General features: G+C 43.8%; 8 protein-coding genes and 1 pseudogene across 29 annotated transcripts in view; 6 read left to right on the top strand and 3 right to left on the bottom strand.

The window, feature by feature from the left end:
- The window catches only part of LOC129833193 (zinc finger CCCH domain-containing protein 7B-like), a 15,499-nt gene extending 8,993 nt beyond the window's left edge, over positions 1-6,506 (bottom strand). Inside the window, exons 1-15 of the mRNA XM_055897592.1 lie at positions 6,312-6,506; positions 5,994-6,061; positions 5,804-5,840; positions 5,311-5,508; positions 4,694-4,852; positions 4,193-4,273; positions 3,905-3,958; positions 3,386-3,428; positions 3,044-3,240; positions 2,533-2,953; positions 2,318-2,379; positions 2,028-2,136; positions 1,168-1,326; positions 790-992; positions 23-123 (exon numbers count right to left, since the gene is read on the bottom strand). Of these exons, the coding sequence (XP_055753567.1) occupies positions 23-123; positions 790-992; positions 1,168-1,326; positions 2,028-2,136; positions 2,318-2,379; positions 2,533-2,953; positions 3,044-3,240; positions 3,386-3,428; positions 3,905-3,958; positions 4,193-4,273; positions 4,694-4,852; positions 5,311-5,508; positions 5,804-5,840; positions 5,994-6,052 (1,883 nt within the window). The 5' untranslated portion in view covers positions 6,053-6,061; positions 6,312-6,506. The remainder of the gene's footprint in view (positions 1-22; positions 124-789; positions 993-1,167; positions 1,327-2,027; positions 2,137-2,317; positions 2,380-2,532; positions 2,954-3,043; positions 3,241-3,385; positions 3,429-3,904; positions 3,959-4,192; positions 4,274-4,693; positions 4,853-5,310; positions 5,509-5,803; positions 5,841-5,993; positions 6,062-6,311) is intronic.
- A 10,011-nt stretch (positions 6,507-16,517) lies between these two features.
- On the top strand, positions 16,518-22,049 carry LOC129833192 (ran GTPase-activating protein 1-like). Of its 4 annotated transcripts, none has more exons than XM_055897589.1 (15): positions 16,518-16,624; positions 17,307-17,426; positions 17,830-17,957; positions 18,192-18,251; positions 18,344-18,523; positions 18,799-18,933; positions 19,183-19,341; positions 19,463-19,576; positions 19,691-19,790; positions 19,931-20,015; positions 20,142-20,400; positions 20,543-20,648; positions 20,781-20,869; positions 20,965-21,086; positions 21,308-22,049. In XM_055897589.1, exons 2-15 carry the CDS (start codon positions 17,315-17,317, stop codon positions 21,387-21,389), a joined length of 1,731 nt encoding a protein of 576 aa, XP_055753564.1. In that variant the 5' UTR covers positions 16,518-16,624; positions 17,307-17,314; the 3' UTR covers positions 21,390-22,049. The 4 variants fall into 4 exon arrangements, with proteins under 4 accessions (XP_055753564.1, XP_055753563.1, XP_055753566.1 ...); XM_055897588.1 differs by having other exon boundaries at positions 20,142-20,403; XM_055897591.1 differs by having other exon boundaries at positions 20,965-21,124; positions 21,308-21,395.
- A 2,403-nt stretch (positions 22,050-24,452) lies between these two features.
- Positions 24,453-30,154, top strand: LOC129833191 (chondroadherin-like protein). The gene is made up of 8 exons (XM_055897587.1): positions 24,453-24,482; positions 24,957-25,133; positions 25,322-25,516; positions 25,776-26,077; positions 26,207-26,711; positions 26,942-27,628; positions 27,790-27,956; positions 29,794-30,154. The coding sequence occupies exons 1-8, from the start codon at positions 24,453-24,455 to the stop codon at positions 30,113-30,115; spliced, it is 2,385 nt and encodes a 794-aa protein (XP_055753562.1). The 3' UTR covers positions 30,116-30,154.
- A 12,594-nt stretch (positions 30,155-42,748) lies between these two features.
- On the top strand, positions 42,749-46,660 carry LOC129833190 (RING-box protein 1). Its single transcript, XM_055897586.1, has 5 exons — positions 42,749-42,866; positions 43,565-43,643; positions 43,720-43,790; positions 46,120-46,205; positions 46,444-46,660. Exons 1-5 carry the CDS (start codon positions 42,789-42,791, stop codon positions 46,454-46,456), a joined length of 327 nt encoding a protein of 108 aa, XP_055753561.1. The 5' UTR covers positions 42,749-42,788; the 3' UTR covers positions 46,457-46,660.
- A 14,869-nt stretch (positions 46,661-61,529) lies between these two features.
- st13 (ST13 Hsp70 interacting protein) lies at positions 61,530-70,425 on the bottom strand. 3 transcript variants are annotated; one of them, XM_055897582.1, is made up of 13 exons: positions 70,316-70,425; positions 69,871-70,005; positions 69,382-69,430; positions 69,207-69,291; positions 65,428-65,501; positions 65,133-65,199; positions 64,932-65,016; positions 64,722-64,832; positions 63,791-63,893; positions 63,568-63,684; positions 62,946-62,997; positions 62,500-62,723; positions 61,530-62,395 (listed from the first exon to the last, which is right to left on the bottom strand). In XM_055897582.1, exons 2-13 carry the CDS (start codon positions 69,978-69,980, stop codon positions 62,264-62,266), a joined length of 1,209 nt encoding a protein of 402 aa, XP_055753557.1. In that variant the 5' UTR covers positions 69,981-70,005; positions 70,316-70,425; the 3' UTR covers positions 61,530-62,263. The 3 variants fall into 3 exon arrangements, with proteins under 3 accessions (XP_055753557.1, XP_055753558.1, XP_055753559.1); XM_055897583.1 differs by having other exon boundaries at positions 62,500-62,682; positions 62,947-62,997; XM_055897584.1 differs by having other exon boundaries at positions 62,500-62,598; positions 62,947-62,997; positions 70,316-70,424.
- Positions 70,426-70,515: 90 nt separating this feature from the next.
- Positions 70,516-77,783, top strand: LOC129833186 (xaa-Pro aminopeptidase 3-like). 2 transcript variants are annotated; one of them, XM_055897576.1, is made up of 10 exons: positions 70,516-70,922; positions 71,436-71,558; positions 71,768-72,175; positions 72,403-72,587; positions 72,663-72,725; positions 72,848-72,961; positions 73,140-73,225; positions 73,335-73,518; positions 76,637-76,757; positions 77,164-77,783. In XM_055897576.1, exons 1-10 carry the CDS (start codon positions 70,850-70,852, stop codon positions 77,328-77,330), a joined length of 1,524 nt encoding a protein of 507 aa, XP_055753551.1. In that variant the 5' UTR covers positions 70,516-70,849; the 3' UTR covers positions 77,331-77,783. The 2 variants fall into 2 exon arrangements, with proteins under 2 accessions (XP_055753551.1, XP_055753550.1); XM_055897575.1 differs by having other exon boundaries at positions 72,403-72,725.
- Positions 77,784-79,288: 1,505 nt separating this feature from the next.
- Positions 79,289-108,769, top strand: LOC129833185 (histone acetyltransferase p300-like). 12 transcript variants are annotated; one of them, XM_055897574.1, is made up of 29 exons: positions 79,289-81,589; positions 85,061-85,626; positions 86,979-87,155; positions 87,699-87,996; positions 88,295-88,408; positions 88,594-88,818; positions 89,011-89,113; positions 89,577-89,711; positions 89,914-90,031; positions 90,185-90,368; positions 92,799-92,876; positions 93,003-93,088; positions 93,259-93,411; positions 93,523-94,014; positions 94,294-94,524; positions 94,686-94,878; positions 95,165-95,283; positions 97,709-97,948; positions 98,122-98,210; positions 99,724-99,804; positions 100,348-100,404; positions 100,689-100,766; positions 101,041-101,117; positions 102,597-102,747; positions 102,983-103,243; positions 103,461-103,626; positions 103,760-103,927; positions 104,171-104,335; positions 104,420-108,769. In XM_055897574.1, exons 1-29 carry the CDS (start codon positions 81,496-81,498, stop codon positions 107,606-107,608), a joined length of 8,088 nt encoding a protein of 2,695 aa, XP_055753549.1. In that variant the 5' UTR covers positions 79,289-81,495; the 3' UTR covers positions 107,609-108,769. The 12 variants fall into 12 exon arrangements, with proteins under 12 accessions (XP_055753549.1, XP_055753544.1, XP_055753547.1 ...); XM_055897569.1 differs by having other exon boundaries at positions 103,760-103,933; XM_055897572.1 differs by having other exon boundaries at positions 99,694-99,804.
- A 323-nt stretch (positions 108,770-109,092) lies between these two features.
- On the bottom strand, positions 109,093-129,272 carry LOC129833187 (uncharacterized). 5 transcript variants are annotated; one of them, XM_055897577.1, is made up of 7 exons: positions 128,889-129,272; positions 127,753-127,796; positions 126,382-126,495; positions 125,181-125,246; positions 125,024-125,090; positions 111,028-111,358; positions 109,093-110,901 (listed from the first exon to the last, which is right to left on the bottom strand). In XM_055897577.1, the coding sequence occupies exons 1-7, from the start codon at positions 128,955-128,957 to the stop codon at positions 110,225-110,227; spliced, it is 1,368 nt and encodes a 455-aa protein (XP_055753552.1). In that variant the 5' UTR covers positions 128,958-129,272; the 3' UTR covers positions 109,093-110,224. The 5 variants fall into 5 exon arrangements, with proteins under 5 accessions (XP_055753552.1, XP_055753554.1, XP_055753553.1 ...); XM_055897579.1 differs by having other exon boundaries at positions 111,028-111,340; positions 128,889-129,271; XM_055897578.1 differs by having other exon boundaries at positions 111,046-111,358; positions 128,889-129,270.
- Positions 129,273-135,028: 5,756 nt separating this feature from the next.
- LOC129833184 (desumoylating isopeptidase 1-like) lies at positions 135,029-139,981 on the top strand (annotated as a pseudogene).
- Positions 139,982-142,029: the final 2,048 nt, after the last annotated feature.

Here is a 142,029-nt window from a genome sequence, read left to right as displayed (position 1 = left end):
GCGGGGAGCAAACATGACTCACTTGTTTTTGTCGAATGAGTGTCGGGCGCAGGGGTTGGAGCAGGTGGACGGCACCTCCTTAATGCGATTACTGATGATCCTGGGCTTACTGTCATAGCACTCCTGAGTAGAGAGAGAGGGGTGGGGAGAGAGAATGAGGGGGAAAGTTGAGGTAAACAGAGACAAGAAGTAGGGGGAAGCATGAGTAAGGTTGAACGGCATGTTTTAGAGGTCTGCGCGGGACAGATTTTTTCTATCCCATTTTTATTGCACCTCATCTCACGTTGGTTGAGCGCCCTCCACTTCTTTCCATTATCAATATCTATTTATACACACACTGTGGTAAGCTACAGTCTAAACTGTATATAATCATATTTAAGTTAACTGCCATGTGATTCTCCACCCATGTAGGCAGCCTACTCTATTTCAATGAGACCACACATACTAGGCACACTTGAACTCTCACTCCCAACTAGGAGAGGAGAGGTAGGCTACTGAAGTTGAAGCAGAGTGTGTGAATAATGCGAAAATTGTGCTTTTAAGCATACAAAGCAGAAAGACAACCGTTTCCAAATAATCTGCGGGACAACAAAAATATTTTCATCCCAAAGTCATCCGCCTGGCTGCACGCTCCCGCCCGCAGCATGAAAAACGACGACCGCTCTGCAGCGATCTCTGTCGGGACTCGCAGCCCTCTACCATGTTTCACTGGTAAAGCTTGGACATATATATGGAGGTGTGTCTGTGTAAGGGCACACGTGTGTGTGTGTGTGTGTGCGTGTGTCCTACCTCACAGAGGTACATGAACATGCCGTTGTGGAGCTGCAGCAGGCATGTGATGCTGAGCCTGTCATTGTTGGGGCTCTGCGGGTCAAACAACAGCTCTCTGTTCAGGGTTCCCTTCCTCTCCAGGGTCCACACATCTACCTCCTCCTGGCAGTAGGCAAACGTACAGCCCTCCCTATACTTACACTTCTGAGTCTCCAGCACCTCTGCACAGAGGGAAGGAACTTAGATTACAACATATACAAACTCAGACCAACGCTAACCTTTAGGACCCTTTTTCCACAGATTAAAACGACTGTGTAATTTGACCTATGACACACACCCATTATCTTAATCTAAACAGAGCCTCCTTCCCCCACCAGTGACTGTTGTTTTCCGTACCCTTGCAGAGCACAAACGGCCCAGTAAAATTGTGCTTGGGCCGGGGTCGCACCCTGTTCCAGACAGGGTGCTCTGAAGCCCTGATCCTGCACAGAAGAATGTCCCGCTTACAACGGTGGGCCAATTCTGCCTGGTGCTGGTAGTCCAGGACCCCTGGACCTGAGAGAGACAGAGAAAGGGAGGGAGGGGAGAGTGATATACAGATAAAGGGGTAAAGAAGGTTAGAGAGACAGAGAGAAAGGGGAGTTAAGGGGGGACATAAAAATAGAGAGGTGAACCTCAGCTATGATGTCCTTGAAACTGTCAGTCTTATTAGTTAGAAGTAGGGTGCCTCCCGAGTGATGCAGCGGTCTAAGGCACTGCATCACAGTGCTAGAGGCTTCACTACAGACCTGGGTTCGGTCCCAGGCTGTGGCAGCCGGCTGCAACCGGGAGACCCATGAGGCGGCGCACAATTGGCCCAGCATCGTCTGGGTTAGGAGAGGTTTTGGCCGGCCAGGATGTCCTTGTCCCATTGCGCTCTAGCGACTCCTGTGGCGAGCCGGGCGCATGCATGCTGACTTTGTTCGCCAGCTGTAGTGTTTCCTCCGCCACATTGGTGCGGTTGGCTTCCGGGTTAAGCTAACAGTGTGTCAAAAAGCAGCGTGGCTTGGCGGGGTCGTGTTTGGGAGGACGCATGGCTCTCGACCTTCGCCTCTCTTGAGTCCGTACGGGAGTTGCAGCAATGGGACAAGACTAACTACCAATTGGGGAGAAGAATTACACAACGAAAACACTTTTAAAAATTACATTAAGAAGTGAACTGGGGGAGGGACACTAGCTGAGAGTTGAGAGGGAGTTTATCATGTCCACTACTGTACCTATCCAGCTGTAGCACGTGGCACAGGCCTGCGTGAAGTCATGGGTGGCTGCTAGGGGGTTCTTGGTCAGCTGAGACAGCTTGGAGGAGACCTGGCCATTCTTTACCACCTACATCGCCATGGTAATAGAAATTCATTTAGGTTAATATGTCAAAGCAAAACTAACATGACGTTGTAAACAATAAAGTTCTTTGTGACCTAAACGTTGCATAATAAATGTTTTAATTTAAATGCACACAATGTACGAGAGGGAGTCTAACAAATTCTGCTGACAGAAATAAATGGCTTACTGTGTGGTTGGATTTCTTGGGCGAACGTGTCGCAGAGAGAACATTGTGGGAGATTCTTGCACCTTAAGATAGCGTGAGAACAAAAAACAGAACAATCAATTATAAACACCTACATTAGGTTCATACCTTCCTTGGCGTTAAACATTAAAAGAAAAATGAACCATGTATACATTGCTATAAGCTAACAAGACATTACCACCCTCAAATCGACTCACCAGGCAGGTTGAACTCAGAGAGGGAGTCCAGCCCCCCTCCCCCCACCACCACTGGTTTGTCTGCTAATGCACCCCCAAGTGGGTAGAAACTGTCCAGGGCATCTAAGGCATCAAGTGAATAGAGTGCTGTTGTGGGAGCCGGGGCATCCCCACCACCAAGGCCTGAAAGGGTGTCCAGGTTGTTTAAAGTATCTAGAGAGTCTAGTGCATCAAGGCCATCTAAAGAGTTCAGAGCACCTAGGGCATCCCCCCCACCCATGCCTGGGAAGGTGTCCAGAGAGTTGAACTGGCTGATGGCTGAGTTGAAGAAGGCTGGGGGGAGCCGGGGCGAGGGGGCGGGCAGGCGTGAGGGAAATGGGAGCTGGATGGGGACACAAGCTGAGCTGGGGAGGATGGTGGGAAAGGCACGTTGGGGGGGAATCTGAATGAGAACGAGAGAATGAAAAGTTGCATTGACAGATTCAGGGAAGCTATATCTGAATACTACGTCGAACAGTAGACACAAACTCACACAGTCCAGCAGGCTGTCTAGATCATCTCCCATCAGTTCACTGTCACCCAGGTGCTCCGACTCAGACACAGAGATGGTCAACCCCCGAGGGCCTTGGACAGGGCTACCCAGAAGCTTGGAGTAGACCAGAGGACCAGAGGGAGAGGATTCATCACTAACTGAGATAGCGGCGGATAGAGGCTTGCAGTAGAAACCAACTGAAAGACAGGGAGAGGGAACAGGTGAGTTTTATTTTCTTAAAGTTATTCAATTGTTATTGCTACTTTTGACAAATCTTCTTCGATAGTCTTTAAATTACAATGTGATAGGTAATTCAACATTTCTGGTCAGGAGAATTACTACCTGATGAGATGTCACTTAAGGAATCCAGACCACTGCCATATATCTTGAGGTGAAAAGAGAAAGACAACAGCTTCTGTTTAAGTGACAATAAATCAACAGGTAAACCAAAGTACATTCCAAATCTCAACCAGTTTAAGTGGAAATATGTAACTTTTTGGGCAGCCCAACTAAATTCACATAGAAATGTGGTTATAGATGTATCATTCTACTTGAAAACAAGTCTAAAAGGCAATAGATCTTTTCTATGTGCTCTCTTCTATGCTTCCTATTCTTATGTTTTGGTTTTGTGTCTATTACTTTTGGTTTTGTACACCAGCTTCAAACAGCTGAAAAATATTTCTGGGGTTATGGAAAATATATTTCAGAGCAGTTTAGATGGTACAATGATTCTCTAAACTATACTAGCTTATAATTACCTTATAATTAGGCAAACTATTAGTTTCAGCAACCAGGAACTGGCGGAACGATTTCTGCATAGTGCAACCTTAAAAGTGTAATGGTGAAAGTTGTTGTACTTGCCTCTCCTGCAAAAGGAGCTGTGTTGCCATTACTTTTCTCAGATGTGGCCGACTCCTGCAAAGGAAACAAATATTAACTCCATAGAGGCAACCTAAAGAAAATGTCAAACTTAATGACTTCAATTGTTATGAATCCAAATTGAGATTTAAACCAGGGCATAAGCAGCTCATGGCAGATTTGATCAGAGAATGGCAGATAAAGAACAATTGAATCCAAGCCACTTATCATGGAAGGTAATTTGCCATGCTGTTTGAATCTAGACCTTCTGCTTTGGAAACGGATTCTCACCTTTGTGCTAACGTAGGCTTTGCGGATCTTCAGGCCCAGTTTGTTAGCTAGCTCCTGTGCCAACTCATACACATGTTTGTCCTATGAAGAGTACAAGAGAATATATATATTTTTTACAGTTAAATAAGCCTTTTATGAAATTAATTTCACAAACACTTATTCTGAGCCACATGATACTGCAAAAGTAGGGTGTTAGGTCTCCTCCCTTCGCCGCATCTTCTTCTCACATTCTTTTGAAAAACATTTAAGGTATTTCGAAGGAGAAAAGGAAATGTGGAAACAAATCCACTTGTATGAAATGAAACTCTCCTTCTCCACTAGCGCATCATCATGAGGAATCCCAAATTACATATGTCAAGTGGTAAAAATAAATGTTGCGAGCTGTGCTAGACATTTTATAGATAAAAACAATATGCTACTTAACCTTTTAAAGGTGTGCATGATTTTCTACTCCAAGAAAACAGCCTCTGATGTGAAGGGGTAATTCATAATGTTACTCACATTAGGCATAGTGAGCAGGCAGCCCGTGCTGCAGTTGTAGGCCTCTCTGAAACGGCCCAGCTCCCGCAGGCATAGAGCCTTCCTGTAGAGTGCCCTGCAACTGTCTTTGCACAGAGCCAGCGCACTGTCACAGTCCTGCACACCCTGCTCATACTCCCCCTGAGAGAGATGGAGACAAAGAGATGACGGGTAACGTGTGGGTTCTGCCACAGAGTGAAAGACTAAGGCCATACAGTGGTTAATACAGGCTAATGAGAATGGGGTAACGATAGATGATACAGGCTCTGTAACTTCAAGGGGATGTTGAGGAAGTGTCTGACTGTTGGCATGATGGCAACAGTTCAATGACGAGGATGAAACACATGTTGCACATGATGCAATAGAACAATGTGATGCAACAACACGAAATACTGAAATAGAGAGAGTGCAATGGGTATTCATTCACCATTGGTTCAATATTTGCCCACTACAGCACATTTGCTTACAACACAATTGCTATTAAATATTATATTTAAGATGACTTCATACCTTTTGTATACAGAATTGTGAACCTCATTCAATCATCAATATTGTGGATCAAAGATGCATAATCCTGGTGACACACCACTCTGACTCACCATGCTGTGGTAGGCTGCTGCCCTGTTGAAATACAGACTCTCCAGCAGAGCTGATGGGATTTCCAGAGTCTCAGCCTGGGCATAGTGGGTCACGTTAACACCCTCACTGAAGTCATTTATGGCCTGCTGCCACTCACCCTCCCTGAACATTGCATTCCCCTCATCCAGCAGGTTACACACCAACTGGGTCAGAAACCCCTGGAGGGACATTCAGGAAAGAGGAGGATAGGAATATGGCATGGGAGTGAGATAAAGACAGTACACAGGAAAAGCCATAAAGGACATGGATGTGTCTAATCAGTATTATGGCTGGTTTTGGTACTTTTTTCCCCATGGCAATAATGGACCAAATGTGAAATGGAGAACATCTCTGCAAAGGGCAAGCTGCATGACTGTGAGCACACAACATGTTCTTTGGAACAGTATAGGGGGTGTGGACATGCCCAGACTAAGGTCAAGAGAAAAGACAGTCATCACATGCATTAATCCCTACCTTATAGCCTTCAGGCTTTGGATAAGGCAAAGAAGACCTAGGACACAGAGGAAAAGATAACCTATCAATACAAGTGAACTAGTGCAGTATGGTCGTTTGTGGGTATAGGATGAATGACAAGTAAGAGAGCAAATGGCTACAATTTAGTTGAGAACTTGTCAGAATTGCAGGGGGATGTTTTATTTCTCACTGTATGAATCCCAGGGCGTTCTGTATGCCCTCCTGGCGCTTTTGACGCTCCAAGTCCATCTCTGCACACTGTAAAAAGAGAAAGGCCCATATCAACATAATTTTGACGTCTACTATCGAATTGACGTTAGCTATCCAGAATAAATAAACTAGGTTCAATAGCTCGTGCGAAGTATACAGCAACGAGAAAATAATACTTGGCCAGTTTAGCCAAATTTTTGTTTTGTTTAGCTAACGTTAGCTCGATAAATAGTTAACCATGTGTTCATGCTAGCTAGCTAACGTTAGCTGGGCACGATTCGAGGAAGTTACAACCCACCTGGTGATAACACACATAAATCGACGTTTACTACTGTGTACAGAGGAAAATCTCGGCACAGAGAATTTAGAGCTGTACAGCTACCAGCCATCCAGTGCAATTATTTGCAATGGTATTTTTTTCGTGGACAGTTTACATGCGAGTTTCACTTCCAATTCCTCAGCTGAACAGTGAACTCCCTCCCTCCCTAGCTTGTTTTTGAGTTGCTTGGCTCCCACAAGGTCCTAGTGAGATTATTTCAAGGGTAGGGTGAGGTGTGCTCTGAATAAAATGTTTCTTGTTTAGACATGTCATAAGGAAGTAATGAATTATACACGAAATTAAAAAGTTTGCATTTGTATTTTATTTGAGAAATTCATCTAGCTAGGATAGCTTTCACTTTTTTTTTGTGTTGATTCTCTCTGCAGTTCTAGTTCAAAGCCCGGCAGACGGCGATATTGAGTAGTTTCATCTCATTTTACCTCTTAAAGCGAGACATTTGTATTATTTCTAGCGCAATACCGGCAAAGATAAAATCAAATCACATTTTATTGGTCACATTCACATGGTTAGCAGATATTAATGCAAGTGTAGCGCAATGCTTGTGCTTCTAGTTCCCGACAGTGAAGTAACATCTAACAAGTAATCTAACGAATTCACAACGAATACGTTATACACACAAATGTAAAGGCATGAATAAGAATATCCACATATAAATATGTGGATGAGTGATGGACCTGCGGCATAGGCGAGATGCAGTAGATGGTACAGAATACAGTATATACATATGAGATGAGTAATGTAGGATATGTAGACATTATTAAAATGGCGTTATTAAATCCATTTATTAAAGTGGCCAGAGAATCGAGTCTGTATGTTGGCAGCAGCCACTCTATGTTAGTGATGGCTGTTTAACAGTCTGATGGCCTTGAGATAGAAGCTGTTTTTCAGTCTCTCAGTCTCAGCTTTGATGCAGCTGTACTGACCTCGCCTTCTGGATGATAGAGGGGTGAACAGGCAGTGGCTCGGGTGGTTGTTGTCCTTGATGATCTTTTTGGCCTTCCTGTGACATCACGTGCTGTAGGTGTCCTGGAGAGCAGATAGTTTGACCCCGGTGATGCGTTGTGCAGACCGCACTACCCTCTGGAGAGCCTTGCGGTTGTGGGCAGAGCAGTGGCCATACCAGGTGGTGATACAGCCCGATAGGATGCTCTCGATTGTGCATCTGTAATAGTTTGTGAGTGTTTTAGGTGACAAGCCAAATTTCTTCAGCCTCCTGAGTTTGAAGAGGTGCTGTTGCTGCTGCGCCTTCTTCACCACGCTGTCTGTGTGGGTGGACCATTTCAGTTTGTCCGTGATGTGTACGCTGAGGAACTTAAAACTTTCCGCCTTCTCCACTACTGTCCCGTCAATGTGGATGGAGGGGATGCTCCCTCTGCTGTTTCCTATAGTCCACGATCATCTCCTTTGTTTTATTGACGTTGAGTGAGAGGTTATTTTCCTGACACCACACTCTGAGGGCCCTCACCTCCTCACCTCCTCCCTGTAAGCCGTCTCGTCGTTGTTGTTAATCAAGCCTACCACTGTAGTGCCGTTTGCAAACTTGATGATTGAGTTGGAGGCGTGCATGGCCACGCAGTCATGGGTCAACAGGGAGTACAGGAGAGGGCTGAGAACGCACCCTTGTGGGGCCCCAGTGTTGAGGATCAGCGGGGTGGAGATGTTATTTCCTACCCTCACCACCTGGGGGCGGCCCGTCAGGAAGTCCAGGACCCAGTTGCACAGGGCGGGGTCGAGACCCAGGGTCTCAAGATTAATGTCGAGTTTGGAGGGTACGATGGTGTTAAATGCTGAGCTGTAGTCAATGAACAGCATTCTTACATAGGTATTCCTCTTGTCCAGATGGAATGGGGCAGTGTGCAGTGTGATGGCGACTGCGTCGTCTGTGGACCTATTGGGGTGGTAAGCAAATTGGAGTGGGCCTAGGGTATCAGGTAGGGTGGAGGTGATATGATCCTTGACTAGTCTCTCAAAGCACTTCATGATGATAGAAGTGAGTGCAACGGGGCGATAGTCATTTAGTTCAGTTATCTTAGATTTCTTGGGAACAGAAACAATGGTGGCCATCTTGAAGCATGTGGGGACAGCAGACTTGGATAGGGATTGATTGAATATGTCCATAAACACACCAGCCAGCTGGTCTGTGCATGCTCTGAGGACGTGGCTAGGGATGCCTTCTGGTCCGGCAGCCTTGCAAGGGTTCTACTAGATGTGATACCAGTGTCTATCAATGTGAAAACAGCGCATTTCTACGTTTTATAGAAGATACCTTATTTTATTTTTCAATTATTATTATTATTATTATATAACAACAAATCAATACAAAAAGTACACAGGGAACACAAGTATATATAAAGAATATACAAAGGACATTTAGGCTGGGGAGTACAATATGACATTACACAAGGACCTTAAGGGACATACACACATTAATAATTATAACATCTTTTTTGTTTGCAGAGTATTGTTGGCAGAGGATTTAATTGTCTAAAAATATAGTTACATTTATTTTTTTCAAGGTAATAAAATGTGGTGTTTTATTTGTAAATTTACATTTGTGAATATGAAATTTTGCCAAAAGAATAATGAAAATAATTACATAACATTTTTTCTACTTATTTATATTATTTCTATCATAAGAAAATAATCAAAGTTTTACGGAAGGCACATTTAAAAAAGTTCTACCCAATGACATCATCAAGGTTAAAAACATTTACATTTTCAAAAACTATAGCTAGGTTTCCATCCAATTGGCGACACATATTAATGCAAATATTTTAAAATCTACATAAAGAAAATATGCGTTTTTTCCCCACCAATGGTGTTTCCACCAAGCGGACTTTTTCGGATAAAAAGTAAAACATTTACATAAGTTTTCATGTACGGAATAAAAATCTAAATTTAAATGTGTTTCCATCGCATTCTCAACTTTACCAATAGTTTCGTCGATAAATAGCAAATGTGGCATCTCTGATCTCCACACATGCGCTCTAACCAACAGCTCACAGATACAGTGTAAGTAGGTTAGTTTACATGATACGATTTGTATGGATAAGCGCAAGAACGGCAGTCAAGCACCAATCATATGTCGCCAGAAATAAGACCCTTGATGTTTATTTATCTCAGTCAGTTAGAAAAGCTAGGGCTAGCTTTTTCAAACAGAAATTTGCATCCTGTAGTACTAATTCCAAAACGTTTTGGGACACTATAAAGTCCATGGAGAATAAGAGCACCTCCTCCCAGCTGCCCACTGCACTGAGGCTAGGAAACACTGTCACCACTGATAAATCTATGGTAATCGATAATCTCAATAAGCATTTTTCTACGGCTGGCATTGCTTTCCACCTGGCTACCCCTACCCCGGCCAACAGCTCAGCACCATCTGTAGAAACTTGCCCTAGCCCCCCCCCCCCCCCCCCCCCCAAATCCAGACAGCTGATGTTCTGAAAGAGCTGCACATTCTGGATCCCTACAAATCAGCTGGGCTAGACAATCTGGACCCTCTCTTTCTAAAATTATCAGCCAAAATTGTTGCAACCCCTATTTCTAGCCTGTTCAACCTATCTTTCGTGTCATCTGAGATCCCTAAACGATATCATAACCGCCATCGATAAAAGACAGTACTGTGCAGCCGTCTTCATCGACCTGGCCAAGGCTTTCGACTCTGTCAATCACCTCATTCTTATCGGCAGACTCAATAGCCTTGGTATCTCAAATGACTGCCCCGCCTGGTTCACCAACTACTTCTCAGACAGAGTTCAGTGTGTCAAATCGGAGAGCCTGTTGTCCGGACCTCTGACAGTCTCTATGCGGGTGCCACAGGGTTAAAATCTCGGGCCGACTCTCTTCTCTGTATACATGAATGATGTCGCTCTTGCTGCTGGTGATTTTCTGATCCACCTCTACGCAGACGACACCATTCTGTATACTTCTGGCCCTTCCATGGACACTGTGTTAACTAACCTCCAGACGAGCCTCAATGCCATACAACTCTCCTTCCGTGGCCTCCAACTGCTCTTAAATGCAGGTCAAACTAAATGCATGCTCTTCAACCGATCGCTGCCCACACCTGCCCGCCCGTCCAGCATCGCTACTCTGACTTAGAATATATGTAGACAACTACAAATACCTAGGTGTCTGGTTAGACTGTAAACTCTCCTTCCAGACTCACATTAAGCATCTCCAATCCAAAATGAAATCTAGAATCGGCTTCCTATTTCGCAACAAAGCATCCTTCACTCATGCTGCCAAACATACCCTTGTAAAACTGACCATCCTACCGATCCTTGACTTCGGCGATGTCATTTACAAAATAGCCTCCAACACTCTACTCAACAAATTGGATGCAGTCTATCACATTGCCATCCGTTTTGTCACCAATGCCCCATATACCTGTATGCTCTCGTTGACTGGCCCTCGCTACATATTCGTCGCCAGACCTACTGGCTCCAGGTCATCTATAAGTCTTTGCTAGGTAAAGCCCCGCCTTATCTCAGCTCACAGGTCACCATAACAGCACCCACCCATAGCACGTGCTCCAGCAGGTGTATTTCACTGTTCACCCTCAATGCCAATTCCTGCTTTGGCCGCCTTTCCTTCCAGTTCTCTTCTGCCAATGACTGGAACAAACTGCAAAATTCACTGAAGCTGGAGACTCATATCTCCCTCACTAACTTTAAGCACCAGCTGTCAGAGCAGCTAACATATCACTGCACCTGTACATAGCCCATCTGTAAATAGCCCATCCAACTACCTCATCCCCATACTGTAATTCATTTGATTTATTTTGCTCCTTTGCATCCCAGTATCTCTACTTCCACATTCATCTTCTGCACATTCTACCATTCCAGTGTTTAATTGCGATATTGTAATTATTTCGCCACTATGGCCTATTTGTTGCCTTACTTCCCTTATCCTACCTCATTTGCACACACTGTATATAGACTTTTTCTATTGTATTATTGACTGTATGTTTATTTATTCCATGTGTAACTATGTGTTGTTGTTTGTGACGCACTGCTTTGCTTTATCTTGGCCAGGTCGCAGTTGTAAATGAGAACTTGTTCTCAATTAGCCTTCCTGGTTAAATAAAGGTGAAATAAAATAAATACAAATAAAATTACTCACATAAAAACTGTGGATGGAAACGTGGTTTATGGCTTGAATATCACCATCTGTCAGCCTTTGGGCTACTGGAGTTCTCCCAAGCACTGATAACTCAGAGAACTGATCAAATAAATCTGTAAATATAGCTACACTAGACCTGCTGTTTTCAACTCTCAAGAGACAGCAGGAGTGGTAGACAACTACTGTGATTATTATTATTTGACCATGTTGGTCATTTATGAACATTTGAACATCTTGGCCATGTTCTGTTATAATCTCCACCCGGCACAGCCAGAAGAGGACTGGCCACCCCTCATAGCCTGGTTCCTCTCAAGGTTTCTTCCTAGGTTTTTGCCTTTTTAGGGAGTTTTTTCCTAGCCACCGTGCTTCTACACCTGCATTGCTTGCTGTTTGGGGTTTTAGGCTGGGTTTCTGTACATTACTTTGAGATATCAGCTGATGTAAGAAGGGCTATATGAATACATTTGATTTGATTTGATACACTGTTCAGTATCACCGTTTTTTTTAAAGAGTGTTTGCTTTTTGACATAAAATAAAGGTTTAGAGGAGATTAGCCAAAGAGGCTATTTTGATTGTTGAGAGCGATGGCAGCGAGTAGTGCGGACGAAATGGAGAGAAGATTGGTGAAGCAACAGCTGTGCTGGAATGCGAACAATATGGATGACCGTTCTGATGGTATGGAGGAGTAGGGCCGGAATGGTCGGTAGTGGAAAGATATAGGAAGAAGAGAGATCATGATACAGAAAGCAGTGGAGCAGTGGAGCATCTGGTAAAGAGAGCATAGACGGCCCAGGTAGGAAGCAAGAGTAACTTTGTGTTGGAGTGGAAAGTGGTGATGGTGTTTGATGAAACCACAGGCCTCATTTACACCATATCCGATTAACTGATGCCATAGAGAAAGAAGTCAAATTAGCTTGGTTCATTGGAAATAGTAGATTGTTCATATTTTGTGTTAGCCAGGCTCAGCAAGAGAAGATTCTGAAAATAGAAAAGCTTAATGAGAATAAAATTAAAAGCCATGTCCCAGGTGCTTAAGCTAGGTTGAGGGGAGGCATCACTGGGGGTCCCAATATCTATGTCCATAGATTACATTTAAAAAAATGTGAAAGGAGTGATTGACAAAAGGTTGATCAGAAGTGAAAGCTTTTCAGTGCTGCTGAGGTTTGATAAGGTTTTGTCTGGAAAAGTACAGATAGGATTCCTTAGTTTAAATGTCAGAGTTATTTATTCCATCCCCATTGCAGTGTTTTAAATGCCAAAGGATGGGACATGTAGCTGTAGAATGTAAAGGAAGGAAAATATATGCCAAGTGTGGAGGGGAACATGATTACGGTGAATGTGGGAGCAGTGTGAAAGTTATGTGTTATAATTGTGGGGCGAACACAGTGCAGCATTTGGTGGATGCCAGGTGCAGAGAGAGGCTAGAGAGGCTCAGCGATATAGAAGCAGTCATAATGTATCGTATGCAGAATCTGTAAAACAGATTGGTGGCAGAAGTTAGTAGTGATTTTTTTTGTATTGTTTTTGTATTATTTTTTCATGCTAGTACAGAATTGGGCAGATCGTGATTGATCGTACATTCCAGCACAGTAGGTGGCGGCATGCACTTAGAAGAAAAAAGAAACGCACACCTATGTAGGCGAGGTGCTGGCTAGCGGAGTAGAAAACTAGAAAATAAAGGAGAGCCGCACACTCTTGGAGCTCAGATGCAAAAATATTTAATTACCAACGTTTCGACAGACAAGCTGTCTTCATCAGGGTACAATTACAAACACTGCGGGATGACTCGTTTATATATAGTGTCAAAACACACAGGTGTCAGTAATCATGGCCAACAGTGGCCTAATATCATTGGTTAATTACTCATATTAAAACGGCATAGAATGAGCAACATACAATTAATACAAATGGATAGCATACGATCATAGACACACTAAAGACCACACAAGCCTACAAACAACCACAATGGCAAAGTCACAACAATCACAACAATCACAAGAATGGCTTCAGATCAAAGTCCACATTAAGACCGAAGGGAGCAAGGGTCTTTAAATTAAATATCCAAGCAGCCTCTCGTCTTAACAATAAATTATCAAGGTCACCCCCTCTCCTAGGGAGGGTGACATGTTCGATGCCAATATAACGCAAAGATGAAATCGAGTGGCCTGCCTCCAAAAAGTGGGCCGCAACTGGGTAGGTCAAGTTTTTGCACCTAATGGTGCTACGATGCTCTGAGATATGTACTTTTAATTCACGCTTAGTTTTACCCACATAATTTTTACCACAAGGACAAGTTATGAGATAAATAACTGCCTTAGTGGAGCACGTAATAACACCTTTGATTGGGATCGATGTCCCTGTTTGTGGATGTTTAAAGGATCTGCATTTATAAGTGCCATTGCATTGGGCACAGCCATTACACTTATAATTACCATCCAATAGGGGCGCAAATAGACGTTGTTCAGGAATATCTTGGGGGGTTAAATCAGAGTGTACCAATTGGTCTCGGAGATTTCTGCCCCGCGAAAATACGACCAAGGGAAGGTCAGAAAACACATTACCGAGACTATCATCGGATTTAAGAATATGCCAATGTTTGTGAACGATTCCCTTAATTTGTTCAGAGCGCTTTGAATAGCGGGTAGTTAAAATGCAAGAATGCGTCTTTTTGCGAGACTGCCCTTGAAAAAGGTCATGTCTCGTTTTGTTTTGAATTTTCTCAATGGCATTATTAATCTGAACATTTTTGTACCCCCTCTCCTTGAACTTTCTTTGCGTCTCAGCCATATTTCTGTCGAAATCTGATTGTTTTTTGCAAATTCTTTTGATTCGACAGAATTGGCTGTAGGGCAAACTATTTTTCAAGGGAAGTGGGTGACAACTGTCAGCCCTCAACAAACTGTTACGATCAGTAGGTTTCCTGTAAAGATCAGTGTATAGAACATTATTTTCACACAAGATCAGAAGATCAAGAAAACTGATTTGACGTGTATCAGATTGCATAGTAAATCTCAAATGTTCAGAACAGGAGTTAAGAAAATCATGGAACGCCTGGAGCTGTTTTACATCACCCCTCCATAGAACAAAAATATCATCAATATACCGTTTCCAAATAATGATGTTAGGCAAGAAAACATTTTTGAGAGGATTGAAAATAGACTGTTTCTCCATGTAACCAACATACAAATTAGCATAGTTAGGAGCCATGGGGGATCCCATAGCAGTACCCTTCGTCTGAATAAAGAAATCATTTAGAAACATGAAATAGTTGTGTGTAAGTACTATTTCAGCCAATGTTATAATGCATTCACTGGAAGGTAGTTTATTGGGGTCACGTTGCAGAAGAAAATGTTCCATAGCTTCAATACCGCCCTCGTGAGGAATATTAGTGTATAACGACTCAACATCAAAAGTAACTAACAATGTGTTCTCAGGGAGAGGATCAAGAGATTCTATGATAGAGATCATACTGCTGGTGTCCTTTACAAAGGAGGGGAGCTGTTCTGCGAGTGGTCTAATAAAAAAGTCAACAAAAGTAGAAAGAGGGGCCGTTACTGCATCAATGCCCGCTACAATAGGGCGCCCTGGAGGTTTAGTAACATTCTTATGTAATTTCGGCAAAGTATAAAAAGTGGCAATTTTTGGGTGTTGAATAGCCAAAAAGTCATGTTCTTTTTTGGTTATCTGACCACAACCTAAATACCCATCTAGGACAGTTAAGATAGTATTCTGAAATTGAGAAGTGGGATCACTTCTGAGTTTCTTGTAAAAGGTTTTATCAAGCAGCTGTCTGTGACACTCATTTACATAAGCTGCCCTATCCATAAGTACAACCGACCCACCCTTGTCAGCAGGACGAATAAGGACTGAGGTATCGGATTGTAAATCAAGCAACGCGTGTTTTTCATCCTTATGTAAATTGTGGAAAGATTTGGACTCCTGTTTGTTCTTAAGGAGTTGCGCAACGTCTTTTTCAACAAGTCTACAATATGTCTCGATAGAGTGATTGCGATTGGTAGGAGGTATAAAATAACTCTTGCCTCTAAAAGGAGTCAGAGTATGTGCAGGTGAGCAATATACAGGTTCAATAGAAATATCAGGATCAGGGGAGCTAAAGTATTCCCTTAAACGGATGTTTCTAAAAAACTTAAACATGTCTACCTTAACATCAAAGTCATTGCACTGGGTCGTAGGCACAAAAGATAACCCTTTATTAAGCAAAGAGACATGGGCAGGGCTCAATATCTTGCTTGATAAATTGAAAACACTCAGTCCCGTGGGTTCTGGGACCGTGTGAACGGTCTCCTCTGCCTCTGATGGTCGTTTCTTCTTACCCCGTCGGGTGCGGCATCTCGTCGATGTGCGTGCCTGCGGCCACCTCCGCCCTTCCGTCCGTCCAGTCTCTCGTTGAATAAAAAACGACCACTGGAAGCCGATGAGGCGCTGGTTGTAGAGTGTTGATCAGACAGGGGTGGATCGAAGTAAGCGGCATCCCTCCTGCGCCTGCCATGGAGAGGAGGAGCAGGACCTCCCTTGTCAGGATTTCTCCAGAAGTAGACTTTATCCTCGGCCTTGTCTTTTTTGTCTTGGTTGAATTTCTTGATTTTAAGTTCCTTTATTTCTCTAGACAACTTGTCCTGGAGCGCTTGGTTAGTTTTCATCAGTTCATTGAATATGCCATCATCATTAACAGCTATTTGTAGAGCCGTGCGTTTGTCCTTAATCGTGTTATCCATTTCACTAAAGTCCTTTTTCAACTGGTCAACAATTAATGTCATTAAATCAATAGAGCATTTGTTCAGGATGGCACACCAGCGCTCACAGAAATCATCTGTGCGCTGTCCCAATGATGGTTCTTTTTGCCACCTGAGTCCCCGTGGAATAATGCCTTGACGCACATAATCACTAAGAGTGACTATATGTAGATGCGTTCTCGTCTGGCGCTTAGATAACTGTAACTTAAACGTTTGTTTGCGGACCGCCCTGATGTAATAGAAGAAGAAGAGCCAACGAAGCTGCATGGAACTACAAGTCCCATGTGTCTCGCGTCAGCCATGGTCCTCGAAGTGTTTAAACGTCAGAACCGAGCGGGAGACAGCTTGTGGGACAGACAGCGCTGTTCTGGAAACAACAAAAATTAGCATTTTGTAAGCATTGATACACGTTTCGTACTACTTCAGAGACATTTTCGCTTGCAAATGTTTTCAGGGAAACGTTAGTAAGGTCACACGTGAGGGGAGGTGACATATTTATCAGATCAAGTTGGTCGATGGCCGTAGCAGGGCATGCCCTGCTCTTGCTAGCTTGCTAAGCTAGTTAACATGTTATGACTTTGCCAAGTCAGAACAACGTTAAGTAATTTGCTTTGATGGATGTATTCTTGTGGAACATTTCCAGCTTTATCACAGCATTGGAAATGATCAACCATGTTCAGTTTTTTCCACCTAGCTAGTTAACCTCAACTATCCTGGTATGAGATGGTGTATGCCAAGTGTTTATAACTCGTTACCAGATAGTTACAACACTAAACATATCTTGCTACTTGGCTAACATTAGTTAGCAAGGTTTTCCACTTCTTCCAGAGGGTAGCACAATGATAGCAAGCTAGCAACGTTTACAGACAGCAACTTTCCACCCCCTGTGTATATTAGTTAAAGTTAACTAGCTAGCTAACTATGAATAATGTTTATAACATCACTTCAAACTGCATGTGTGTTTGGTAACGCTAGGCCTTTGGCAGGTACTCTATTAGGTGGTAATTGATAATATATTATGTGTTGTTTAAGTAAGTAGTGCATGTTCTTGTAAATAAGTTAGTATGTTCCTCAGGTATACTGATGGCGACGGATTCTGTTGCACAGTTGGCCGACTCTCTGGCCAAAACTCAGGTGACTGAGGGAGAGTTGAGTTATAAAGGCCAAGGACGCAAATTCGACAATGCACAATCTGGTAAGAATTCCAGCCATTGACTCATTATGCTTACGCTCCTCCAATTGTCATCCAATAGGTTGTTCAAGAACAAGGTGGTGTCCAATGCCAAATGTTTTTTTGTTGTATTTAAAAACAAAAAATGTAACCTTTATTTAACTAGGCAAGTCAGTTAAGAAAAACATCTTATTTACAATGACAGCCTACCCCAGCCAAACCCGGACGACGCTGGGCCGATTGGGAGTCCCATAGGGCGGCGCACAATCACAGCCGGATGTGATACAGCCTGGATTCGAACCAGGGACTGTAGTGACTCTTGCACTGAGATGCAGTGCCTTAGACCGCTGGTAAACTCGGGAGCTCAATGTATTGTTCTTCAAACAATCATGGTCTGTGTCTTCAATATTTCCCTCTTTCTTTCCAGTGGAAGAGATGGTGAAAGAGATCCAGGAGTTCAAGGGTTTGCAAGCGCTCAGGCTGGAGGGGAACACTTATGGGGTGGAGGCAGCACAGGCCATCGCTAAAGCCCTGGAGACAAAGAGTGAATTTAAGGTACCAGTCACGGAGTGATTATGAGATGAGGTGTGTTTTGATTGCATTGTTCGTGGTACAGAGGACAGGTATTCCACTGACTGCCACACAGAGATGGATGATCTCATATGTTGATTTTGATGAGGTACCCGCTGTTTGCTCTGTTCTATCTTGCTTTCATATCTGTCATATATATATATGGCAAGCTAGACAATACTTTAGCTAACCCTTTATATAACCCTCTCTCTCCCTCAGTACTGTTACTGGAGTGACATGTTTACTGGGCGACTGCGTTCTGAGATCCCTCCAGCCCTGGTGAGACAATAAAAAATAAAAAATACTTGCTCCCTTTGATAGATGAAAGATGGTCTGGGATTGTAAACTCAGCCTTCATCTCCCCTATTCAGAACTCCCTGGGTGCAGCCCTGATGACAGCAGGTGCCAGACTGACCGTGCTGGACCTCAGTGACAACGCCTTTGGACCAGACGGGGTGAAGGGCATCGAGAAGTTGCTCAAGAGCACTGCCTGTCACACACTGCAGGAACTGAGGCTCAACAACTGCGGCATGGGCATTGGTGGAGGCAAGGTGGGCAGAATGTCTCCACTTTGATAGGAGCTGCATTGTGTTATTGAGCAGACTCAACAACATAAAGTTGCCCCCTGCTAGTTGTAATGTATTCCGTATAATTTAAGAGAACATCTAAAGCTAATTTAACTTCTCGTATGAAATATATAGCTTGTGTTAAGGTTGAATAGTGCTATCATTTGAGAAGTGATGTCATGATTTAATATCTATCATGACAATCCTAACTTTTTCCGAAGTAGTTGTTTCACTGTGCTCTGAATGTGTGGTCTCCTCAGATCTTAGCTGCAGCGTTGACGGAGTGCTATAAGCAGTCCAGTGCACAGGGCACCCCCCTCGGGCTGAAGGTGTTCATCGCAGGCAGAAACCGTCTGGAGAACGATGGGGCCACTGCCCTTGCCCAGGCCTTCCAGGTACAGACACTGGCTCCTGAGCTGAACATATCAGAATTTCTGACAGTCTGGACTTGTAGAGTATATGCAGTTTGACACTGCAGGGATTCACATGGAGCTCTTTAGCATTAGTACTGGCAGCAGCATGGATAAAGCTCCTCGAACACTCCAACATAATGCCACTGAGTCTATGATTAAACTGTACTGACAGTGACAAGCCATATACTGTCTATATAGCTATCTTTGTCTGATGCTACTGTATGACCTCAGCTGATGGGTAGTCTGGAGGAGGTGCACGTGCCCCAGAATGGGATCAACCACCCTGGAGTGACTGCTCTGGCCACTGCCATGCAACACAACCCCCAGCTCCGGGTCCTCAACCTCAACGACAACACCTTCACCAAGAAAGGAGCTATCGCCATGGCACAGGTACAGTAGGGGTTTGCCTTGTGTACGAAGGCCGTATGACAATGAAACTCATGAAATTGATGTATGCTCAAATGCACTTGCCATACTATGACTGACACTGCGTGTTTTGTGCCCCCTTCAGGCTCTGAAACATTTGCGCAGTGTCCAGGTGATAAACTTTGGAGACTGCCTGGTGCGTTCCGAGGGGGCTATAGCCATCGCAGAGGCAGTCACTGAGGGGCTTCCCATCCTCAAGGTACAGGGTAGCACTGGTCCCACCCTTGGCTGCAGGAACATCTACTGCGCTTGATTGTTAATTAATGTGGCAGCACCTGACTCATACCCATATTTTTTTTTACCTCTTTGTCAGGAGCTGAATCTGTCATTCGGGGAGATCACAGGAGTAGCTGCACTGCTGGTGGCACAATCAGTCGAGGGCAAAGCCACGCTGGAGAAACTGGACCTAAATGGTACATGTTGGATACGCACTTGACTTACAACACATGAAGACTGGATTGAAAATGTTGCATCGGCTGGTAGTGTTTTTGTAGGATCTGTAGAGTTCATGTGTGACTTTGTGTTGTGTGTGTGTGTGTGTTGGTACTGTCAGGTAACTGCCTGGGGCAGGAGGGCTGTGATGCTCTCAGAGAGGTAATGGATGGCCTGAACATGGGAGACCTGCTGGGATCACTCAGGTACTGGATTGAAATATTAAATGAGTTTATACTTTTAGACTTACCCACACTGGACCTCAACCATCCTGTCTTTTATCACAAGCTGCCATGAGATAATCTTCTTGTGTAATCTTTGTCTACCTGCAGCGACGATGAAGGGGAGCCGGAGGAGGAGGAGGATGATGATGATGACGATGATGATGATGATGAGGATGATGATGAAGAGGAGGAAGAGGATGACTATGAGGAGGATGATGATGTGGAGGAAGAAGACAGCAGCGTGAATCAGGTTTCCTCCCCTCCGTCGGTGCCCCGACCTCCAGATGCCTCCTCCTTCCTCTGCTTCCCATCCCCTGACAAGCTGCTCAAACTGGGCACCAAGAGGGCCCTGTTCTTCGAACAGCAGGTGGTAAACACACCCTGCCATGAACACCTTACACAGCAAACTACTTAGTGGAAACCTGAGGTGACATACAGTGTGTGTCAGTAGGCTGAAACAGGTTGATGGTGACGTGTTTAACCTTTTGTCCTTGTTCTTCTCTTTCCAGGTAGATGTGGCTGATGCTGGTAAGACAGCGGAGGCTTTCCTGAAAATCTCCTCTGTGTACAATGAGGAAGATGAAGATGTTAAGAGTGCTGTCCTAGACAGTATTGGTAAGGGCCACTTATCTTATTTCTGAGTACTTACTGAAGACATGGGGCCAGATGACTGAGTCCATGGATATGCAACTTTTTTCGTTCATCTGTATGACCGCATGTTAAGTATATGTCCTCTTTGTTCTGCAGATGCAATTCTCAGGAAAGCGTTCGCAAGCCCCTCCTTCCAAGGTTACAACTTTGTATCATCACTGTTAGTAATGCTGGGACTCCTCAAGGTATGCACATACGTTCTATGAATTTGTAGAAAAACTCTTGTTTTTCTTCTGCCTTGTATTATTGTAGCCCTCATGTCTCCCCCTTTCTCATTCAGAGTGAGGACAAGGTGAAGCCGGTGCGTGTGGTACCTGGTCATTTTCAGGCCCTGGAGTACGTCGTGCGTCAGGACTACTTTCCCCAGGACCACATCGCCGTACTGGAGGCCTTCATGTCCCGGTAAGGGCATGAGTGATGGGTGGCAGCGTAGCTCTCAGGTACCCTCTCCGACTGCAGATAAACACACCACATTGGCACAAAGTTTCCTAAGGATATTGCCAACATGCTCCAAATTGCACAATGTTCCTATGTTGTCAGGCTGCTGCAGTTAAAAACAGTAAAGATGAAAGATGGAAATGTCCATCATTGCAGGTGTGTAACTGTATATTTGTGATTTTCAGACGCATCCAGGCCCTGGAGTCGTGCAGCAGCGCCAGGAACATCCTCAAGACCACGCTGGAGCAGGTCAGGCCTGAGAACTGAGTCACACCAGGCCGTACAGACACACTCACGGATTTATGAACAGAACAATTCCCACCCCCAGACATAAGGGGGCCCTTAGCGCACACAACAAGGACTTAACTGTTGCACTGCACTCTATTTCGCCAACTCAGAAGACTCACAGCTGGAGCCTTGCCCATCATCTTATGGGCGTACATTATTTTATGGATGGACCGATTTGAAATATTACAGACACAAACATTTGGGAGATGAATGGTGTATCGTGCCTCACCCACAGTGAAAAGACTGAAATGTGATCTTAAACACAGGTTCTCTCTCCATATTTACCCAGGAAGTAATGGTTTATATTTATATATATAAGGTTAAACGGATATAAAATGTGTGATATGGGCTGCTGTGGAAATGTGATTATGATTTGAATCAAAAGGGAAGAACTGAATAAATGTGATTTCTTTGTTGCAGCTATTAAACAGACACTATTTGGGTGTCTCCGTATAGTGAATGGCCTGGGAACATTTCAATTTCACAATTTAGCAAGCACTACCCTGACTAAGGATCTATCTAGTCCAACCAAATGTACTTTTTACAGTGGGAAGAAACTTTTGATCTGGGTGTAGGTTCTTTCTCCTCCCAAATGTTGAAACCTACACTGAATAAAAATATAAATGCCACATGCAACAATTTCAAGGATTTTTCTTAGTTACAGTTCTTATAAGGAAATATATTCTGTCCGCTTTATTGCGGACAGAAATACTCCTCAGCACCCCCCACCCTTTCTGACGATCCCGCAGATGAAGAAGGCGGATGTGGAAGTACTGGCTGGCGTGGTTGTCTGCGGTTGGGAGGCCAGTTGAATATACTGCCAAATTCTCTGAAAGGACGTTGGAGGTGGCTTATGTTAGAGAAATTAATATAAAATTCTCTGACGACAGTTCTGGTGGACATTCCTACAGTCAGCATGCCAATTGCACGCTCCATCAAAACTTGAGAAATCTGTGGCATTGTGCTGTGTGACAAAACTGCACATTTTAGAGTGGTCTTTTATTGTCATTGTGTGATCATGCTGTTTAATCAGCTTCTTGATCTGCCACATTTGTCAGGTGGCTAGATTATCTTGACAAAGGATAAAATTACCACTAACAGGGATGAGAGAAATATGCTTTTTGTGAGTATGGAAAATTTCTAGGATATTGTATTACAGCTCATGAAACATGGGACCAACACTTTACATGTTGTGTTTATATTTTTGTTCAGTGTATAATGCTCCTGTGGCTAATACTGAGCAAGGTGTACACAACACCTGTTCGACCTTCATTTTTACTGGAAATATTCTCAGATAAGGGAGAATTGGGGCTAAAATGCATAGAGCAAGCCAACTATTCAAGGAAGCAGCAGACCGTTGTACTTGATCCACTTGTATGGGGACCTGCCACTTCATCTGGGAAAGAGATTAGGCCTGGGATGTGCTTTTGAATGAATACACTGTTTGTTGCACATTAACTCAGTTGAATGGGCTGAAAAGGTCATAGATATACTACATATCCATAACTGATTCATACAGTATTTCTAATATTAAATGAGTACACCACATCAGACTTTGATCTTTGTTAATTGCATTAACCAATTCAATGGCATGCTGCTCTACACTTTTTAAACTAGTGAAGGTTAGAGCAATGCTTTCACCAGACCCATTATTGGGGACAGTGGGCTGCCTCTTCTCAAGCATAGAAAAACAGCCCTTTGTGAGCGCCTGTCAGAACTTTTTAGGTGCCATGGGATACAGCCATTTATAGTTTAACTACAGGGAAATACACATTCACTTTCATTTTATTGATTTGTTCTCCATTAGCTTGCTGTGTTTAAAAATATATATTTTATTCAGTGAGTTTGGACTCCAGTAACCTTAGGGTAGTGAGTAGTTTACGGATGTGAGATTGGTAGCCAGCCTGGTCTCATAGACTTGACGTAACATAGTAAATGTAAATCAGGAACACTAAACGTAGTATTATATGTTAACGTTTGGTATGGTTACAAGAACGAAAGTAGGGTGGTTGGTCTGGGTGTGGGTGGATGGGTGGGCGTATATCGCGAACGTCTAGCAACCCAAAGGTTTTGAAAATCATTGCGGACAATTTTAGCTAATTAGCAACTTCAACTACTTACTACTATTTAGCTACTTTGTAACTACTTAGCAACTACTTAGAATATTAGCTTTTAAAATAACCCTTCCCCTAACCTTAACCATTTTAGCTAACCATTCCCCTGATCTTAACCCTTTAACCTAACTCCTGAACTTAAACCCTAGCCTAGCTAATGTTAGCCACCTAGCTAGAATTCGTAACAGATCATACATTTGGAAAATTTGTTACATCTTGTACGTTTTGCAAATTCATATCATATAATACGAATGTAATTTGTACAACATATCATACAAAATTGGTGATGACATCCACAAATTAATACATACCACACGAAGTGTAACATATCATACCAAATGGAGTGTCTCTGATTTACATACAGAATAATAAGAAATGCTCAGAGACCAGGTTGTGGAAGCAGACTACTGTTAATTGAACTCTGGTTTTAAAAGCTACACATAAAAAAGCTGTCAATTTAGAGAGTAATTCACATACGTTGGAATAACCTTGGCAGGTTTGGCGTTAAATTCATTTTCTAATTTCCTTTTATGTAGGACACGCACACTGATTGAATCAATGTTGTTTAACCAACTTGGAATATACATTGAATTGACGTCTATGCCCAGTGGGACAGTTGGCTACCTTCGACCTCTAATCTGTCAGAAAATGTATTGCCAAGGTGTTCATTTGAGGTTAGGTTCCCCAGGGGCCGGGAGTCACGACGAAAGAATTTATCAAAGCAGTGTTTGTGAGACCCCTCACTGTTGCAGGTGCTCAGTCATTCTAGCAATGCAGAAGTCTAGTATGTACGTGAACCCCTTGGCGCTCATATTTTCGGCTGCGCGCAGCTCCTTCACAGTGGAAAACTGATATACAGACCTACACTTTTCCTTGAGTAGGAAACTTTATAAAGCTATCTGGGAAGGCTACATACTAAAAGCATTGGATGTCAAATTTGACAAATTTAACCATAAAGGTATGTTTATAATCTTAAATGTACAATAGGAACATTCTAAAAAGTTATAATATTTATCAAATAGCAAATGTTATGGAATGCTGCTGAATAACAACCAGATTCGTATTTTTAGATTCAATAACTAAACTTTGAAGTCTTTAAATATGCGTTAAATAAATACGTACAATCCTCCTGGCATTGGAAAATAGGTTTTTGAGTCCAGAGGGAAAGCCTATCGGTGCGTAAAGGTTTCCAAGTTGGTGACGGGATTCTCCATGTCTTTGAATATTTTTGTTCCATTGTCGCTATAAGAAGTAGTCTATTCTACTATTTTCACTGTATTTACAATATGTATTAAAAGTTGTGACACTGTAAAAAATTGGGTGCGAATTAGTCTTTTGAGAGCCGTTCGTGCGTAATATGCATAACTATCATTACGTTAGGTCTACAGTCAAATCGTTTGTGTTTGATGTCTTTTTCCCAAAACCCCCACAGATGTGTTCCTTTGCGGATTGCCTCTCTAGGTGGCTAGTTGCGGTTTTGATGCTCTTGGTCATACTTTTACCAGCTCAAGCGGGAAAGTGCCCAAAGTTCTGCATCTGCGACAACTCCCAACTCACCATGGCCTGTATCGGCAAGAATCTGACTCAGGTTCCCCCCACGATAGATGAGGTGAGATGCCAATGAATCAAAATGATAAATGATGGATGTTTTACAAGTTATTTGATATGGTTTAAACCTTAATTTGTGGCATGCATGCAGTGATGTAATTTTGCTCTTCATCCACCCACGCATTTCCTTTTCCATATTTAAACCTCCCCTACTTTTTCTATTTTTCATTCCTATTTCCATTCCCTCAGATTACAGTGAAACTGGACCTGAGTAAAAACGATATCCAGGTGCTGCCGACCCATGCGTTCCTGCACATCCCGCACCTCACGCACCTCACCCTGCAGCGGTGTAACATCAGGGCGGTGCGTGAGGGGGCCTTCCGCACCCTGGGCCACCTGGTCTCCCTCAACCTGGCCAACAACAACATCGAGATCCTTTACCAGGTGAGGTGGCACAGTCACCGGGGACATGGGTAAAACAATAAATGTCAGTTTTGGTGAGGGAAGCACCAGACCAGATTGATGTAGAATCTTCTAGTAACATTGATACCTACATGTTACCTTTCAGGTGCAAGTTATGTTGTACACACAGCTGTCACTTCTTGCACAAAGGCCATACTCCCATCCACCAACTTTTCTGAGCCGTTTGATGTCACATGCATCATACCTGTTCCCTAACTCTCCCTCTCTCCCCATCCAACAGGAGTCTTTTGACGGCCTGTCATCCCTAAAGCAGCTGACGTTGGACCATAACCGTGTTGAGGAGATCCAGCCAGGAGCCTTCACTCAGCTGGGCTTCCTCAACATGCTGTCCCTCACACATAACCAGCTGGTGTACATCCCCAACATGGCCTTCCGGGGCCTGCACAACATCAAGTGGCTGCGTCTCAGTCGCAACTCCCTCAACAACCTGGCCATGGAGGCCTTCGCTGGCCTCTTCACCCTCACACGCCTCAGCCTCGACCACAATGAGCTGCAGTTCTTCCCCACACAGACTATGACCCGGTGGGAAACTTACATTTTCTGTGCAGTTGTCTGACACTATTGTGCAATGGTGTCCTGGTCCAATAGTATTTAAGCTTGATGACACTTGACCTTTTTGTGCTCTGTCCGATTTTCTCTCCTTTCTTTAAGACTGGCTCAAGTCACCCGCCTGGACCTGAGCTACAACCCCATGACCTACCTGGGTGAGGATACTGTCTCCATGCCGAAGCTCACCCACCTCTACCTGGACCACATGTCTCTCCAGGACCTCTCAGACACAGCCATGTCCCAGGCCCCCCTCCTCTCCCACCTGGACCTCAGCCACAACCAGCTGCGCTACCTGGAGCCCCTCTCTGGCCCCATGGAGCTAGCACGCCTCAACCTAACAGGAAACCCCATCCACTGCAACTGCTATCTGAGGCCCCTGAAGGAGTGGGCCAAGAAAGGGAAGGTGAAGTTGATGGGGGTCTGCGCGGGTCCCCCTCACCTCTCTGACGAGCCTCTGGAGGCAGTGGGGCCTATGGAGCTGCGCTGCCGGAGCAGGGAGGACATGATAAAGGAGGAGTTTGAAGAGCAGGAAGAGAGCAGGGAGCGTGCACTGCCCACAGCCAAGCCTAAGAAGAAGAGCAAGTGTCCAGATAACTGTGACTGCGATGTGAGTTGCTCTTGTTGTTAATACTGAGATGGTGTATGGGGTGCTGAGCGATGGTGCAATGTTGTGCCACAAATAATGTTCAAACTTGCTGCCATGACAGTATACTTGCCATCATACTCAAAGAAAAATTGGACTGATAATTATTAAGTCATCCATATAAAAACTGCTCTCCAATTCTTGTTTGGAAATGTCCCTCTGAACCCATCTCCCTCTCTCTGTCCCCTGCTTAGGTGAAGGCTCAGCACGCCACATGTGAGAACCGTGGTCACACCAAAGTCCCCTACGGCTTCCCCTCTAATACCCAGCTCTTGGACCTGCGCAGCAACCACTTCCATTACGTCCCTAGCAACAGTTTCCCCGGCACAGACCAGGTGCTCTCTCTGCATCTGGAGCACTGCAAGGTCCGTGAGATCGAAGGCAGTGCCTTCCGGGGCATGAAGGGACTGGTGTACCTCTACCTGTCTGACAATGACCTCACCTCCCTGGGCTCAGAGACTTTCACTGGGGCCCCTGAACTCACCTACCTCCACCTGGAAGGGAACCAGCTGGCCATGTTCCCTGGAGCTGCCCTGGCCCCCCTGCCCAGCCTGCTTGTGCTCCACCTGGAGCGGAACACTATCGGTAAGCTGGAGCGGACAGGCCAGCTCTCCTCAGTCCCCAAGCTGAGAGGACTCTACCTGACCAATAACACCATCGCCACTATAGCCCCCGGCGCTCTCAACTCCGCCCACCTAGATACTCTTCACCTGGGGTCCAATCAGCTTGCTGAGGTGCCTACCGACGGGCTGTCCAAGGTCTCCAGTTTGACCGAGCTCTACCTCTCTGGAAATTCCATTCGCTGGGTCGGACCAAAGGCGTTCCTTCCTGTGTCCAAGAACCTGAAGCAGCTGTATATGGATGACATGGGTCTGGAGAAGGTAAGAGAGATAAAGAGATGTATTTTGCCAGGTTTGCTTTGATAAATTATCTCTATCTGCAGAATTGGGGTCAATACCATTTCAAGTTATCAATGAAAAACTGGCCATTCATTTCTATGAAGAATTCACTTTCTGAGTGGTTGCTTCTATTCCCTCTATAGATGTCCAGAGACTCCCTGGCGGGGCTGGGCTCTGGGCTGACCACTCTGTCTCTGGGGGGGAACCAGCTGGAGGAGCTGCCTGACCTGAGCCCATTCACTGGGCTGGAGGTCATCAACCTGGCCCACAACCCCCTGCTATGTGATTGCACCCTGCTGCCACTCCGCAGGTCAGTAGTCCACTGCTTTGTGAATGACCAGTTTGTGGATGCTGCTGTGCAAGGGAGTCATGCACATGCATGCACATAAATTAAATCAACAATTTATTTGTCACCCGCTTTGTAAACAACAGGTGTAGATTAACAGTGAAATCCTTACTTACGCGTCCTTCTCCAACAATGCAGAGTTAAGTTAAAAAAAATATAGGAAGAATAAATACACAGTGACTAACGAATAATAATGACGAGTAAAAGTAACATGGCTATATACAGGGAGAACCAGTATCTGGTCGATGTGCAGTGGTACGCGGTAATTGAGGTAGCTATGTACATATAGGTAGGGGTAGCAGCAGCAGCGTATGTGGTATTTTAATTTTTTTATTGGGATCCCCATTAGCTAACTCTGTAACGCTAGCTAATCTTCCTGGGGTCCAAATATGAGAGTGAGTGTGTGTGCCGTCAGTATGCATGTGTGCGCGTGTTATGTGCGTGTTGCGATGTCAGTGTAACTATATGTGAGTGTGTAGGTAGAGTACAATGTGTGTCCATAGAGTCAGTTCAAGAGAGTTGGTGCAAAAAAGGGTAAATGCAGGTAATCCGGGTAGCGATTTGATTAGCTATTTAGCAGTCTTGTTTAGCAGTCTTATGGCTTGGGTTGTCAGCCGGTTATTGTCAAGCAAAAGACTGTCGCTCCCACTGTAATTTACCGTTAATTAACATAAACACGTTTAGCACCTCCAGGCCTCCATGCATGCCTTTGGAACATCTACATTTTAAAATGTCTGATAAAAATAAAATGTGGTGCCTTGCAGTCGGATTCCAAGCAGTTGCATTAGTAAGCGATGATGCAGCCAGTCAAGATGCTCTCAATGGTGCAGCTTTAGAACGTTTTGAGGATCTGAGGACCAATGCTGAATCTTTTCATCCTCCTGAGGGGGAAGAGGCATGGTCGTCCCTTCGTCACAACTGTGTTGGTGTGAGTGGACCATGTTAATTCCTTAGTGATGCGGACACCGAGGAACTTGACGCTCTCAACCCACTCCACTACACCCCGGTCAACGTGGATGGGTGTGTGCTCGTCCCTCCCTTTCTTGTAGTTCACGACCAGCTCCTTTGTCTTGCTCACATTGAGGGAGAGGTTGTTGTCCTGGCACCACACTGCCAGGTCTCTGACCTCCTCCTTATAGGCTGTCTCATCGTTGTTGGTGATCAGGCCAACCACCGTTGTGTCGTCAGCAAACTTGATGATGGTGTTGGAGTCGTGCGCAGCCACGCAGTCATGGGTGAACAGGGAGTACAGGAGGAGACTAAGCACTCACCCCTGAGGAGCCCCTGTGTTGAGGGTCAGTGTGTCGGATGTGTTGTTGCCTATCCTCACCACCTGGGGTCAACCCATCAGGTATCCAGTTGCAGAGGGAGGTGTTCAGTCTCAGGGTCCTGAGCTTAGTTATGAGCTTGGAGGGCACTATGGTGTTGAACGCTGAGCTGTAGTCAATCAACAGCATTCTCACATAGGTGTTCCTTTTGTCCAGGTGGGAGACGGAAGTGTGGAGTGCAATAGAGATTGCGTCATCTGTGGATCTGTTGGGGCAGTATGCAAATTAGAGTTGGTCCAGGGTGTCTGGGAGGATGGTGTTGATGTGAAACATGACCAGCTTTTCAAAGCAAGAGTGCTACAGGCGATGGTAATTTAGACAGCTTACCTTGGCGTTCTTGGGCATAGTTGACTATAGTTGTCTGCTTGAAACATGTAGGTATTACAGCCTGGGTCAGGGAGAGGTACACACAAATGATTTAACTCTGCTAACCGTCAGGCTCTAACTACTTTGCGTCCCCTCTCTCTGCTCAGGTGGATGGAGAATGTGAGTCTGAAGATGACAGCCACCTGTGGTCACCCTCCTGAGTTCCGGGGCCAAAGTGTAAGGGATGTCCATGTCTTTAAGAGCTGTCCAGGGGAGAGTGCTTCTCCTGGCAAGACCTTCAAAGGATTCAAGGACACAAAATCTATAAAACCCAAACCCACTCTCCTCAAGGTGACCATGGCAAAAGCCAAGCCAGGAAAGGCTAAACCCATGCCAACCAAGCCCAAAGCCAAGCCTCTGAAGAACCCTAAGGCACCAGCATCACAAAAAAACAAGACTGTAATAAAAAGTAGGAAATCAGTGATGTAAATGGCTATAAGTCTACTGCTTGGACAGAACTCTATATGCACCAAACGGACAAGTGCTATTTCATCTTACCTCACTGAATGTAATTTGAGCATGCAGAAATGTGTTTTTTCATATTTTTTTTTGAGTCTGCAAGTTCATTTTCTGATTGATTTTCAGTCTATTTTAGAATCTTATGAAGTCCGGGTTTCGGAAGAGTTGGGATTCAAGAGACCCAAGCCCTATTTGCAGTACCATATATATCCACCAAGTGTCACGTGACACAATAAGATTTTTCTGCTCTAGTTCAACCAACTTTTCTATTACACATACAATGTTATGTTTCATATATACACTGCTCAAAAAATTAAAGGAAACACTTAAACAACACAATGTAACTCCAAGTCAATCACACTTCTGTGAAATCAAACTGTCCACTTAGGAAGCAACACTGATTGACAATAAATTTCACATGCTGTTGTGCAAATGGAATAGACAAAAGGTGGAAATTATAGGCAATTAGCACAGCACCCCCAATAAAGGAATGGTTCTGCAGGTGGTGACCACAGACCACTTCTCAGTTCCTATGCTTCCTGGCTGATGTTTTGGTCACTTTTGAATGCTGGTGGTGCTTTCACTCTAGTGGTAGCATGAGACGGAGTCTACAACCCACACAAGTGGCTCAGGTAGTGCAGCTCATCCAGGATGGCACATCAATGCGAGCTGTGGCAAAAAGGTTTGCTGTGTCTGTCAGCGTAGTGTCCAGAGCATGGAGGCGCTACCAGGAGACAGGCCAGTACATCAGGCGACGTGGAGGAGGCCGTAGGAGGGCAACAACCCAGCAGCAGGACCGCTACCGCCGCCTTTGTGCAAGGAGGTGCACTGCCAGAGCCCTGCAAAATGACCTCCAGCAGGCCACAAATGTGCATGTGTCAGCATATGGTCTCACAAGGGGTCTAAGGATCTCATCTCGGTACCTAATGGCAGTCAGGCTACCTCTGGCGAGCACATGGAGGGCTGTGCGGCCACACAAAGAAATGCCACCCCACACCATGACTGACCCACCGCCAAACCGGTCATGCTGGAGGATGTTGCAGGCAGCAGAACGTTCTCCACGGCGTCTCCAGACTCTGTCACGTCTGTCACATGTGCTCATGTGCTCAGTGTGAACCTGCTTTCATCTGTGAAGAGCACAGGGCGCTAGTGGCGAATTTCCCAATCTTGGTGTAATCTGTCAAATGCCAAACGTCCTGCACGGTGTTGGGCTGTAAACACAACCCCCACCTGTGGACGTCGGTCCCTCATACCACCCTCATGTAGTCTGTTTCTGACCGTTTGAGCAGACACATGCACATTTGTGGCCTGCTGGAGGTCATTTTGCAGGGCTCTGGCAGTGCACCTCCTTGCACAAAGGCGGAGGTAGCGGTCCTGCTGCTGGGTTGTTGCCCTCCTACGGCCTCCTCCACGTCTCCTGATGTACTGGCCTGTCTCTTGGTAGCGCCTCCATGCTCTGGACACTACGCTGACAGACACAGCAAACCTTTTTGCCACAGCTCGCATTGATGTGCCATCCTGGATGAACTGCACTACCTGAGCCACTTGTGTGGGTTGTAGACTCCGTCTCATGCTACCACTAGAGTGAAAGCACCGCCAGCATTCAAAAGTGACCAAAACATCAGCCAGGAAGCATAGGAACTGAAAAGTGGTCTGTGGTCACCACCTGCAGAACCATTCCTTTATTGGGGGTGCTGTGCTAATTGCCTGTAATTTCCACCTTTTGTCTATTCCATTTGCACAACAGCATGTGCAATTTATTGTCAATCAGTGTTGCTTCCTAAGTGGACAGTTTGATTTCACAGAAGTGTGATTGACTTGGAGTTACATTGTGTTGTTTAAGTGTTCCCTTTATTTTTTTGAGCAGTGTATTTCATATACATGTATACCCTTTGTGCAAATGAAGAACAAGGCTGAATATATGTAACATAAGGTTGCTTCATTTTCAGCTGTTACATAACCCTTAGATGCATGTAAATCAATGCACAATGGCTTCTTGCTCATTAAATCTCCTACAACACTAAATCAGTATCTAACAGTTTTGTTTGATTTTCATGTTCCTGACAGAGATGTGGAAGGATTGGTCCATTGCATGCTTTATCTGATCCTCTACATAACAATTCTGGGTAAGTACGCCATCAAAGTATTTTATGTAATGCGGCTCCATGCAATACATGTATGTGCCAGTCAGTGGTACTGTCTTGTGGTAAAGGTATCATCACATCCCAGATGCAATCTCATTAGTTCTTGGAATCTTGTGTGCAGTTGCCTCTTTGTCCATTTTTACAGTCTATGGCTGTTGCAGTTTGTTGCATTTTACAGTTAGACTGTAAAATATAATCTGGCACTATCTCTATTTGCACTGACACAATCTCTTATTGCAGAGCTCATCGACTGCCACCAGGTGCCAGAACAGGCCAATGGTGTAAGGGTTAGCACTCTCGACTCCAGCACTCTAAATCCAGTGATCTCAATCAAATCTTGGTAGAACCTGACTTTTTACCTTCTCTGCTCTTTTGCTGATACTAATCTTCTCAGAGAGTGGGTCTGCATGGACAGAACCTTGGTCACTGTTAAGAGATACTTTTGACGAGATGGGAAAGTCCATTGGAATTGTATGCTGAGTTCGAAACAACTGGGAACTCGGAAATCTCCTACTTCCGACTTAAGTGCTTTAAAGACAACTGGGAACCTGGGAGAAAAACGAGATCCAACTGGGAAAATCGTTTTGAACGGTCATCCAATTCGGAATTCCAAGTCAGAAACTCTGGCATCTTTCTAGAACCAGGCTGTATCACATCCGGCTGTGATTGGGAGTCCAATAGGGCGGCGCACAATTGGCCCAGCATCGTCCGGGTTTAGCTGGGGTAGGATGTCATTGTAAATAAGAATTTGCAAAAACAAAACTTAAGAATGGGAAGCATAGAAATAACACACATAGAACAGATCTACTCAAGATAGACCACTGCTTGTTGTTTCCAATGGGAGCAAATTAATCATAGAGGGAAGAACAAGCAACATGATGGGCAAAGCCAAGAACGAGCTAGTGAGATCCTATTGGCAAATTTTAGCATGTATTTGCTGTCATAGCTGTCGCTCTCCTCATCCTCGGAAGAGGTGAGGAGAGAAGGATCTTCTGACCAAAATGCGGAGTCCGGGAAATATGCCATCTTTATTTATTAATAACGAAAACTGATGACACGAAAACAAACACTTTCAAAACTTACAAAATAACAAAACGACGTACAACGGAACCTGAACATAAACTTACATAGACAAACGTAAACTCACGAACAGGAACGGACATCGAAACATACGAACAGCCCAACAGCTCCAAAAGTGAATATATCGACCACAAACGAAGACATCACAAGAGACAATCACCCACCAACAAGCAGTGAAAATGCCCTACCTAAATATGACTCTTGATTAGAGGAAAATGCAAACCACCTGCCTCTAATCAAGAGCCATACCAGGCAAACCGAAACCAACATAGAAACAGATAACATAGACTGCCCACCCAAAACACATGCCCTGACCATAAACACATAAAAAACAACATAAAACAGGTCAGGACTGTTACAGTACCCCCCCCTCAAGATGCGCACGCCGGGCGCACAAGCACAAAGTCCAGGGGAGGGTCCGGGTGGGCAGTTGACCACGGTGGTGGTTCCGGCTCAGGACGCTGTCCCCATACCACCATAGTCACTCCCCTCTTCTGTCTACCCCCTCTAATGACCACCCTAACACTACCCTCCCCTAAATAAACAGCTAGCACCGGGACAAGGGGCAGCACCGGGACAAGGGGTAGCACCGGGACAAGGGGCAGCACTAGAACAAGGGGCAGCACCGGGACAAGGGGCAGCACCGGGACAAGGGGCAGCACCGGGACAAGGGGCAGCACCGGGACAAGGGGCAGCACCGGGACAAGGGGCAGCACCGGGACAAGGGGCAGCACCGGGACAAGGGGCAGCACCGGGACAAGGGGCAGCACCGGGACAAGGGGCAGCACCGGGACAAGGGGCAGATCCCAGCTGAAGGACTCTGGCAGGTCCTGTTTGGACGGCTCTGGCAGGTCCATGCAGGCTGACGGCTCTCGAAGCTCATGGCAGACTGACGGCTCTCTACGCTCATGGCAGGCTGACGGCTCTCGACGCTCATGGCAGGCTGACGGCTCTCGACGCTCATGGCAGGCTGACGGCTCTCGACGCTCATGGCAGGCTGACGGCTCTCGACGCTCATGGCTCTCTGACGGCTCTGGCTGCTTATGGCTCTCTGACGGCTCTGGCTGCTCATGGCTCTCTGACGGCTCTGGCTGCTCATGGCTCTCTGACGGCTCTGGCTGCTCATGGCTCTCTGACGGCTCTGGCTGCTCATGGCTCTCTGACGGCTCTGGCTGCTCATGGCTCTCTGACGGCTCTGGCTGCTCATGGCTCTCTGACGGCTCTGGCTGCTCATGGCTCTCTGGCGGCTCTGGCAGATCCTGTCTGGTTGGCGGCTCTGGCAGATCCTGTCTGGTTGGCGGCTCTGGCAGATCCTGTCTGGTTGGCGGCTCTGGCAGATCCTGTCTGGTTGGCGGCTCTGGCAGATCCTGTCTGGTTGGCGGCTCTGGCAGATCCTGTCTGGTTGGCGGCTCTGGCAGATCCTGTCTGGTTGGCGGCTCTGGCAGATCCTGTCTGGTTGGCGGCTCTGGCAGATCCTGTCTGGCGGGCGGCTCTAGCGGCTCCTGTCTGGCTGACGGCTCTAGCGGCTCCTGTCTGGCGGATGGCTCTGTAGGCTCATGGCAGACGGGCGGCTTTGCAGGCTCATGGCAGACGGGCGGCTTTGCAGGCTCATGGCAGACGGATGGCTCAGATGGCGCTGGGGAGACGGATGGCTCAGATGGCGCTGGGGAGACGGATGGCTCAGATGGCGCTGGGGAGACGGATGGCTCAGATGGCGCTGGGGAGACGGATGGCTCAGATGGCGCTGGGGAGACGGATGGCTCAGATGGCGCTGGGGAGACGGATGGCTCAGATGGCGCTGGGGAGACGGATGGCTCAGATGGCGCTGGGGAGACGGATGGCTCAGATGGCGCTGGGGAGACAGATAGCTCTGTAGGGAGGAGAAGGAGAGACAGCCTGGTGCGTGGTCTAGGCACCGGCTGCGCTGGAGAGGAGGAAACAGCAGGAGAGAGAACCCGGAGAGACAGCCTGGTACGGGGGGCTGCCACCGGAGGACTGGTACATGGAGGTGGCACCGGATATACCGGACCGTGAAGGAGGACACGTGCTCTTGAGCACCGAGCCTCCCCAACCCTACCAGGTTGAATGAACCCCGTAGCCCTGCCAGTGCGGCGAGGTGGAATAGCCCGCACTGGGCTATGCAGGCGAACCGGGGACACCACCTGTAAGGCTGGTGCCATGTACACCGGCCCGAGGAGACGTACTGGAGACCAGCTACGTTGGGCCGGCTTCATGGCACCCGGCTCGATGCCCAACCTAGCCCTCCCAGTGCGGCAAGGTGGAATAGCCCGCACTGGGCTAAGCACGCGTACTGGGGACACCGTGCGCTTTACCGCATAACACGGTGTCTTACCAGTACGACGCCTTCTACCTCCACGGTAAGCACGGGGAGTTTGCTCGGGTATCCTACCCGGCTTTGCCACACTCCTCGTGTGCCCCCCCCCAAGAAATTTTTGGGTCTTACTCACGGGCTCCCAACCGCGTCGTCGCGCTGCCTCCTCATACCAGCGCTCCTGGGCTGTGGCTGCCTTCTTCTCCTCCTTTGGACGGCGATATTCCCCTGGTTGAGCCCAAGGTCCTCTACCGTCCAATATCTCCTCCCAAGTCCAGAAATCCTTATTGCTCCGTCGAGCATTCCCATACCGCTTGGTCTCTGTATTTTGGTGGGTGATTCTGTCATAGCTGTCGCTCTCCTCATCCTCGGAAGAGGTGAGGAGAGAAGGATCTTCTGACCAAAATGCGGAGTCCGGGAAATATGCCATCTTTATTTATTAATAACGAAAACTGATGACACGAAAACAAACACTTTCAAAACTTACAAAATAACAAAACGACGTACAACGGAACCTGAACATAAACTTACATAGACAAACGTAAACTCACGAACAGGAACGGACATCGAAACATACGAACAGCCCAACAGCTCCAAAAGTGAATATATCGACCACAAACGAAGACATCACAAGAGACAATCACCCACCAACAAGCAGTGAAAATGCCCTACCTAAATATGACTCTTGATTAGAGGAAAATGCAAACCACCTGCCTCTAATCAAGAGCCATACCAGGCAAACCGAAACCAACATAGAAACAGATAACATAGACTGCCCACCCAAAACACATGCCCTGACCATAAACACATAAAAAACAACATAAAACAGGTCAGGACTGTTACATTTGCATATTTCCGTTAAGGAACGCCTACTCTGTGAAGTGCGTGTGTGCAATAACTCAATTCACCTTTGCACTCCTTCTGAATAACACAATCTTTTGGAAACTTTGGCAAAGTAAAGTCTACAAAACTTAGTCCACTCTGTTTGTAACATATTCTAGTTTTGTAAACAAAAAACTGTATTGAGATAAAATGTTTAATCTATGAGAAAATTATAAGGATGTCGGCCAAAATCCATCTCGCACCATCTTCTCCCACTGCCGGCCACTAGGCTTCCCCTCATCATCATATTTGCTGGTGAGTGGAAATGCCAACCGGTTGCTTCACATTTGTACATCCGGTGAAATATCTGGCTCATTGTTCTAATCTGATGATCTACCGCTTCTTAGACTTGTTTTCAAATGAGAATTACAGATCTATATCTGATTTCACTGTTAATTTGATCATCACCCAACATTTGGCCATCATCCACACTGCTAACATTAAGTCTAATCTTGAATTAAGACCAAAAAACTATTTTTTGTTTTCATGATTTTTTACGATATAGTCAATTATGACATTGTGGCTGAACTATCTAGTGGAAATGTCGTCAATGGGTTGCATGGTGCATTCTGGGCGATTCTTGGACAAGAAGAGTTCTCCTTCAAGAAGTGAATAGACGCTAATTGGGCGATAGCTAAAACAAAAAAACATTAGCATGAATTTCATCAACAAGAAGTACAACATTACAAATATTTTCCGAGATGTGACATAATACACTTGTTCTCTGTAATATCATATAGCTTTGGAATCGTGACATTATGTACTTCCGAGGAAAATAGGCAGGTTTCTCAATTCTTGGTGCTTTTAAGACAACTGGAAACTGGGAGGGAAAAACTTGGTCAAATCATGACGTCAGTGATTTCCACGTCGTACTGTCGGAGCTCTGGAAAGATGCCTGAGTTTCCTCAAATCAAATAAAAAATTTATTGGTCACAAACACGTGGTTAGCAGATGTTAAGGCGAGTGTAGTGAAAGGCTTGTGCTTTTAGATCCAACTATGCAGTAATATCTAACAAGTATTCTAACAAATTCACAACAACTACCTTATACACACAAATGTAAAGGGATGAATAGAATATGTACATATAAATATATGGATGAGCGATGGCGTGCGGCATAGGCAAGATGCAGTAGATGGTGTAGAATACAGTATATACATATGAGATGAGTAATGTAGGAAATGTAAACATTATTAAAGTGGCGTTATTTAAAGTGACTAGTGATACCTTTATTAAGTCAATTTATTTAAGTGGTCAGAGATTTGAGTCTGTATGATGGCAGCAGCCTCTCTATGTTACTGATGGCTGTTTGAGAGTCTGATGGCCTTGTGATATGTTTTTCAGTCTCTCAGTCCCAGCTTTGATGCACCTGTACTGACCTCGCCTTCTGGATGATAGCGGGGTGAAGAGGCAGTGGCTCGGGTGGTTGTTGTCCTTGATGATCTTTTTGGCCTTCCTGTGACATCGGGTGGTGTAGGTGTCCTGGAGGGCAGGTAGTTTGCCCCCGGTGATACGTTGTGCAAGACCGCTCTACCCTCTGGAGAGCCTTGCGGTTGAGGGCGTACCAGGCGGTGATACAGCACGACAGGATGCTCTCGATTGTGCATCTGTAAAGGTTTGTGAGTGTTTTAGGTGACAAGCCAAATTTCTTCAGCCTCCTGAGGTTGAAGAGGTGCTGTTGCGCCTTCTTCACCACGCTGTCTGTGTGGGTGAACCATTTCAGTTTGTCCATGATGTGTACACCGAGGAACTTAAAACTTTTGACCTTCTCCACTACTGTCCCGTCGATGTGGATGGGGGTTGCTCCCTCTGCTGTTTCCTGTAGTACACGATCATCTCCTTTGTATTATTGACGTTGAGTGAGAGGTTATTTTCCTGACACCACACTCCAAGGGCCCTCACCTCCTACCTGTAAGCCGTCTCGTCATTGTTGGTAATCAGGCCTACCACTGTAGTGTCGTCTGCAAACTTGATGATCGAGTTGGAAGCGTGTATGGCCACGCAGTCATGGGTGAACAGGGAGTACAGGAGAGGGCTGTGAACGCACCCTTGTGGGGCCCCAGTGTTGAGGATCAGCGAGGTGGAGAAGTTGTTTCCCATCTTCACCACCTGGGGGCGGCCCGTCAGAAAGTCCAGGACCCAGTTGCACAGGGCTGGGTCGAGATTCAGGGTCTCGAGCTTCATGACGAGTTTGGAGGGTACAATGGTGTTAAATGCTTAGCTGTAGTCAATGAACAGCATTCTTACATAGGTATTCCTCTTGTCCAGATGGGATGGAGCAGTGTGCAGTGTGATGGCGATTGCGTCGTCTGTGGACCTATTGGGGCGGTAAGCAAATTGGAGTGGGTCTAGGGTATCAGGTAGGGTGGAGGTGATATGATCCTTGACCAGTCTCTCAAAGCACTTCATGATGACAGAAGTGAGTGCAATGGGGCGATAGTAATTTAGTTCAGTTACCTTAGCTTTCTTGGGAACTGGAACAATGGTGGCCATCTTGAAGCATCTGGGGACAACAGACTGGGATAGGGATTGGTTGAAAATGTCCGTCAACACACCAGCCAGCTGGTCTGCGCATGCTCTGAGGACGCGGCTAGGGATGCCGTCTGGGTCAGCAGCCTTGCGTGGGTTAACAGGTTTAAATGTCTTACTCACATTGGCCACGGAGAAGTAGAGCCCATAGGCTTCAAATCAAATCAAATTGTATTTGTCACATACACATGGTTGCAGATGTTAATGCGAGTGTAGCGAAATGCCTGTGCTTCTAGTTCCGACAATGCAGTAATAACCAACGAGTAATCTAACCTAACAATTCCACAACTACTACCTTATACACAAGTGTAAAGGGATAAAGAATATGTACATAAAGATATATGACTGAGAGATGGTACAGAACGGCATAGGCAAGATGCAGTAGATGGTATAGAGTACAGTATATACATATGAGATGAGTAATGTAGGCTATATAAACATAAAGTGGCATAGTTTAAAGTGGCTAGTGATACATGTATTACATAAAGATGGCAAGATGCAGTAGATGATATAGAGTACACTATATACATATGAGATGAGTAATGTAGGGTATGTAAACATTATATAGTATTAAGTGGCATTGTTTCAAGTGGCTAGTGATACATTTTTACATACATTTCCATCAATTCCCATTATTAAAGTAGCTGGAGTTGAGTCAGTATGTTGGCAGCAGCCACTAAATGTTAGTGGTGGCTGTTTAACAGTCTGATGGCCTTGAGATAGAAGCTGTTTTTCAGTCTCTCGGTCCCAGCTTTGATGCACCTGTACTGACCTCGCCTTCTGGATGATAGTGGGGTGAAGAGGCAGTGGCTCGGGTGGTTGTTGTCCTTGATGATCTTTATGGCCTTCCTGTGACATCGGATGGTGTAGGTGTCCTGGAGGGCAGGTAGTTTGCCCCCGGTGATGCGTTGTGCAGACCTCACTACCCTCTGGAGAGCCTTACGGTTGTGGGCGGAGCAGTTGCTGTACCAGGCGGTGATACAGCCCGACAGGATGCTCTCGATTGTGCATCTGTAGAAGTTTGTGAGTGCTTTTGGTGACAAGCCTAATTTCTTCAGCCTCCTGAGGTTGAAGAGGCGCTGCTGCGCCTTCTTCACAACGCTGTCTGTGTGGGTGGACCAATTCAGTTTGTCCGTGATGTGTACACCGAGGAACTTAAAACTTACTACCCTCTCCACTACTGTCCCGTCGATGTGGATAGGGGGGTGCTCCCTCTGCTGTTTCCTGATGTCCACAATCATCTCCTTCGTTTTGTTGACGTTGAGTGTGAGGTTATTTTCTTGACACCACACTCCGAGGGCCCTCACCTCCTCCCTGTAGGCTGTCTAGTCATTGTTGGTAATCAAGCCTACTACTGTAGTGTCGTCAGCAAACACCGCTTTGGCAGCGGGCTGTGTCTGTGGCACTGTATTGGCACTGTATTGTTCTCAAAGTGGGCAAAGAAGTTGTTTCATTTGTCTGGGAGTAAGACGTCGATTTCCGCAATGGGGCTGGTTTTCTTTTTGTAATCCGTGATTGACTTTAGACCCGGCCACGTACGTCTAGTGTTTGAGCCATTGAATTACGACTCTACTTTGTCTCTTTACTGACGTTTTGCTTGTTTGATTGCCTTGCAGAGGGAATAGCTGCACTGTTTGTATTCGGTTATTTTTCCGGTCGCCTTGCCATGATTCAAAGCGGTGTTTCGCGCTGTCAGTTTTGCGCGAATACTGCCATTAATCTACGGTTTCTGGTTAGGGAAGGTTTTAATAGTCACAGCAGGTACTCTGATGCACTTGCTAATAAACTCACTCACCGAGTCAGCGTATACATCAATGTTGTTGTCTGAGGCTATCCGGAACCTATCCCAGTCCACGTGATCGAAGCAATCTTGAAGTGTGGAATCCGATTGGTCAGACCAGCGTTGTATTGACCTGAGCACGGGCGTTTCCTGTTTTAGCGTCTGTCTATTGGCTGGGAGCAACAAAATGGATTCATGGTCAGATTTGCCAAAGGCAGGGCGCGGGAGGGCTTTCTATGCATCGCGGAAATTCGAGTAGCAATGATCCAGAATTCTGCCAGCTCGTGTCGCGTATTCGATATGCTGATATAATTTCGGGAGTATTGATCTTAGGTTTGCTTTGTTAAAATCCCCAGCTACAATAAATGCAGCCTCAGGATGTATGGTTTCCAGTTTACAAAGAGTCCAGTGAAGTTCTTTCAGGGCCGATGAGGTATGTGCTTGGGGGGGATATACACGGCTGTGACTATAATCAAAGAGAATTCTCTTGGAAGATAATGCGGTCGGCATTTGATTGTAAGGAATTCTAGGTCAGGTGAACAAAAGGAATTGAGTTCCTGTATGTTGTTGTGATTACATCATGAGTCGTTAATCATAAGGCATACACCCCCGCCCTTCTTACCAGAGAGATGTTTGTTTCTGTCGGTGCGATTGCATGAAGAAACCGGGTGGCTGTACTGACTCTGACAACATATCCCGAGTGAGCCATGTTTCCGTGAAACAGAGAAGGTTACAATCTCTGATGTCTCTCTGGAAGGCAACTCGTGCCCTAATTTCATCCACCTTGTTATCTAGAGATTGAACATTGGCGAGTCTGACCAGTAGATCTTCTGAGTCTGACCAGTAGGCCGCTCCACGCCTCTCCTGCGGCGACCGCGTTGTTTTGGGTCGGCCTCTGGGATTAGATCGCATGTCCAGAGTGGAGGTCCGAACAAAGGATCCGCTTCGGGAAAGATGTATTCCTGGTCGTAATGATGGTAAATTGACATCACTTTTATATCCAATAGTTCTTCCCAGCTGTATGTAATAACACCTGAGGTTTTCTGGGCTAACAATGTAAGAAATAGTACATAAAAAAACAAATAACTGCATAGTTTTCTAAGGACCTGAAGCGAGGCGACCGTCTCTCTCGGCGCCATCTTGCAAAGGGACTTGGAATCCCGAGTTGGATGACTCTTCAGAACGATTTTCCATAGTTGGAGTTAGTTTTTTCAGAGTTCCCAGTTGTCTTGAACGCACTGAAGTCGCAAGTCAGATGTTTCCGGTTCCCAGTTGTTTTGAACGAGGCATTGCAACTCGGGCCTCTTGCCCCATTCAGAACAATTGGAACTCGGAAATCTCAGAATTCAGCGCATTTAAAACAATTGGGAACTCGGAAAAAACGAACTCAGACTGGGAAAAAACTATTTCAATGGTAATCCAACTCGGAATTCCACTCGGGCCTCTTTCTAGAGCTCCAACTTTCCGACCTGAAGATCACTGACGTCATGATTTTACCTCGTATTTTTCCGAGTTCCCATGCCATGTTCAAAACAACTGGAACTTGGACAAATACGAAGCCAAATCATGACGTCAGGGATCTTCAGGTCGGAAATTCGTAGCTCTAGAAAGGTTCCCGAGTTGGAATTCCGAGTTGGAATTCCGAATTGGATTTTTCGAGTCGAGCTCGTTTTTTTCCGAGTTCCGAGGTAGTTTTGAACGCGACATTGTACCCCGACTTTGAGAAGGGATTGCGTGACGATTAGTTTAGCAACTGTGTGACGCAGCATGACAACGTCAGCACGATTGGGCGACATTCTGATGGGTGGGGCGTTACGTCAGTCTATTCATATCCAATGGGATGTCTATCTCCTCCTTTCTCTAATATCTCTGTTAACATGAAAGTTCGATAGTCAACATGGCGGCAGCGATGGATGTTGATACGCCAAGCGCCACGAACAGTGGAGCAAGCAAGAAACGTTTTGAAGTGAAGAAGGTATTTATTTTAAAAATAAATCATAGCTAAATTTGAGACATACTGTGATGTTCGATATTATCATAGGGTTAATACGGGTTTGGGTACAATCTACGCATGATTTGTTAGCATAACTTGCTAGCTCGCGAGCTAGCTGTAACTAGACGGAGTCCTTGTTTGGCTGTATCTAGTTTTGGGGAGTGAGTTTGCGTTTCACTTTCAGGGTTGATCGCTACCTAATCAGTTAACTAATCTCACTGTTTGTGGTAATAGTAGCTAGCCAACCACTACTAGGTTCAGCTTTAGATGCATTGACATTATACGAAATCAATGACTAGCTAATTTGCTCAACTGGCTAACGTTAGCTTCCTAGTTAGCTTGCTAAAATGACAGGGCCCAGTTGCACTTATGAGGTTGTCTATTTATTGACACTGAGTGAAAAATGATGTATCAAACACTAACATTTTCACCCTGGCACTGTTTGTGATCAGTGTGGATGGTGAAATAGGCCTAACTTGTCTGGTGAAATAGGCCTAACTTGTCTGATGAAATGCAATAGTGATTTGGATGACTAAATGTCTCCTGACACCAGATTAACATGAATAAATTGTGAATAACAATATACTCCTTTTTTAATACATATTTGAAACCACATCAATATCAAGCAAATACTAACTGCCAGTGATATGATCATCATTTCATGTGACTCTTCTTTACAGTGGAATGCAGTGGCACTTTGGGCCTGGGACATTGTGGTGGACAACTGTGCCATCTGTAGGAATCACATTATGGATCTCTGTGAGTATGCCATTAACATTATTTGACTACTGGGTTAATAAAGGTGTGTGTTACACATTTCTCTTGTTCTTCATAGGCATAGAGTGCCAGGCTAACCAGGCCTCTGCCACATCAGAGGAGTGCACCGTAGCCTGGGGAGTCTGCAATGTGAGTCAGACTTATTTGCTTTTGTATATTTTGCATACATCCTGATAAGTTAGATTGTAAAGTTCAGTGTGAAAGTACAACAGCATGATCTAAACTAATCTGCATTATATTGAACTACCCCAAAAGTAAATCATTTTTGAATGTATGTTTTGAGCTGTGTTCGAATACTCATACTCATACTAACCCACTAACCATACTATTTGTGACATAAATTGAGTATGTATTATGCTTATTGGTCATAGTATGGATATAATTCCTGGATGTTGTACTAAATTTGCCAAACTACAAAAGTATAGAAGCAGTGGACACTCTTTCTGTGCTTTTTTGGCCCATAAGGCAATTCTTCAGAAAATGGGCGTGGCTTCACAGCGTTTTCAGATTTGAAGAAAATGGCAGGAAAATATGCAACCGAAGTCCGAGAGCGTATATACAAATTCCTTGCTTTAACTAATTATTACAAATGTTGAGCAATGTAACTTATTTGAAAAGTCATGACTTTATTATGTTACATGTTCCTATTTCGCAACACAGCCTCCTTCACTCACGGTGCCAAATATACCCTCGTAAAACTGACTATCCTACCAATCCTCGACTTCGGCGATGTCATTTACAAAATAGCCTCCAACACTCTACTCAGCAAACTGGATGCAGTCTATCACAGTGCCATCAGTTTTGTCACCACAGCCACATATACCACCCACCACTGCGACCTGTATGCTCTCGTCAGCTGGCCGTCACTACATATTCGTCGCCAGACCCACTGGCTCCAGGTCATCTATACGTTTTTGCTAGGCAAAGCCCTGCCTTATCTCAGCTCACTGGTCACGATAACAACACCCACCTGTAGCACTCGCCCCAGCAGGTATATCTCACTGGTCATCCCCAAAGACAAGACCTCCTTTGGCTGCCTTTCCTTCTAGTTCTCTGCTGCCAATGACTGGAACGAATTGCAAAATTGCTGTAGTTGGAGACTTATATCTCACTCACAAACTTTAAACATCAGCTATCTGAGCAGCTCACCGATCGCTGCAGCTGTACACAGCCCATCTGTAAATAGCCCATCCCCATATTGTTTTGTTTACCATATTTGTTCTTTTGCACAACTGTATTTCTATTTGCACATCTATCACTCCAGTGTTAATTTGCTCAATTATAATTACTTCGCTACTATGGCCTATTTTTTTGCCTTACCTCCTTACTCCATTTGCACACACTGAATATAGATTTTTTCTATTGTTATTGACTGTAGTTTTGTTTATCCTATGTGTAACTTTGTTGTTTTTTGTTGCACTGCTTTGCTTTATCTTGGCAGGTCGCAGTTGTAAATGAGAACTTGTTCTCAACTGGCCTACCTGGTTAAATAATGGTGAAATAAAAAATGTTGGGTGACAATTTCTTAGCTACACTATACTTAGGCATAGCATTACAGCAGTATGTACTGGTATGTTAGCTAGTTACCTAACGTTAGTTGGCTACTAATACATCGTTCTTGCCAGGCAGTAATATTAACTATAATCTAACGAACTACACAATGTTTATTGACTTGATTATTCACGTAATTCTTAGCTTAGTGTTATAGTCTTGTGCGTTCTCAATGGACATTGTTAATTCTGGCTATCTTCTCTTATTTCAGAGCACTCCGAGTGTGCCAGAGCGCAGAATATCTGATGAATTTACGAACACTTAACACCCTGTGAATATATGGCCGGTGTCAGTAAACTTTAGGGAAAAAAAGCGTAATTAAATTGTTGCCAGCAGCACATTTAGTCACCAACGCTCTGGATAACATGAAAACAGCCTAGCCAGCTCTGCTATGCCGAGTAACATGGTCAGTGAGGTGTTCTCTCATTTGTTCTGGAAATGGCTCACAAGCTAGCCGCCATTTGCCAATCAGCTTGTGTGCTTGACTGCTGTTGTGAGGTCAGAATGCTCGGATCAACCCTATTCCTCTGCCAGAGCAGTGACACGCTCCGAGAGCGAAACGCTCTGAATTTATGAGCGGACAATCTAACAACGCTCTGGGTTTATGAACACCCAGAGTGCACTCTGGCACTCCAGATTGAATTCACAAACACATGAAATTGTAAATTGTCAAGCTAGTCATTTGTTATGCTAACAAGCTAGCGAGAGGTTGCATAGCAACAGCATCAACTTCCGGGTAGACAGGTGACACGCGAGTACGCTCAACTGAAAGAATACCGTTCGTTTACAGTATACTAAAATGAACTAATAGTGTATATACTCATTAAGTATGTAGTATACAGTATGTGTATTCAAACACAACTATTGTCTAGGTATGCTGTTATGTTAATAATATCTTCTCTCCCAGCATGCATTCCATTTCCACTGTATCTCCCGTTGGTTGAAGACCAGGCAGGTGTGCCCCCTAGACAACAGGGAGTGGGAGTTTCAGAAGTGAGTGTCATCATTTTATTCATAACACTTATTCAAAACACTACTCTATGGTCTTAGCGAAACTGCTGTCTATCAGAGTTGCAGTATGCTTGCCTTTTGGGGAAATAGATGGCTGATAAAAAAACAACAGCCATGTGTCAATGTTACTGGTGCTAATGCGTTATTCCACTGCCTCATTGTAGATGAGTTGTGTATGTCAAACAGTTAATAACTAACACTCCCTTTCCCTCTCTTACAGATATGGACACTAGGTGCAAGACTCTGGACCATTACTTGGGCTTCTGCAAGTTTCATGCTTTCTGTTGCTTTCTCCTTCGTATGATAGACTCCACTTTGAGTACATTGCAAACACTGAGGACATCCACATCTCATTGTTTTAGGCTTGCTGGAAAACAGTATTTTTTTAAGTTGAATTTGCAATGTTGTAAATTATAAATAAACAATGTTCTGTGTAACTGCCTCGATTTGGATTGAGGACTAGACATGGAAATACAATTTTAGAAGTACCATGTAGGCCATCATTGTAAATAAGAATTTGTTCTTAACTGACTTGCAAAGTTAAATAGGTTAAATTAAGGAATTTTTCTAATGATTAGAATAAAAAAAACTAAAAAATTGTGTTGGAAGTTACAGATCATTGGCTGAAAGACCAAATGAACTAAACATTTTTGTAAGATGAAATGGTTCATAACTTAAAAGTTGCACTATGCAGAAATCGCTCTGCATTTCCTGGTTGCTAAAACCCTAATAGTTCACCTAATTTCAGTTAGTGAAAAAACAAGTTAGTATACTGTAGATAAATATTGTACCTTCTAAATCGCTGTGAAATATTTTCCATAAGCAAAAATTGTTTCAGCTGTGTGAAGCTAGTGTACAAAATCGAAAGTAAGACACAAAACTTAAAAACGGGAAGCATAGAAATAGCGCACATGGAACATATCTACAGCTTCTTAGATTTGCTTCAAGTAGAATAAAACATAACTCACATTTCTTTGAATTTGGGTAGGCCACCTAAAAAGTTACATATTGCCACTTTAACACAAATTACCACATCCAGCACTAGCTTGCAGTCCCATTTTCTATTTGCTATGATTCTCTATGAATGACAGTCATAATGCCACATTGATTAGACTTTGGCTGCTGAGACTACAGTAGTGGTCGATGTGGTTTGTTATCGGACTGGATGGAGGGTAGACCCTTCCAGAACCTCTCGTCCCCAAAATTGAGCCATTTATTGTGGGAGGCAATTTTGAAGAGGATATTCCATGGAGCAAGGATGCAATGTGTGAGGAGCTGACCCACTATTGATCACTAATAGTCACCGGCAGAAGTTGACCTTGTGAGACCGAGGTAAAGTTGGTTTTATATTCGGTCATTCAACAGACATTTGCCAAACGCCATTTAAGAATGTAAAAATCAATAACTAATTCACCGTTTGTCACAATCATCAAGCTAGATATGATTTATTCTATAAATGTCTAGCATACTTTTACAACCTGTTTGTTTTGAGGAGAAATTTCAGTTTTGACTTGATAGAAATACATTGACATTCAACAGACATTTGCCAAAAGCCATTTAAAAATGTAAAATCAATAACTTATTCACCGTTTGTCACAGAATCATCAAGCTAGATATGATTTAGTCTATAAATGTCTAGCATACTTAAACTTTGCTTTGAGTAGAAATTCCAGTTTTTATTTGATAGAAATAGATAAAATCTCATAATTGCATTTAAAGATGAAGAAATCTAATTCAGTGATTGTCTCAGAAAAAAAGTGAAAATATGCATTTATTTGCAATAACTTTAAAGAAATGTTATTTTCAAGTGCAATTTGTTCTATAAGAGATTAGACAATATTTACATAAAGTTGTACAATGTTAACCATTTTAGATTCTATGCCAAATCAATGTTTGCATTTTTAGTGCAACATTTCCACATTTTAAAGTAGTTACAAGGCACAACAGTCATTTATTTACACGTTTCTAATTTAACAGCAAAGAGGCCCCTTCCAATAATTTTCTATTTTCGCTTTGTTGAAGTTCTTTGTCATCCCCAGACAAGCTGAATGGTACCATCTCTGGCACACAGAGCATTCCATCTGCAGTATTAAAAACATTAAACAGGGTTATGTTTATTTACATGTAAATTACACTTCTGGAATACCCAAATTCTGTTAGATGCTTTTACAATTAGGAACATTTCAAATTGAATTAGATTTTTGTTCAATTGCCAAATTGACTTTAAATGACATGCATTTGACCACAACCCTGACAGCAGCACACACAACTGTGGTGTTAATCATAGTTGAGTATTCAGGCAATATGAATCATATAGTAATAAAGACATACATTTGCAAAAAACGTACGTGTTGATAAAAAAGGTATCACACATCAATGTTGTAATATCAAACATTACAATAATGGCAGTCTTTGACATCCAAATCAGTTTAATTGTCACTTGTGCCAGATACAATGTGTGTACCTATTACAGTGATTTGCTGCCATAGTATGTATCTAGTATCTCTCATAGTAGAATAATGAAATATAGTAATGATAATAGAACATTAGAGCAATAACTAGGGATGCAAAGGGGCTGGAAATGTTCCACGGAAAGTTAAGCCTGGGAATTTTGCTTAAATTCATCAAAAAAGTTTGCTTGTAACAGTGACCCTTTTTTTGTGGGATACACATAAGGTAATTCCAGGTCTTGTGGCATATTTTGGTTAAACTTTCCCCAATTTAATGGAATTGCAACCCTCTGCATGCACAGTGCATTCTTCCATCACATGTGCAGTGCACTCTTCCATCACATATACAGATGATTCTCAAGTTCTTGCACGCTAATGAGATGCGATTGAGCCCAGACTACTACACTGTCTGAGCCAAGGACAACATGCTTTCTGGTAAGTTTTGATTACAATACTGGGTGGGATGAATATATTTTATATGACATACATTATTTTTTGTTAACTAGTAAATAGTAGCCTACAGCAAAGTGTGTTTAAATCATTTCTAACTTGTTAACAGTTTCTGCTACTTAGTTTTTGCTACCATGTGGGTTTAGCTTGCTTGAGCCTGCTAACTGAGGAGTGTTAATTCACCTGTTTCCATGTTTCATTTTAAAACATTTATCTTACGAAGAAGTTGTTTATCTAACTGCTTAACTATTTATCTGTACATGGAATTGTATATTTTTTTTTAATTGCACCTTTTTTTCTGATCTTCACAGGAAAATGATGAATCAGTTACCTTATCGATAGTAACGACTCATGGTCTTCCTGGAATCAGAAGTTTTTTTGACTCAATGGAGGAACGTAGTCAGAGAAATGCTGATGAATGTCTTGCTCGAGCTGTGTATGCAACTGGTTCACCTCTGATGCTCACAAGTAATGTGTTCCACTGGATATCTTAAGGTGAATGCACCAATTTGTAAGTCGCTCTGGATAAGAGCGTCTGCTAAATGACTTAAATGTAATGTAAAATGTATTGGAAGAGATTTCTGAATGTTCTTCGCCCAGCATACACCCCTCCAACCAGACATGCTTTATCTACTCATTTGCTGGATGTAGAGTTCAACAGAGTTCAAGTGAAGGTCATGCAAATCATAGAGAAAGCAGACTGTATTGCAATCATCTCTGATGGGTGGTCGAATGTTCATGGGCAAGGAATAATTAACTACAATCTCCACCCCTCAACCAGTATTCTACAAGAGCATAGACACCAAGGACAACAGACACACCAGTCTCTACATTGCAGATGAGCTGAAGACAGTCATCAATGTCCTTGGACCACAGAAGGTATTTGCACATGTGACAGACCATGCTGCGAACATGAAGGCTGCTTGGTCTAAAGTGGAGGAGTCCTACCCTCACATCACACCCATTGGCTGTGCTGCTCATGCATTGAATCTGCTCCTCAAGGACATGGCACTGAAAACAATGGATACACTCTACAAGAGAGCCAATGAAATGGTTAGGTATGTGAAGGGTCATCAAGTTATAGCAGCAATCTACCTCACCAAGCAAAGTGAGACGAATAAGAGCACCACATTTAAGCTGGCCAGCAACACCCGTAGGGGTGGTATTGTCATCATGTTTGACAGTCTACTGGAGGGGAAGGAGTCTCTCCAAGAAATGGCCATATCCCTGTCTGCCGATATGGACAGCCCCATCAAGAGGATCCTCCTGGATGATGTATTTTGGGAGAGAGTAGTAAGCAGCCTGAAACTCCTGAAACCTATAGCAGTAGCCATTGCACGGATTGAGGAGACAATGCCATCCTGTCTGATGTTCAGACTCTGCTTGCAGATATAAGAGACGAAATCCACACTGCCCTGCCCACTTCACTGTTGCTCCAAGCAGAGGAGACTGCAGTTCTGAAATACATCAAAAAGCGTGAAGACTTCTGCCAGAAGCCCATACACGTTGCAGTGTACATGTTAGACCCCAAGTATGCTGGCAAGCGCATCCTGTCTGGTGCAGAGATCAACAAGGCCTATGGTGTCATCACTACCATGTCTCGCCACCTTGGCCTGGATGAGGGCAAGGTTCTTGGCAGTCTGGTGAAGTACACTTCCAAGCAAGGGCTTTGGGATGGAGATGCAATATGGCAGTTGTGCAAACATATCTCATCAGCCACCTGGTGGAAGGGACTTTGTGGATCTGAGGCTCTTTCCCCTGTTGCCTCCATCATCCTCCAAATCTCACCAATATCAGCCACCTCAGAGCGCAACTGGTCCTTGTTTGGGAACACACACATCAAAGCATGCAACAGGCTGACAAATACAACGGTTGAAAAATTGGTGGCCATCCAGGCAAATTTGAGGCTTTTTGAGCCTGACAACAAGCCATCTTCAACAAGGTTGGAAGTGACAGTGAAGATGAGGCCTCAGAGTTGATGTCTTTGCTAGGTAAAGCCTTGCCTTATCTCAGCTCACTGGTCACCATAGCAGCACCCACCCGTAGCACGCGCTCCGGCAGGTATAGCTCACTGGTCACCCCCAAAGCCAATTCCTCCTTTGGCTGCCTTTCCTTCCAGTTCTCTGCAGCCAATTACTGGAACGAACTGCAAAAATCACTGAAGCTGGAGACATATCTCCCTCACTAGCTTTAAGCACCAGCTGTCAGAGCAGCTCACAGATCACTGCACCTGTACATAGCTCATCTTTAAATAGCCCATCCAACTACCTCATCCCCATACTGTATTTATTTATCTTTCTCCTTTGCACTCCAGTATCTCTACTTGCACATTCATCTTCTACACATCTACCATTCCAGTGTTTAATTGCTATATTGTAATTACTTCACCACCATGGCCTATTTATTGCCTTACCTCCCTTATCTTACCTCATTTGCACACACTGTATAGAGACTTTTTCTACTTTATTATTGACTGTATGTTTATTTATTCCATGTGTAACTGTGTTGTTGTATGTGTCGAACTGCTTTGCTTTATCTTGGCCAGGTCGCAGTTGTAAATGAGAACTTGTTCTCAACTAGCGTACCTGGTTAAATAAATAAAGGTGAAATATATATATTTTTTTCAAGAGGTGGACATTGAGGATTTCCAGGGAAAAGACATGGACGCCTGAGAGGAAGACAACCAAAGCTTTAGTTTTTAGACTATAATTTTACAGATGTATGTTGACAACGTTTTTGGGAGATGCGATGGATCATTGGGATCGTTCAATATTCCCTTTCTTTTGTTGTTCAGTGAAATCATCCCATGTGAAGAGTCAACTCATTTAATTAAACTTCAATTCGTGACTAAATTGTTTTTTAAATTTCTATTGGAAGGATTTAATCAATTGCAATTGTCTATTTATGATAAGGTAAAATGTTTGTTTCTGTCTCCATATGATATTGTAAATACACTGCTCAAAAAAATAAAGGGAACACTTAAACAACACAATGTAACTCCAAGTCAATCACACTTCTGTGAAATCAAACTGTCCACTTAGGAAGCAACACTGATTGACAATAAATTTCACATGCTGTTGTGCAAATGGAATAGACAACAGGTGGAAATTATAGGCAATTAGCAAGACACCCCCAATAAAGGAGTGGTTCTGCAGGTGGTGACCACAGACCACTTCTCAGTTCCTATGCTTCCTGGCTGATGTTTTGGACACTTTTGAATGCTGCCGGTGCTTTCACTCTAGTGGTAGCATGAGACGGAGTCTACAACCCACACAAGTGACTCAGGTAGTGCAGCTCATCCAGGATGGCACATCAATGCGAGCTGTGGCAAGAAGGTTTGCTGTGTCTGTCAGCGTAGTGTCCAGAGCATGGAGGCGCTACCAGGAGACAGGCCAGTACATCAGGAGACGTGGAGGAGGCCGTAGGAGGGCAACAACCCAGCAGCAGGACCGCTACCTCCGCCTTTGTGCAAGGAGGATTAGGAGGAGCACTGCCAGAGCCCTGCAAAATGACCTCCAGCAGGCCACAAATGTGCATGTGTCTGCTCAAACGGTCAGAAACAGACTACATGAGGGTGGTATGAGGGCCCGACGTCCACAGGTGAGGGTTGTGCTTACAGCCCAACACCGTGCAGGACGTTTGGCATTTGCCAGAGATCACCAAGATTGGCAAATTCGCCACTGGCGCCCTGTGCTCTTCACAGATGAAAGCAGGTTCACACTGAGCACATGTGACAGACGTGACAGAGTCTGGAGACGCCGTGGAGAACGTTCTGCTGCCTGCAACATCCTCCAGCATGACCGGTTTGGCGGTGGGTCAGTCATGGTGTGGGGTGGCATTTCTTTGGGGGGCCGCACAGCCCTCCATGTGCTCGCCAGAGGTAGCCTGACTGCCATTAGGTACCGAGATGAGATCCTCAGACCCCTTGAGACCATATGCTGGTGCGGTTGGCCATGGGTTCCTCCTAATGCAAGACAATGCTAGACCTCATGTGGCTGGAGTGTGTCAGCAGTTCCTGCAAGAGGAAGGCATTGATGCTATCGACTGGCCCGCCCATTCCCCAGACCTGAATCCAATTGAGCACATCTGGGACATCATGTCTCGCTCCATCCACCAACGCCACGTTGCACCACAGACTGTCCAGGAGTTGGCGGATGCTTTAGTCCAGGTCTGGGAGGAGATCCCTCAGGAGACCATCCGCCACCTCATCAGGAGCATGCCCAGGCGTTGTAGGGAGGTCATACAGGCACGTGGAGGCCACACACACTACTGAGCCTCATTTTGACTTGTTTTAAGGACATTACATCAAAGTTGGATCAGCCTGTAGTGTGGTTTTCCACTTTAATTTTGAGTGTGACTCCAAATCCAGACCTCTATGGATTGATCAATTTGATTTCCATTGATCATTTTTGTGTGATTTTGATGTCAGCACATTCAACTATGTAAAGAAAAAAGTATTTAATAAGAATATTTCATTCATTCAGATCTAGGATGTGTTATTTTAGTGTTCCCTTTATTTTTTTGAGCAGTGTATATCCAATGCAAAAGACATCTACATGTAAATGGTATTAATATTATTTTGCATATATTTCTGTTAATTCCCATATATTCCCGTTAATTCCCACTGAAAATTTCCACCAATATTCCCCAAAATGTGCAACCCTAGCAATAACACAAGGATAACCCTGCTAAAAAAGTTTAAAGACAAAGTTTCTTACTTCTACATTTCTTGAAGGATGAAACTACGAGTTTTCATGGCCTACTATTATATTACACCATGACCAACCCAGTTGGTCAGATGATCATAATTTTTCTCTGGATGATGCAAAGCACACATTGAGCAGTCTTCATTCGCATTGAAGACTGTAAACAAAAGAGGACCACATTTTATGCATTGTTGACACATTTAAAGACACTTTCTGGAACCATTAGTTCTATTGATTGTGCTTCAAAAACAAAATCTGTCCCTCACAGTTGCATACTACATTGTTCTCTCGCTGTCTGTGCTTTGCCCCCTTCCCACACCCTGTAGCAAAGGGTTCCCCAAAGATCGTTTTTCTGCTTTACACGACCCATTGGAGCCAGAAGTTTACCTTGAAAACACCTAGTCAACCTTGTTGTAAGCTACTGTAAGTCTGAGCATTTCCCTCCTTTTTTCTGTATTTCCTGTTAGCCTAATGCAGAATTAAAATAACACCTCCCCTAATGGCGAAGACATAAAAACAGCAAGGTTCCATGAGATCACCATGTGGGATTTAGAAATATATGTAACATGAATTACAATAACTACAGTAGGTATATCAAACCTACATCAAAGTACATTAAACCTCCCAAAATGTATTTTCCAGTATCAGTATTTCCTTTTTCAGGCATTTTTTCCTGAGGTAATAGATTCAACTGTTCAAGACTTACAGCCAAATGTTTAATACCCTTCTTATTCCCAGAACACATCGTGGAAAGGCTATAGATACAGTGGTCACTTTATAGGTACAACCCCCTTTGCATCTGGAACAACGTGAATTCAAAACTGTTGATTAAACTGAGAAAGGAGATAGACTGTTCAAGTTTTTAAGTCCAGTTGGAATTTATTACAGTCAGTACAAGTTGAGTGTTGGAATTATTTAAAAACAGTTTTGGAACTTTTCTGAGTTACGAAAGACCATCACAGACTGTGCTGTCATTTTGCACATTCTAAAGTTCAAACAAACAGTAACAGATTACCTGAATACTTCTCTGCATACTTTATTGTCTAGCAAGCCAAGACCACTGGACTTGGTGTATGTAGGAGCAATTTATTTTTGTGAATAGGGTGGTGAACATAATAAAGTGGCAACTGAGTCTAGATATCACAAACAACTCCTTTTGAGCAGTGGTCTGTCTGTTATACGTTTGATCAAAGGGTATAATGGTAAATCTGATCCCCAAGGTCCTCATAGGCTCATTTGGATATATAGAGTTGGAGGTAAAGGAAAAAAATATTCAACTAGGACATTAAAACACTGACAGAATTCTTTCATCCACATCCATTCACATAAATATGTAGTTTAAAGTATAAATACCCTTCTAAGACCACTGTCTTTCTGGACGTTTTAAAAGGTTTGCAAATAGTTCTTTCTGCAAGGAATATGAATTGAAGGGGATTTGGTAATAGCTATGTAGGTGACGTAGTTTCTACACTGGTATAATGGGTATAATGTGTGGTAGTTGCACACCTCCCTGCTGAATTATGTAGAGCTGATTTGGGCCAGGTGATATTTTTTTCTTCTTCATTATCTTTTGTGAAAAACCCAATTTTCACGTAGGCTTTGTACTAGCAGTTTAAGAGAGCAAATAGCATAGGGACAGCTTGGTTGAAGTCCTGGTTTTTAATGGTTAGTTTCAGTAGATTGCAGAGGGGTTCACATACAATTCAGAGGCAAATTATAATGTATACATTTAGCTCAAAAACATGTACCATCTACTTCTTATTTTAGTGCTTTTTTGTTATCCACCTTCTGGTATCTTTCAATACCAATGCTGATATATATACATACTATATATACATATGATATGATTCACTCATAGTTTTCCTTATTTCCACTGTGGAATGTCCATGTTGATCCTCTTGGTTATCTTGGTCCTCTTGATCCATCCACCTGTCTTCTCTGTTAGTCAGGCCTGACCCCTTCATCACATAGTTTTTTCCTGTTATCTAATTTTATATGACTGAAGATGCAGAATATTCTGCCAAGCCCCTTCTAATAGGCTATAACAGACTCGTTAGAACTTTGACCACGTGCCCTCTATCAAATCAAAACAAATGAGGACTGCAGATGTGGCCAGGGCAATAAATTGCAATGTCCGTACTGTGAGATGCCTAAGACAGCGCTACAGGGAGACAGGACTGACAGCTGATCGTTCTCGCAGCGGCAGACCACGTGTAACAACACCTGCACAGGATCGGTACATCTGAACATCACACCTGCGGGACAGGACAGATACAGGATGGCAACAACAACTCTCTCTCGGAAGAGGACCTGAGCCCTAGGACCATGCCGTAGGACTACCTGGCCTGATGACTCCTTGCTGTCCCCAGTCCACTTGGTCGTGCTGCTGCTCCAGTTTCAACTGTTCTGCCTGCGGCTATGGAACCCTGACCTGTTTACCGGACGTGCTACCTGTCCCAGACCTGCTGTTTTCAACTCTCTAGAGACAGCATGAGCGGTAGAGATACTCTGAATGATCGGCTATGAAAAGCCAACTGACATTTACTCCTGAGGTGCTGACCTGTTGCACCCTCATCAACCACTGTGATTATTATTATTTGACCCTGCTGGTCATCTATGAGCATTTGAACATCTTGGCCATGTTCTGTTATAATCTCCACCCGGCACAGCCAGAAGAGGACTGGCCACCCCTCATAGCCTGGTTGATTGATTGACCAGTCATACTGCTCGTTCTGTGCGTGATTTCCTGCAAGACAGGAATGTCAGTGTTTTGCCATGGCCAGCGAAGAGCCCGGATCTCAATCCCATTGAGCACGTCTGGGACCTGTTGGATTGGAGGGTGAGGGCTAGGGCCATTCCCCCCAGAAATGTTCTGGAACTTGCAGGTTCCAGAACGTGGGGTAACATCTCACAGCAAGAACCGGCAAATCTGGTGCAGTCAATGAGGAAGAGATGCACTGCAGTACTTAATGCAGCAGGTGGCCACACCAGATACTGACTGTTACTTTTGATTTTGACCTCTCCTTTGTTCAGGGACACAATATTTCATTTCTGTTAGTCACATGTCTGTGGAACTTGTTCAGTTTATGTCTCAGTTGTTGAATCTTGTTATGTTCATACAAATATTTACACATGTTAAGTTTGCTGAAAATAAACGCAGTTGACAGTGAGAGGACGTTTCTTTAGTTGCTGAGTTTAGTAGAAAAACATTAGGGCAAAAAACAAAACGTGCACCCCTTGGAGCCCCGGGGACAGAGTTTGGGAAACCCTGGTCTATGCTATTGGATAGAGAGCAATCACTGCAGCTGTTCAGATTCAGCAATGGTACTCAACCTTCGTTCTCCTCCTATGGAGAAAAACATGGTCTAGTGATAATTTCTCAGAGTTGGGTTTTTATTAGGATTGTAGAAAGGGGCTGTCCCAGGATGTCTGACCCTAACTGGGCTCAGGGGCGGGTCCTCGGATTTAGTTCAAATAAAAAGGGATTTGTATTTTTCTTCATTAAACAGTCCAAAATCATATTACACAATTATACAAACAGTATCATACTCACTCATTCATATTATACAACAATTAGATGTAAACCCCATATCTGAGGTTATTATATAAACAGCGGTATGGTAACCACAGCGGTATGTAACCACAGTCTCCCATGAGTTTCCCCAGTTGTGACAAACGGACCGGTTAATGGCTGGAATCTTCACCAATCTTTTATACTTTTTCAGGAACATGAAATGTGTTCATACCTCAAGTTCTGTGAGGTGGAAGAAAACCCTTTGTCCTGAAACTTTACCTTCTCTTTAATACTGTTTGGCCATGAGGAGATTCTCAGGAATTTACAATGTCTCTCTGTGACCACAGCATGGGTTGAAGGAGGAAAGGGGGAGGCAGTGAGTGGCAGGGAGAGGGGGATGGGCTTTATGTACCTAAACAGGCAACGTCATGACACACTTTTTAAATCAAACAGTAATCTGCGCCCGCTCGGTCATATTGTCAACAAGGCAGCATGGTGCATCTTCCAGAAACATACATCTCTTTTACATAAAATACATTTTGCATTTTCAAACTATGTTTCATTGGGATGTGTGGTGGCATATTTCTGCTTTACCAAATGAGGAGAGTTACAAACTACACACCAGTCAGAGTTATACTTAAACTACATCTTTAATAATAATAAACTTTGCAATAGCATTTGACTCTCAACAATTCACTATTTATAATGAACCGTTGAGAAGTACCAACAGAAAAGTACAAAGATCTTTTATAGCCAAGATACACCCCTCTCAACTTACATGACGAATCACAGATCTTAGGAACAGTTCACAAAGAAAGACTTTTACTTGAGAAAGATATATATATAAACCATAGCAGACAGTTACTGCTGTGTCAACAGTTTTCATTGTAAAGACCAGTGTCTGGCCTTCTTACTCCAAAAGGGAACCGTCTCTCCCTGGTACGGCATAGAACAGAACCATTAGCTCATCCAATGGCATATATCAATTGTCAACTCTAGATACTCCCATCTCAAGTAAACCCCCTCTTAACACCACTCCTGGACAAGCTCACTGAGGGGAGTGAGCCTCTGGGTCCTACACTATCCCCGGATAAGTGTAAGATCAGAGAGGACATACAATGTTTCCAGACACTGCCATACACCTCCCCCTAATGGGAAAAGGAGGGAGTGACTGGCACACAGACATTGTGGAGACAAGTAATTGGTTCCCATTAATCACACCATCCCTTCACATGGTTTAAGAATAGGTAAAGACACATTCATATATGAAGACAATGTTCCATTCTGTCCTCTTCCCTTTCTGATATTCTGCATAGCACCAGGGACATGAGAAAGACAAGCCTGACCTCCCCCTCTCTGGGCCCCAGGTGACTGAGCCCCAGCTGAGGGAAAAGTGCAACTGCCAACACTATAGTCCAAAAGGATACATTCTAATGACAAGTATCTCACATAAGAATATTATGCAAATAAAACATCTTAATTATCTATGTTACCCAACTAATTCTGATTCATCCGCCACAGATGGCAGATAAAGCGGTTTTTTTTCATGTAAAAACACAGAATCCTACTCATCACTCCATGTGCTTAATTATGTCACTTTTGTTTTGAGCAGATTTTGCTGTCAGCCAGAGCGGGCACCTGGCTCAAGCCCAGGAGGCAAACCCGTTCCAAAACGAATGCAATCACTTTCCCTACTCGGGATAGTTTAAACCGGGAAAGTAGGAGTAGTTTAAACCGGGTGAAAAGTGATTGTGTTCGTACTCCTACTCGGAGTAGTACTGTTGACCAGTCACCGAAGAAGCGGGTAGATTTCAGCTATCGAACTTCGATTTGCCTCAACAACAAACAAAAAAGTGTGTGCACGAACATGCGACAAAAAACAGCAAAACGATTAGAAACGTCACAAAATGTCTCTTAATGTTTTTTTTGCGAACTGTTTCGACTGGGAATCATGCGACAGGCTTTAGACACTGGTCCCACGTGACACAAGATGGTAATTCACAGAAGGAAGACAAATAGCCTGTGAAAATTAGCCCTGCCCCGCCACAGCAGCGAGATCACCTGTTGTACAGGCTGGAGGCCACAAGGCCCAATTAGTCAGTAGCTAGGTTTCCATCCAATTGGCTACAGATATTGATCTTTATATTCTAAGATCAGCATAAAGAAAATATGCGCATTTTCCCACCAGTAACCAGGTTTCCTTACAACTTTTTTATGTGAGTAAAGTGTAATGACAGGCCTGATGGAAACTGAAAATGTTACGTTAAACTATCCAAATGTCGACCAAAAAAATATGGGATCTTTTTCTGTTGGTAAAATTAATTGTGCGAGAAATGTCGGTGGAAACGCTTTTATATACAGATATTCATGAAGTAAACTTGGAATCACGTGATGACATGTTGTGTGGTCCTCCCACTATGACTCGCCGGGAAAGCATGCAGTTCATTAGGCTACAGATGAAATCAATTATGCAGCTAATAGCCTACATAATATGACTATTATGGATAAGAGCGATAATATTTTATTTAGTAAACAGCAGTCAAGCATCGATCATCATCTCACCAGAATCAGAACCTCAATATTTATTGGAAAGGAGCATCAATATCACCGTGCACATTCAGCACCCCTTTGAAGTTCATCAGAAATTATTTCATTTTATCCTAATAAACGGCGTGGTTTCTGGAGTCGTAGTGGGAGGACCACACACTGTATCATCGTGTTTCCAAGTTTACTTTGATGGTTTTTATATCAATATTTGCGCATCAAGGGCGTTTCAATCGCCATTTTCACAAGATCCACCATGTCATACTAACAATTTATCGGTAGCATGTTTACAATTATACCGAAACCTCCTGTTTCCATCAGAGCGGTCTTTTCTTATTTTTATTAACATAAAACTGTGGATGGAAACTGTAAGAAATTGTAATAGAGACTGGAAACTAGTAATAACAACATTTCAACATAAGCCATCTTGTATACAAAATACACATACTCATTTCTCTTGGACATATGCTGGACTTATTAAGACACCAACTACAGACACACACAATTCCCCTCCCCCATGATAACCACAGACGCACACAACTCAAGGTTGGAGCTCAAGACAAAGAACTATCTCAGGAACCAATGGAACGTTGACACCAGGCCTGTTCAGGACTACCCAACACCCAGATCGCCCAATCGGAAGGCCAGACTTCCAGATCAACCTACTTTGCTTGTTGTCTATATAAAACTGTACAACTGCTTAAACTGTCTCTCTTCCGACGATTCTATATGTAATCAGACAGAAGGAGCCGTGCGGCACGATTTGCCAGATATCCTCACACTGAATAAAACTGTCTTACTAAATACTGTTCCACCCTGTCCAGCCTATTGACTTGGTCTCATTTCTCTAGTAACGAATCATCAACAAAACATGTTATAGAGCATCAAAACTGTGATCTTCATGGGTGAATTGTGACCGACTGACTTATCTACAAAAAATATTAAATAGTTATTTATGATGCAAGGTGATTTGTAAATTAGTCAGTCACGCCTTGCTTTTAAAATCGTCTGCAATGATGAACGCGCCCAGTGATTGCCACTGCCTTTCGAAGCATTATGGAGATAACAATTGTCTGACTTGCGCCTACATGTTTCTTAGGGCGGAGGCAAGCCATCTCATCATTATATACAGTATCCCTGCAAGTTTCTGCAGTTACTCTTCAACAACTTCATTATGCAGCCATCGCCTGCATTGTGGGAGGCTCTGTCAACCAATATGTTAGGGTGTTTGTTTGACCCACGTGACCAAATGCATGACTGAAATGGGAACCAACGCGATTCTTTCAGTGGATATCAGTGGAGGACGGTTCATAGTTATGGCTGGAATGGAATACTCCATCCACAAATTACATTTCATCTATTCCATTCCAGCTACTACTATGGCCATCCTCCACTGGTGGATATATACAAATAAATGTGATATGATGCATTCTGATTGTAGCCAAAAATGTACACGCCTTGTACCTCTTGACAAGTAGATTAATGATAAATTATTGGGAACTAATTGACAAATGCACCAAGGGCATTCAGAACTGGTGAAATGAAACGTTTTCCTAATGCCATGATCTGTGTTCACCATGGGGAATAATGGGAATTTACATTTTAATAACCAACTCATCTGATTAAAACAACCATGACAAAATAATTTGCAACAACCAAATATTTATTGATTTGAATTGATATTTCCATTACGGTTTCAAAATCAAACAAAAGAGTAATATTACTTGTTTTTTGCATTTGGAAGGAGTCAGACATGAAAAAATGTATGTTACAGTGAAAGTGAGTAAAACAGAAAACCTGAGGGAAATAGCTTTACCACATCCACTCCTGATAGAAAACAAATAGCCATTTTAAATGGCTCAGTAGAGAACACAGAAGATGACAACTCCATATAATAATGTCTCTAAAATGTTCCTCAGAGCTGGTGTCTAATGTGTGAGTCCTGTTTGACTATTCCAGATTCAGGTAAAAAACAACAAGGGATGGGGTGGGTGGGAAGAGGAGTCAATGGGAATTCTGAATGAGAAGGCTCTGACAGGCTGTTTTGATTCTCCATCATTAACCAGTTGTGTTCCCATCAGTGTCCATGAGTTGACTTGAGTAACCACTAAGAGCTAACAGCCCCAAATAGGTGGGCTCCATTTAAGAACATACAGTATAAGAGTTGCTGTTGACCCCCCCTCCACAAACACTTGTCTAGTGTAAAACTTGCTGCATGCCTCTAGTCTCCTCTTAACCCATCTGCCCATCAACATTACCCATTTGATCCATACACAGTGGAATAATGTCAAATAAGCTTTTTAGCTCTCCCGACAACATCCATTTGCTACTCTCCCACCACTCGTTCTTCTTCCCGCTCCCCTCTTTTTTCTTCACCTAGGGCGAAGGGCTCCCGAACTTGGCACTCAGCTTGGTGATGAGGGCCATGACCTTGGGGTTACCCTGGTACTTGGCGATGTTAGCTGGGTTCTGAGCCACATCCTGGAAAGCTGCCATCACCTCAGGGTCCTTGAGAAAACACACCAGAGAGATGGGATTAGATATGGATACTGACATGGAATCCAAGGGCTAACTGTAAAACTGCAAACACTTCAATTTAAGGAGCGTCGTACCTTCATGGCGTTGAGCACCTCTGGGTCGTTAAAGAGCTCTCCCAGACCAGGCATGCCGAAAGGAGAGCCTCCAGCCCCCCCTGGGAAACCGCCAGCACCCCCTGGGAATCCGCCAGCACCCCCTGGGAATCCGCCAGCACCCCCTGGGAATCCGCCAGCACCCCCTGGGAATCCGCCAGCACCCCCCGGGAAACCGCCAGCACCCCCCGGGAAACCGCCAGCACCTACAGCATGAGACAAGGAACCCAGGATTAATGCGATTACAGGGCTCCAATGGACCCATGGGCGATGGTCAGATAATGTAGAGCAGTGGTCATCAGCCCAGATACTGGAGAACTACAGGACCAGGGATTACAGGCCTTTGTTCAAACCCTGCACTAACAAACCTGATTGAGCTAATCAACTTATTGTCAAGACATTTCATGAACCCATATTCCCTCTCTTACCTGGGAAACCTGGGAAGCCACCTCCTCCTGCTGCTTGTCTAGCCTCCTCCTCCTATGCAGAGTTGAAAGAAAATATTTACATTGAGACACTATTTTGAAATTCTTTTTATTTTTATCCCATTTTCTCCCCAATTTTCGTGGTATCCAATCGCTAGTAATTACTACCTTGTCTCATCGCTACAACTCCTGTACGGGTTCGGGAGAGACGAAGGTCGAAAGCCATGCGTCCTCCGAAGCACAACCCAACCAGCCGTACTGCTTCTTAACACAGCGCGCCTCCAACCCGGAAGCCAGCCGCACCAATGTGTCGGAGGAAACACCGTGTACCTGGCCCCCTTGGCTGGCGCGCACTGCGCCCGGCCCGCCACAGGAGTCGCTGGAGCGCGATGAGACAAGGATATCCCTACCGGCCAAACCCTCCCTACCCCGGACGACGCTATGCCAATTGTGCGTCGCCCCACGGACCTCCCGGTTGCGGCCGGCTGCGACAGAGCCTGGGCGCGAACCCAGAGACTCTGGTGGCGCAGTTAGCACTGCGATGCAGTGCCCTAGACCACTGCCCCACCCGGGAGGCCCCATTTTGAAATTCTTATTCTCCTCTCTGTTCTTGCACCAAACTCACCCTCTGAGCTTTCTCATGCTCTTCCCTCGCTTTCTTTACCCTCTCCTTCCTGTCCTTGATTTCTAGCTCCTCCCTCTTGCGCTCATACTTGCGCCGGTGCTCAATTATTTTGTTAGCCTGAGTAGAGAAAGAGCATGAGTTGAAAGTCAGACCAGAACACACTGATTGACCAGACAACCTTGAAACTGCTCTGCTTTCAAAAAGACAGTTAGTGGCTGGGTACCTTGGGCTGGACCTCTTTCAGCATGGCACTGGCGTCCTCGTCGTAGTCCAGTTTGCAGGCAGTGGCCAGGTCCTTCGCTGCCTCCTCCCAGTGCCCCAGCAACCTTACACATAAAGAGGAAAGTGACTCAAAGTATTGTTTTAGGGGTGTGCCAAAATGGCCATACTCGTAATTTTATCTGTAAATTGACAGTTGTTAGTCGGATCGGATGATACTCGTGACCGGAAAAAAACAGAAGTGTTATAATATTTTATTTACCTATGGACTTATTAGATGTTGACAAAATACCTCCTTGCACATCCACTGCAAAATAAAGCTGCAGATTAGGAGCAGCGCGCAGAGGTGTGTGTCTGTGTCCTCAACTTGCATCGGGCAGCCAAGTTTCCTGACACTCAGTCAGAATGCCCATCAGCGTTTCATATTTCCCCCCCCCCTTCCCATGCCTCGCATGTTAGTCATTATGCACATTGATAGCTTGATAGCAAACGTCCTCGCCATGTGATTTATCATAGTAGCAGGAAGCAGCAACCTAAATGATCAGACCGAAAAATATGCAAGGAAAACTGATCTGGTGAAATTATGACGTGAGTGGACAGAGAAATACAACTTCACTCTGTCCAATCAGAGCAGCATGATCAACGTACAGCCAGCCCTTTTCTTTAGACAGCCAGTTGAGCTATTTAGACCATATAGAACCTTGCACACGACTGACTAACTTGAGAAAGATGTGTGCTGACACTCAAATGTATTTTTTCCGATTCCAGATAATAACAAAATACACCGATCACAATCGTATCCAGAAAATTGCTCATATCCCTTACGATCCTCAGTTTGTCCGACTACTCGGCACACCCCTATATTGTATTAGTTATAAATCATATACAACTGCATTGTGTCTGAGTTTGAATATGCAGCCTATCTAGCAGCATACTTGTGAGCTTTCCCCCTCCACTTGTAGGGCTGTGCAGAATCTGGGTTGATGTCAATGGCTCTGTCGCAGTCCCGCTTAGCTGCATTGGGTTTCTGCATCCGGATGTAGACGCTGGCAAAGAACATACGTCAGTCTGTATGAATACTACGTGATCATGTACTAGAGCACATCATGTGGTATGGCATTGTTAAGTCTAGCCGTGGGACTCACCTAGCCCTCTTGGCATACATGATAGCTACCCGTGGATTGAGTTTGATGGCTTCAGTGAAGAGGTCCAGGGCTTTCTGCAAGTCACCTGTATTTGACAGCACCAAAAGTGATACTTATAACCACTGGTCATTAAAATGTCTTCCTGATTTACTACAAGGTCAGTGCAATGTCAATGCAAGAACCTTAGAACAACCAACCCACCTTCTCCTAACGCTTCGATAGCTTCCATCTTCTTCTCGTTGGCCTGGTCCATCATTTCCTCTGTCACCTAAAGGAACAAGAACACACTATTTATCTGCAAGACATATGAGATGCCATGTGGTCTTCTACTTTGCCTGGGAAATTCCCAGTCTTCTTCAGGGCTTGCATGCTCACTAGATGCATTTCTCATTAGTTCTCATCTGCAGAAACTCCCCAAATGAAAAGCACTTCATGCACTCTCCCATCCTTATGTTATATTAATAACAGATGTCTTCAGTAGATTAAATATTCTCACCTCCAGATTTTCTAAGTCTCCCATCTCCTGAGGTTCGTCTGTGTCTGGCTCAATCACCCCATCTTGGTCGATCTCTGAAGAAGCAAGGGGATCCATCAAGGACTTCAACATTTTTGTAGATATGAGACACACTGAAAGCTTGCGCCTTTAATTCCGTTATTGTATGTTGTATACAGTGGCAACCCGTCATTCAGGAGAGGTGGGACAGAGCCCCACCTGTTTTGAGCCCCACATTTTTTTGTGCGCTTGCCTGTTTTGCATGTTATTTTGGCATTAATACGAGTCACATATCAGTTTGCAAACAATGTAAAATAAATATATATCATTGAGTTAATAAAGCCGAATACAAATATGGTCTTTCAGCCTAGCTCAGTGCTTTCTGTGGCAAGCCAGCAGAAAATAGGAGCGTTGCGCCGTGATTGGCTCCGTGGTCTGTCACTCATGAGGACACTAAGTCACAACCAAGTAGTAAGGGTAGACATCGAAAATTCAAGACCTTTGGCTCCTGCCATAGAATTACATTAGTAGTGCCCTTCCAAGAAGGCTCAAGGTCATTGGCCACAGATTAAATCACGTCAAATCACGATATGTACAGTAGCTTTGACTGGACTGATCATGTCAACATCTTACTTTCTAAATATTTGCTAGCAGTCATCAATTCGACAATCTACTGGAAAATCCTTTTAAATCCTTGTCATATGAAAATAAATAATGGAGAAATTATAATTAAATGTATTTTTTTATTTTACCTTAATTTAATAGATAAAATGCATCGGTGCTCATCGGCCATTGGACATAAACATTACACAACAAGTTGCAAATTCAACAATTAGTGGTTTGGAAGGAATTTGTGACAATGGCTAACTGCAAGAATTGCAACTGGGAAGTCGGGAATAAATTAGCTCAGACTGGGAAAATAAGTCTTGAACGGTAATCCAAATCCAACTCGGAAATGTAAATCTGGCCTCTTGTCTTTTTTTGATGACAAAATTTTTCTGCGAAGGACCACTGCGCCACCTTCCTCTTCAAGTGAGTACATCACAAGTCCAAAAATATTTTATATGCTGCTGCATAAATGATGTAATATGCCAGGGAGATATGTATACTGTAGCTAAGAAAGTAATACTAGAGTAATACTAAGTATATGTTGCGTAGTAAGCTGTTAGTAGCCCATCACCCTATTAATTTGGTTTATTTTCACCTCTTAATTTCACTTAACGTTACTGTTCTGACTCAGTGGTGCACATGTAGCCTATAACCTATTTGAGAAATGTCATCATTGAATATTGTAAGATCTTTCATTGTGTGCTTATATGCCCCCTTTATTTATCCTACGGTTCTGATTTGGTGTACAGGGAAAACACTAAGAACAGCCCATGTTCTGAATTATGTCGCTGTACATTTCAAAAGTGCAGAACAAATAATTATATTGACTACATCCGCCCTGGTTCGCTCATTAATGTCTTAATGTCGTCCCCTTGTGCCATAGTTTGTACATCTCAATTGTCAGTTGAAACCACATTTGTTTAAGCAAGTCAGTCATATCATCTGTAAAAAATAAATAAAAAAGAAACAGTAAATGAGGCTGAATAAACTGTTTCGCTGCCAGACAAGGCTCCGCTGATAGCCAAGTATAGCAGTGGTAAGGTGTTGTTGGAACTAGAGGTCGACCGATTAATCGGAATGGCCGATTAATTACGGACGATTTCAAGTTTTCATAACAATCAAGAATTTTTGGACACCGTTTTTTTTACACCTTTATTTAATCTTTATTTAACTAGGCAAGTCAGTTAAGAACACATTCTTATTTTCAATGACGGCCTAGGAACGGTGGGTTAACTGCCTCGTTCAGGGGCAGAACGACAGATTTTCACATTGTCTGCTCGGGGGATTCAATCTTGCAACCTTACAGTTAACTAGTCCAACGCTCTAACCACCTGCCTCTCATTGCACTCAACGAGGAGACTGCCTGTTACGCGAATGAAGTAAGCCAAGGTAAGTTGTTAGCTAGCATTAGACTTATCTTATAAAAAACAATCAATCATAATCACTAGTTAACTACACATGGTTGATGATATTACTAGTTTATCTAGCGCGCCCTGCGTTGCATAGAATCGATGCGGGACGTAATCGTTGCTCCAATGTGTACCTAACCATGAACATCAATACACAGAAGTATATATTTTTTAAACCTGCATATTTAGCTAAAAGAAATCCAGGTTAGCAGGCAATATTAACCAGGTGAAATTGTGTCACTTCTCTTGCGTTCATTGCACGCAGAGTCAGTGTATATGCAACAGTTTGGGCCGCCTAATTTGCCAGAATTTTACATAATTATGACATAACATTGAAGGTTGTGCAATGTAACAGGAATATTTAGACTTAGGGATGCCACCACTTACATAAAATACGGAACGGTTATGTATTTCACTGAAAGAATAAACGTCTTGTTTTCGAGATGATAGTTTCCGGATTCGACCATATTAATGACCTATTTCTGTGTGTTATCATGATATAATTAAGTCTATGATTTGATAGAGCAGTCTGACTGAGCGGTGGAAGGCACCAGCAGGCTCGTAAGCATTCATTCAAACAGCACTATCGTGCGTTTTGCCAGCAGCTCTTCGTTGTGCGTCAAGCATTGCGCTGTTTATGACTTCAAGCCTATCAACTCCCGAGATGAGGCTGGTGTAACCGAGGTGAAATGGCTAGCTAGTTAGCGGGGTGCGCGCTAATAGTGTTTCAAACGTCACTCGCTCTGAGACTTGGAGTGGTTGTTTCCCTTGCTTTGCAAGGGCCGCGGCTTTTGTGGAGCAATGGGTAACGCTGCTTCGAGGGTGGCTGTTGTCGATGTGTTCCTGGTTCGAGCCCAGGTAGGAGCGAGGAGAAGCTATACTGCTACACTGGCAATACTAAAGTGCCTATAAGAACATCCAATAGTCAAAGGTATATGAAATACAAATAGTATAGAGAGAAATAGTCCTATAATAACTACAACCTAAAACTTCTTACCTGGGAATATTGAAGACTCATGTTAAAAGGAACCACCAGCTTTCATATGTTCTCATGTTCTGAGTAAGGAACTTAAACGTTAGCTTTCTTACATGGCACATATTGCACTTTTACTTTCTTCTCCAACACTTTATTTTTGCATTATTTAAACTAAATTGACCATGTAAAATTATTTATTTGATGCTAAATTGATTTTATTGATGTATTATATTAAGTTCATTCAGTATTGTTGTAATTGTCATTATTACAAATAAATAAAAACCGGCATCGGCTTTTTTTGGTCCTCCAATAATCGGTATCGGCGTTGAAAAATCATAATCGGTCGACCTCTAGTTGGAACTGCTGTAGGGACAGCTTTATGTAGGCCTTAACAGTTTGTGGGCACCGTTTGTCACCGTTATAGTGCAATTAATTTATTGTTTAGTGGTGCAATTATTATTTTTTGGCCCCACCAAGATTTACATGCTATAAATCACCACTGGTTGTATAAGCACTGCTCAAGAGCTTGGCAATCAGTTTATAAGGCATCGTTACAAACTGTGTGTACATGCAACGTATTGTTTGTTGTTCACTGTATCACTGAATGTATTAGATGGAATGGAACTGTACATGTTTGGGTGAGGATTTATTGGTATGGTGTGTGAGTCGAAAAAATAATTTCCAGGGACAATAACCCTTTGGCCTGTGTACCCATTTTCTTTACGAACTCAATGGGTGACTGTGGGAAAATGTGTGGGCTAGGTGTGAGAAAGCTGCCATGGACATACCTAGTTCACTCTCCTCACTCTCAGAGGGGGCATGGGGCTCAGGAGCAGAGGCAGGGGGAGGAGCTCCAGCACATGGACACCCACCCTGAAATGAATTGTTTTATTGGCCGAACTGTACTGGTAGGCTGTCAAATATAGAAACTGGATGGATATATGAAACAAGTTATACTTATACCTTGCATGAAGAGTCATTTTGGGGGGCTTGTGGAATTGTAGCTCCCATTCTGAAAAAAAAGAGAATCTTCTTTCAAATTTTAATTCTCTCCAATATGAGCCTTTCAATTTTGCCAACTGCTGCCAGTACATGTTGGTGTATTACTTAGTACAGTCGGAATTCCTATGTTTTATTCAATTAATAAAGTACTTTGTACTGACTTATATCAGACAGAGAGAAATATGCCTGATATTTAGCAGCAGTGAGTGGGTGTGACTGCGGCATTCCAATTTCAGGTAGTTGGGGAATTGGCAACAACAAAAATCACACGAAATTGCATTAACAATTACTTCATTCATTTAACTCTAATACTCTTGATATCCGGGGAATAAACCGGGTTTTGAACATGGGTTGATCCGAATCCTAACAGATAGTGGCCCGCTAATTTTGACGATAAAGAGCAAGTGCACGCTTGACGCTATGCGATAAACAGAAGGATTATCAACTGACCCTTGCAACCAGGCCCGGAGGAAGCCGAGCTCGGGAAGGTGCAATACGGAGGGATTTTCGTCGCACAACTTCACGAAGGCCTTCAACTCATGCACTTTCCGCGGGTCCATTCTCACTTCACAGGTCCAGCACACGCTACACAACAAGAAAGTGCGAGGAAGTAAAAATGAAACTGCTAGCTATGAGCATTGATAGCATACAAATGTGCTGCACAGCCTCATTTAGTATTATTAGTAAACTAGCTAACTAATTTATCTCAAAAAACAGTTTGTCCCAGGGCACGTGCAGAAATGTTGCATGGATTGTGAGGATAGAATATTCTGGAATTCTGTCGAGTTAGTCATGCCGTGGGGATTATTTGAATGCATGATAAAATCAGGGAAAACAAACCAGAAAGGCTAATTATTTCCAATAAAACACAGTATATGAGGGTTAGATTAGCTACCTGTATGACCAGACAGCTCTTCAACGAGGGATAGCTTCGAGTAGAGGGGTGCAACCAAGCCGCTACAACAATCGCTTTAAATTACTAGTCGATGGTGTATGTTGTTCCGTAGATGTTTTTAACGCAGGCATTAATTAGATAGAAACATATGACAAACAAAACAAGCGATGAGGTCCTGCGTGAATGGATCAAGTCGCAAACAAAAGAGGTCATATAATTGCTATCCAATCAAAAAACCTAATATTGTACTTCCACCAATGGTAACGATTGTCTTACATGGGAGGCTGAAACTTGTCAACTCACAAGCACGGCAGACAGACAGATGCATTTATCGACATGATACAGTCACAAATTCCTGCATGTTGGCTGTCGTATGAAGAGGTAGTCGTATTATATAGTTTACGTTAGATTTTTATTCTGCTAAAGTATTTATATTTTATGTAATTGTGTATACCGCAATAGAATTTAGCGCCACTACTTGTGGACATCATGATGGGAGTTAACTGTCGCTGATAGTCTGACCGACTTGCAACAATGTTGCCCTCACTTAACATTTTGACCAGATCCGCTACCCAATTGGTGTCACACTCAAAGTTTTGGAGTCAAGGTGAGTGGTGAAATATTTGGTTATTTGTATTTAAATTTATTACAATGGTAGAAGGTCATTTTTATATCTGGCCACTGTCCAGACAAATGAGCTTATCTAACTACTGTAGTCAGGGTCAAGATCACAATTGTGTACGCTTGACGTCCTTTTCTCAAATCCTATTGGAGGAGAAGGTCCGAGGGGAGGGACCTCTTGCTTTCTCATCCAGTGGGTTTTAAAAGAGGACTCGTGGAGAATGCATTTGAGATCTTCCCTATGATTTATGCAAGCTAATTTCACATTGTATGTTTGTATAACACAAATGCTTGCCTCAGCAAGATGGAAGGCATAATACATGTTATTCCCCAATGACATGTCATACTTTTATTATAGGATCAACTTATAATGTCATGTATAAAAATCTTATATCATGTAGATTTGTATGGCCAGCTGATTGTGGAAGATTCTGTAAGACCTAGGTGAAAAATAACTGAATTTATTAGCAAACTTTTCCCTCACTGGTAACCTCTGCAGGTCATCTGTGGTGCCCATGTCGGAATGTCTCCGTAAAACCAGGAGGGTGGAAACCGCAGAAGGTTCCACCAAGATACCTCGGCCAGCTAAGCCCCTTCACTCATCCACACTTAATAAAAAACGGTGAATGTACTCATGGGCATACAGCTATGTCCCATTTCTGCCAATCAGTTACTCTACAGCATTTACCCGATATCAAAGCTCATTGTTATCTTATTCACAACCACAAACTATGGGTATGAATACTGTTGTGTAGTACAGTGCAGTTGCTTCAGGGAGTTTTAAATGGTGGGTTTTTAACTTCTTCTTCCCCTTCTTGCTCTCTGTCACAGGTGAGGTGACCCCTGGCTTAACCCAAACAGAGTTTGATCTCCGTCGGCAAAGACTGGCCTCTCTCATCGAGGTTCAGGCAGATCGGCTGGGACCCACTGCTTCGTCCAACAAACACCTCGCCATTGTCCTGTCCCACCCAATCTGCTACATGACCAATGACATCCCCTACCCCTTCCACCAGAACCAGGACTTCCTCTACCTCACAGGCATCCTTGAGCCAGACAGCGCCCTGGTTCTGTGTGGTACTGGCCGCCCGGACCAGGCCATCCTCTTTGTACCCCGCAGGGACCCGGCCAGGGAGCTGTGGGACGGGCCCAGGTCAGGGAAGGACGGTGCGGCAGCATTGACTGGGGTCGAGAGGGTCCACTGCACAGAAGAATTGGGACTTGTACTCAAAAGCCTTAAAGGTAGGGGGTAACTAGGGGAAAGTCATTCGAACATACATATTTTAGAGTAAATGTTACTCTTTTGGATGAAAGATTAGGGATTAGAAGCCTGAGGAACGTAGCTCCAGATTGTGGATAAAATTTTCATTCCGAACAAATGCAACTGTTTGAACCATTTCAAAGTGATGTAAAGAAATTAGACAAACTATATCACTAACAATTTTACTCTGATTGTTCCTCTCTCTCAGGTAGCACTGTGTGGTATGATGGCTCCAAGCCCTGCCACCCTGGGCTCCACCAGACCCACGTTCGGCCCCTGCTGGAAGGGGGGCCCATGGTGCGCTCTCTCAGACCCCTTACACACTCCCTCAGGGCCCTCAAGAGCCCAGCCGAGGTGGCTCTCATGAAGGAGGCTGGTCGCATCACAGCACAGGTGAGTCACCTCACACACGCCATGAGTGAAGCACTCTCAACTGTTCACGTAAACCCTCTGCATCCCCTCTATCAGGCATTCAAGAAGACTATGGGTATTTCTCAAGGGGACATTGATGAAGCTCTACTGTATGCTAAGGTGAGTTAGAGGTCTTTAGACACTTTATAATTATGGTGTGTTGTCATTGAAAATATGGTTTAACACCTATGGTAGCAACGATAATGATGAAATGTTCATGTGAATATATTTCTCAATCCCAGTTTGATTTTGAGTGCCGTGCCCATGGAGCCAATTTCTTGGCCTATCCTCCTGTGGTTGCTGGGGGAAACCGAGCCAATACACTTCATTACATAAACAACAACCAGATTGTCAAGGTGAAGGGACATATGCAATGTTGCTGCTGAATGTGAGCCCACAATTCTGAGGTCAGAAGATTTAGAATTATTAACACCCCAGCATTGCCACGATTGTACATACTACATCTATCAGCAACTCTCTGTCTGTGTCCAGACAAACAAGACTGCCCAATTCCTTGTCTTTTCTTTCTCTCAGAATGGGGAGATGGTGCTACTTGATGGAGGGTGTGAATACTTTTGTTATGTCAGTGATATTACTCGCACCTGGCCGGTGAACGGAAAGTAAGTTGCATCAACAGAGATACCATTTTGGATGTTTGCTCCTTCTCTCCTCTCTCCCTCCTTTTAATGAAGTCTCCTTTTCTACCCCTCTCCTGCATGGTGAGCCCAGGTTCAGCCCTGCCCAGGCAGAGTTGTATGAGGGTGTGTTGGAGGTGCAGAAGGCCTGTCTGTCTCTGTGCTCCCCAGGAGTCAGTCTGGACCACATCTACAGCACCATGTTGACTCTGCTGGGACGCCAACTCAAACAGCTGGGCATCGTGAAGGGCTGCACCGGTGATGCTGATGCACTTAAGGTACGCTCAGTGTCGCTGTGTCCTTCTGCTCAAAGTAGTTCCATGGTTGGAGAAAATAACTCCAGGTCCAGGTTAACTGATAATGGTATCAAATGCATGCATAGATAACTGAAGGGTGTTTAGCATCAACGTAAATGATAATATCACTTATTTACTCAAATGTTTTAATAGTAATATTTAATTGAAAGTAATAGGTTATATTTTGTGGCTTAAGGGGACTTAACCACGTAGACTCAATGGCTAGGAAAGGGTATTAGAGGTTAATGCTGTTTATCAAAAACCCTATTGAATAACAAACACTTTAATACTAATAACGTTCAGTAATAAACCATTTAGGTCCTTTATAATCCTAAATTCTTACATTTATGTGCAGAAACTTCAGACCATTGTCCTTTTTAATTCAGATGGGTAAGAAATGTCAGGACCTGAGTTAGATTGCACATTTCCTGACAGTAAAAGGGCTCCCTTGTGGCACAGCGGTCTAAGGCACTGCATCTCAGTGCAAGAGGTGTCACTACAGACCCTGGTTCGATTTCCGGCTGTATCACAACTGGTCGTGATTGGGAGTACCATAGGGTGGCGCACAATTGGCCCAGCGTCGTCCGGGTTAGGGTTTAGCCGGGGTAGGCCGTCATTTTAAATAAGAATTTGTTCTTAACTGACTTGCCTAGTTAAATAAAGATTTTAAAAAGCAGCAAAAATAATGGAAAGTCTAGATCGGATTTTACATTTTGAATTCAGACAGTACAATAATCAGTCTTTAACACCACTGATTTCAAAATGCGTACAGTCCAGAGACATGGTTAATTACCGACAACAATCTAGACATGTAAATGCGAGCGTGCAGTTTCTTCCGTGTCGAATGTGAAAAACAGGCAGAGTTCTCTGGTGCAATACCCAGGAAAGCGTATAGTTTCTCCCAGGATGCAACATGGTAAAAACACTCATCTTTCCCCGTTTATGGGGCATCGGTCCCTAAATTCATCATCCTCAGTGTAAGAGTCTAGGGTAGACAATAGCAACATGTTCGTTTGTAGCTTAACGATCAACGTGAGAAATAGCCATACGTTTTCTAAGACTCCGATTTAAAATATTAGGCCTATGAGGTTGCACAATAATCAGGCCTGGATGGTAGTCGGGAGAAGACCAAAAGGTCGGGGCCAAGGATTGCAGCACGCCACAGGAGTAGCCTAGGTATCACACCGGCTTGTGTTGGGAGGCTGGATTGGAGAGAAGGCATTCAGCAAGACCGGTGTGTGGTGGAGGATCTTTCAGCAATGGCACCGGAGCGATTGATATCGGTTTGCTTTCTCGATTTATAGTTCTTTATAAATGTTTAGAGTGACCAGTGTAATTTCTCACCAAAAGATGGACATGCCATTGCCATGTTAGGCATTCTAGCAGTACCAGATGGTCTCAAAATGGCCTAGAATAGGGGTTCTCAAACTTTTGGCCTGGGACCCCATTTTGATAAAATAAATAGTGACCCCACCATGTAAAAAAAGGAATGTAATCAACAGCCAATGTTAACTTTTTAAAAATGTTGGCTATGACAGTCTATTATAAATCACTCTGACAGTATTTTTGACAGTATTTCAATCGGTATGGTTTGAAATGACTGACATGCATCAGAAAGGTATTGGGAAATTCAGAAGACTATCAGGCAATAATGTTGTATGATATTCTGTGTAGAAAAGAACATCACCCCAAGTCTGATTTAGTGCCTAATCTTGTCCACTCGGTTGTAGTAAGAAAACAGAAACCGCTCTGTTCATTACAACTGCATTTAGCGGCTACCGGTGGTTACTGATGTAACCCGAGTTCTATGAACTAAATGCAAATTCTCTTGCGACCCCACTACAAATCAGGTGACCACACATAGGGTCGCAACCCCTAGTTTGGGAAAACCTGGCTTAGAACTTGTCAATGTTAAAAGAACACAACACAGGATGTTTAAGGAAATATATTGAACATTTTATTTCAAAACAATCACACTGTTGAAGTAGTGTGATGTACTAATGTTGGAGTAATGATTAATAAATGGTGAGCAAACTGTTTAAATGCCTTGTAAATGGTTTATTACTGACCGTTATTATAATGTGTTAGGCCTACCCATGATGGCAGTTAGCCTAGCGATCAGAGCGTTAGGCCCGTAACTGAAAGGTCGCTGGTTCAAATACATGAGACGACAAGGTGAAAAATCTGACTGTGCCCTTGAGCAAGGCACTTAACCCTAATTTACTTCTGGGGTGCTGTACTTCTATGCCTGACCCTGTAAAATAACACATTTCACTGCACCTATCCGGTGTATGTGACAATAAATATGTCAAAATGAAAGGCAGACACAGAACTGAAAGAAGGGACCCTATCACTCACAGTTAAAATATTTTCTGGGCAAAGAATCCTGGAACTTTGGATATTTTGTGTTTACTTTGCTCTCTCCAATGGTCTGGTCAGGAAATGACCATAACGTCTTCTGGCCCATTTAAACTGTAAAGTAGTGACCTAATTACACCGTTCGTAAAGCACAATATCCCTGTGTACTACCTATAATCGAGGCATCACTTTCCTGTAGCAATTCAACTCGGGGGGGAATCAAGCCAAATCTAAGTTTAATATACATTTGATTGGGCAGCTGTGCTCTTTCAAAAGTTTTGGATTGCGAATTGAAGTGTAATCAATTACTGAAATATTTGCTAACAATCCTGACTAGCAAATGCCTCAATATTGAGATTAATAGTGTACTCCAATCCAAATGTTGTCCAGTTGAGCAGGTTTATTTAGCATATATGCTCATTGAATAAGAAATCAATAGTGTAGCAGTGGTAATTTTGGTAGATACATTTTTATTTGTACTTATGGGACCAACACTCATCCTTCCCCCCTAAATACAAATTTTAGATGTCATTGATAGATAAAAGTAGATGACTACCAGCAGTAATAAATTAACTTACATTTCTCAAACTGAAACTTGACTATAGATAAACCTAGATTTTTAATGGAAGGTAACTTTATCACCACATAGAATGAGTTTTACGTGAGATATTGGAACATTGAGTGCAGAGCTTGAGCATGCAGTGTACTTTGTTGCTTCGGTGACCTGTATTGCTGCTTCTAGGCGGCGCGGCGCTACTGCCCCCACCATGTTGGTCACTACCTGGGCATGGATGTGCACGATACCCCTGAGCTTTCCCGCTCTCAGCCCCTCCAGCCTGGAATGGCAATCACAATAGAGCCAGGTACTGTATACATGAGCCAGGGTACAATCCCTCTCTCACTCACACAGTTCAGTTCTTCATATTAGTCATATTCAACTGATTGACAAACTTGGAAAAACTGTGCACTTTTTAGGCTGGATTAACACTCCACTAGGGTTATTCTGCCTTAGAGGCAACACTTTATTACTGCACCACTCACCGCACTCACGGTGGGCTCCACATAGTTTACATGGTAGAATGTAACTTTACACAAGAATCATTTATGTTTTGCTAAGGAGAATGTTTTGTGTAGTGTAAACCCAGCCTTCCCAGTGAAACAACCAGAGATTCCTATACAAACACTGAAGCACTACTGTTCCAGTGTTTAATGCATGTGTGTGCATGAATGCATCAAGTGACTACACTCCAGTCCATCTCTCTCTTTCAGGGCTGTACATATGTGAGGACGATGACCAGGTTCCAGAGCGATTCCGTGGACTTGGGGTGAGAATAGAGGACGACGTTGTGATTCAAGACGAGATAAACCCCTTGATCCTGTCCTCTGACACACCCAAAACCATTGCTGATGTTGAAAGAGCCTGTGCACAGAGTTAGGGCTGAGAGAGACTAGACATGGGGAGGGTGTATACCTTGCTCCCAACTGAAGTGTGACTGTACACTCCTCAAAATGCTGAGTGTGAGCAAGAGTGAGTGTTCATCCCTCTCAAGAGTGACGGGTCACATTTCAGTGGGTTCTTCTTCGGTATTGGCGATTGCACAATTTAATGTGCATCCCGCCACCTACTGTGCGGGATGGAAACAGGGTTTTCCCAAAAAGCGTAAGTACCAACAAAAAACGGAACAAACTACCAAAAATAACATAACTTCACTGTTAAAAAATAAACGAATCTGATCCCTACACAGGCTCAGGGGGAGCCTGGGTGGGCGTGCTGTCTTCCGGCGCCAATACCCCTTCAAAGTGCTTCAGATGTATACTAAACAAAAATATAAGCGCAGCATGTAAAGTCTTGGTTTCATGAGCTGAAATAAAAGATCCCTGAAATGTTCCATAGACGCAAAAAGCTTATTGCCCTCAAATTTTGTGCACAAATGTGTTTACATCTCTGTTAGTGAGTGTTTCTCCTTTGCAAAGATAATCAATCCACCTGATAGGTGTGGCATATCAAGTAGCTGATTAAACAGCATGATCATTAAACTGGTGCACTTTGTGCTGGTGACAATAAAAGGCCACTCTAAAATGTGCAGTTTTGTCACACAACACAATGCCACAGATGTCTCAAGTTTTGAGGGAGCGTGCAATTGGCATGCTGACTGCAGGAATGTCCAAACAGAGCTGTTGCTAGAGAATTTACTGTTAATTTCTCTACCATAAGCCGCCTCCGACATCGTTTTAGAGTATTTGGCAGTACATCCGACCGGCCTCAAAACCGCAGACCACGTTTAACAATGCCAGCTCAGGACCTCCACATCTGGCTTCTTCTAACTGGGGGATTGTCTGAGAAGAGGGAGGGTGTATTTCTGTCTGTAATAAAGCCCATTTGTGGGGGAAAACTCATTCTGATGGGCTGGGCCTGGCTCCCAAGTGGGTGGGCCTGGCTCCCAAGTGGGTGGGCCTATGCCCACCTATGGCTGTGCCCCTGCCCAGTCATGTGAAATCCATAGGTTAGGGCCTAATTTATTTTAATTGACTGATTTCCTTCTATGAACTGTAACTCAGTGAAATCTTTGAAATTGTTGCATTTTGCGTTGATATTTTTGTTCAGTATAAAATCCTTAAATCTCAAAAACGTTTCTGCTGCAGCCACAATCTCCAGTTTCTTAGACTTCTTTGAGAGTTGAGCCGCAGTTTATAACTGGCAATGAACACCACAAAATCCACCTTTTTAACACAGGGTATCTTTTGACTGGCAGCAAACATTTACTACAGGCTGTGGTACATCCACTACCATATTCACTAGCATTACTTTTTTTCTCAATTATTTCTATGGGTTTCTGGAGGACTGCTTGATTATTCCTCATGGATCTGAATGTGGTAATGTTTTCATTGTCTTTTCTATTATAAAAATAGGAAATGTCTTCTCACAAACTAATACATTTCACAGGTTCCTTGCAGGATAGGAGAGCATTAGATAATGGCTCTATTGTGCAAGAATTGTCTAATTTATTAGGAATATTGGGATTTGAGATATGAGAGTTTATTGATGAAGACAAAATGTGTATTTGTTTGTGTTATAGTTTTTTATACATAGTCATGTCTAATTGAAAATGCTGTTAACAGAATATTCAGTTATATTATTTGTAACAGTTGGTCATAAATCTACCTAAATGAGACCTGATATAGCCTACATGAGCATCGTTTGCCGCAATGATAATCTTATTTGAATCGATAGAAGCGAAGCGCCCTCTTAAATATATTCTGATATGTTGGTGGAACACGACTGCCCCCTACAGATGATAGCACTAGTATTGCCACTCCGAAAAAATACGAAAGGATTTTCCGGGCAATCCCGAGTACCAACCCCCTTCACGCCTAATGTTGCTGTACCTCAACCCTCCCCCGTATCAGAGGAGTAGAAACAACAAGCCGCCATTTTGTTTGTGCGGACAGACCGAAAGAGGCAGGAGATACCGAGAAAGAAAGCGACTTCAGCGCCGATAATAGCGACTCCGAGACCCGCCGGTGAAAGAGTGGCGATGTCGTGTCGGTGCGAAAAGAGGGATGAAAGTAAAAACAAAAGATAAGGCAGAAGAATAATGAGGGAGTGAAAAAAGGATATTCTCTGAAAATCCAAGGAAGGGGTGTTTTTACGGAGCGGAGAGGCGGAAGAAGGCAATATATTTAACGAAGAAAAAAACCTGCGAGCGAAAGAAAAAATAGAACACGAAAAAAATCATAATTTACCCATCGCCACAGATGAAAAAATGCACGCATAGACAAATATACCGATACATGTATATTGGGTATTTGAGGGGGGGTAAAAGGCAGGTTTAAAGGAAAATATAAATTAGGATAATCGTGAAGGGGGGGCATTTACCACCACAAAGACTCAATGAAAGGATTTTGTGAACCACAAATATGTTTGGGGGTGTTGCTATCATTATCTTATGGACGAAGCTTGACACTTTTTTAAAATAGCCATAATATTGTAGCGACCCCCCTCGCTTTATCAGATTTTCGCTCGTCGCTGTATTCTCTTGTTCTTGGTCGGGAATTTTTTCTTCACTTGCATTGCAACCTAAATCAGCATACGCAGTGACCGATGATTTCTTGCAATATTTATCAACCAATTTCATCTTTCTAATCAATGGTGATCTTATTGCAGTAGGTTATATTATTACCTTTGAAGACCTTTCTTGGGTAAGCTTTAAATCTCAAACACTTGGGCAAGTAAACCAAACGTCCTCTGCAAAATGAATCTAGGACTAATTGAATCAATCTGATAAGACATTAATTGGCACATTCTGGGCTATACCCCAAACGATTTTTGCTACATCAAATCTCAGAATTTAGCGTTCATTATTTTTCAGGACACAAACTAATTGCTCAAAATTGTATTGCTTCAATTTAACCTCATTGCATGTAATTGGCATAATCGCGCAAAGGGTGCAACATCCAAATGTGCATTCGGTGTCCGTTATTTTTTCCAATTCAGTGCCGTGCATTGACAAACGAACAAAATAATGACACGATGTAGACTACAAGTAGATGCTAAAGGAAATGTATTAAGTGCATCGGATTAATTTATCGAATAGGAGACCATAGGTGTAGTACAGCCGATCCTATTGGAGAACGGAACTTGATCAGCCAGCTTCACTGTATTATTTTTTTCAGATCTGAATTGCACCCCTATACAGTTGTATTTATCTAAAAGACAATGCGAATTGTTTTCAGTGTTGAATGAGGTTTTTAACCAATGCTTTAAATGCATCTTAAACCACTATCACTCATTGGGACTGGGTATCCCGGTTTCATAGCCCGAAATATAGATAAGCCTATCAAGTTCTTGTTTCTTGACGATCCCAATTTACGTATGTGGATGATTTTGATATTCTGTCACTGTCGGACACATTCATCTGTGTTTTTTTTATTAGACTAAAGGACCTAACGCCATAATTGTATTATTTGACAACTCATTACTTTGTGGCAATGTTGGGATCAAATTGCATTGACTGCAATGGCAATTCAGACACAGTGGAAGATTTATCCGTTTTCGGGTCCCTCATAACTGTTGCATGAGACGAGGCCCCCAAAGGTAGCTACCACTGGGGTACGGTTTGCTTGTGTTTATCGCGTTTCCCATTTTGCTTCCCTGGACACGACCCCTCAGCAGAGTGCTTTAGAATTAAACACTCGATTTCGCCGGCGACTATGGCGGAAAAGACTGATGCTGCTATGGAGGACAGGTCTTGGGACATTTTTTCCGACGCCAAAGCGGCTAAATGAGATTGTCGAAGGCCTACTTGCTTGTCTTTTTCATCGACTCCTTCCCTCCTCCTTCTAAACTCGGAGAAATCTATAAAGGAACAACATCTCCGACAGGGGAGGGGGATTGATAGCGACGGCTAAGCATAAATCGAGAGTTGGAACGCTGAAAGGAAGAGTGTATCGCAATTGCCTCCTTCCCCCCTACCGTCCCTAAACGGTGGGGGAAGAATCACAAACATTTACGGAAGGGAAGTTTGAAAGAACTCGGACGCAAACAAGGGAATAAGCCAATCCTTTGTGGATATATAGTTATTTTTTAATTCGTGAAAAAATATGGCCGATAATGTTCTGGAGTCCGGCCCGCCTTCAGCCAAGAGGCCTAAACTATCATCCCCTGCTCTCTCAGTCTCCGCCAGTGATGGAAACGGTAAACATTTTAAATGCTATAACAGTCCTGCCTAGCTGTTCAGGGATGTTATATTACCTAGCAAGTTAACCAGCTTGTTTTACTAAGTTCCCATGAATGAGCCATATCCATCATCAGCGAAGTAGTGATGCCAAAGTTAGCTACCAATTAGGTGGTAGTAGTAAAGGTTTGCTTGTTACCCAACTGGTCAAAGTAAAGTTGACTGGCTAATTGCCCTCCCAGTGTTATGGTCTGAAGTGAAAGTTTGAAGTTATCTGCCAGCTTGAAACAATGGGATAGTCCACGCACAGCAAGTTGTGAACTCAACAGTATTGGAATGTATTAGGTAGTTACAGTAGCTAGTTAGCCAACTTAGCTAGCTAAAGTTACTGTAATTTAACTAGCTGAAGATTGCTACCATTTATAGTTAGCTAACGTTAGATATTTAACTTGAGCGTTGCAAGCAATAAAGATGCATGCTTTTGATGTTTGTGTAGCTAACTAGCTGAACGTTAGTTCTTATCAATCTTAGGTAAGGTGGCATAGCTAGCTTAGAGAGGTGACACCATGTACATTTTCAGTATTGGATTGGTGTAGGGGTTCATTTATTTGAACCTGTTCAGACAACTTCGCTGTAACATGGTGTCTGAAGTGTTGTTATACTTACGGCAGTTAGTTAGCGTTGTGACCGAGCCATCACCACTTCTGTGTGTTGTGTACTGCTGCATTGTTGTCTAGTGGCTACACTTGCTAGCGAGAGTCAAGTTGCTCGTGATCAGACGAAAGTTATAGTGCCTTTTGTCGCTACAATGTAGCAGCGTGACGTTATATTATGAGTTTGTGTGCATGTCCAGCTTTTTCATACCCTTTGTTTTAAAGTCTGAATTGTTTGGACTGTAGTATAAGGTGGTGTTGGACGTTATTCCTACCATTGACTTCTGTCGTCGTTTTTTTCGTCCCTAATTTGCAGAACTGCTACAATGTTAACTCCTTTGAATACTTTGATAACATTGTAAAAGTTAAATGTCAAGCTTAAATTATTATAGGTCAGATTGAAAAACACATCAGATTTCCTAATTGTGCAGACCCCACTACCTGACGCATGCAATTCATATTTATTCAATGGGTAGGCTAAATTAGCTGGTAGTGGCATCCATGATTCCCCATTTTGTTTGTTTCTCCATGTTATGTCTGTCATCAGGATGCTTTTATCCACAAATGAAACAATTCAGGATTGCCCAAATAAGTTTTAGCTTTCGTTTCAATGCAATTTCTCACATGACACGAAGTCTAGATGTAACTTTTTTTGGCGCACTATGGCTACAATTCGGCAAAAGATGAAAATCTGTACTGTACTAGCTCAACCAAGTCGCCATTACACATGAAGCATATGCCTTGTACAAGCATGTTCTCTCTTAACATACAGCTCTGATTTTAAGTGTCATCCAAATTCTGTTGTACCAACTGAGTCATTACTGGAATTCTAGGAAAGGCTCTGCACAGGTCTAACAAACCACTCTGGTGAAAAGTTGATTCTGTTTGGAAGGGAAGAGCAAATGCAACATGCAACCCCCCTCCTTTCCTAAAAAAATATACTTTTCACCCTGTGAAGGATCAATCGGTTGGGCTGTGAAAATGGTGGATGTCAGAGAAGTCAGTCCAGTAAACCTCTGCTGGCTGTTGCCTCCCATTGTGATGGGAGTCTGAGGCATCTTGTGGACCAGGTGTAGCTCACAGTAGCATTTGCACAACCAAGCATTTGACAAATCACTGCTTTAGAGGTAGCTACTGTCATCATCCCCCAGACATAACACATACACAAGTGTACACAACTTACCATGTGTTTCATTGGTCATGGTGGGGGGGTGTATTAGCTTAGAGCTTCATTTTAGGAAGAGTCGGGATCTAGGATGTAAAATAAGTAAATTGAGAAGGCTCTCTTGTTTATGAGACTGACGGGATTCAACGTCTGTATGTAGCTCCTCTGTCTTAAACTACATGTACGGATGTTGTATCCATGCCATGCAGAAGAACAATTTGAGTGTTCCCTGTGCTATAGTCATTGCAACTTGGGGGATAGTGTAGAAATATTAACACACCCACCTGTTTCTCTAAAAGTGAATCGAGCTTGACTGAGGATGCATGCTTGCAAATTTGAGTGGATCAGCTCTTGTGTGTTTCATGGAAGATTTTTTTCCTCCCCCATCTAAGATGGCTGATGTCTACTGCTGCTCTAAGCTAGAGATTGCAAGAGGTGAGACTGAGAAGCTTCTGCCGCCATAGGCGTTTCAAGTCTCTGCCAAGCACATCCTCAACCTGGTGTCATAAATGTACCACTTGCCCCCTGTTTACGAAGTTCTATATCCAGAGGTGTTTGTTTGCCAAATGATAGTCATAAAGTACATAAAGGTTTGCCTTCGTTTGATATCCACCGTGCACTGTAAGTGAATGCACGTGTCTCAGCCAGGGGCAATTCAAGTAGATCTTGCAACTTAGCAGGTATGTCTGTGCACTTGCTATTTCCCTTTCTCTATGAAGAGGCAGAGAAATGTCCTCAATACACACACATCCACCTGCTACTCAGTCAGTGTTTACTTCTGTGGCTTCGCACTCTGACCCTACCCTGTCCACCTGTTTGGCACCCCATCAAACCACAAACTGGCCCAGGAGAGGAAACCCTTTGGTGGGAGGCTGCAGCCAGCCGCCGCACTGACTTAGGGTCCAGAAAGGGGGGGGATTAATTTAGTTGGTTGCAGCCAGCCGCTGCACTGACTTAAGGCGTCCGCATGCTTCCCACCCGAAACAGTTTGTGCATATATTATGATGACATTTTGGGACGTTTTTGTGTTCGGCAAGGGTTTTTCGGCTGTTTGTGCACGCCACATTTTTTCCATGAGGCAAGCTGAGGTCCGGTAACCAAATTCTACGCCCCTTTGTTGGTGATTGGTCAACAGTACGGATTCTTCAATAAAGTGTTTGTCATTCAACGATAGACGACTTTTCATGCACGTTTTTTCACTTGCAAAATGCTGTAACAAACATCTTAGTTAGATGTAAAATTGCATGACTAAGACCACCTCGGGAAAAACATCAGTGAATTACAGATTTCTTGAGTTATCTTAAATTAATTCAGACCATTTTGAGGAAGTGTATACTGGCTAAGGTCTTTTAAGCAAAGGTGTTTTAAGGGAATATGTAAGGCAAAGACGTTCACCTCGCCTAGCCAAGTTTTGCTAGGAGCAAACGGAACATAGTATACAGACGCCGTTAGGGTCCAGAAAGAGGGATTCATTTAGTTTTTTTTTTTGATGGAGTTATTTCTCTTTCCAGAATGAATTATTGCTGCACATACATTTGAAGGAGGTTAGAGCTTTGTTAGTGAGCTTGCAATGTCAAGGTGCACAAGTGCATTTATTTGCTACTTCTCTCAATGTACACCTCAGGATATCCCATTTACCCTGCCCTCTCTTTCCTCATCTTACCCCCTCCCAGATTTCGGTTCACTCTTTGACCTGGAGCACGACCTCCCTGATGAGCTCATCAACTCGTCGGAGCTGGGCCTGGTCAACGGAGGGGACCTCAGCCAGCTGCACACCAGCCTGGGAGGAGGCCAGGACGCTGCTGCCAAACACAAACAGCTCTCGGAGCTTCTCCGGGCTGGAGCGCTGCCACCCTCGGGTCAACAGGGAGCTACCAACAGCCCCGGTGGCTCCATGGGACTCCTGGGCAGCATGAATGCCTCCCCTGGGCCCCAGAGTATGGGCCCCCAGGGGCAGCACCCCTCACCCCAGCAGGCTGGCATGATGCAGCAGGCGGGCATGGTGGGTGGACTGAACAGGGCCATGATGGGGGCCCAGAAGGGCAACGGACAGCATCAAGGGTCCACGCCCCAGGGCATGATGGGAGGCCAGGTGATGAATGGCTCACCCCGAATGGGTTACCAGGTCAACCCGGGCATGGGAAGTAACAGTAACCTGCTGGCAGAAACCCTGCAGCAGCAAATTGGGTCAGGGGGTCAGGCTGGGATGAGGCCACAGCAACCTGGAGCACTGAACAAGGTAAGACCTGTTAATTGTTTTGTAGATGGACTTGTGTTCATAAATGTCTACAGGAGCAGGATCCTCTTTTACACATATTGACGTTACTGAACTTTTGCTCTGCTGGTTTTGGTGTTCAGTACATCTGGCTATGCTAGCTGTCTTGACAACAGTGAGATGCTTTGTTTAATATGTCATTAGATGGTTTCAAGATTGCTCTGAATGAACATTAATTGACCAGACTCGAAGAGTATTTAGTGTGTGAACTGTGAAGTGCCTCTTTCGGAACTGATCAAGTATGTCTGACGGCAGCAGAGCAGATTCATCAACCTTTACCCTGTTATTGTGTATCCCAGCTATCATGTTGCCATAGGCTAATTTTAAATACGCACTTCACATTGCTATGAAAATAATTGGATCAGTATGTCTGTGCTTTTCAGTTTAAATGCTTGTTTGTTGGTGCTGTAAATATGACAATCCGATCAGTTGTCAGAGCTGTTTTCATGAGGGCCGGGGTTCGCTGGGTGCAGTGGATGCTGTTATGTTCAGGCTGGTGTTGCTTTGGTTAAGACCTCCAGAGCTGTAGACTGGCTGAGGCTAAAAGCACAAACCATCAGTGCATGTTCTCTTTTAGTGTTTGGGCAGCTAAGAGCATAGATGTTCATTGTCAGTTGGGCAGTGTCTACACGCGTTTCCATAAGGTGTCTAAAACAGTGGGGAGTAAGAAGGGTGCCATAAAGTTCCATCCAAAACGATCCTGATGGGACCCAGCTGAGCAGTGACCAGCTTATTTATTTGTTGGCCGTATCTTTCTTTTGTTGGAAGTAGTTGATTACATTCCTTTAGGCTGATGATATTTTGTAAGGATAAGGGTTAACAGATGATGAAAGCTGCTGGAGTAAGATCTGATTTGGTGTTTCTCCCCCTTAGCAAGCAGCTGTTCTCTCATTGTCACCCCTAGATCACTATTGTCTTCAGCAGAGCTTGGTGTTTGTGTGAAAGTGCTAGGAAAATTCAAGCTATTTGTTGAAATATGTTTTTGTAAATATGTCAGCGTTAATGCTTTGTTAACAAACTCCATGAATAAGACCAGACTGACTACTGCTCAAAGCAGTGTAATGCCTAATGGTCCAGAGATTGAACTCTAAAATCACTAGCAACCTGAGATAGTTTGTTGACAGATAATATTAAAGTAAATTAAGCTTCATTAGTGTCGTTGAATCTGCTCTAAAAAAATCTGACAATTATTTATTTTTGTCCAATAAAGAAAACCAGGAACATGAGTGTAAACTAGATCTCACTCACCTAGCATTCCCTTAATTTCTCCCCATCTCCTCCTCTGCCCCGTCTCTCTCTCTCGCTCTCTCTCTCAGATGAATATGATGGCTAATGCGGGCCCCTATGGTGGTCCGTACGGTCAGTCAGCAGGCCAGGGTCTGGGTGGTGCTGGGCTGGGCCCACAGCACCAGAACAAGGCTGGTCTGACCAACAGCCTGGCCCAGTTCAACCTGGACAAGAAGACACCGCCTATACAGGGCATGGCTGGGATGGTGAGGGCATGCTTCTTCTGTCTTTTTCTGTTTGTCTTATTTTAGTGAAAAATATAGGGCTGGGACAATACAGGTTTTGTGATAATTGTTAGTATCACAGCAAGGGACAAAAACACAAAGTGGATGTAACTTCTTTAGGAAACCAGCCCTGATGTTGGAAACAAACATTATGTTGTCATCCAGAGTCACATGTATTTACTTTCCAAGCTATAGCACACAATATTTTACATACAGCAGGTTTTTAAAGAACTAAAGAGTTTGGTCTGCTTTGTGTTTTCATTTTTGCCATGGAAAAAACATTGCGATACTGGTATCGTCAGTCCTACTAAAATACTAGATTAAAGACCCTGGACTTAAGTGGTAATCAACTCACAACCCACTGCTCTTAGTTCGGCCCATCCCACAGTGTCAACTTTGATCTCCCTTTTTAAAGGCACCCCTTGTCTTTAATCCTCCATACAGCCCCTCTATCCCAGCCATCTTCCTTCTATATCCCCCTATCCCCTCTGGTTAACTCACTCTCTTTTTGCTCTGTGTCATCAGGCCTCACAGCAGGCCTCAGCGATAGGGCCAGTGTCGGTGGGTGGAGCGGCGGTTGGAGCCGGGGCCCAGGCTGGCCTTGGTACTGTGGCAACAGGCCCGGGGGCAGCGCCCCCCACTGCCGACCCGGAGAAGCGCAAGCTGATTCAGCAGCAGCTGGTGCTCCTGCTCCACGCCCACAAGTGCCAGCGGCGGGAGCAGGCCAACGGGGAGGTGCGCCAGTGCAGCCTGCCCCACTGCCGCACCATGAAGAACGTCCTCAACCACATGACCCACTGCCAGGCTGGCAAGTCCTGCCAGGGTGAGTTGATGGTCCTTGTCAATACTACTATTTTTGATTTGTTAATATTCTGAAGTGGTTCCACTCTCTCCTAGAGGAAGTAGAGGAAGCCACTTTAGACTATTGAGATGCATCCTTCCTCTTGGTTTGAGCGATATTGAATTCATGTTTCTGTAGGTTGCAATCAGGCCTGCTCTGGGGTTTCCCTTGTTAGATTTCCCGCCTTACTGCTCACATTAGGTCTCTACTGGGACACTGTCATTGTGTTGCGCTGTCAGTTGTCTCAAGTTCTCTCCTTCTTTCTCTCTCTTTCCCTCAGTGGCACACTGTGCCTCGTCGCGACAGATCATCTCTCACTGGAAGAACTGCACTCGGCATGACTGTCCTGTCTGCCTGCCGCTCAAGAACGCTGGAGACAAAAGGAACCAGCAATGTGAGTGTGGTTTCTATTGAGCTATGTGTCCGTCCTCTGCATTGTGATGTACTACGTGTGTTTGAACCAAGATGGCTACTTGTTCAACATCGGTTCCGTTCAACATCGGTTCCCGTCATCGTTCATGCCAATTTGATTATCTCTCCCTTACTTCTTTTCCCTCTCCTCTCCCTCCATCTCCACAGCTCTACTAAGCAGTGCTGTGGTTAGCCTGGGCAACTCATTAGGGGCAGTGCCAGGGGGTCAGCCCAGCACCACTAACCTCACCCCGCCCAGCCAGATCGACCCCAGCTCCATTGAGAGGGCCTACGCTGCCCTGGGCCTCACCTACCAGGGCAACCAGATGCCCCAGCAACCGCCTCAGTCCAACCTGCCCAACCAGCCTGGCATGAGGTCGCTAAACGCCATGGGTGAGTGGGCATGGACTCGTCAAAACAGTGTTGGTGAAGAGGAGGAAAAATCTAGAAAAATGACCAGGGGCAGTGTAGCAGACTTCTTAGTTAAGTCATTGATTGAGCAGTAGAACATTTTTAAAGTGAATGGTTTTGAATCTGAGGAAAGGAACTGCTTTGAACCTGTCCTCTCTTTATCTGCCCCTGTAGGAGGGAACCCCATGGGGATGAATGGAGGGGTAGGGGTGCAGTCCCCCAATCAGTCCAACTTGCTACCAGACGCCATGCTCCACAACAATATGAATGTGCAAAGGTACAACACACTCGTACCCTCCCCCTGAAATCAAATTGTTTTTGTCACTTGCGCCGAATACAGCAGTTTTAGACCTTAACGTGAAATACTTACTTACAAGCCCTTAATTAACCAACAATGCAGTTCAAGAAATGGCGTTAAGAAAATATTTACTAAATTAACTTAAGTTAAAAAAAATAAAAACCTAGTCAATCAAAAAGTAACACAAGAAATGTACATAACAATAATGGGGCTATATACTGGGTTTACCGGTACTGAGTCAATGTGCGGGGGTACAGGTTAATCGAGGTAAGAACTCACTATCCTTGGAATTCAATACGGATTTTTATGGTCAGCTCTAAAGACGCAAAACATTATTCTACACAGCAACACTCACAAGTTCACAAAGTTACTTCATTGACTACCTTGAGCAAAATTATAGCTTCCAGCTTGTCGTTTCTGTCCCTCTCTCATCATCTCACAGTTTGATGAACGACGGCAGCAGGGTGGGCAGCCTGGGCGCCATGCCCATGGCGACCCCTCCCTCAGCCGCGGGCATGAGGAAGAACTGGCACGAGGACATCACCCAGGACCTGCGCAACCACCTCGTCCACAAGCTGTGAGTCTGCCCTGACTGCACCAGAGTCACAGAGGGGGACACGTAGGCCATTGCAGTTTTAATGTGTTCTTCTGTGTTGCTATTAGACAAGTACTCTGTATATGTGACTCTGGACTGCACCCACACCACACAATTATGGTTCATTGCAGGTGTCTTTTGGCTTATCTCTCTGTATCTCTTTATCCGTCTGCTGGGTGAGCAGTGTGCAGGCCATCTTCCCCACCCCGGACCCGGCTGCGCTGAAGGACCGGCGGATGGAGAACCTGGTGGCTTACGCTCGTAAAGTAGAGGGGGACATGTACGAGTCAGCCAACAGCAGGGTGAGAACTGACTCCTCAATGTTGTGGGTGAAGACTGGTATTAGAGTAGTATACCATAAAGTTTAAATCACTGTATTCAATAACTGACCACAACAATTAATGGCCGACTAGAGGGTGTGTATACATTTATTGAATTTCCTATATCACTACCAGGCGGAGTACTACCACCTCCTGGCTGAGAAGATCTATAAAATCCAGAAAGAACTCGAGGAGAAGCGGCGGACGCGGTTACAGAAGCAGGGCATGATGCCCACGCAACCCGGCATGCCCCACTCAGGCCTGCCACAGGGACCCCTTGGCATGGGCCAGTCGCCTCTGGCCCCCGGACAGCCATCCAGTGAGTAGACACTTTAAACACACACATTTGACAACATCATAGCTACTCTCTTTCAACATAGGTGTGATTAGCACTGCTTGATCCCAATTGCGTGGCTCTATTTACTTCAATAGCTAGATTTCTATCCAATGGGCTACAGATTTACAAAAATCTGCATTAAAAACTAAATTAGCATTCTCCCAGGAGAGGTGTGTCCATCAAACTTATTTTATTCCTCTTGTTTTTTATTTTTTTTAGTTGTATTCTTTTTTTAAAACTCTATCATTGGGAAGGGCTTGTAAGCAGTCATTTCACTGTAAGGTCTACACCCGGTGTATTCGGCGCATGAGACAAGTAAAAATGTATGCGCGTGTAATGACAGAGTGCATATAAAAATGACTTGCGGTTAATTCTCAGGTACTGTATCTAATAACAGAAGTTCAATGTGTTTCAGTCACATTTTCAACTCTACTGATGGTTTTGTCACACCCTGTTAATTAGACAATTGTGCTGGTAAAGTGGACAGGGTGGGTTATATGATATGAATAAGAACAAGATTCTTTTATTTGATCATTAGCAGCCAAGCACTAATCATCATGTCACCAACATTCAAATAATGGCCTACCATCAATTTTTGGGGGGAAATTTGCATGATCACTGTGCACTAAACCACCATGTGAAGTTCATCATAGCTTGTTTAATCTACCTATAAACTCTTCATGCTTTTCCACGTCGTGGTTTTAGGCCTACAATGTAACATATCTTGTGTGACTCCAAGTTTACTTCGATATGGTGGTTATTATTAGAGGTCGACCGATTTAATCGGCATGGCAATTTAATTAGGGGCGATTTCAAGTTTTCATAACAATCGGTAATCTGCATTTTTGGATGCCGATTACATTGCATTCCACGAGGAACCTGCGTTGCAGGCTGACTACTTGTTACACAAGTGCAGCAAGGAGCCATGGTAAGTTGCTAGCGAGCGTTAAACTTATCTTATAAAAAACAATCAATCTTCACATAATCACCAGTTAACTACACATAGTTGATGATATTACTTGGTTAACTAGCTTGTCCTGTGTTGCATATAATCAATGCGGTGCCTGACTATCACAGCCTAGAATCACAGCCTACTTCGCCAAACGGGTGATGATTTAACAAAAGCGCATTCACAAAAAAGCACAATTGTTGCACGAATGTACCTAACCATAAACCTCTTTTGCCTTTCTTAAAAACAATACACAGAAGTATATTTTTTAAAACCGGCATATTTAGTTAAAAGAAATTCATGTTATCAGGCAATATTAACTAGGGAAATTGTGTCACTTCTCTTGCGTTCATTGCACGCAGAGTCAGGGTATATGCAACAGTTTGGGCCGCCTGGCTCGTTGTGAACTAATTTGCCAGAATTTTACATAATTATGACATAACATTGAAGGTTGTGCAATGTAACAGCAATATTTAGACTTAGGGTTGCCACCCGTTTGATAAAATACGGAATGGTTCTGTATTTCACTGAAAGAAACGTTTTGTTTTCGAAATGATAGTTTCTGGGTTTTGACCATATTAATGACCAACGGCTCGTATTTCTGTGTGTATTATAATTAAGTCTATGATTTGATAGAGCAGTCTGAGTGGTGGTAGGCAGCAGCAGGCTCGTAAGCGTTCATTCAAACTCTACTGCGTTTGCCAGCAGCTCTTAGCAATACTTGTTCACAGCGCTGTTTATAACTTCAAGCCTATCAAATCCTGAGATTAGGCTGGCAATACTATAGTGCCTATAAGAACATCCAATCGTCAAGTGTATATGAAATACAAATGGTATAGAGAGAAATAGTTGACGCGTCATACTTCCTATAAAAACTGCAACCTAATATTTATTTACTGGGAATATTGAACCACCAGCTTTCATATGTTCTGAGCAAGGAACTTAAACGTTAGCTTTTTTACATGGCACATATTGCACTTTTACTTTCTTCTCCAACACCTGTGTTTTTGCATTATTTAAACTAAATTGAGCATGTTTCATTATTTATTTGAGACTAAATATATTTTATTTATGTATTATATTAAGTTAGAATAAAAGTGTGCATTGTTCATTCAGTATTGTTGTAATTGTCATTATTTTATTTATATATATATATATCTATATCTATATCTCTCTCGTCATCGGCTTTTTTTGGTCCTCCAATAATCTGTATCGGCGTTGAAAAATTATAATCGGTCGACCTCCCTCTAGTTTATTATATTGATATTTCTGCCGCAATTGTTGCATAATCAGTTATCCACCCTTGTCTAGTATATTTTGTTTTTGGACATGACATTTTACCAACACATTTTCTGTTTCCATTAGGCTGTCAGGTAATTCATCTGCATGAAATGATTTGATGGAAACCTGGTTACTGTAGCCATAGATGCAAAGCTAATGAATGTGTTTCTCTTCACTCTCAGATGGTTCTCATGCTGACCCCTCCATGATTCGACCCACCGGACCCAATCAGATGGTGAACAGGATGCAGAACCCTGCAGGTAAGTTGTTCCTACAGTTATGCATGCTTAGCTCAGTTTGCTGCTTGGCACAACCCGAACCAGTCTGAAGGGTGGACATATAATGGTGGCTAATGTGTGTAACTGGTTTGCTCTCGTCTGTCTAAGGGATGAATCAGTTTGGACAAATGGGTATGCAGTCATTAGGTCAGAGGTCAACACCTCCCCTCCCACTTGGTGGACCTCTAAATCAGGTTAGTCGCCCTCTCTCATTCCCAATGTCCAAAGGAAGTTGGAAAGAACTGCCTTCAATATTGATAGACATTGATTATAATTTCAACATTCCAATCACAGTGACTATAGAAAATAACCATGGTCTCATTAGAACAAAATTGAATAATTTATCTTTTTCGGTCTCACTCAGATGGGTATGGGGCCAACGCGGATGGGGCAGCCCAATGTGGCCCAGCTCCAGAACCAGTACCTCCCTCCTAGTCAGTTTCCTGGGTCCAGTCCTGGCCTCGGGGCTGGCCCAGTCGGCATGAACCATCCAGGGCCACAAGGAGGCGTGACACAGGTAAATAGATACTGGAACCAATGCTATAAGTAAAGGGTGACAGTAAAGTAGTTGTTATATTTGATGTTGGGTATAGACTCTAACCGTCTCCTCCATGGTGTTTTCCAGCAGACCCAGATGCCCACGCCGCCCTCGCTCCCGGTCAGCAGCCCTGCAGCCCAGCCAGGCTCAGTGGCAGGACCAGGCCCCTCCCAGGGCTCTATGGGGCCAGGCAGTGTAGGTGGAGGCCCTCCTTCCAACCTGCAACTGCCTAACTCCAACACCTCTCAGCCCAACTCACACCCGCACTGCCCCCCCATCCGACAGAACTCCCCCTCCCCGGCACGCAGCCTCACGCCAACCCCTCATCAGACGCCGCCTGGTCTGCCAGGCTCTCAAACCCCCCAGCCTCACACGCCCAACCCGCCCCAGGTTGTAGCTCCGCTCCCGCAGCAGCAGCTAGCGTCGTCACAGCCAATGGGGCAAGGAATGAACTCGGAGAAGCCCAGTCAGCTCCAGCAGCAGACAAACGGTGGTGGAGCTTCTGGAGGCCTCCAGACGGGGCAGGCTCAGTCTGTGCCTACCCAGAATGCCCATGTGCCAACCCAGCTTCCGCAAACTCCAGTGAGTAGTTTTCCCTGTAGTCTCACTAACTCAACTCCTCATGGTTATCAGAAGTGCTGTTCTTTGGATTTCTAAGCTGATCCCTGATCTCTGGCTATACCTCCATACGTCATGTCTCTGAGATTTCCCTCGTTGCCTGGACAGACACCTTAGTCATTCTCTTGCCCTCCATTCCTTGTTGGTCTACGTCTTTGGCTGTTCACTCTTTTCACTATCTTTTTTTGCCTGGTTCTGTTATTCATTTCCTTTCCTTTAACTTTTCTCTCTCTGTCCTCCCAGCTGTCTCAGAAGTCTTCTCTGACGGCAGACGGCCAGGCTTCCACTCCGGCTTCGGTGAGCAGCGTGGACCCTAGCTCCCAGCTGACCTCGTCGGAAGCCCCCGCCCCAGCGGAGCCAAAGTTGGAGGTGAAACAGCAGGACGATGAGGATGCCGAGGACCAGGGAGAGGGGAAGGCCTCTGGGAAGATGGGCAAGGGACAGGCAGACATCAAGTCAGAGGAGAAACCTGAGGTGATGCTTCCAGTTTTTCTAAGGCAGGGGTCCAAAGCAAAAGACGGTGCTAGCTAGCCAGTGTGGGGAAGATTATTTTACACACAGCTAACAGATTTGATTACATTCAGGATTATGTCTGGAAATGTGTATAGGATATTGAACATGATGTCCCCTCTCAGATTAAGAAGGAGAAGCCTTCAGGCGACGGATGCAAGGGCGAGCCTATGGACACATCGTCATCGGCAGCAACGCTGAAGATGGAGGACAGAGACAGGAAGCCAGAGGTGAAGACTGAGCCCAAAGACGAAGAGGAGAGTTCGGGGGCATCGGGCACGCACAGCTCCCCCGCCAGCGCTCAGAACAAGAGGAAAAGTAAGAGCCCCACCCCTTACTCTCCTCTTCTTCATAGGAGTAATGTACCTGTCATTATCTTCATATGCAAGCATTCCTCAACATTTGTTTCAGACCTAAGTCAGACATGGTGTATAGATCTAGGCTATGAATCTTTGAAGCTAAGTGTATATTCACCTGTAAACAGCCTAATCAAAAACTATTTTTCGTATCTTTCTTGCTCCTCCTTTTCCAATACTTGCACTGCCTCTATCCCTACTTCCTCTCCTCTGTCGCTCCCTCTCTCCTCCTCTTTCCACTACCGCAGTCTTTAAGCCTGAGGAGCTGCGTCAGGCTCTGATGCCCACCCTGGAGGCCTTGTACCGCCAAGACCCTGAGTCTCTGCCCTTCCGCCAACCGGTGGACCCCCAGTTACTGGGAATACCCGTACGTATTCGAACTAGTAACAAAACTAACCTGGTAAGGGACTGCGCTGGCTTCCATTTTGCTTCCCTCTAAAACGTTCTTACCGTTCTTTTTAGTTCATTTTTCTCTCATTCCTTTTTCATTTTCCTTTTTCTTTCATCCCTCTCTTCATCCTTACCACTGCCACATGTGTGCAAGAGTGGGGTGAGGGAGTGACTGTTGGCAAGGGGAGTTGTAGCGATACTGTGTGTGTGTGTGTGTGTGTTAGTGAGAGAAAGCTGTCTCAATCCTGAATTTGAGTGTTATGTCTTTGCTCAGGTAGAGTATACTATACATCAAACATTGGTCAGTTGGTTTTTACTGTAGGTTCTTGGGTAGGTGCGTGTGTGTATCTGTCAGTGTGTGTGTGTCAGCTCATGCTTGCTTCTCTCTACTTCTCTTACACCACACAAAAATGTACATTTTTGAAAACTTGTTTTGCTTGTAGTCAACAGAAATCAATAAGTCTGTCAGTAACATTTTAAGAGATGCAAATTTAAACCTTTCTGTCTGTTGGAATTTAAAAAAAATATTTTTGGATTTGTTTCTACCGGTCAGTTTTGATTAAGATCAACACTTGAGAGGTGGTTTGGCCCTGGCCATGAATGTTAGACCCCTGGGCCTTGTTAATGGCGGCTTGTGTTTCTGCCTTTCACCAGACTTCAAAAGGCCTAAAAAAATAAGCTGCCGTTTTATCAGTGGCACCACCGTTCTGCATTTTTAAAGTAACATGCCCTAAAGGGGAAATTTACTAGCCAAAAATGTTCATATCCCATTACTTACTTTTATTCTTTAAACTGCTTTCTTTTAATTGCATTTTTTTAATGCTTTTACAATTCTAATTTGGATATGATTTAGCATGACATTTTTTTCTCCCACATATGCCTATTCATAGTATAAGCTTTCTAGACAGTTCCTCGCCAGTAATCAGTATTGTTGAAGTTGATTGTGAGTTATGTGAAGAGTTGTGCCAATGCCTGTATGCATCAGTAGTGTGTCTCAGATAATGGTAATAGCTAGCAAATCAATTATCTCAGACCTCCTATTGAACACCCGTGAAGAGATACCCAGGCAATGATGTCTGGCACTAATTACAATAATTGTTTGTACGCCATTGAGGCTGCATGTACACAGGCAGGCCAATTCTGAACTTTTTGCCCAATTATTGGCAGAGGAGGTGATCGGTCAAAAGACCAATTAGTAGAAAAAGATCCGCACTATAGGCTGACTTTAAATGCAGCGTGAGGGGGACTTGATATCGTATGGTTCTCACCATAGTTTTAACTCTCCTCAAGCAGTGCTAGGGCACACTTACGGGCACACTTACTCCATTGGCACACTTCTCCTCAGTAACCCTCAATAGCCCCAGTGATGCACCTGACCCCAGAACGCCACCTGGGTATTCAACATGGACACACAACCAGGCTCAGGAACTGCTCAAATACTTTTAACATGCTCAAATAACCAGCAAAACCACACTTTTATGAGTGCAAGGATTTATACTTCCACAATGTGATTATCACACCTCAATTACCAATACACTTGTAGAAACAACACTCCTAGTTGTTGTAATTGAGCTCAGATGAATGGAATTCAGCATACTATGTGCCATGTGTTCATGCATCACAGGCTGTTGTGTCCTCTGTCAAAGTGAAGGGTCTCATTTCCTGTTTGTGTTTCCCTGGAGACGGAGAGAGATCCTTGGCTTTGCACCTTTGTCTCAGTGCTCTTGGCTTTGACTGTGCCGTGTTGCCAACCTCCATGCTGCCAGTTTACCAGCGTGTGTTGTTACTGCCTGACTGTTACTGCTCTGGTCACCTCAGCTTTGTACCCTGACTCATGCCCTGAAAATGCTCTCCTTCAGGAGAGTCTGTAGAGGAGGAAGCGGTTGCACTGGAACTGTCTGACTGTTTGAAAAACAAACACAAATTTACAGTGCACAACGGGTGCTTTTCCTGTCATTTCTGATAACTGTTGGATGTAAAAGTTGGTCTGCCTTCAGAGTACTAATCTAGCCTTGATTTGAGGAGAAGTTTGAATTTGGGCAGAATGGGAGGGGATAAGCCTGGCCACCCCAGTGTCCTTCCTTGGCCTGTTCCCCCATTAACGTAGAAATGGTGCAAAGTTTGAGTGGTGAAGGGGAGAAGCTGTCATGTCTCTGTCTGCACGTGAACCTCTCTGCAGCCGTCAACATTGTCCCCTGCACCCTCTTCTCTCCCCTGCTCTGGTTCCACCTGGATGTCCACCACAACTTCTGCTACTTCAACAACTACGATGATGATGACCATGGTCTTCTCTACCTTCCCCCCCCCCTCTGCATCGATGACCACACCAATCCCTTTTCTCCCCACCTTTCTTTCCGGGCTGAACCGTACCCTCGCTGACACCTGGACTTGGTCCCCTCCAGGACTACTTTGACATTGTAAAGAACCCCATAGACCTGTCGACGATAAAGCGTAAGCTGGACACGGGACAGTACCAGGAGCCCTGGCAATATGTGGATGACATCTGGCTCATGTTTAACAACGCCTGGCTGTACAACCGCAAAACATCCCGCGTCTACAAGTACTGCTCCAAGCTGGCCGAGGTGTTCGAAGCCGAAATCGACCCGGTCATGCAGGGCCTGGGCTACTGCTGCGGGAGGAAGGTGAGTGGAAGTGTGTGTGTAAATGGATGTGTGTAACATCAGTCATTGAAGACAGCACAGCTTTCACCTTCTCTCCTTATCACTGCCTGTTAAACATACTATCGTACAAAATAATTGGGTTCCTGTATAAGTATTTTTCAGTACATAGACTATGTCCTCTCTTATGTTTGCAGCTTGAGTTTTCCCCCCAAACTCTATGCTGCTATGGGAAACAGTTATGCACCATCCCGCGCGACTCTGCTTATTTTAGCTACCAGAACAGGTAAGGGGCGTACAGAAGCACAAACATACTCAGACACTGAAAGGAGCAGGGTCATTCATACCCGCAAGGGTTCTCTCTGTCACACACACAAGTCATGTTTTCTGCATATTTTATATAAATCTACATTTCACAAATCTACTTGAGTGATTCTTATTGTGTTGTTATTGTGCATGCTGATATTCTCTGCAATATAGCATTGTTCAATCACAGATGAGTTAACTTTTAATTGGGCTTTAAATGGTTACACCCTGACACCATTTTCATCTTCATCTTTCACCAATTTAATTTTCACTTTTGACATTTACAAAGTGGGTTCCCTGTCTTGAGATTATTTTGAAATCTACACTTTTCCACTAGTCTACTTAGAATGCATAGAGAAATGTATTGATCAATTACAGGTAAGTAATTGAATCAAACTGATAATTGGCAAATGGATAGATAATTCCTTTTGGACACAGTACTTCAAATAAGACTCAGGGCGATATTGCTGCAGTGAACACTTTGATCTGCAGAACATTTCATTGAACAAAGCTGTGGAGCTGATTGGCTTGATTCATTTCACCGTGAAGACAGAATCACCTAGTGTAGTTACGTTAGGGCAACATAGTATTAACAACCTCACTACATATATGATAATTCCTCTCCAACACAAGAAAGGGACCCTCTTTATAAATGGAGCAAAAGGATGATGGGTCGCTGTTGCACTACCACTTGCTTTCCTCATCCACACTGTTTTTTGAGCCCCCCCTTTGTTACTGTGTTAACTTAAAGGGGTACTTTGGGATTTTGGCAGATGAACTTGTGGATACCATTTTATGTTTGTCCAGTATGAAGGAGGTTAGAGTTTCATGAGGTAATGCTAACTAGCATTAGCACAATTACCCATAGTCTTCCAGTCATTGCTCTAACGCTAGTTAGCAATTGCGCTAGTTATCTTCCTTAAAACCGCACTGAGTCATAAAAATGTTATCCACGAGTTCATCGGACTCTGGGGAAGTAGATAAAGGGCCTCGCTCCCAAAATCTCGGAGTGTCCCTTTAATGATGTTTTTGTCCACTCACTGACTGTGACACTAATCTGTGCTTTGCATTGGATCTCTGTCCTCGTTGATGTTATGTTCTCCACGTCCCTCACTCTTCCCATCCTATTCATCCCTCCATCGTCCTCGTCTGACCTGTAACGATTTATTTCACGCTTTTTTAATATTCATTTTGCCCTCCCCTTCCCCCATCTCTTCCCTTCTCTCCCTCCTTTTTAACGCTTTTGATGTCTGCATTGGCCTGCTTTGGTGTGACCAATCATCCACTCCAAAATTTAACTGCAAAATCAAAACACCTGCCCACACAAAAACCCTGCATCATGATTGGCTGCTACCTGGCGACGACCTTGCCCTCTGCTCTTCTCCTGGCCTGCCCTGCCCTGATTGGTGACTGCTTCCTCGTGCCTTCTCTGTGATTGGCTGTGCGGTTGGCGAACGGTGTAGTTCACCACAATTTGGGCTTCTTGCTGACAGGTACCACTTCTGTGAGAAGTGTTTCAACGAAATCCAGGGCGAGTGCGTGTCCCTGGGGGATGATCCTTCTCAGCCTCAGACGTGAGTACCAGCCTCCCCACCCCTTCTAACCCCCCCCCAACGTTAATACTAACATGGTTCTTCTATTGCTCATTTTGATGACATGTAAATATTGTTTGGTTCCTTTGATTTATAAAAACTCTCTATCAATGTGATTAAGAAATGTTTAATCTCTTCAATGGAAATTCTCTTTATCCCCATCACTGAATACCTTCTCAGTCTCTCCCTTCGTGAAATAGTCAACTTTTTAAAAATGAAATGTATTTCTCTCTCCTCTACCTCTTAAGGCAGCAGTTCACCCCAACTGCCGTCTCCATCCTTTTACTTGATTTCTGCCTCTCTTCAGCTAAAACCCCAACATACTGGGGGCTCCTAATGTTTCAGAAGTGTTAGATGATGTTTTCAAATTGGCTGAATCCTAGCCTGTATAAAGCCAGAGCCTGCTCTTATTGCTTGTGACTTCTTTATGGCTGTAATATAGTACATTGCATATCTGGCCCAGTGAATAGTTTGAGTCTGTTCTTACCTCCCACACTCCTGGGCCTCTCTCCTTCCTCTTCACAGGTCCATCAGCAAAGATCAGTTTCAGAGGAAGAAGAATGACACGCTCGACCCAGAATGGTACCTACTCTTTTTTTCCTTTTACATTTATTTGATCTGTACTTGGTGTCAAACCATATGTTTTCTATGTGGTACATGTGCATAAACTTTAGATACTGTGAAATATTTGTTAACTGTAATATTTAATCTTTATTGTGTTTTAGTCAATTTAGCCTGTTTAGGTTATCGTCATGGCCTTTGTGTTTTGAAATGTTCTGCTAGTTGAGAAAATAATGACTATTTCCGTGTGACACATGGTTTCAATAACCCGTGACTCTCTCTGTCCACATCTCTCTTTTCTGTAGGCTTGTGGAATGTACCGACTGTGGGCGTAAAATGCACCAAATTTGTGTCCTGCATAATGACACCATATGGCCGGCAGGGTGAGCCAACTTGCATACACATTCTGTACATCTTACATTAATGCGACTGTTAGAACTGTGAAACCGCCCACTTTATTCCAAGGTGCAGTTCCAGGTTCAATCTTACTGTGGTTGTATTGCCCGTTTGCCATCATGACCCTCAGCAATACCTTACATCATTCATTGCTGCCAACTTATACAGTAGGGCAAAGAAGTGAAGCTGAAGGCCACTGAGAAATGGTAAATAACAAATGCATGCATTTGAAGTAAAGCGTGTTCCTTTTCCTCTCCACAGCTTTGTATGTGACAGCTGCCTTAAGAAGGCCAATAAGACGCGGAAAGAGAACAAATACGCGGCCAGAAGTAAGTGGAGTAAGTGACAAACGGGGGGCGCTCATCTACTGTCATCTTCATCGGGGTGTCAGTCTATCTGTGTCTCCCCTCCCCTCTCCAGTCGCTCAGTCGTTTCTTTTCGGTGTTCTCTTTATCCGTCTTCTCCTTTGGTGATGTTCCTAAACGCACCTCCCACAAGTATAACACCATACTTTCATGTGAAGAGCAAACACATAATTGACTTTTTCCCCCCTTCAAATCTTTATTTAAATTTATGATTTGGTGCACAGTGTTTTCCAAATAATTTTCTTCTTTCCTCCGAGGCAGTCTGGTTTAATTTCCTATGCCCTGATACACTACTCGAGAGGACGAGTGTTCCAGTTAACACACATTCTACCTTTTTCCATTCCACTTTTTTCCATGACCCAACCCTTTTGTATCTCCCCCTCCCTCCCCAATGAAAATGTTATATGTAACCAACCCTATTTTTTTTTATTTCAGAAGCCAGTCCTCAGACAATAGTTGCCGCTGTCAGTCTGCTGCAGCTTTGTGGTTCGATTTCACTATTATCCCAGGCCTGTACACACTGAAGGCCATGGCAAAAACATGGTCATTTAGGGGTTCTCGGTTTATAGTTTGCTGTTTTTAAGGTTTGTGGGTCACCGAGGCAATCATGGACGTTTCTTTTTTTTATCTTGTTGGACCCTTATTTATGTCATCCTCTCTCAAATCTTTTTTTCCTCAGTGGGTGTCCACTGTCCAGAAATCTACTTGAAATCATATTTTGGGTACATTTTTTTCAGTTTGCAATGGCATCGATACTCACGCTTTTTCCCCAACTTTTTGACAGTTGTCCAGTTTTTGCATGCCTACAATCCTTCCACGTGTGGGAATTCTTACCTCCCCCATCCCATTCTCCACACCCTCAATGAAGGCAAAGTTTTTAGGGAGCCACAGGTAGGCGAGCGGGCATGCAAATTAAAAGGACCAACTGGCCTAGTCTCATACAAGGATCTCAATGAAATATGTCTTGAATGGAAGAGGGGGAAATGTCTTTATATGGTGTCAGATCCAGTTTACACCTTGTCATCTCTTGTGATTTTATTGAGTGCTCAGAGCAGAGGATTAGTCCAAGTCTCAGATATGCTGTTAGTTGCCAAATTGACAATGCGATCATGGCATTTTGGACATTGATTGACAAAGTGCCTCAGACTGACTTCAGAGTACTCTAGAAGCAGTCAGTGGTTGAGTTTATGCTACTTACTTGCCCTTTTTATAAAAACATATTTTTTTAAACTGTCAAGATTAGAGCCCAGTGGTTATTCCATCTTTAATATCACCAGTGAAGTTCTCTGCTCTGAGCTACTACCCCCCCCCCCCCGCCCCAGACTGGGTTGGCTTAACTGAAACCATGTGACCTTTCCTCTAATTGCTATCACCCATTTCCTCTCTTCCTTCTGTCCTCCATCGTTTCTTCTCCCTCTCACATTCTATTCTTTCCATACTTAATTTTCACAGGGCTCCCCCAAACCAAGTTGGGCAGCTTCCTAGAGGGGCGAGTGAATGACTACCTCAGGCGGCAGAACCATCCAGAGTCTGGTGATGTCACTATCCGTGTGGTCCATGTCTCCGACAAGGTGGTGGAGGTCAAGCCAGGCATGAAGTCCAGGTGAGAGTTTTGAGGGCACAGTGGGGTAGTGATTCTTTAATATGGAGTCAAATATAGACTACCAAGGAAGATGTCAAATTGATCCTAGTGTCAATGGACACCAGGTTCATGTGGGCTTTCAATTAGTACCATTTGTAGACTAGAGTTGAGACTTATCCTAACGTTATCTGTTCTCGTGGGACAGCGCCTATACAGTGTGGGTGTGTCTACTTACGCTCTCCTTTAATTGATACAGGTTTGTGGACACCGGGGAGATGTCCGAGTCCTTTCCCTACAGGACGAAGGCGCTGTTTGCGTTCGAGGACATAGACGGGGCTGACGTCTGCTTCTTCGGCATGCATGTGCAGGAGTACGGTTCAGACAGCCCTCCGCCCAACCAGAGACGCGTGTATATCTCTTACCTGGACAGCGTGCACTTCTTCCAACCTCGACACCTCCGCACAGGCGTCTACCATGAGATACTCATAGGGTACCTGGAGTACGTCAAGAAGTTGGGGTAAGAGACGAGGCCCCTTTTTTTACTAAGCTCAACATATTAGTGGGTATAGATTCCTGAGAACACGACTTGACCTCATCACTCTAAACATAGTGTAATGATATGTACTAAATGTCTAAAGGGTCGGTTGCAGATTTCATTCTACTTTACTGTTCTAATAAGATTCACTCTTTCCAGTTGCTGGTCTGATTCTTCAACCCTTCCTCTCCCATGGCAGGTTTACAACAGGGCACATCTGGGCTTGTCCCCCAAGTGAAGGGGATGACTACATCTTCCACTGTCATCCTGTGGACCAGAAGATCCCCAAGCCCAAGCGTCTACAGGAGTGGTACAAGAAGATGCTGGACAAGGCCGTAGCTGAGCGCATTGTGCATGACTACAAGGTGACTACAATAATTTTTGTTTTGTCAGACATTGCACAGGCTGTTCCAGGCAAATCCAACTGCTTTCTTCTATGAGGTAATTGTATGCATGGAGTCCCCCCCCCCGACACATCTTATTCATGCTCTGTTTCAGGACGTCTTCAAGCAGGCCACAGAGGACCGTCTCACCAGTGCCAACGAGCTACCATACTTTGAGGGGGACTTCTGGCCCAACGTGCTGGAGGAGAGCATCAAGGAGCTGGAGCAGGAGGAGGAGGAGAGGAAGAGGGAGGAGAACAGCACCTCCAGCGAGAGCGTAGATGTGAGTGTAAGGACTTCAATACAACAGGAGAGAGGAGTGTTTTTGTGAATATGCTACAGAATCTGGGGTGTGGGATATTGGTTGTCCTCAATAATAACATGATAGGAGTAGCTGTTAAAAAGTATTGCTTAGAGGATAGATATTGAACCATTGCTAATTGGGTCAATTTCGAGGCTGCTTCAGATTCAGTGCTTTAATGGAATGTATTGGAGTCGATTTTAATCTGGTGTTCTCCACACACAGGCCCCGAAAAGTGACAGCAAGAATGCCAAAAAGAAGAACAGTAAGAAGACGAGCAAGAACAAGAACAGCAGCCTGATCCGAGCCAATAAGAAGAAACCAGGGATGCCCAATGTGTCCAATGACCTCTCCCAGAAGCTCTACGCTTGTATGGAGAAACACAAGGAGGTATTTGATGCTGTCACCATCTTCTAAATAAAGCCACACGCACATTCTCAGTCCCAGTGCTCATCCTTTATCTGCCCCCTACAGGTGTTCTTTGTGATCCGTCTCATCGCCGGCCCCACTGCCAACTCCCTGCCCCCCATCACGGACCCGGACACCCTAATGGCCTGCGACCTGATGGATGGGCGTGACGCCTTCCTGACGCTGGCCCGGGACAAGCACCTGGAGTTCTCCTCCCTGAGGAGAGCCAAGTGGAGCTCCATGTGCATGCTGGTGGAGCTACACAATCAGAGCCAGGACCGCTTCGTCTACACCTGCAATGAGTGCAAGGCAAGCGTGGAGACACGCTTCCACTGCACCGTCTGCGAGGACTACGACCTGTGTATCACCTGCTATAACACTAAGGGCCATGAACACAAGATGGAGAAGCTGGGCCTGGGCCTGGACGACGAGAGCAGCAACGCAGCGGCCGCTGCCACTCAGAGCCCCGGGGACTCCCGCCGCCTCAGCATTCAGCGCTGCATCCAGTCCCTGGTCCACGCCTGCCAATGCCGCAATGCCAACTGCTCCCTGCCGTCCTGCCAGAAGATGAAGCGTGTGGTGCAGCACACCAAGGGATGCAAGCGCAAGACCAACGGTGGCTGCCCCATCTGCAAGCAACTCATTGCCCTGTGCTGCTACCACGCCAAGCACTGCCAGGAGAACAAGTGCCCCGTACCCTTCTGTCTCAACATCAAGCACAAGCTCCGCCAGCAGCAACTCCAGCACCGCCTCCAGCAGGCTCAGATGCTTCGGAGAAGGATGGCCAGCATGCAGCGGGTGGGCCAGCCTGCCTGCGGTGGAGGAGGACCTCCTGGGGGGCTGCCATCACCAGGTAACAATGGTACCACAGCCCCCAGTACACCCACATCAGGAGGCACCCAGCCCCCAACATCACAGACACCCACCCAGCCCAACATGCCTCCTGGGCCCCAGCCAGGGATGGGTGGTGGAGGAACTTTACTGCTGCAGCAGCAAGGTGGGATGCCTCAACAGCACCACCAGCTTCACCACCAGTTCCAGCAGATGCCTGGAGGAGGGGGGATGATGAACTCCCCCCAGCAACAGCAGATGGTTCCTCAGGTCCAGCAGCAGTCCCAGGCCTCAAACCCCCCACAGCTCCAGCAACACCCCAACAGCCTGCCCCCTTACACCAACAGGCCTCCAGGCTCCTCACCGCACCCTCAGTCCCAAGGCAAACCGGGCCTGGGACCAGCCACACCACCTCAGCAGCAACCACCACAACAGCAGCCCAACCCTGGCCAGCCTTCTATGCCCCAGCAGCAGCAGCAGCAACCTCCTTCAGGGCCTCCTCCAGCGGCTGTGGAGATCGCCATGAAGATTCAACAAGTGGCAGACGCCCAAAGGAAGATGTCCCTGCAGAGGCAGGCGGCGCAGGCAGCTGGCATGATGCCTCCGCACCCTCACCACCAACAGCCCCAGATGGGCATGGCCCACCCTGGGGTGGGCATGGTGGGGGCCCAGGGGCTGCCTCCCCAGGCTCAGGCGGCTCAGGCAGCCCAGGCAGCTCAGGCTGCTGCCAGGGCTCACATGGAGCAGCAGCAGCAGCAGGGTCCTCCAGGTATGATGGTGGGCACTGGCCCCATGCAGCAGCAGCCTAACCCCCAGGGTCAGCTGCCTCCACAGGTGCAGCAGCAGAGGGTTGGTCCCCCGCTTCAGAACCCCCAGCAACAGTGGGCTGGCCAGGGAATGCCACCTCAGCAGAGGCAAGCCATGATGGGACATCCAGGCATGGTGGCGCCTCAGCAGCAACAACCGCAGCAAATGCAACAGCGGCAGCAGGCTCAGGGACCTGGTGGGTTGATTGGTATGGTGCAGCAAGGTGGTGCAGCTGGGGGTGGGAACCTCCCGCAGGCTGCCCTTCAGGAACTGCTCCGTACCCTTCGCTCCCCCAGCTCACCCGAGCAGCAACAGCAGGTGCTCAACATCCTCCGCTCAAACCCTCAGCTAATGGCTGCCTTTATCAAGCAGAGAGCCTCCAAGTATAAGGGGGGCCCAGGACCCCCGGGAGCCCCTGGTGGGCCAGGTCCAGGCAGAGTTCCAGGAGGTATGGGTGGCCAACAGGTCAATGTGAATGCTGTGGCTGGTCAGCCAGGTATGCACATGGGTCAGGGAGTCAACATGCCCACTATGACCCAGCTACAGCAAGTACAGCAGCTACAACAACAGCAACAACAACCGCAGCAGCAGCGTCCTATGCTTAGTAGTTTGCAGCAGCAACAGGTGGCAGCACTTCAGCAGCATCAACAGCAGCAGCATCAGCAAGGAGGGATGCCAGGCCAGCAGGCACCTAACATGGCCAACATAAACCCCCAGTTCAGAGAGCTCCTTATGAGGAGGCATCTCCAACTACAACAGCAACAGCAGCAGCAACAGATTGGGAACCATGCCCAGTTCCAGCAGCAGGGCTACATGGGCCAGCCGGGCATGGCCCCCCAGCAGCCTGGTCAGGGCCAGTCTGGACTGCAGCAGCAGCCTGGAGCCCAGCCAGGGCAGCAGCAGCAGGGTTACCCCAGCACGGTGACCCAGCAGCAGGCTGCTACAGTGCTCCAGCAGAGGCTCCAACATCAGCACCAACTCCAGATGCAGCAACAACAACACCAGAATGCCATGGCGGGCCACCAGGGGGCTGAGGGGGGTCCGGGTACTGGAGTAGGCTGCCCCCCTCAGCAGGCCCCGCATGGCACCCCCCAGCCGCAGTCCTCCCAGGCTCTGCTCCAGCAGGCACTGCACCAGAGGCTGCTTCAACAGCAGCAGCACCTGGGTGGGGGCTCTCCGGCCCAGCACAGCAGCCCCATGAGCCCCCAGCAGCAGATGGCCCAGTCCCCTCACCTGCAGGGCCAGACGCTGTCCACGTCCCTCAGCAACCAAGTGCGCTCGCCCCAGCCCTCCCCGCGACCCCAGTCCCAGCCACCACACTCTAGCCCCTCCCCGCGCATGCAGCCCCAGCCTTCCCCTCACCATATCTCCCCACAGACCCAGACGGGCTCCCCACACCCGGGCCAGCTACCCCAGCACCACCCTGGTATGGTGGTCCCCTCGCAACAGCCGCCTCAGCAGCAGAACTCAATGGACCACTTTGGGTCAGACCAGAATGCCATGCTGTCTCAACTCAGTGGGATGGGTGGTCTCCATGGGCCTGGAGGACCTGACATGCTGTCTGGGAACAGCCAGGACCTTGGGCAGAACATTAATCATAACACTTTAGACATGTAGCCTCGCCGTGCTTTCGGGACTGCACCTGGGACAGTGTTAGCCTTTTTTATTTTATTTTTACTATTAATATTATTTAATGTTTTCAATAAAAAATACATTGAAGTGAACTTCCTATGGGAGATGCAACTATAAATCAACATGTCGATTAATTAATAAATGAATGGTAAGTTATTGCTGTTAATATATTTTTTGCCAATTGTGTACAAATAGGGGGATGGTAATCTCCCTTAGAGAATACGATGCAGGTAATATTTTTGGGGTTCGGGACTATGGGAGTATTTGCCTTTTTTAAGAAATGTTTAAGATTTAAAAAATGTTGAAAAATGTAAGAGCAAATAATTGAATGCAATGGACTTATTGTAATTTCACCATGAATCAGTCTTATCAGTTTTAGTGATTTGGATTATTATTATAATAAATCCAAACATCATGCATATCTTTCTTTTAAACGTTTGGGTTTACTTTATTTATTTTCATTTTTTGGCAGTTTGTTGGCATATACCCTAAGACTGCTTCAATTCACATAGAATATATTTTTGTTATTGAAATGGGGGTGGGGTTGGGGTTATTTCATTTCACTGATGTCTGGGTTGGGCTTTCAATCTGGAATAAAATGAGTGTTTGTGGTTGAGGGTCTGCTGCAAGTTTCAGTGGCCAATGGAGACTACATTTGAAATGCCTAACCATTGGACATCAATACTGGAAGGGCCATCCCTCTCACTGAACACACATGCCCTCCCTCACCCTCGAATGTGTGAGCACTCCTGTAAGACACTTAGTATTGGAGGTGGGGGGGGCACATACCTATATGCCTGTAAAGTTTAGAGTACATGAGGTATGGGGGGGGGGGGGGGGGGGGTCCGCCAGTGTTTTACAAGAACAGTAATGTCCTATACAGAGGGAATGGATCCAAATGAACTGTGCTGCATAACTGAGGAAGGGGAGAGACGTGACCAGTCGCTCTCTGCCTCACCCTTACTTTTCCCTCTGGACTTGAGCCCAATGCACTGGTCCCCTTCTGCTCCAGAATAATTGCTGTCCCTTGTCCCAACCCCAATTTATCTTTCTGCTCAGAACTGAGAGTTTAATTTAATATTTTTTACTGTACAAAGAACTGTGGACTCAAATACTGTTTTTTAATAATAAAATGAAAATGAAAGATGTGCTGAATATTTTTGCTCGTAGCTAGTCAAATTTAGTGTTATTTTTTTGTGGGTGGGGGGATCGGCCTAAATACATGGTTCCCTGAGGAGACTGACCCCTAGTGGTGATAAAAGGAGGCACAAGTTGGTGCAAATGCATTTCCAAACAGCTACTAAAATGGACCAGTGAGGACACTTCTGTTACTGCTAACATGTTTTATTCCATGCTAAAAATGTTTAGGTAATGTCCATCCTGTTATATGAATCTCAAACACAAGTAGATGTTACACTATATATTTCTAGGTATACGGTATAGAGAAGACATGTCATTGTGACCAAAGATACATTTTTCAACACGTGACATTTAATTGAGCTTTTACATGTGACATGCGATAAATACAACCGAGAATATTTGCTTCAGTTTGCACATTTCCTACTGCAACAGTGGTGTAAACTGATATCTCTTTAGAAATGCACAAAGGCTTAGTGAGAGGGGTGGACTATCAATTGGTAATACAAGAATATGCCATTTTTTACCTGGAAGTAAAAACAATACTTCAACGTAGCCAACCATCTTGAAATGCTGAACTTCTATCATTTTAGGAATTCTTTCTTTTCTATTTTTTGCCATAGAAATACACATTGAATGAAATGAAGGACAAGGCTGTGCGTGATCGACAGAACATGCAGAACTTACTGTAAATACTGAGGAAGACAGTCGACTTTATACAAATGCGTTAGAAAAAGGAGTAACTGAAATGAGACCTAAAACACATTTGGGAATGAGTGGTGTAAACTGATATCCCCTATTTAGAAATGCACAAAGGCTTTGCGAGAGGGGTGGACTATCAAATGGTAATACAAAAATAGAATCAGGTAGGCTCTTTTAATTTGAGAAGTAAAATAAAAACAATACTTCAACGCAGCCAGCCTTCATCTTGAAATGCTTAAACTTCTATCCCTCCAGGCATTCCTTCTCCTTTCTATTTCTTTGTTATAGAAATCAAACAAAAAAATCGAATGGAGGACAAGGGTGTGCATGACATACGGGACATGCAGAACTTACTGTTAATACTGAGGAAGACAGACGACTTAATGCAAAAGCGTTAGAAAAAAGAGCAACCGAAATGAGCCTCCTGGAATAAGAGATGTTGGAGTAGTAATGTTATAAATATGACATTCAGGAGTCAACTGCTCTCTCCCTCATCCATCTTTCCTCATCCTCTTACTAATCTTCTTTCCAGAACCAAACACAATGTGAAAATTACCACCCAATTCTCTAAGGTACAATACCTCACCAAAACCCTAGTAATTGGTATCAATTTACTCTCATAGGCTTTGTAAGCATCTTTAATGACAAATTATATTGTGGTTGTTTATCTAAACATGTTCCTAAGTGGTAAATTCAACATATGGGCTGCATTTCATGTATAACCTCACATGTTCTCTAATCCTCTCTCAGAACTCTTGTCATTCAGCCCTTAAAAAACCCTTCAGCTGCCAAGGCCTCTTTGAAAGTTACGGTCAAAGAGTTGATAGTCACATCGGTCACAATCACTTTGCCAGGATTCACTTCTGCGCCACTACTGTCTGGACACTGTGTCACAACCTCTTCACCTTGCTGTTTTGTGTCATTCTCCACCACTTCCTCTGCAACCTCAACATCGGTACAGACCACTGAACCATCAGACACAGTTTCATCTCCAACATCCACCACTGAAGTGCTATCCCTGTCAATCAGAATATGTGTCCCCATCTCCTCTACCCTGTCAATAAAATAATCTGTCCCCAACCCCTCTACCCTCTCAATAGCATTAGCTGTGCCTAACCTTTCTACCTTGTCAATCAAGGTATCTGTCCCCAATTCCACTTCTGTGGCACTGTCCACTAACCTATTGCTAATGTTAAGGTATTTTGGTCCCTCTGCAGAAACACAGCTCTCTGATTGGTCAGTCCTATCCATTTGTTCCTGTCCAGTTTCAGAGGTCCCACCATCTGAGCTGTACCCTGCCCCTGTCACCGTCAACAAGGCCCCACCCACCAATGTCTCATCTCCAGAGCCCAGTGCGGAACCACAACTCTCCACTCTGTCAGTCGTCGACTCCACCTCCTGCTCCATCATGGGAGAGCTGCACTCTGACCGGCTATGCCCTTAAGAGAGAAAGAGACAGGAAATGAGATCAATATACCACAAATAGGACCAATCCTGACCTTCAAGCCGAGATAAAAAAAAATAGATGATCAAATATTTCATTAAATGTTTGATAGAAAACAAACTGAATAGACTGTTTTCACGTGTGTCTGTTGTTAACTCTGATTCCGGTCTCTCCTCTGCGCCTTGCCATTCATGCTCCATGGGGTCCTGTATGCGGGTCAGTGGTTGAAGGGAATTGTTGTCAGACACAGGTTTGGACACCCTCTGCTTGTTCTTGCGTCTTGCCAGGCGGCGGTAGACGCTCCCTCCCTCCCCCGCCCTGTATGGCAGACTGCCCTGGTCCAGCTCGGAGCCCATGGAGCGGGTAAGGGAGAGGCGCAGACGAGGGGTATCTGGGACTTTGTGTGCACTACGGAGGTCCATGGCATAGATATTCTGTAGGAGAAGAGAAGACTAAAGCCGATGTCACACGTAGCAATCTGGACGCAATTTCTGTTGATTGCAACAAAGTGGCATCAGTGATGCTCAGTGTGTCACCCCAAAAATTGCCTGCAACTTAGTTGCAACGCAAGAGATAGAAATCAATTCTATGTCACGCAACTGACTGTATGCAATGTCCAATCAGGGCGCAGAAAAAAGTTTACGAGTGGTCATATCGTTCCGTTCGGAACTCCGACCCAGTACACTAATGGCCAATCTTCAAAAAGGGCTTAAGTCTTTGAGATACCACTACCCGGGGTATAACAAAGCACAACCATGTTTTTCCATATCTCTAAGGTCTCCCATACAGTGCCTTCGATAAGTATTCAGACCTCTTAACTTCTTCCACATTTTGTTACAGCCTTATTCTAAAATGGATTAAAGAAAGAAAATCCTCAGCAATCTACACACAATACCCAATAATGACAAAGCGAAAAACGTTTTTTAGAAATGTTTGCAAAAAATAAAAAACATAAATACCTTATTTACATAAGTATTCAGACCCTTTGCTATCAGACTCGAAATTGAGCTCAGGTGCATCCTGTTTCCATTGATCACCCATGAGATGTTTCTACAACGTCATTGGAGTCCACCTGTGGTAAATTAAATTGATTGGACATGATTTGGAAAGGCACACACCTGTCTATATAAAAGGTCCCACAGTTGACAGTGCATGTCAGAGCAAAAACCAAGCCATGGTCGAAGGAATTGTCCGTAGAGCTCTGAGACAGGGTTGTGTCGAGCAACAGATCTGGGAAAGGGTACCAAAACATTTCAAAGGTCCCCCAGAACAGAGTGGGCTCCATTCTTCTTAAATGGAAGAAGTTTTAGAACCACTAAGACTCTTTCTAGAGCTGGCCGCCCGCCCAAACTGAGCAATCGGGGGAGAAGGTCCTTGGTCAGAGAGGTGACCAAGAAGCCGATGGTTACTCTGACAGAGCTCTAGAGTTACTCTGTGGAGATGGGAGAACCTTTTGGAAGGACAACAGTAAAAGGCACATGACAGCCCACTTGAAGTTTGCCAAAAGGCACCTAAAGACTCTTAGACCATGGGAAACAAGATTCTCTGGTCTGATGAAACCAAGATTGAACTCTTTGGCCTGAATGCCAAGCGTCACATCTGGACAACACCTAGCACGATGAAAACAGAGTGGTCAGGAACCTCAGACTTGGGCGAAGGTTCATCTTCCAACAGGACAACGACCTAAAGCACACAGCCAAAACAACCCAGTATTGGCTTCGGGACAAGTCTCAATGTCTCAGCCAGAGCCCGGACTTGAACCAGATCGAACATCTCTGGAGAGACCTGAAAATAGCTGCGTAGCGACGCTCCCCATCCAACCTGGCAGCTTGAGAGGATCTGCAGAGAAGAATGGGAGAAACTCCCCCAATTTTAATTTTTTATTTCACCTTTATTTAACCAGGTAGGCCAGTTGAGAGCAAGTTCTCATTTACAACTGAGACCTGGCCAAGATAAAGCAAAGCAGTGCGACACAAACAACACAGAGTTACACATGGAATAAACAAACATACAGTCAATAACACAATAGAAAAGTCTATATACAGTGTGTGCAAATGAAGTAAGATTAGTGAGGTAAGACAATAAATAGGCCATAGTGGCAAAATAATTACAATTTAGCAATTAAACACTGGAGTGATAGATGAGTAGAAGATGAATGTGCAAGAAGAGATACTGGGGTGCAAAGGAGCAAAACAATAAATAACAATATGGGGATGAGGTATTTGAGTGGGATATTTACAGATGGGCTATGTACAGGTGCAATGATCTGTAAGCTGCTCTGACAGCTGATGCTTAAAGTTAATGAGGAGGATATGAGCCTCCAGCTTTAGTGATTTTTGCAATTTGTTCCAGTCATTGGCAGCAGAGAACTGGAAGGAAAGGCGGCCAAAAGAGGAGTTGGCTTTGGAGGTGACCAGTGAAATATACCTGCTGGAGCGTGTGCTACGGGTGGGTGCTGCTATGGTGACCAGTGAGCTGAGATAAGGCGGGGCTTTACCTAGCAAAGACTTATAGATGACCTGGAGCCAGTGGGTTTGGCGACGAATATGAAGCGAGGGCCAGCTAACGAGAGCATACAGGTCGCAGTGGTGGGTAGTTTATGAGGCTTTGGTGACAAAACGGATGGCACTGTGATAGCAAATTGGATGCAGTCTGAGTAGAGCTTCGGAGGCTATTTTGTAAATTACATCGCCGAAGTCAAGGATTGGTAGGATAGTCAGTTTTACGAGGGTATGTTTGGCAGCATGAGTGAAGGATGCTTTGTTGCGAAATAGGAAGCCAATTCTAGATGCTTGATGTGAGTCTGGAAGGAGAGTTTACAGTCTAACCAGACACCTAGGTATTTGTAGTTGTCCACATATTCTAAGTCAGATCCGTCCAGAGTAGAGATGCTAGACGGGTGGGCACTCGGCTGAAGAGCATGCATTTAGTTTTACTTGCATTTAAGAGCAGTTGAAGGCCACAGAAGGAGAGTTGTATGGCATTGAAGCTAGTCTGGAGGTTTGTTAACACAGTGTCCAAAGAAGGGCCAGAAGTATACAGAATGGTGTCGTCTGCGTAGAGGTGGATCAGAGAATCACCAACAGTAAGAGCGACATCATTGATGTATACAGAGAAAAGAGTCGACCCGAGAATTGAACCCTGTGGCACCTCCATAGAGACTGCCAGAGGTCCGGACAACAGGCCCTCTGATTTGACACACTGAACTCTGTCTGAGAAGTAGTTGGTGAACCAGAAATACAGGTGTGCCAAGCTTGTAGCGTCATATCCAAGAAGAATCGCTGCCAAAGGTGCTTCAACAAAGTACTGAGTACAGGGTCTGAATACTATTTTTTAATTAGCAAAAATGTCTAAAAAACAATTTCTGCTTTGTCATTATGGGGTAATGTGTGTAGATTGATGAGAGGGTAATGTGAGGGTAATGTGTGTAGATTTATGAGAGATTGATGAGAGAAAAACGATTTAATCAATTTTAGAAAAAGGCTGTAACCTAACAAAATTTGGAAAAAGTCAAGGGGTCTGAATACTTTTTGAATGCACTGTATATGAAATGGATGGTTGTGTAAAAATATTTTGTATTTTTCATAAACTAATTTAACCCAATATTGCAAGCTCTGATATTGCTAACATTTGGAATATGAGCAGTCAATTGTCTTCCCTACATACAAAAAAAAAACATTAGGACATTTGACTCCAAATCCATTTTCAAACACAGATTCAACCACAAAGACCATTGAGGTTTTCCAATGCCTTGCGAAGAAGGGCACCTATTGGTAGATGGGTAAAAATCGTGGATGGTGTATCAGCACACCGAGTCACTACAAATATAGAGTAGTCCTTTCTAACTCAGTTGCCGAAGAGGAAGGAAACCACTCAGGGATTTCACCATCAGGCCAATGGTGACTTTAAAACACTTTGAGTTTTACTTAATCTTGAAATCGAGTTCTTACTATGCTATAAGTAGTAAGACAGCACCACTGAATCATTTTTTAACTATGAAACCACCCAAGTCCCGTCTTGGCAACTGCAGGCAGTGAGGGTATAATACGCACTGCCTGTTTATCAAAGCCACCATTCTTATCATCTGTAAATTCATCTATACTTATGTTTCGTCTAAACTGCTCAATTTCAGATGGCCTACAACTTCGACCGAGCGGCGAAGAACATACAGTACCAGTCAAAAGTTTGGACACCTACTCATATGGAATCATATAGTAAACAAAAAAAGTGTTCAACAAATTAAAATATATTTTATATTTGAGATTCTTCAAAGTAGCCACCCTTTGCCTTGATGACAGCTTTGCACACTCTGGGCATTCTCTCAACCAGCTTCATGAGGTAGTCACCAGGAATGCATTTCAATTAACCTTTTTCAGCTAGGGGGCAGAATATTTATGTTTGGAAAAATAACGTTCCCAAGGTAAAAAGACTATTTCTCAGGTCCAGATGCTAGAATATGCATATAATTGACAGATTAGGATAGAAAACACTCTAAAGTTTCCAAAACTGTCATAATATTGTCTGTGAGTGTAACAGAACTGATTTTGCAGGCGAAAACCTGAGGAAATCCAACCCGGAAGTGCCTTTTATTTGGAAAAATCCCTGTTCCATTGTCTGCCCCTCCAATCAACCAGATTCCTTTTCCAATGGCTTCCTCAGGCTGTGACCAGGCTTTAGACATAGTTTCAAGCTTTTATTTGTAAAAAATTGCGAGATTTTTCAAAATGCGTCAGGTGTCCTTTGACTAGTTCCTGCGCGCGAGAGATGTAGCTCGACATTTTCTTTCTCTGTAATATTGAATAGTTTACCGTCCGGTTGAAATATTATCGATTATGTATGTTAAAAACAACCTGAGGATTGATTATAAAAAACGTTTGACATGTTTCTACGAACATTACGGATACTTTTTGGAATTTTCGTCTGCCTTTCAGGACCGGAACGAGCCTGTGGTTTTCTGAACATAACGCGCAAACCAAATGGCGGTTTTTGGTTATAAAACTCATTTTTATTGAACAAAAATAACATTTATTGTGTAACTGGGAGTCTCGTGAGTGCAAACATCCGAAGATTATCAAAGGTAAGCGATTAATTTTATTTATTTTCTGACTTTCGTGACCAAGCTAATTTGCGGCTAGCTGTTCTTACTGTTTTGTCTAGTGATTGATAAACTCAAACGCTTGGATTTGCTTTCGCTGTAAAGCATATTTTCAAAATCTGACACGATGGGTGGATTAACAACAAGCTAAGCTGTGTTTTGGTATATTTCACTTGTGATTTCATGATTATAAATATTTTTTTTATTTTTATTTTTTTATTTGGCGCTCTGCAATTCAGCGGTTGTTTATGAAAATTATCCTGCTAAAGGGATCCGTGCGTCAAGAAGTTAACAGGTGTGCCTTGTTAAAAGTTAATTTATGGAATTTCTTTCCAATCAGTTGTGTTGTGATAAGGTAGGGGTGGCATACATAAGATACCCTATTTTCTAAAAGACCAAGTTAATTTTATGTCAAGAACAGCTCAAATAAGCAAGCAGAAATGACAGTCCATCATTACTTTAAGACATGAAGGTCAGTCAATGTGGAACATTTCAAGAACTTTGAAATTTTTTTCAAGTGCAATTGCAAAAACCATCAAGCGCTATGATGAAACTGGCTGTCATGAGGTCCGCCACACGAAAAGAAGACCCAGTGCAAATTAATTACTTAAAAATCATATAATGTGATTTTCTGGATTTTTGTTTTAGATTCTGTCTCTCACAGTTGAAGTGTACCTATGATAAAAATTACAGACCTCTACATGCTTTGTAAGTAGGAAAACCTGCAAAATCGGCAGTGTATCAAATACTTGTTCTCCCCACTGGATGTGTTTTTTCATAGTTTTGATGTCTTCACTATTATTCTACAATGTAGAAAATAGTTAAAACAAAGAAAAACCCTTGAATGAGTAGGTGTGTTCAAACTTTTGACTGGTACTGTATATTTTTTATTTTCTTTAGATTCCTTCAACATCGGTCCGTTTAGTAGCCTGAGTCAGCTAGCTTGCTAGCCATTTTTAGCTAGTAGTCCTTCTAGCTAGCTAGCTAATGCATCACACTTGCAGGAGACCAAAGATTCTGATGTCATTATTTAAAATATTCACCTTCCCAATATCACTCAAAGTGTGGTCGTAAGCTTTGAGTGAAGGTACCAGACGGATTCCATTAGGTTTTTCTGAGTTTTAATGATTTTTCTCCTCAGGCCGAGATGACGTTCCCTGCCGGGATAAAATAGTACTTCAAGTGCAAGGCACACATGTCGGGGAGGGATGGTCACAGAGACTACGCTCGATGGCTTGGAACAGAGCACGGAAGTGGCTCTTACGGACCCCTTCTTCTGTATCCACTGCTCCGGGGTTCCCCTGCCTTCCCTCCACCACCCAGCTCCCGGGAGCCTACGGACGAGTGGGTGAGGTGCAGCTCTCCAATACTCGACAGAGCCTCCACACCTCTGGCCTTCCCCAACCTGCTGCTTATTTCGAGGACGCAGCACACCGGGAGCTGAGAGACTTGCATGCCAGTCAGTGGGACGCTATGGAGATCCTGGCTCAGATGAAAGGGCTCAGAGTGAAGGTGACATAGAGGAGGACAATGAGAGATGCCGGCTGCCCCTCCGATCTCTGACAAGGACCCTTACAACAAGGAGTTCATGGAGGTCCTGGGCAGGGCTGTGACTAAGCTAGGCCTGTCTTGGCCAGATCCACAACCAGCCCCTGAAACCATACTGGTAGGGGCTTTCTTCCCACCGTCAGTCACCCAGTCTCTGGCATGATAGCCAGCCCTTCCCTAGACCCTTCCCCCTGTTCTCAGATGTCAGGAATGAGGTGAGGCAATCATGGGAGAAGCCACAACAGACACGCTCTCCCATCCAGAGCTTCAACTCATGGTCCAGGATCGACACAGAGCCCGAGCTGGGATTTCTATCCATGCCCCTGCTTGAAGAAACCATAGCCTCACACCTCTCAGCAGCCTCTGCGGTAGTGAAGCCACAGCTATCATCCAGAGTATGACATATTACCGCTTCCCTGGCGGAGAAGTCTTACAAGGCAGCCGGCCAAGTCAGCAGCCATGTTGAACACCACGGCCATCCTCCAGGCCTACCATGCCCAGCTCCTCCGGGACAGCGAACGACAGGCTACTCCAGAGATGTACGTTGAGCTCAGGAAGGCGACAGACTTCACTAATAGAAAGAGCCTCTAATAGAAAGAGCAGACCTGTCCAGCAGACTGAGTGTATGGAAACACGCATGCGCAGCTCCCCCTTGGGTACTGAATACAATTTGGAAGGGTTACGCATTGCAGTTCGCTAGTGTCACGACAGTTTCAGCTCAAGTGGCCCCTATTCTAGAACAGGAAATAACCTCCCTTGGAGGAAAAGGAGCTATTCGCCCAGTTATGGAAGCAGACAAAACACGGGTCATTATCAGAGATATTTTCGAGTGCCAAAGAAAGGCAGTGGCATGAGACTGATCTTAAATTTGAGGGTGTTGAACAAATCATTACGAAAACTACCTTTTCGCATGTTAACACACCGCCGTCTATTCAAAGTAGTCAGACAGACAGGATACGGATATTGTGCTATCTAGACGACAGTCTTATAATAGCGAAGTTGAGAGAATTGGTCGAGACACACACCAGGATAGTGATAAATCATATCCACAATCTGGGTTTCCTGATAAACTGTGAAAAGAGTTGTCTCACTCTTCGTCAACAGACAAGCTTCGTAGGCTTGGAACTGAACTCTATGCGCTCACGTCTAACAGTCACCAGAGGTGCATTCTGACTGCAGCACGCCCACTCCACCGGAGCCGTACTTTCAGGGCTCGCCGGGTTATGGTTTTACAGGGGCTGATGGTTGTGGCATCAGCAGTCTTACCACTTGGCCTTTTCCGCATAAGACCTATCCAACAATGGTTTATAAGCCAACGCATTCATCCGAACAGAGACCGTTATCGAATGATAACCATTACGTGGCAATGTCACCACAGTCTATCTTTCTGGCAAAGCCCAAGAATACTCTCAGCTGGGGTCCAGCTGGGTCCAGTAGTCTTGCAGGTTGTCATAAAGACCGACACCTCCCTGAAGGGATGTGGGGCAGTTTACGACGGACACATAACGAACAGTCAGTGGGAAGAACACAAATCTTCATATAGATGTTTTGGAGCTGGAAGCGATACGGCTGGCTCTATTACATTTTGCCCCCAGGATAGAGGCAAAATTCATTGTCGGAATGAATCACGTTCTGATTCATTCCGACAACTCAACCTCGATCGCGTACGTCAATCGCCAGGGCGGAGTCCGCTCACTGGCCATGCACCAAGTGGCATCACGGATACATCTGTGGGCACACACACACCTGTGCTCACTGTCAGCAGCGCACATTCCAGGACAGTTGAATCTAGGTGCAGACCTATTGTCGAGGGTAGAGCCTCAGTCTGCGGAGTGGCATATCCAGCCACAGGTGATAGAGGTGATTTGATGCCAGTTTGGACGAGCCCACGTAGATCTGTTTGCATCTTGAGGCGCAACACATTGCCCTCTTTAGTATTCCATTCTGAACGACAACCCACCATTAGGTCATGATGCCCTGGCCCACCAATGGCCCTGAGCTCATCTATATACATTTCCTCCAATTCCCCTGCTACAACATGTCTTGGACAGAGTGAGTGAGCACATGGTTTGCAGACCTGAGTTCAATGGTGTCCGGAGCGCCTTTGATACTCCCGTTACGCACTGACATTGTCTCAGGCGGGAGGGGAACATCTTTTAAATGACGGGTTACCTCTGACGGTTATCGAGACTATAGAGTGCTAGGGCTCCTTCAAGGCACATAGTGAAGAACCAATGCACTGCAGTATCGGTATCATACTGAGCTTCCTTCTGAGTCCGTTTGATAAAGGCCTTTCTCCTTCTACATTGAAGGTCTATTTAGATGCTATATCGGTGCCATGCTGATATAGATGGTAAGCACGCGGGAAGCCACATTTTGGCCTTGGTTTATGAAGGGCACCTGTCATCTGCGCCAGACTACATGTCTATTCCCCAGATGGGATTTGGTCACAGTTCTGGATGCGTTAACTAACACTCCTTTCGAGCCTATAGACTCAATAGAATAAAAATTCCTCTTGTTTAAAGCGGCGTTACTATTAGCCCTTGCCTAGGCGATACAAGTAGGTGACCAGGCGGCCTTCTCCGTGCACGAGTCATGCATGGTGTTCTCAGAGGAAAGCGAAGGGTTACATTGACACTTAACCTTGCTTATTTGCCTAAGATCATTACATCTGGTTTTAAATCTATGGTTATTGATCTAGCTACATTCTATTAGAGGTGTGAACATCTTTGGCACTACTCCGGGGCGTTTCAATGGACAAGGTATGTGCGGGAGCTTTTTGGGCAACACTTTGCACTTTTGTCAGGTTCTATAGTCTTGACATGACTGCGTCTCGTTATCACATTCAGTACTGGCTGCAGCCAGACGTTAGTCCCTGTGTTACCTATTTCTTATTAATTGTATCACATAGCCTTTGCCTTTGACTGTCTTATCCTGGTCTTGAGTTTGTTATATCAGGGTTATCCCCTTTAGACCACTTGACTGTGTCCGGCAGGCTGCGCAGCGGTGCCAACCCTGATGACCAGCAAGGTTGGTTATATACGATATAGCATAGTAAGAACTCAGGGGCTTGCTAGAGTGACACTCTCCGGGAGGGCAGTGCGTATTATACCCTCGTAGGGCGGGGCATTATGCATCATGGCCCGGAGGAGACAATCACTGCCTGCTAGGGCCAAGACAGGACTTGGGTGGTTTCAAAGCAGAAAATTATTCAGTGGTGCTGTCTGGAGACAGCTTATAGCAAAGTCAGAACTCTCGTTCTTCATTCATAAAACCAGGGTTGTAGTACAACCCATTCATTTAATGGCTGTGATAGGAGAAAACTGAGGATGGATCAACAACATTGTGGTTACTCCACAATACTAACCTAAATGACAGAATGAAAAGGAAGCCTGTACAGAATACAAATATTCCAAAACATACAACCTGTTTGCAATAAGGCACTAAAGTAACCCCGCAAAATTTTAGTGGTACCTTCAGGCGTTTGGAAATTGCTCCCAAGGATGAACCAGACTTGTGGAGGTCTACAATTTTTTTTTCTGAGGTCTTGGCTGATTTATTTTGATTTTCCCATGATGTCAAGCAAAGAGGCACTGAGTTTGAAGGTAGGCCTTGAAATACATCCACAGGTACACCTCCAATTGACTCAAATTATGTCAATTAGCCTATCAGAAGCTTCTAAAGCCATGACATCATTTTCAGGAATTTTCCAAGTTGTTTAAAGGCACAGCAAAGGACCTTAGGTAAACTTCTGACCCACTGGAATTGTACACCCCTGGATGGTAAAACTTGCTGTATGTGATCGTTTATGGTGGCTGGGGATTGACTGAGATAGTGGTCTTTGTGCACCATGCTTGATCAGCTCCACTTCCTCTGCAACCCACCAACTGTCCATCAATGCCCATGGATCAAATGTATGTGTCTGGAGCTGTGCTCTGTCCAGTTAGTCAATGGGTCCCATTGACATGCAAGCTGCATTTGCTGACTGCCTATACTGAACTGTAGAAATGGAAACTGACCCCCCCCCCTACAGCCCAAATACCCCGCCAGTCATACAGGAAGGATATTGTGCAAGCTGGTCAGGCCCCAGAACTACAACCACCACTGGCTACTTTGTCTCCTCACCCTGTTAGGACACACTCATTTCCTGGTCACCTCAGACTTTGAATCAACATTGCACATTTCATTTTATTGGGGAAAAGAGGGCTGTAAATACAGAAAGTATTCAGACTTCTTCCACATTTTGTTACGTTACAGCGTTATTCTAAAATTGATTAAATCGTTTTTTCCCCTCATCAATCTACACACAATACGCCATTATGGCAAAGCAAAAACAGGTTTTTGGAAATATCACATTTACATAAGTATTCAGACTAGAGGTCGACCGATTATGATTTTTCAACGCCGATACCGATTATTGGAGGACAAAAAAAAGCCGATACAATTAATAGACTGATTTATATAATTTAAAAAAATGTTTTATATATATATATCATACACACACACACATTTTTGTAATAATGACAACTGCAACAATACTGAATGAACAATGAACACTTTTATTTTAACTTAATATAATACATAAATACACACACACACAGCTCTGAAGTGACAATGATACTGAAGAGTCTGCTTAGGAGACAAATACTCTCAACGGTTTGAATAAAAATAGTTTTTATTTAAGTTACCTGTGATGAATGTTGAAAACAAAAACTGTCATTTCTATATGAAGGAAATCCTATTTTAATAATGGGCATGGTAAGAATTGACGACCAAAGTGCGAGTCATAATTCCCATGACACCTTCTAGCAAAATCTGAAAAACGGTTCCTTCATTTATTCCATAGGATATTTTTTAGATTCACTTAAAATAAGGTCTGTGTTTCGTGTAGGCTTACACCACCTTGCCAATTTTATAACTGTGTAGATATCCATAGGACAATGTAACTCTGATCAATATTGGCTAAATATAAGCGAAGATCATTTTTTTGTAGAGTGGATTTATGAAAATATGTTGACAAACATTACCTTATCCTAGTGAGATTTACACGGGTATCAAAACGTCGAGGCGGTTTAAGCCTGCACGAAACACAGACCTTATTTGAAGTAGATCAAGACATTCTCTATGGAAGACATGAACGGTAAAATAACGAAGGAACCCCTTTCAAATTCAGCCGCAAGTGATTACAGGAATTATAACGCGTCGACTATTTCTCTCTAAACCATATACCTTTGACTAATCCGGAAACTATCACCTCGAAAACAAAACGTTTATTCCGTTCCGTATGTTATCTAACGGGTGGTATCCATGAGTCTAAATATTCCTGTTACATTGCACAACCTTCAATGTTGTCATAATTACGTAAAATTCTGGCAAATTAGTTCGCAAAGAGCCAGGCGGCCCAAACTGCTGCATATACCCTGACTCTGCGTGCAATGAACGCAAGAGAAATGACACAATTTCACCTGATTAATATTGCCTGCGAACCTGGATTTATTTTAGCTAAATATGCAGGTTTAAAAATATATAGCCTCCCGGGTGGCGCAGTGGTCTAGGGCACTGCAGCGCAGTGCTAGCTGCGTCACCAGAGTCTCTGGGTTCGCGCCCAGGCTGGGCTGGATTCGCGCCCAGGCTCTGTCGCAGCCGGCCGCAACCGGGAGGTCCGTGGGGCGACGCACAATTGGCATAGCGTCGTCCGGGTTAGGGAGGGTTTGGCCGGTAGGGATATCCTTGTCTCAGCATGTAAAAAAAAAAAAAATAATAATAATAAAAATGTATGCACTCTACTGTAAGTCGCTCTGGATAAGAGCGTCTGCTAAATGACTAAAATGTAAATGTAAATATACTTGTGTATTGATTTTAAGGCATTGATGTTTATGGTTAAGTACATATTGGAGCAATGACAGTCATTGATTGATTGTTTTTTATAAGATAAGTTTAATGCTAGCTAGCAATTTACCTTAGCTTACTGCATTTGCGGCACAGGCAGGCTCCTCGTGGAGTGCAATGTAATCAGTGTTAGAGCATTGGACTAGTTAACTGTAAGGTTGCAAGATTGGATCCCCCGAGCGGACAAGGTTAAAAATCTGTCCTAGGCCGTCATTGAAAATAAGAATGTGTTCTTAACTGACTTTCCTAGTTAAATAAAGATTAAATAAAGGTGTAAAAATATATATATATATCGGCAAATCGGCGCCCAAAAATACCGGTTTCCGATTGATATGACAACTTGAAACCTCTAATTCAGACCCTTTACTCAGTAATTTGTGGAAGCACCTTAAGCAGCGATTACAGCCTCGAGTCTTCTTGGGTATGACGCTACAAGCTTGGCACACCTGCATTTGGGGAGTGTCTCCTCATTCTTCTCTGCAGATCCTCTCAAGCTGTCAGGTTGGATGGGGAGCATCGCTGCACAGCTATTTTCTGATGAGTGGCTTCCTTTTGGCCACTCTACCATAAAGGCCTGATTGGTGGAGTGCTGCAGAGATGGTTGTCCTTCTGGAAGGTTCTCCCATCTCCACAGAGGAACTCTGTCAAGAGTGACCATCGGCTTCTTGATCACCTACCTGACCAAGGCCCTTCTCCCCCGATTGCTCAGTTTGGCTGCGTGGCCGGCTCTAGGAAGAGTCTTGGCGGTTCCAAACTTCTTCCATTTAAGAATAATGGAAGCCACTGTGTTCTTGTGGACCTTCAATGCTGCAGACATTTTTTTGTGTACCCTTCCCCAAAACTGTGCCTCGACACAATCCTGTCTCTGAGCTCTACGGGCAATTCCTTTGACCTCTTGGCTTGGATTTTGCTCTGACATGCCCTGTCAACTGTGGGAACTAATATAGACAGGTGTGTGCCTTTCCAAATCATATCCAATCAATTGAATTCACCACAGGTGAACTCCAATCAACTTGTAGAAACATCTCACAGATGATCAATGGAGACAGGATGCACCTGAGCAAAATGTCTAGTCTCATAGCAAAGGTTCTGAATATTTAGGTAAATAAGGTATCTGTTTTTATTTTTAATACATTTGCAAACATTTCTAAAAACCTGTTTTCACTTTGTCATTATGGGGTATGTGTGTAGATTGATTAGGAAAAGTTTTTATTTAATCCATTTTAGAATAAGGCTGTAACGTAACAATTTTGAAAAAGTCAAGGGATCTGAATACTTTCAGAATGCACTGTATATCGATGTTGTTACAATTAGTAAACATTTGGATTATCAAATCATTTATGCAACCATGATGTGATGTATCACAAGATTGGACGTTGCATGCAATTTCAATTGCGTTTGAATTGCTTCATGTATCAGCAAAGTTGCTTGAGATGACACAAATTGCTTCGTGTGACGCAGGCTTAAGATAACTCAATATACTATTACGTTTTGTCATTTGTGTAATTGCTATGTTAATGTAAGGGACATAGAAATGGATTAAGAAAGTGGATGTTCTGAACAAGGAGAAAGGTAAGCGCTGTACCCGTAAGACAAGTCTTCGTGGTCTGAGTCCTTTCCTGCGGTATGCCAGGGCTCGGTCCTTCTCCTCCCTGATAAGACACAGAGAATATGAAATTGCAATGGCTAAAGCAGAAGTAGTATGCAGTATTCATACTAACAGCACTCTCAGTACTACTCACTTCTCTTCATAAGCCAGCACCAGGCGTGGGTCCAATATGTGGTCCTCTGGTTCCCAGGTGCTGTACCTGTAAAACAATCACACTCTATAAGCACTGTTTATGCAGGATCATCATGGCATGATCCTCTTGAATAAGGCAAGGAGGTACAATGACAGGAGTTGTTATAGAATCATATGGGAACTTTCAGTGAATTTATATATAGAGACTGCAAGCGGTTATACCTTACCTTTTAAAACCCTGGCAGATTGTAAATTGTCAATAGATATCATTACAAATACACCAAATCAATCACCAGACACTTTTAAATGTCAACCTCTATTGCGCAAGTGAGTCGTTCTGGAATTTGTTATGTTTTTCCCACTTGTCTTAACTCCTGAGGGGTATACTGCGAAGCGGGATAGAGGAGTTAGCGAGCTAACTTTGGTCAATTCTGAGTTCAACTCTGGATAACTGTTGACACGAAGGTACATTTCTATGGCAACAAATACTTTAGCTCTAACCTGCTCTGGGGCAGGCTAACTTCACTTTATCCTAAATTAAGTACTTGAGCTGAGAGTTGAGGACCAATCAAATCAGATTCCCTCCCTCTCGCAAAGAGCGCGTCATCATTCCCTTCATTCTCTGAAACCATTTAAGACAGCTGGTTAAATATTTTATTGTGTTAATAATATTCAAATACCCTACAGTATCTCACTACACATTGGTAATGTGTAGTGAGAATTTGAAACGTCACACACAGTACAATTTTCGTATGACTTAATACAATAATTTTATCGATAGGTGTGGGGGGGAAAAAGGTGCTCGTGCACACAAAGACAGCATTAACAATTGTGTAATAAAAGACACCACTTCTAATAACTCATTTCACACCATAGCCTGCTGAATTTGCAGGATAAGTTCTTTTATTTCAGCAAAAACCTCAAATGTGGCACAGACTTGCTGATGGATTGCTGTTTCAGCATTTTATCAATGAAGATTTCTGCGTTCGACTAGCCACGTGCGACATGCAAGCGCATTTACAAACCTGGCTGGAGTTAGCGGCAGCTGAAGAATCTAAATGCATGGTCGTAACATGGATGAATCCTGAGCTGGAATATGAAGCTTAGTGAAGCTAGCTAGCTTTAGAAAATCCTGAGTAGATCTAGCTAGCGTCGTAGTATACCCCTCTATTTCTATTGAAAGTGTTGGTAAACAAGGGTACCCTTCAGTTTTAGATGCGTGCGGAATCGGATTAACGCTGGATCTGGACGGACTCTTCACATTACGAAAATGCACCAAATGGCGTACGGTGGTTGCCAGTTCTCCTGTCAGTGTACTTCCTTGATTAAGGAAATCGGAATTAGGGGTGTTAAATATAAGATGCACTTTAACCAATGATATGAAGTTTTTACTAAGACATCAGAAGCAGATGGAACATTACAGTGCCTTCAGAAAGTATTCACACCCCTTGACTTATTCCACATGTTGTTGTGTTACAGCCATCTACACACAATACCCCACAACGACAAAGCGAAAACATGTTTTTAGAAATTTTTGCCAATTTATTGAAAATTAAATACAGAAATATCTCATTTACATAAGTATTCAACCCCCTGAGTCAATACATGTTAGAATCACCTTTTGCAGCGATTTCAGCTGTGATTCTTTCTGGGTAAGTCTCTAAGAGCTTTCCACACCTGGATTGTGAAAAATTTGCACATTATTGTTTTCAAAATTCTTCAAGTTCTGTCAAATTGGTTGATCATTGCTAGACAACCAATTTCAGATCTTGCTATAGATTTAAGTCAAAACTGTAACTCTGCCACTCACCGTCTTCTTGGTAAGCAACTCCAGTGTAGATTTGGCCTTGTGTTTTAGGTTATTGTCTTGCTGAAAGGTGAATTCATCTCCCAGTGTCTGGTGGAAAGCAAACTGAACCAGGTTTTCCTCTAGGATTTTGCATGTGCTTAGCTCCATTCCGTTTCTTTTTTATCCTGAAAAACTCCCCAGTCCTTAATGATTACAAGCATACACATAACATGATGCAGCCACCCCTTTGTTTGGAAATATGGAGAGTGGTACTCATTAATGTGTTGTATTGGATTTGTGGTTTAATGTGTGTTTGACATTCACTGCTCAACTGAGGGACCGTACAGATAATTGTATGTGTAGGGTACAAAGATGAGGCAGTCATGAAAAAATCATGTTCAACACTATTATTGCACACAGAGTGAGTCCAAGCAACTTATTATGTGACTTGTTAAGCAAATGTTTACTCCTTAACTTATTTAGGCTTAACATAACAAAAGGGTTGAATACTTATTGACACAAGACATTTCTGCTTTTCATTTGTAATTAATTTGTAAACATTTAAAAAATATATAATTCTACTTTGACATTATGGGGTATTGTGTGTAGGCCAGTGACCAAACACATCTACATTTAATCAATTTTAAATTCAGGCTGTAACACAACAAAATACTGAAAAAGTAAATGGGTGTAAATCTTTTAAGGCACATGTGTACCCAGGTCATACATACATTACTCATACACATTTGTATTGAATTCACTAATTAATAAGAAGAGTACTTACTTTGGTGGCCATCCCTGCCACTTCAGTAAGTATTCCACATTACCCTAAGAAGCAAAAGAGAAAGGCACATTTAGTAAGAGAGCAAATAACACAATTAGTACTCTTTGTACGGTAGTTCAAGGAGCATAAAAAAGATGACTGTCGCTTTAAAGGGTCGGTGTCGAGATCATTGGGGTAATTTTATTTTCAAATGGAGATTGTACGAGATGACGTCAATGTAAAGGCCTCGAACTCTACTATCGTGATGACGTGATCGCACATGGATGAGTTTTATGTAAAATTATTTTCTTGAGCGTCAAAAAGCGATGGAAATAGGTAGGACTTTACATGTAAACAACTCGTATTGCGCAACGTGCTGCACAGCGAAGGTCTCCACTTTGGACCACCCATTGAGAAAATATAATTGTGTGCTTGTATGGAATACTCAATATATAAAATGAAACATTACTGTATTATAGTATTCCATTTTCAAACCAACTTTACCAAATTAAAGCCTAAGTAAATAGTAAGAATAATACCATACAGAACAAAAACATAGGCTTATTGTGATTATCATACTACAACAACATAATAGGACTATATTGAATGGATCATCCGAGGTGTAACATTACGCAGCAGTTTCTTTTTCACCCAGATACCCCAATCCATTTTTCCGTCCTCTGTTCTCCTCCTGTTGGCGTAACGTACAAATAAACTGCGTAGCTCCCACACATTGGCCGCGCGGACAATCCCACCAGTGATACCCCAGGATGGAGACCCGATTTTGCTAAACACACCCCTTTTATATTTTACTACTTGAGGTAGTAGTCTATATCCAGAACATACAACATAAACAAACCAAGGAAAACGAAAATATTCCACAATCTCTTTATTGAAAATGATGTAGCCTATAGGCAACATTCTGTGCAGAAAATATATATTTTTAACTTTTTGCGTGTTAGAATTTGCAGCTTTCACGGAGCAGAATGACAATATTAATGTCTTGCGTAAACTACGGAAAGTGCGTAGCAATACTTTTGTGTAATGGCTAATATAGACTCTGTAAGAGTACAGGTAGTATATTGGCTGTTAAAACCAAAAGACATCAATGATAGGTAGACTACATTTATATTCGGAAGCACGGCTACATTACTTACCTTTCTGACTCTCTTCTTGGTTATTGATTCAACTGCAAACACTTGTTCGCCTATAGATGACAGTTCCATCGCTCCTAGGCTGCTAGTCGCACGCTCAAACAGGGAACGCGAAATGTTTCTCGTTCTTTCCAAGAAAAATACCTCCCAAATCCGCAAAACTCACTGCAGCGGCTAAAACAAGTTTTTTGCCTACTCTACAACCCGTTTCTATTCTCGGAGTCTTTATCACTTACTCACATGCACGTATTAGATAGTTGAGCGGTATTTTAGGTTCTCTTTCTGAGTTTTAAAAATCTGCGACACATCACTGCCTGGCGCGTGCTTTAGTCAAGCGCGCTCCCTCTGACTGGTACGATGCGCCGAGCCCCCAATAATGGACAGAGAAGAGGCTAAGCGAGAGGGTTTACTTCGCCCAAAATCCGTCCCACGAAAATAGGACCACGAACTGAGAAATTTTTGCTAATTTGCTACGTGAGGATTATTTGATAGAATATAGCTTTCGTAATGTTTAGGTTGTTGCGAATGCACTGATATAAGTGGACACACGTGGTATTTCGTCAACTGAAAAAAACTACTTTATATTGGAGTTGTGCTTCTTGTTCACACGCGTATCTGCCCTCTCATTGGCTAGAATGGTCCCACCTGATCGTGCCTTCTCCCGCTGCCTTCCATCTTTGAGGACATGTATTTCCATTGTTAAAATGGCCACTCGACTATCTTGTCAATATAATTGATCATCTTTGGCATGCCTGGGTCTTTCACTATTACAAAACACAGTATTTCAAGAATATGTGTATTATTCTATAAACTCTTAAATGCGTTTTATGGGTTGTTTTCTTTAAATACTATTGAGGAACATTGTCCTATTTTTGGCACATGACTGTTTTCCATATTGTTAAAATATCCAGGAGAATTATCTAATGTCAACATAAGTCCAGGTCCCATGTGATGCTAGGCTATCTGTTATCAAGCTACATGCCTCTATCCCGAATTAATAGGAAAGATAGGCACCATCTCATTTCATAATTTTAGTACCTATTTTATTTCCCTATTCATATGGAATTGATGCATAAACTGTAACTTGATCCACACAACAGATGGCATGAAACAGGCTCATCTCAACATTGAACCAACAGAGAACGTGCTTTAAATCTCTTTAAATAATTGGGGATCTGATAACCAGAAGATGTCTTGTGCACCTATTTGTGTGATGGTTAGGAAGTTATATAGTATATTGCAAGAATCTGGGACTGGGACAGTGTAGTTTTATGTAACAGTTGAATGGACAGGAAAGATCTGAATTGGAAATGAAAGCCTTCTGCAGTTTGGTTGGGGAATATCTACACCTCCATCTGTGTGCATAAATGGTTCCAAATATGGCACTCCGGCCATTAATTACACAGCAAGGGGCTTCTAAAATAGCTAAAAGAAGACATATTTCTTATATTTCTTCTACAGTACCAAAAACCAAACAAGATAAGTACAAGATTGGAAAAACGACAATGGTTTCTAAAGGAAATAGGATTATGTTTTTCAACCAAAATATGTAGAGCCTCATTAAATAATAATTTAATTGATAACACAAATAATTTGCATACACAGACTTGCCCCAACCACACTCTTATCGTAGGGTAATTTGATAGAATGTTTATTTCATTTCTCCATGTACAACACACAGTGGTGACCCGCCATTCCGGGCAGGCCCACCAGTTTTTTTTGTGTGCCTGTTTTGCATGTTATTTTGGCCTTAATATGTGTCACATATCAGTTTGCAAACAATGTAAAAAAAAAATACTTTTATAATTGAGTTAATAAAGCCACATACAAACATGGTCTCTTTTTTGCTTTTTTGAATAAAGCAGCTCCAAAATGCAGGTGTTTCAGCCTAGCTCAGTGCTTTCTGTGGTGGTGGTGGGGCAGCCAGCGAAAATACAGAGCATAGGGGTTGGTAATGTTCTCTAGTTGCACCGTTATTGGCTCAGTGTTCTGTCACTCATGGGGCCACTACGTCACTACAAAATCTACGGGGAGAGCTCGAAAATTCAAGCCCCTTAGGTGCTGCCATAGAGTTACATTAGAAGTACCCTTCCAAGAAGTCTCAAGGTAAATGGCCACAGTTAAATTATGTCAAATCACGTTATATCTACAGTAGCTTTGATTGGACTGATAATGTTTACATCATATTTCAAAATCTTAGCTAGCAATCATCATCATGAATCAAGTCGACAATCTACTGGCAAATCCTTTTCAATCCTTGTCATATGAAGAGAAATTATGAAGAGAAATTATAGATAAAACGTATTGGTGCTCATCGGCCATTGGACATAAACATTACACAACAAGTTGGAAATCGCAAATTCAACAATGAGTGGTTTGGAAGGAATCAGTGGCTAACTGCAAGCATTGCAAAGCAATCACTAGCATGCTATTCAATGGAGTGGATGTGTGGTCCAAGTCTGGGTTTAAGGGTCTCTTTTCCAAGCTTAAAAGGATAAACATTCAACATTGGCCATGCTGTTAATCCAGCATGACTTCTGCCGCTTTCAAAACAACTGGAAACTCGGAACTGGGAAATCTCAGACTTCAGTGAGTTTAAGACAACTGGGAACTCGGGGAAAAATGAGCTCCGACTGGGAAAATACATTTACATTTACATTTAAGTCATTTAGCAGACGCTCTTATCCAGAGCGACTTACAAATTGGTGCATTCACCTTATGACATCCAGTGGAACAGCCACTTTACAATAGTGCATCTAAATCTTTTAAGGGGGGGGGGGCAGAAGGATTGCTTTATCCTATCCTAGGTATTCCTTGAAGAGGTGGGGTTTCAGGTGTCTCCGGAAGGTGACATTTTTTGAATGGTCATCCAACTCGGAATTCCAAGTCGGGAACTCGGGCCTCTTTCTAGAGCTCCACCCTGAAGATCACTAACGTCATGAGTAGACCTTGCTTTTTTTCCGAGTTCCCAGTTGTCTTGAAAGCACCATAAATTCAGAGAATGCCAGACTTTGATGACAAAATTTGCCAAACGAAGGACTGCCGCGCCACCTTCCTGTTCAAGTGAGCACAGCACAACAAGGTGAGACATTTTTTTATTGTATGCTGCTGCATAAATTATGTAATATGCCAGGGATATATGTATACTGTAGCTAAGAAAGTAATACTAAGTGTATGTTGTGTAGTAAGCTGTTAGTAGACGATGTGCCTCACCCTAATAATTTGGTCGCTTTTCCTCTCATAATTTAGCCTACTGTTCTAACCTGGTGGTTCACATGTAGCTTATAGCCTGTTATAGAGAAATGTCATCATCAAATATTGTAAGAGCTTTCATTGTTTGCGTATATGCCCCCTTTATATGCTTATGTGCTCGGAAAACTTGGAAAACTGTAAGAACGGCCCATGTTCTGAATTCTGTCGCTGTACATTTCAAAAGTGCTGAATAAATAATTATATTGACTATGTCCATCCTAACTCGCTCATTACTGTCCTAATCGAAATTACGGATTGCCTCATATCCGCTCGTCATTCCCTTATGCCATAGTTTATACATCTCAATTATCAGTAGAAACCACATGTATTTAAGCAAGTCAGCCATATCAGCTACACTACCATTCAAATGTTTGGGGTCACTTAGTAATGTCCTTGTTTTTGAAAAAAAAGCAAATTTTTTGTCCATTAAAATAACATCAAATTGATCAGAAATACAGTGTAGACAATGTTAATGTTGTAAATGACTATAGTAGCTGGAAACGGCAGATTTTTTATGGAATATCTACATAGGCGTACAGAGGCCCATTATCAGCAACCATCCCTCCTGTGTTCCAATGGCACGTTGTGTTAGCTAATCCAAGTTGATAATTTTAAAAGGCTAATTGATAATTAGAAAACCCTTTTGCAATTATGATAGCACAGCTGAAAACTGTTGTGCTGTTTAAAGAAGCAATAAAACGGGCCTTCTTTAGACTAGTTGAGTATCTTGAGCATCAGCATTTGTGGGTTCGATTTCTGTCTCAAAATGGCCAGAAACAATGAACTTTCTCCTGAAACTCATCAGTCTATTCTTGTTCTGAGAAATGAAGGCTATTCCATGCGAGAAATTGCCAAGAAACTGAAGATCTCGTACAACGCTGTGTACTACTCCCTTCACAAAACAGCGCAAACTGGCCCTAACCAGAATAGAAAGAGGAATGGGAGGCCCCGGTGCACAACTGAGCAAGAGGACAAGTACATTAGAGTGTCTAGTTTGAGAAACAGATGCCTCACATGTCCTCAACTGGTAGCTTCATTAAATAGTACCCGCAAAACACCAGTCTCAACGTCAACAGTGAAGAGGCGACTCCAGGATGCTAGGCAGTTCAACAAGCTGCACCTTTGAAAGCATCTTGACTGGCTGTATCACCGCTTGTTACGGCAACTGCAAGTCAGCCGACCGCAAGGCGCTACAGAAGTTGGTAAGTACGGCCCAGTACATCACTGGGGCCAAGCTCCCTGCAATCTAGGACCTCTATACTAGGCGGTGTCAGAGGAAGGCCCAATTTAAAAAAAATAATTCCCAAGCCATAGACTGTTCTCTCTGCTACTGCATGGCAAACGGTACCAGTGCACAAAGTGGTGGAAGCAGCAGGATCCTAAACAGCTTCTACCCCAAGCCATAAGAATGCTAAACAAGACTGATAAATAGCTAATCAAATGGATAACCAGAGTACTGCATTGACTATTTCTTACACTAACTCTCTTGCACTGACTATGCACACACACTAGACCACACAGTCACATATACTTACACTGACACCCCAACATACACACACTACATACGCCCACACATGCATACTGACTCCGCACGCACGCACGCACGCACGCACGCACACACACACACACACACACACACACACACACACAAAGCCCTTTACAGTGGGTATCATAAGTATTCACTTAAGAGACTGTCCCCAGTACACCTGGTCGTGCTGCTGCTCCAGTTTCAACTGTTCTGCCTGTGGCTATGGAACCCTGACCTGTTCACCGGACGTGCTACCTTGTCCCGGACCTGCTGTGTTCGACTCTCTATCTCTACCGCACCTGCTGTCTCTAACTCTGAATGATCGGCTATGAAAAGCCAACTGACATTTACTCCTGAGGTGCTGACCTGTTGCACCCTCTACAACCACTGTGATTATTATTATTTGACCCTGCTGGTCATCTATGAACGTTTGAACATCTTGGCCATTTACTGTTATAATCTCCAACCGGCACAGCCAGAAGAGGACTGGCCACCCCTCAGAGCCTGGTTCCTCTCTAGGTTTCTTCCTAGGTTTTTCCTAGCCATCAAGACAGGAAGACCATGTCAGTGACTCCACTTTGACATTACAGAGTATTTTGTGCAGATCGTTGACAAACAAATTACAATTAAATCCATTTTAATTCCAATTTGTAACACAATAAAATTTAAAGAAATTCAAGGGTGTGAATACTTATTATAGGCACTGTATGTGACAACAACCTTCAGACACTTATTTAGTGAGTAAACCTGTGGGTGAACAAAGTGGGAGTGAACTACAAGCTCCTGATGGATCCATAACCGAATATGTAGAGGGTTTTGTTATGCCAACCAAAAGTATACAAATGTAAAAATTGTTTTATATGAGACACTTGTTAGAACCCTTAACTCACCTGTCAAACCTTGTGAAGTCTCGAAATGCAATCAATGTTGGTTTTGCTGTCCAATTCCATGATTGATGGCCACAAGACTACAATCACTATGCCCTTGGATCTGAAGCTTGAAGACTCAAGTGCAACAATAATACACACATAAATATGGGTGTATTGTATTTGCTTGCTTTAGACTTGGTGGAGGACAATCACATCACCCTCAACTAACCTTTGCACTATGTGGACAAATGAAGATGCTGATGCACTTTCACCTCATAATAGCTAGCCCATTACTAAAGGCTGCCTTGATTTTGGTTGGGGTAAGTCTTACATGTTGATGGTGTTTGAAGATAGGGCTAAGACTTCGTGAACTTTGTCATGAGTGTAGAAAGGTACGATGTTGTTCAAGTAAATAAACAGGCTAAAAGCAGCATGATGAGATTCAGCACCATGGACAGCGGCGGGAATAGGAAATCCGAAATTCAGCACCTGGACAGTGGAGAGCGACTGTCTCGCGCAATGGTCACTCCCCAGTCCACACTGGGTGAATCCCATTTAATAGGCTAAAAAGACTATTGATAATGTTCAGATGCGAGGAGCTGTAGTTGGGGATTTGATAGAGAATATCATGGCAATGCCTTTTTATAACAGAGACATTCTACCACAGAACCTCTACAGTGCTAGGTGACCTCTAAAGTGCTATGTGGACGCATGGAGGCGCTGATGCACTACCATGCCCATGAGATGCCAATCTGCAATTTTATGGGGGACAACTGTCTCTGACAACCAGGGTACTTGTAGATTGTAATCAGACATCGAAATATCTAACGTCATAGGTACAACGTTCAGGTAATTTAGCTGATAATATAATCTCGTGACATTTTTCAGTAGACAAGCAACCTTGCAAAACCAGCAGTCAGTAGAAAGGCAGGACAGCTAACGTTACTGTTAGCGTAGCTAGCTAACAAACACATATTTGGGGGTTTAACGTAATGGATAAAAATGACACAACAACATACAGTGTACAACTGTATATATATACGACCCGTCAAGAGGAATGGCTCGCAATCTCAGCCCCATCATGTTAGGTAAGTGAAGCTCAGAAACGACAAATTCCCCAGATAATGAAGCTGTGTAGCTATAGTAGCTAGCTGCCGGTTGAGATTGATTGAGCAAGCCTTTGATCCAGTTGATGGCTAGCTGGGTAGGCCAAAATTACTCTTGCAATGCATAATTTTTTGTTTGTTATTTATTAACTTGCTAGCTGGTTCGCTACAACCTGCCAATTGAAGTACGTTTGAGCTTGGTTTATACAGTTTAGCCTAGCTATTCAAAGGCTTATTCTTCAGCATTTCAGATCAACAATATTGAAACGTTTACGTTAGCTAAAAAAGCTAGCTAGCTAGACACAAGAGAGTGAAACAGGTGTGTGCGAGCTTGATTGACATGCATGCTAATCAGCAGCATCAAGCCTCGGTCACACACATACAGTTGAAGTCGGAAGTTTACATACACTTAGTCTGGAGTCCTTAAAACTCGTTTTTCAACCACTCCACCCATTTCTTGTTAACAAACTATAGTTTTGGCAAGTCGGTTAGGACATCTACTTTGTGCATGGCACAAGTAATTTTTCCAAAAATTGTTTACAGACAGATTATTTCACATATAATTCACTGTATCACAATTTCAGTGGGTCAGAAGTTTACATACACTAAGTTGACTGTGCCTTTAAACAGCTTGTAAAATTCCCGAAAACGATGTCATGGCTTTAGAAACTTCTGGTAGGCTAATTGCCATCATTTGAGTCAATTGGAGGTGTACCTGTGGATTTATTTCAAGGCCTACCTTTAAATTCAGTGCCTGTTTGCTTGACATCATGGGAAAATCCCCCAAAATCAGCCAAGACCTCAGACCTCTGTACAAACAATAGTACGCAAGTATAAACACCATGGGATCACGCAGCCGTCATACCCCTCAGGAAGGAGACGCGTTCTGTCTCCTAGAGACGAATGTACTTTGGTGCGAAAAGTGCAAATCAATTCCAGAACAACAGCAAAGGACCTTGTGAAGATGCTGGAGGAAACAGGGTACAAAAGTATCTATATCCACAGTAAAACGAGTCCTATATCAACATAACCTGAAAGGCCGCTCAGCAAGGAAGAAGCCACTGCTCCAAAACCGCCATAAAAAAGCCAGACTACGGTTTGCATCTGCACATGGGGACAAAGATCGCACTTTTTGGCGAAATGTCCTCTGGTCTGCTGGAACAAAAATAGAACTGTTTGGCCATAATGACCAACGTTATATTTGGAGGAAAAAGGGTGAGGCTTGCAAGCCGAAAAACACCATCCCAACCGTGCACGGGGGTGGAAGCATCATGTTGTGGGGGTGCTTTGCTGCAGGAGGGACTGGTGCACTTCACAAAATAGATGGCATCATGAGGAGGGAAAATTATGTGGATATATTGAAGCAACATCTCAAGACATCAGTCAGGAAGTTAAAGCTTGGTTGCAAATGGGTCTTCCAAATGAACAATGACCCCAAGCATACTTCCAAAGTTGTGGCAAAATGGCTTAAGGACAACAAAGTCAAGGTGTTGGAGTGTCCATCACAAAGCCCTGACCTCAAACCTATAGAACATTTGTGGGTGTAACAGTATAACTTTATGGCGTCCCCTCGCCCCGACCCGGGCACGAACCTGGGACCCTCTGCACACATCAACAACAGCCACCCACGAAGCGTCGTTACCCATCGCTCCACAAAAGCCGCGGCCCTTGCAGAGCAAGGGGCAACACTGCTTCTAGGTTTCAGAGCAAGTGACGTAACTGATTGAAACGCTATTAGCGCGTACCCGCTAACTAGCTAGCCATTTCACATCCGTTACATGGGCAGAACTGAAAAAGCGTGTGCGAGCAAGGAGGCCTACAAACCTGACTCAGTTACACCAGTTCTGTCAGGAGGAATGGGCCAAAATTTACAAACAATTTAAAGGCAATGCTACCAAATACTAATTGAGTGTATGTAAACTTCTGACCCACTGGGAATGTGATGAATGAAATAAAAGCTGAAATAAATCATTCTCTCTACTATTATTCTGACATTTCACATTCTTAAAATAGTGGTGATCCTAACTGACCTAAAACAGGGAATTTTTACAAGGATTAAATGTCAGGAATTGTGAAACTGAGTTTAAATGTATTTGGCTAAGGTGTATGTAAACTTCCGACTTCAACTGTATATATATTTTAATGTGTTACAGGAAAACAACTTGATGGCATTTGGTAAGAATTCTCCCACCTATAATTTTGTGACAATACAATTAATCCACACAATGTTGTCTTTACTGTCACTGCAATTCTTCAAATGATTGTTTTCATGTCCATATTGTAACCATCCATTACTGTACACTCAGTCTTGTGTTTCAATTCTCACAGGCACTCAGCCATTGTGGTTTATGGAGACAAGTTCTACTTTGGAGGAGTGGGTATTTCCAGCTGCTCACTGGTAAGCCTAAAATGATGTATTGGCTAATATCCTCCTAATATTTGCTAAGACCTACTTCAGTGTGCCCTCTACTCTTTATCATAGGTTTGCACTAGCTGACAGTAAGACTCGGCCTATATTGGTATGACCTTCAAAGAGGAGGGAAGTTAAACGCATTGGATATACAGAGAAGTGGGGGTTGGGGGTTGGTGTTTTGTTGGATAATATGGACTTTGTGTTTTAGGGTGGAACAATGCTTGGTTCCCCAGACACTGTGGTGGAATTGGGAAACACAGAGGTGACAGAGGAGTTCTTCATGGACTACCTGTCCTCGCTAGGAGACAACACATACAGGTGTGTATGTGTCACAAAAAAACACACCTTGGTGGACACATCAGCCATGAACACAACATAGCAGTGATAGCTGATTTAGATCTGAGATTGCTTTCTGTTCTTATTCTTCCATAGAGGCGACAAGTATAGGTTGTTTGAGCACAACTGTAACACCTTCACTAATGAGGTGGCCCAGTTCTTAACAGGTCGGAAGATCCCTTCTTACATCACAGACCTGCCCTCCGAAGTGCTCTCCACGTGAGTCTACAGACTTAGTAGCTGAGCGACAGATACTAGTAATGCATTACTGACTTGTATACCTCTCTGACCCTCTGCCCTGTTCCTCTGTCTAACCATTTAGACCCTTTGGTCAGATACTCCGGCCTATACTGGACTCCATCATCATCGCTCCTCCTGGGGGGAACATCATCAATGGTCGCCACAGCTAAACTGCCTGAACTGCACACAGTAGTATTTAGATATGTTCTAATTTACATTTTCAAAACGGAGGTGGGTTATTGACGAAACCGTGGAGGGTGAATCTCAGTGAGTCACACTGCTTTTGTACTGCGTATACTTGGTTTTAGTATGATTTTTGTAACTCCCCACCAGCAATGCTCTCGCCTTTTAGTACATTTTAAAAAATTGATTCAGTTTCCAGTTTTTGTTTTCGGACCTTCCTTATTGCCTCTAATGGTATGATCCTGATCTGAGGGAAAGTTGCACAACATTAACTTTCTCACAAATCCTCCAATATCATCAATATGATTTTTAAGAAGGTTGGCGTGAATCTCAAGTCAGGGTTTCAGCATGACTTCCAATGGACTACTCCACCTTCCACCAGATGGTGTGTGCTATATACACCTCTATGCCTTCACCTCTCTCACCTTAGTGTTAATGATGCTGATAGTGTGATATGAATGCTGAAGTGCACAAAATCTACATTAGTTCTCTGGATGAAGAAACAGACCATGCGTATCTTGTATGTGTTTGAAATCATCTCAGAAATGTAATTTTATTATGAAAAGGTTTGTACAATTTTGGGGTCAAATCATACATATTCTTGTATAATTTTCATTGGGCCATCAGTGGGAGCAATAACTCTTCACATATCTATACTTATTAGACTAGGCATATTAAATGCACGTATTCACTGCAACTCAGTTGCACTGGTTAACTATAGCATCATTCAGTAGAACAGTACAGTAAACTATATGTTCTATAAAAGACAGCACCTCTGGTATCGCATCAGACAGGTAATTACAGCATAACATGTCTCAAATGCCATGATGACACTATCTCTTCATAAAAGAATGACTCCACCAATAGGTGCTTGTCTCCTTCACTAAAACATACAAGGCCCTTCACCTTGGTATGTTGCTCACATAACCACCGTCAACAATCAACCTGACCAATGAAATGTATTGTACACCTCATTCCTATTTGTAATATTATTTATTTCAGGGTCAGTTGCTGGCTGTTAAATGTAATGATACATTTAAGTTAATAATTATGAATACAATATTAGTTATGTATGGTTATTTATGTATGGATGATATTGTTTTTGCACATTGTTTGCTTGTTAGTTTTGTAATTGTATCTATAAATAAAGCCATTCTTTACAAATGTTACTATGTGCGCAGTTCTGCGAAAGTGTCTGTGTTGCTCTTCCAGTGTTAGGCATGCAAAGTATTGGTCCCTCAAGCTGGATTTGAAACATGTTTTTGATCCATTAAAGGAACTACAGTTCATTAGATAAAGGGTCTCCATATTCTATCTAAAGCACAATTTTAGACTGACTTCTTCCTGTTTTGATGTTGATTAGATGTTGCAGTTCACACGGCTGTTGTCAGCAGGACCAACCAGATCACTAGTAATCATGTGAAGGATAAATTGTCCAAACAAACTTCAGTGACCTTGACTGAAGCATCATTTGCTCAGGCTACTGTCACAGTGTGTTAGAGGACAAAGTCTTCAGTCATACTTTTTGCATGCTTGTTATGTTTGTGTCATAACATAATAGTTGTTCTGTTGTCATGGCTCTGTCTTTAAGTGTTTGTAAAACTTTATATGAAAGTACAGCTGTCAACAAGATTGCGTTTATCTGCTTATCTGAACCTAGAAATCCACAGTTCAGTGCAATAACAAAGCATTAATGGATTTTATTTTCATGCAGAATATGGAGGATATTATGTAGAAAATGTTGTTGGGGAAACTACAAGTCATGATCTAATAGTCCTTGTTTTATTACCTCATTGCTCCATCCTTGTAAGAGCTGAAGACACACAACGCACCCATGGATAAATTCAAGCGCATGTGAAGAGAGAGCACTTGGGCTGTGCTTTGGTGACAGACCTGTCAAGACAAATAACACCATGTTTGCATTTTGGGAACACAAAAGTAGGTATGAGGCTTGGTGCTGTTCTGGGGTAGGCTACCTTGAGGTGCTATGGCTATTTATCTTCACCCCAATCCCCCCATCTCTGCTCTACACCAACTTCTTAGACTGGTGTCGGAAATGTTGAGGGGGAAAAGTTGTTAACATGGCACTACCTCTGTGAGAGAGACTCTGAGTCACACTCACCCTCCCCAGTGACAAACCGTTATATGACAGACATTTTTTTATTTTTTTCCTTTAATGTGACTCAAAGGGGTCTTGGACGAGTATCTAAAGGGATGGAAGGTGGTGACGAAGAGGCAACTCTAGGTAAACACCACCTACAGTGGTTGGAGTTGGAGTTCTGGTCATGAATCTATTCTAGGAGGAGCCACCGTAATAGGAACCTGACTTGGACTGCTACATTTGCATAAGTACATATAGGTGTTGCTAGTTAATATTCTGTGTGTGAGGACAGACGCTGGGAGACGAGAATCAAGTACAGGGAGTGAATATTTAATAAATGACAGACATGAAACAAAACACAGACAGCGTCTGAACAAGGGAAAGATAACGACATTAATGCTGACACGGGGATCAAACTGAGGAATAGACAGATATAGAGGAGGCAATCAATAAGTGATGGAGTACAGGTGAGTTCAATGAAGTGCTGATGCGCGTAACTATGGTGACAGGTGTGCGTAACGATGGGCAGCCTGGCGCCCTCGAGCACCTGAGAGGGAGCGGGAGCAGGTGAGACACCGTGTGGTAATAGTTAATACAAAATAAGGATTCATAATTAAAATCTCAGGTCAAGGTATTTGAGTTTGCAGATTGCCCTAATACATTTAGGATTAATTAACTCAAACCAGGGGTTAGGATTTTAATTGAATGTACACACACACACACACACACACACACACACACACACACACACACACACACACACACACACACACACACACACACACACACACACACACACACACACACACACACACACACACACACACACACACACACACACACACACACACACACACACACACACACACACACACACACACACACCTCCTAGTTCAAGCACCCCATCACGCAAGTGCTCCACCATGTAGCAATCACATTTAGTTTGATGTAATGTTTATACTGTCCAATCAAGCTTGTTTAAACATCTCTTCGTCTATCTTAGGTGTCAGTTTGCTTGACTGCCAATTTTGTCACTCCGTACTCTCTCCAACATCCAGCGATTTCCGTTCCCCCCTCCCCCTCAGCAACATTGAGATTCCTTATGTAATGAAACGT

The sequence above is a fragment of the Salvelinus fontinalis genome, chromosome 34 (assembly GCF_029448725.1).
Source record: "Salvelinus fontinalis isolate EN_2023a chromosome 34, ASM2944872v1, whole genome shotgun sequence".
Taxonomy (NCBI): Eukaryota; Metazoa; Chordata; class Actinopteri; order Salmoniformes; family Salmonidae; genus Salvelinus; species Salvelinus fontinalis.
The sequence above is the reverse complement of the archived record's forward strand: the minus strand, read 5'-3'. Positions and strand labels throughout refer to the sequence as shown.

Excerpts from the sequence above, each read along its gene's own strand:
- LOC129833192 (XM_055897588.1), top strand. The coding sequence starts at position 17,315 with ATGGCGACGGATTCTGTTGCACAGTTGGCCGACTCTCTGGCCAAAACT. Across the intron at positions 17,958-18,191 it reads AGACAAAGAGTGAATTTAAG|TACTGTTACTGGAGTGACAT; the intron begins GTACCAGTCACG and ends TCTCTCCCTCAG. Across the intron at positions 21,087-21,307 it reads CTGGAGGCCTTCATGTCCCG|ACGCATCCAGGCCCTGGAGT; the intron begins GTAAGGGCATGA and ends TGTGATTTTCAG.
- LOC129833191 (XM_055897587.1), top strand. The coding sequence starts at position 24,453 with ATGTCAAATTTGACAAATTTAACCATAAAG. Across the intron at positions 26,712-26,941 it reads CAGATAACTGTGACTGCGAT|GTGAAGGCTCAGCACGCCAC; the intron begins GTGAGTTGCTCT and ends TCCCCTGCTTAG. Across the intron at positions 27,629-27,789 it reads ATGACATGGGTCTGGAGAAG|ATGTCCAGAGACTCCCTGGC; the intron begins GTAAGAGAGATA and ends TTCCCTCTATAG.
- LOC129833190 (XM_055897586.1), top strand. The coding sequence starts at position 42,789 with ATGGCGGCAGCGATGGATGTTGATACGCCAAGCGCCACGAACAGTGGA. Across the intron at positions 43,644-43,719 it reads GAATCACATTATGGATCTCT|GCATAGAGTGCCAGGCTAAC; the intron begins GTGAGTATGCCA and ends TGTTCTTCATAG. Across the intron at positions 43,791-46,119 it reads TAGCCTGGGGAGTCTGCAAT|CATGCATTCCATTTCCACTG; the intron begins GTGAGTCAGACT and ends CTTCTCTCCCAG.
- st13 (XM_055897582.1), bottom strand. The coding sequence starts at position 69,980 with ATGGACCCGCGGAAAGTGCATGAGTTGAAGGCCTTCGTGAAGTTGTGC. Across the intron at positions 63,685-63,790 it reads TGAAAGAGGTCCAGCCCAAG|GCTAACAAAATAATTGAGCA; the intron begins GTACCCAGCCAC and ends TTCTCTACTCAG. Across the intron at positions 62,998-63,567 it reads AGCATGAGAAAGCTCAGAGG|GAGGAGGAGGCTAGACAAGC; the intron begins GTGAGTTTGGTG and ends AACTCTGCATAG.
- LOC129833186 (XM_055897575.1), top strand. The coding sequence starts at position 70,850 with ATGTTGCCCTCACTTAACATTTTGACCAGATCCGCTACCCAATTGGTG. Across the intron at positions 71,559-71,767 it reads TCCACACTTAATAAAAAACG|GTGAGGTGACCCCTGGCTTA; the intron begins GTGAATGTACTC and ends TCTCTGTCACAG. Across the intron at positions 73,226-73,334 it reads ACCTGGCCGGTGAACGGAAA|GTTCAGCCCTGCCCAGGCAG; the intron begins GTAAGTTGCATC and ends TGGTGAGCCCAG.
- LOC129833185 (XM_055897562.1), top strand. The coding sequence starts at position 81,496 with ATGGCCGATAATGTTCTGGAGTCCGGCCCGCCTTCAGCCAAGAGGCCT. Across the intron at positions 94,525-94,685 it reads AGTCAGAGGAGAAACCTGAG|ATTAAGAAGGAGAAGCCTTC; the intron begins GTGATGCTTCCA and ends GTCCCCTCTCAG. Across the intron at positions 103,627-103,759 it reads GCATTGTGCATGACTACAAG|GACGTCTTCAAGCAGGCCAC; the intron begins GTGACTACAATA and ends GCTCTGTTTCAG.
- LOC129833187 (XM_055897577.1), bottom strand. The coding sequence starts at position 128,957 with ATGGAACTGTCATCTATAGGCGAACAAGTGTTTGCAGTTGAATCAATA. Across the intron at positions 126,496-127,752 it reads TGGCAGGGATGGCCACCAAA|TACACTGACAGGAGAACTGG; the intron begins GTAAGTACTCTT and ends TAATCAAGGAAG. Across the intron at positions 111,359-125,023 it reads CACGAAGACTTGTCTTACGG|TCTTCTCTTCTCCTACAGAA; the intron begins GTACAGCGCTTA and ends CATCGGCTTTAG.